General features: G+C 41.9%; 1 protein-coding gene across 1 annotated transcript; it reads right to left on the bottom strand.

The window, feature by feature from the left end:
• Positions 1-3042: 3042 nt before the first annotated feature.
• LOC124606246 (UDP-glucosyltransferase 2-like) lies at positions 3043-113208 on the bottom strand. Its single transcript, XM_047138221.1, has 6 exons — positions 113032-113208; positions 78368-78549; positions 37688-38147; positions 28502-28724; positions 28196-28415; positions 3043-3319 (listed from the first exon to the last, which is right to left on the bottom strand). Exons 1-6 carry the CDS (start codon positions 113206-113208, stop codon positions 3043-3045), a joined length of 1539 nt encoding a protein of 512 aa, XP_046994177.1.
• Positions 113209-144179: the final 30971 nt, after the last annotated feature.

Below are 144179 nucleotides of genomic sequence, written 5' to 3' on the forward strand. Positions count from 1 at the left end.
CTTGGTGCCAATGATGGTCGTATGCGTGTTTGGCGCCGTGCAGGTGAGCGCCACAATCAGGACTGCATACGACCGAGGCACACAGGGCCAACACCCGGCATCATGGTGTAGGGAGTGATCTCCTACACTGGCCGTACACCACTGGTGATCGTCGAGGGGACACTGAATAGTGCACGGTACATCCAAACCGTCATCAAACCCATCGTTGTACCATTCCTAGACCGGCAAGGGAAATTGCTGTTCCAACAGGACAATGCACGTCCGCATGTATCCCGTGCCACCCAACGTGCTCTAGAAGGTGTAAGTCAACTACCCTGGCCAGCAAGATCTCCGGATCTGTCCCCCATTGAGCATGTTTGGGACTGGATGAAGCGTCGTCTCACGCGGTCTGCGCGTCCAGCACGAACGCTGGTCCAACTGAGGCGCCAGGTGTAAATGGCATGGCAAGCCGTTCCACAGGACTACATCCAGCATCTCTACGATCGTCTCCATGGGAGAATAGCAGCCTGCATTGCTGCGAAAGGTGGATATACAATGTACTAGTGCCGACATTGTGCATGCTCTGTTGCCTGTATCTATGTGCCTGTGGTTCTGTCAGTGTGATCATGTGATGTATCTGACCCCAGGAATGTGTCAATAAAGTTTCCCCTTCCTGGGACAATGAATTCACGGTGTTCTTATTTCAATTTCCAGGAGTGTAGAAGTAACGACGTGTTGTGGCGGAAGACATTAACAGCTTCAAATCACTGTAGTACTGAAACTTCCTGGCAGATTAAAACTGTGTGCCCGACCGAGACTCGAATTCGGGACCTTTGCCTTTCGCGGGCAAGTGCTCTACCAACTGAGCTACCGAAGCACGACTCACGCCCGGTACTCACAGCTTTACTTCTGCCAGTACCTCGTCTCCTACCTTCCAAACTTTGCAGAAGCTCTCCTGCGAACCTTGCAGAACTAGCACTCCTGAAAGAAAGGATATTGCGGAGACATGGCTTAGCCACAGCCTGGGGGTGTTTCCAGAATGAGATTTTCACTCTGCAGCGGAGTGTGCGCTGATATGAAACTTCCTGGCAGATTAAAACTGTGTGCCCGACCGAGACTCGAATTCGGGACCTTTGCCTTTCGCGGGCAAGTGCTCTACCAACTGAGCTACCGAAGCAAGGTAGTAGACGAGGTACTGGCAGAAGTAAAGCTGTGAGTACCGGGCGTGTGTCGTGCTTCGGTAGCTCAGTTGGTAGAGCACTTGCCCGCGAAAGGCAAAGGTCCCGAGTTCGAGTCTCGGTCGGGCACACAGTTTTAATCTACCAGGAAGTTTCATATCAGCGCACACTCCGCTGCAGAGTGAAAATCTCACACTGTAGTACTGTTTAGCCGTTCTAGAAAAAGCTACTGATTCCGGTGCTGTCTTACAGCTCGTTGGCTGCTATTGTACATATATCCTGCAGTTTATATTTCTTTGGATATACGGATGTCTCCAGAGTTTTCTTATTCGTATATAATAATAATAGAGAACCAGTTATTCTTCTGAGATTGTATCTGTCGACCACATGCTCGGGTGCGACTAATGATACTCCCTCACAGCCACGATCGCACACTGCAGTTGCAGTTTCTCGTTCCAAAGTTTTCCTGGCTGCGGAACTGCGTTACCAGTTTGTCGGCAACCAGTTGACAACGCAGATCACTTGCGTGCGGCGTTCCTTTTCAGTCGCTCCGTGTGAGCACAGCCTACGAGATTATACAGGAACTCTACAATGATTCAATTTCTATACAACTTCAAGCTCCCAGGCTACGAGTTTTGCGACGTCATTCCTACTATTTCACACTGAGGATTCATTTCATCACGTGAATGACAAAATAAGTTCTGCGATATTTGGACAACGTACCACGTAAAGTAGAACCAATAGGAAGCAAGAATGATCCCCACGTCACAAGAAGAAAGCAAGACGCCATACTGTATTTATCGTGTTCGGTAGAAGCTGATTTTCGGGTGATTTTTTGTTACATGCCACATTCTATGAATATAGTCTATTTCTAGGCGCCATCACATTGAGTGTCTCGAGAGCGAATCGTTATTGGTTCGATTTGTTGTAATAAAGCGACCAGAAATGTCATTTCGGTGGTTAACGAATTTACGTATTTAGTTATTTTTGCATTATAGATCGCGTGTCATGATAGTAAGATAAGAGGGAACGATTCATGAAAACGTGTCATTCTTGTTATTATTTATTGTATTTAGATGTCAATTAATGACATTTCGGCGACTGAAACCTTTACAAGAGTGTAACATAAAGCACGACAGTGCCGACTGTAAACTTTCAGTACAACGTAGTTGATTGACGCACCACTTTATAGAACTGAAGGTGCACTGGTAGAGGGATCGCGTCCTGCTGTATGCAATTTTCTTCTTTACCTTTGTGTTTTCTAAAAGGTTGTAGGACTACAGAAATAATTTCTGTAATATTTGATGGGTAAAGATAAGTGCGCTCTCTGTCAGGAGTGGATTCGTTCAGTTTAGTGAACTTTTATCAGCTGCTGTCCCTATTGAGTGGATACGTATCCATCATTTTTGTCTTTTACCCGTTCACCGATAATAGTTTATCACCGATAATGAAATATTTATTAACATGCAACACAGAGAGAACAACATGACTAGTGTATTGTCAAGAAAGTAAATGTGTATTTTAATAGAGCTAACGTAGGAATTCTATGCGTGTCCATTTTCGTGAACCGACTGTATAGCTTGAAAGCCAGATAAAGCCGAAAACTGTCGCTGGAGATCGCTGAGAACGCGATATCAAGCTAACCAGCTAGTGCAGTGCGCTGACAGTGCTGTCTCGTGACGTTGGACATACCATCTGCGTGCGTTTCAGCTCTGGCGGCCTCGTCCCTTATGCCGACGGCTTAACACTACCTCTCATTAGCGAAATTACTTAAACGTACACTGTTAGTGTCTTTGGAACATACACTAATGACTGCCTGAACGTCTTTAGCAACATAGAGTAGTCAGCGACAATTTAAAAAAAAAAAAAAAAAAAAAAAAACAGCTCAGCTTTGCTTTTGCTTGTTGTTCCGTCGCAGGGCACTCCGAAGGCACCGCACTAGTTTGTAAACAACAAAGATGACCACAAGAGCGGCTGCCAGCAAGACTGCCATGGCGTCGAGCAGCAGCAGCTGCCACCAGCGCAGGTGCGTGGCCGCGCTGCGTAGGTGGGGAGCCCCGTCGTGGCGCAGCACGTACTCCACCCACCACACGGCCCTCTGCAGCGACGTCTCTTGGTGTTCCCGGTAAACCGCCGAGAACTGTTCCATCTTCTCCCGGTAGCTGTGGACAAGAGTTTCACCTTATGCATACCTATTGGAAACACCATTCATACTGCCGTGCGACGACATAAAATTATGTGAACAGTGACGAAAGGCTAGAAAGTGCGTTTTTGGCAATAATAGCGCATCAAAAACGAATATACTCCAGTTTATCAAAAGACTGACCTGAAAAGTAGGGTACCATCTGCCTCATTCTACCTTCAACACTTTTAAATATCTTGCTACTAATTTTGACCTACGAATATATATATGTTCTTCATTATTTTTGTCAAAACAACACATTTTTTTTGTTGTAAAATAACTCAATTTCAATTAATACAGTGAAGCCGGATACCAGTGTGGGAAAGAATGACAATTTATTTATTTAATTGATCACATGTGCACTACCACAAAGTAAATCCCTACATCCAGTTTGGTGAGATCTGTGAAATGAATGAATGTATGGTCGTCTGCTAACCGCAGATAGAGAATGTGAATATATGATCATCTTTGAGTCGATCCTTTGGCCACCTTTGGTGGGACCAAAGAGATGAAATTTGCCTGAGCTTTGAGCGCCTGAAATGTGGCTGACCAATACGATAGCAAGGTGCTTCCCCCACCTCGACAGAGATGGGAGAGGACCGAGAGAATGGCCATGTTTCAGCACTCTGCAGCTGGATCTTGTGCTGTTAAGACCTGTTTTGGTTGTGCTGCGTAATGATGAAAGTGTGGAGACATGGTATGCATGTGGAATATTTAAGAGTAGTTTGAAATAATAATTTCTCTATTTCAGGAACTTTTGTGGGGAGAATTAAATGTCAGGCAGGTAATATTAAAGGGATTGTAGTAATCTTCAGAAGTGACCAACGGTCACAATGAAACCACGTGTAGCAATAAGTTGAAATACTTCCATGTGCTTAAGTTAAGCTGAATTACTAGTGTGTGTACAATAAGTTGAAATATCTAAGAAATATCGTGTGTACCATAAGTTGAAATATTTAAGAAATGGCGTGTGCAGGACTTGAAATAAGAGACGAGTACTTCCACGTGGTGAGTACTGTGTGAGTCTCAATCTGTGTATGAGACAAAGGATAAAGAGAAGTACTCGTCCATGGTATCAGTTGAGGACTCGCGTGTGTGATAAATATGTTCTCAATGTTACTTTGCGTGATATGATTCCGTGTGACGCTAGATTTAAACTCTGAGAGAGAATCAAGGTGAGTCGGCCGTCTATCCAGCAACGCCACTTGGCTTGCATTGCACAGGAAGACGTGCATATATCTCCAGAGTTCATAGTAGGAAAGTAGAATTACGAAGTGGGGCAGTGTCGTGTGAAACTGGGATAAATATTAATTGAAGTGGGAAAGCTGAAAGTGATAATGTTGTGACCATTCTCTGTGTAGTATTTTCTATTGTAGTGTGTTGTATGTCATGTAATTTGGGTATGTGTGGTTTGCATGGGAGAGTAGCGAGGTAGTTTCAAAAGATTAGTGGGTTATGCTTATTCCTTCGGTACCGCTTAGTCTGGAGGAAAGTTTAGTGATGATGATTGTGAGAGTCGAAGTATGAGGAATAATAAAAGATCCACCATCCTATCCAGAAGTGCACTGTAGCGTTAAAAGTAATTACGAGACCAACCAAGCGAGATGGCGCAGTGGTTAGACACTGGACTCGCATTCGGGAGGACGACGGTTCAATCCCACGTCCGGCCATCTTGATTTAGGTTTTCCGTGATTTCCCTAAATCGCTCCAGGCAAATGCCGGGATGGTTCCTTTCAAAGGGCACGGCCGACTTCCTTCCCCGTCCTTCCCTAATCCGATGAGACCGATGACCTCGCTGTCTGGTCTCCTTCCCCCAACAAACCAACCAACCAATTACGAGACCACTGTAAGGCCATGCCCACTGGGCGGAATTTCTCATGTGTTATTGTTGTAGGTTGTAGAATTTGTGTGTTTAGGTTAGAGAATTTATCGGAATAAATAAGAGAGTGAAAAGAAAAAGATTGGTGGACTTTTCCTTCGAATTCTATGTTGTCATAATGTCCCGAATTTATAATGTGTGCGGTGGCCACGTGTTGACAAAAGCTGTTAAATAAAAGACAAAAAGAAAATGTGGTATTGTCAGTGCGTAGTGTACAGTGAGAGTTCTGTAAATTACTGATAGTCAGATACGTGTTTCCGTTGCGTATTAATCATATAGGAGGATAACTTGTAACTTGAGTGTGAGTACTAGAGTTCATGTTACTCGATAAATAAGAATGAATCCACTCGCTTGGCAGACCACTCAGCTTGCAGGCCTGACTGCTTGATGCCACAGTATGAGCAAGGCATGTGGGTGCCTCTCATAATTTCGACCCTGCCAGGATTTTTTTGTTAGGATATTATGTTGCCAGGATAATTTGGCCAGGATATATTTTGCCAGGATATTCTGGCAGGATATCTTGCTGTTAGGGTTTGCTGTTAAGATTTTTTTTATTTTGATGGAATATATTGTGATAGCGCTAAGAAGTAAATTTTTTCTGTTTGCAATTTCTTTCTGGATTGGTGAGGATCTTTTATTTTTTTATGTAATTAATTGCTATATCGTCCGAGGCTGGAAGATCGTTGTATAATTTTTTTTGCGTAATGTCCGTAGTAACTAGGTCGCAGTCGAAAAGTGTAGTCACCATGGAGAATAGTGATTCTGGGGTGAACGTAGCAGTGCAGCAGGAAGTAGCTGTTGACCATGGGTTAATGAGCGGGGACGGCAAACACTCAGAAGGGGCTGAATTGTTCAGCGGACCGCGGCTAGGTGATCCTTTATGCGGCGGGCTTTGTTCACAATCGGGGGCTTTTCCCGATGACGCGGGCGAGCCGGGACTAGGTCAAGTATGCAGTGAAAGTGCAGCTACCCTTAGCGAAGCGACGGGTTCTCAGGCAAACAATGTGAGCGCACCGATAGTAGCAAATGACAGTGTGCTACTGCAGTTTTTACAGAAGATGGATAAAGATTATAAGGAAAGATTGGAAGCAATGGATAGGGAGAGTAAGGAGAGAGATAGGGAGTTTAAGGAAATATTGGACGCGATGGATAGAGATAATAAGGAAAGATGGGAAGCGATGGATAAAGGTAGTAAGGAAAGTATGGAGGCATTGGATAAGGGAAATAAAGAGGCAATGAGGAAGCTACATGCAGTTATCGATGAGCGTCTGCCCACAGTTAATAATCGGTTAGATGAGGGGGAGAAGAATCTGGGTGTGTCGAAGCAAGTACAGGATGCTGTGAAAGAAAAAGCCAATAATTTGGAGGTACAAATAAGTGCAATAGAGAGCGATATTACAGAACGTAGGGACGTGTTGCCGGATGAGCGAATCAAAGAAGTTGTGGTCAGAATGAATACGATTACAGCTCAAAGAGGCGCAATTAGTAATAAGTAGGAAAAATAGTGAGGAACTAGCACAGTTGCAGTTAGCGTGCAGTAGCAAAGGTGACACACCACCAGGTAGATTGCAGAGGGAGATTGAGATAAACTCAAAAAGCGAAAATAGGCAGAAAGAGGAAGACGAATTCAGAGAGTCAGAAGAACGGTTGTTTCGGATAAAGCAGGTGGCAAACCCAACCGGGTATAGTCCAAGGCTTTCTCAATTTCAAGATTCATTACCTTCATCGTGGGGACTGCCCCTCAAAATGAAGTTTGTGTGTAACCATTTGAGGGACGAGGCTAGAGCGAAAATGCAGGAAGTTATTAAAGACTGTAGTAGCTATTTAAATGAATTATGGTCGCAAAGTAAGCAGGACCAGGTTACGCAAAGCATATTGATGATGCGAAATGGTAACGAAGGTGGTATAAGAGATCCAGTGGCGTACTATCAGGAAATACTGAGACGAAATAGGTATTTGGATGTGACATACGAACCTGGGGAGCTCATTAGGATCTGTAGAGCGAAGTTGCCAGTGAAATTGCGCAGAGATATAGTGATAGCAGGCAGAGGCTTAGACGATTCCACGTCATTTCAACACTTGTTACAGGAACTGGGTAATGAGTGCAACATTGTGAACGGTGAAACGACTCATAGGTCAGACAGAGTCGAGGATAGGAACGGCAGAAACTATCAGAATGGCAGGAGAGCATGGAATCCTGGCATTTCATTCTTGTCATAATGGATTGAAGAATAGGAGAAACTAATCCAACATATCAGCACTTAGCATCTTGCCTTAAAACACAGCTGGCACTGAAAATTGTCTATGTAGCAGACATACTCTACTGATATGTAGGAGTGCAAATACCATACTTCTGATCACAGAATAAAACACCAGTAATGGAATCTGTTAGGCTGGTCTCTCAGAGCAAAATTTGCAAATTTTTATTTGGAACAGTAAAGTAAAAGGACTGTTTCCTCAAAGAAACCAGTTGCTAAAATGTTATGTAATAATGCCAATGAGTCCAGTGTAATTAGTGCGATTTGACTATTGCAGGTACTTAACACGTAATGTAAAAAGTCAACATTGTGATCAAAGTTTTTAGATTAGCTGCCATCTGATCGGTAGTATGTCATCGTCATAGCGACAGTTATGAGGTGCTGCATGTGGATGTTCGGAATCTGGTGTTAGGGAAAGAGACCACTAGCACCAAAAATTCTAACACTTGGGCTGTCCCGTTTCTCCCAGCTTGTATATTCTCTGCACACATTTAATTTTCATGTAAGTTCAGATTCCTAACTAGCAAATTCTTTACTGTGTATAGTGGACCATTCAGAGTGAGGCGAATTGTCCATGAAAATGCTGTACTGATTGAGACGATCAAGGGAAAACAATCGCGTGGGCTTCATCACATTTCTAACATCAAATTATGGAAAAGTTAAGGATTGATCGAAAGTAGGCAATTTATGGTAGATAGTCAGTGTATTTATTTGTGGTGTGTAACGTTGTGCAGGGTCAAATCGAACATAACAATTTTCAGGCGGGGTGTCAGGAAGTATGACGGAATAGACTGGTCGAATGAGTCACGAACAGGAGTCGACAGAGTGGTGTATGTACGTATTTTTTTGTCTTATGAATAAGGATCAAGCAGAAACGACGTGATGATTAATGAGAGGATAAAGATGGTAGATAGAGAAGCGACGTGATAAATAGTAGTGGATAAAGGTGATATATAAGGAGAGAAGCGACGTGGAGCAGTGTGTTTAATAAAGAGAGATTCGACGTGATGAAACAGTGGTAAATAAAGGTGAGTAGAATTGAATAATGTGGAGATGTCTTAGATGTATGTTACAGAGAGGCCGGTGTATGCTGCAATCAAGATAGATGTGAATGGCGAAGGAAGACCAGGGAATGATGGAGTAATGGACGGACGGAGAGCCGAAATACGAATGAAGAGATGAGGACAACTGCACAATGTGAAACGACATAAAGGGAGTATGAGATCCAGATGGTGAACGTTGTGGAATACTGACGTAAGATGTAATATAAGAGTAAATCTAATTCCTACCATAACAGTTGCTATGTAAAAAAAATTTTTTTTTGTTGTTGTTGTTGTTGAAGCCTGGTACCAGTATAACTAATCAAAACGGTACCAAGAATGTGTACAGTTATTTTGCAGGAGGAATAATTTGTGTATTTTTTGTTCTTAGATGAAATGTCGCAATTCTAAGTGATATTTAGCAGGATGAATAATCGGTGAAGTGAATGCAGACGTAAGCCGATGGAGAGAGGTGCCAGATTGAAAGGACGAATTCGGAGGCTGGAATGCTATCTCTGAAACAGCTTCATGTGTTATGTGGTTGAGTATAAGGGAGCAAAGGAATGGTATGTTGTCGTGAGTGTGGTGGTGTTAAGGTTAGCTGACTTCTAGACCTATTCTGTTAGTGTATTAATGGGTTGAATGAGAAGAAAGTGTGATGTCTGGTGAGTGAGAGTCGTAGAGTAGTGTGATCAAAGCGCACACTCCTGTAAAGGGGATGCTACCGATCCATAACTAAAACATTATTGTGCTTTATTGTTTGATTTGGAGGAACCTCGATGTCAGGTCAGGATCTGACATGTGGATGGTACATACGTGTCCTAGAAATGTTGTTATATATAATAAAATGTAAAATGTATAAAGAGATGCTAATTTCAGTCTCTCACAAGCGCAAAGGTGCATTGTATGTTGTAGATTTAGAGTCACCAGTTTCTAAAATGTTTATTGTGTTAGGATGTTAAAGTAGTTTACTAGTTAATAACATGTGGTAGATAACTGTGAGCTGTGTAGATTATTTCTTATTTTTTGTTAGAACACTTTCAAGGGGTATTAATTTCAGTCTGTCACAAGCACAATGGTTCACTGTATATTGTAGTTTTAGAATGAACAGTTTCTAATATTTTCACTGTGATAGGATGTTAGAGTAATCTACTATTTGATATTGTAATTATGAGCTGTATAGATTGTTTCTTATTCCTTTTGTTTTTTTTTTACACTTTCATGTTTTGTATGAGGGACGACAGGTACAATCAATAGCACAAGTGTGGGCTGTATATAGAATAGAGATAAATGTTGGTGTTGTATGTGTAGAAAACTAGGGTGTATGATTTTATGTTTTTTTTAGAACAAAGATTCTTTTATTACCAATGTATCTAATAGATCGTACATGTATTCAATGAGTATTTAAATGCTGTAAGAATATCCTTTTGTCTGTAATGTTGCGAGATGCACAGAAGGGTCTGATTGATTGGGTGTCGTAGCGCTGTGGGGCTACACCGAACACGCGAATACATAGAAAGAAGGATCCTTTATTGTATGACTATATGATAGCGGAACAAACACTGGTAGCAGTTACTTCTGTAAAATATCTGGGAGTATGCGTGCGGAACGATTTGAAGTGGAATGATCATATAAAATTAATTGTTGGTAAGGCGAGTACCAGGTTGAGATTCATTGGGAGAGTGCTTAGAAAATGTAGTCCATCAACAAAGGAGGTGGCTTACAAAACACTCGTTCGACCTATACTTGAGTATTGCTCATCAGTGTGGGATCCGTACCAGATCGGTCTGACGGAGGAGATAGAGAAGATCCAAAGAAGAGCGGCGCGTTTCGTCACAAGGTTATTTGGTAACCGTGATAGCGTTACGGAGATGTTTAATAAACTCAAGTGGCAGACTCTGCAAGAGAGGCGCTCTGCATCGCGGTGTAGCTTGCTCGCCAGGTTTCAAGAGGGTGCATTTCTGGATGAGGTATCGAATATATTGCTTCCCCCTACTTATACCTCCCGAGGAGATCACGAATGTAAAATTAGAGAGATTAGAGCGTGCACGGAGGCTTTCAGACAGTCGTTCTTCCCGCGAACCATACGCGACTGGAACAGGAAAGGGAGGTAATGACAGTGGCACGTAAAGTGCCCTCCGCCACACACCGTTGGGTGGCTTGCGGAGTATAAATGTAGATGTAGATGTAGATGTAGACCACATAAGCCAAGCAGACGTCGGCAACAGAACCCCGGCACTCGCCACTCCACTGCCGGTCGGGGTACACTCCACGTGCCCGCTGCAGCAGGTCAACGGCCTGGGGCAACACGCACGTACCACTGGCCATTCATAAGTTCCGCCACCCTTACGACTGGGGAAAGTATCCCGCGGAGGCAACAGCGGGTGGTTTCTTCTGCTCAACTGCACGAGCTCGAGCGGCGGCGCCACGGCAGAATGAACGACGCGACGCAGAGTCCGGCGGGCATTAGTTACCAGCAACTATTAACTAGTACTGGACTGTGGAGCTGTGAAAGAAGATGACTGCTCGTTACGTCTCCATAAGGTGGAAAGTGAAGGACTGGTGTTCCCACGTTGTGAGTGGTGGAAAAGATTTTGTCTTTAGCAGACAGGACGATCGTTTTGTTTTGTCTTGACCACTGAACGGTGGGATCCATAAACTTTTGGCAGTGACTTGTTAAGTGTGCATTGGGAATTGCATATGGGACGCTTGGTATTCTTGAAGAGGACAGTTGTCGTTTGGTGACTAATTATTGTATGAACGCAAGAAACTAGAGTGGGACATTGACATTTGCGTCTGTAGTAGGAGACATTTCTTTAATTGGTGCGGGAATAAGTGCTGTTTGTTGGAACTTACGACTTTTAATTACACCATGAACTGAAAGGACAGAACCGTGGGTAATAGTAGTTGTAGGGCCACTTTTGGACGACCAGATTCGTGTGGATCGTGCGCTGAGAGTGACTATGGCATTTGTGTTTAATGTGAGATACAGTTTACTGTTCAGTGCGTGTTCAAAATGCCGATTTGAGTGACTTAAAGACTTTCGTCCGGGTAACCATGGGAGAGCTTTGACACTGAGACAGTGTTTCTAGGGAACCTGTCAGCAACTTTTTAGACCCCAAGAAAATCACAGAATGAAATGATTCTGTGTGACTCGCAAGATAGGGAATAATGTATTTGTACTTGTAATTGTGTAAAATTTTTTTTATATGTTTCATTCCTGAAGGGACAGCAAGTGTAATTGTATTTCATTAACATTTGTGTTTAGAATAGTTAGTGGTTTTTGTTTGTTTGTTCTGGGTTATCAAGTTCACGTAGCATGTTTATTAGAATATTTGGTACAAGGATGCTTTAATTATTAGCCAGTGGCGTCATACTAACGTAGCGGCCCTTTTAGCATTGATCAGTAGGGTTGTCACAGGGGAGAAGAGTTTGCATTGCACAACAAATATCGGAATTAATTGATGCATTTTGATGTCGTGGACAGTTATGATCTTGTTGGTGTGTTGCCTGAAGCCACTTATTTTATTATCACAGTGGTGATATTTCACATTAAAGTGTAACGAAGGCTAGTCGAAATGCAAGTTCTTGTCGTCTAAATGTGTGACAACAGAGAAATGAGCACTAGATTAAGATACGAGACCTACTGGTGGATTCAAGCACTTATTGCTAACTATTTATTGCGTGTATTGATATGGAGCCTGACTTCTACGTGTAACTAGTGTACGAAATTTTTTCTTTTGTTGATTTTGTTTCGTATTTAGACATTGCCAGGTAAAGATTATTACAACGCAATTTATGAATGTCAGATTACTTGTTCTGTTTTTGGACAGTGAGCTACTTAAAATTTCATGAGTACAATTAGTATTTTATTTCATAAAAATAACGAAAATCCCGGTAACTGAGCCAATTTTTATCTCACCATTATTTTTTATTTGTATGATGTGATGTTTTATTTGCCATTTGGATTGTTGTAAATATGTATGTGTACGTTACTCTGGATTGTGGAGAGTACAATAATGCAACAACTGTGTCAATAATTTGGTAAAGTAACAACATTTGGTCGTCAATTTGAGGTCACCAGGGGCTAAGGTCTCCTCCTGGTTATTTTGATTACTTGCTAAGTTTGTTCTAATACAGCTTTCTTAAAAAAAAAAAAAATATTCGGCACTACCCTCGCATTGCAAGGATAGTACCGTGCCATATTCTTCTGCACGGGTAGCTGGTGGTGAAAGGGTACAGTACTGCCCGACATTGAAAATAGGTACAACATACTTCATTATTTTTGTCAGAACAACACATTTTTTTTTTTTTGTAAAATAACTCAATTTCAATTAATACAGCGAAGCCGGATACCAGTGTGGGAAAGAATGACAATTTATTTATTTAATTGATCACATGTGCACTACCACAAAGTAAATCCCTACATCCAGTTTGGTGAGATCTGTGAAATGAATGAATGTATGGTCGTCTGCTAACCGCAGATAGTGAATGTGAATATATGATCATCTTTGAGTCGATCCTTTGGCCACCTTTGGTGGGACCAAAGAGATGAAATTTGCCTGAGCTTTGAGCGCCTGAAATGTGGCTGACCAATACGATAGCAAGGTGCTTCCCCCACCTCGACAGAGATGGGAGAGGACCGAGAGAACGGCCATGTTTCAGCACTCTGCCGCTGGATCTTGTGCTGTTAAGACCTGTTTTAGTTGTGCTGCGTAATGATGAAAGAGTGGAGACATGGTATGCATGTGGAATATTTATCAGTAGTTTGAAATATTAATTTCTCTATTTCAGGAACTTTTGTGGGGAGAATTAAATGTCAGGCAGGTAATATTAAAGGGATTGTAGTAATCTTCGGAAGTGACCAACGGTCACAATGAAACCACGTGTAGCAATAAGTTGAAATACTTCCATGTGCTTAAGTTAAGCTGAATTACTAGTGTGTGTACAATAAGTTGAAATATTTAAGAAATAGCGTGTGTACCATAAGTTGAAATATTTAAGAAATGGCGTGTGCAGGACTTGAAATAAGAGACGAGTACTTCCACGTGGTGGGTACTGTGTAAGTCTCAATCTATGTATGAGACAAAGGATAAAGAGAAGTACTCGTCCATGGTATCAGTTGAGGACTCGCGTTTGTGATAAATATGTTCTTAATGTTACTTTGCGTGATATGATTCCGTGTGACGCTAGATTTAAACTCTGAGAGAGAATCAAGGTGAGTCGGCCGTCTATCCAACAACGCCACTTGGCTTGCATTGCACAGGAAGACGTGCATATATCTCCAGAGTTCATAGTAGGAAAGTAGAATTGCGAAGTGGGGCAGTGTCGTGTGAAACTGGGATAAATATTAATTGAAGTGGGAAAGCTGAAAGTGATAATGTTGTGACCATTCTCTGTGTAGTATTTTCTATGGTAGTGTGTTGTATGTCATGTAATTTGGGTATGTGTGGTTTGCATGGGAGAGTAGCGAGGTAGTTTCAAAAGATTAGTGGGTTATGCTTGTTCCTTCGGTACCGCTCGGTCTGGAGGAAAGTTTAGTGATGATGATTGTGAGAGTCGAAGTGTGAGGTATAATAAAAGATCCACCATCCTATCCAGAAAGTGCACTGTAGCGTTAAAAGTAATTACGAGACCATAATATAGAGATTCACCATTGTAAGGCCATGCCAACTGGGCGGAATTTCTCATGTGTTATTGTTGTAGGTTGTAGAATTTGTGTGTTTGGGTTAGAGAATTTATCGGAATAAATAAGACAGTGAAAAGGAAAAGATTGGTGGACTTTTCCTTCGAATTCTATGTTGTCATAATGTCCCGAATTTATAATGTGTGCGGTGGCCACATGTTGACAAAAGCCATTAAATAAAAGACAAAAGAAAATGTGGTATTGTCAGTGCGTAGTGTACAGTCAGAGTTCTGTAAATTACTGATAGTCAGATGCGTGTTTCCGTTGCGTATTAACTATATGGGAGGATAACTTGTAACTTGAGTGTGAGTACTAGAGTTCATGTTACTCGATAAATAAGAATGAATGCAGGTCTTAACAGCACAAGATCCAGCTGCAGAGTGCTGAAACATGGCCGTTCTCTCGGTCCTCTCCCATCTCTGTCGAGGTGGGGGAAGCACCTTGCTATCGTATTGGTCAGCCACATTTCAGGCGCTCAAAGCTCAGGCAAATTTCATCTCTTTGGTCCCACCAAAGGTGGCGAAAGGATCGACTCAAAGATGATCATATATTCACATTCACTATCTGCGGTTAGCAGACGACCATACATTCATACATTTCACAGATCTCACCAAACTGGATGTAGGGATTTAGTTTGTGGTAGTGCACATGTGATCAATTAAATAAATAAATTGTCATTCTTTCCCACACTGGTATCCGGCTTCACTGTATTAATTGAAATTGAGTTATTTTACAAAAAAAAATGTGTTGTTCTGACAAAAATAATGAAGTATGTTGTACCTATTTTCAATGTCGGGCGGTACTGTACCCTTTCAACATGTACTCCCACAAGTTCCCTAACTGTCACTCACTCACAATCACTAGTCAATCATTTTCAAGTCACTCGTACCCATCCACTCCAATCTGTCCATTCTCACTGACTCATTAAGTGCAAGTCAGTGTCAATGTCTCTTTACGTCTTCCTGTTACTGTCTGACAGCCAGTGTCCATCATACTCTCCAACTAATGTTGTCTTCTCTCACTGTCACCGTCACTACCTCCCTCTTGCTCTCTCTTATTGCGCTATTTCATAAATTAGCTCCCTCTGCTGCTACCTCTTATTACTGTCACTGTCTTTCTCTTCCTCATTGTCATTGTCATAGGCTCTGCCTCTCACTATCTCCCATAATCACTGGCTCTCACCCACTTCCACTTTCTCCGTCTCTTATTCCTCTCTCGCTGCCATTGTCTCCCTCACTCTTTTTTCAGCCCTGTTCTGTCACTGTCAGCTATGTTCCTCTGGCACTGTGTTCTCACTTTCTCTACCACTGCCATTGTCTCCTTAGCTCTTTATGTACCACAGTCACTGTCTACTATCGTCCAATTTTATCACTTTTCCATCTCTTCGCCAGTGTCACTGTCTCCTTTCTCAGCATAAAAAAGCGCTAATATGTTCACATGCAAGAATTTGTGGGAAAATTTTTGAGGGTGCTGAGTAAAGTAGGACGTGGCCCTGGTACCTCACCTTTCAGAGTCCTTTATTAAACAGGAACATATTCTCATTATTTTCTCCGATAGGAGCATTTTTCCGTTGGTTCCATTCTTTTCTTTGCAACATCAGGACATTTCACTCACATCAAAAGAACTTTATTGCAGCGTAAAATTTTGATAATTTACTAAGGTCAAATTAAAGTAACTCAAAACTATATAACTTTACATCTCAGACTGGATTTTATGTACACAAAAATACTGCATGCGATTCAGTGCTAAAACAACACGGGTTTACCAAAAATCTTGTGATGATAACACATAGCTGGCTGGTGTGGCCGAGCGGTTCTAGGCGCTTCAGTGTGGAACCTCTCGATCGCTACGGTCGCAGGTTCGAATCCTGCCTCGGGCATGGATGTGTATGATGTCCTTAGGTTAGTTAGGTTTAAGTAGTTCTAAGTTCTGAGGGACTGATGACCTCAGATGTTAAGTCCCATACTGCTCAGAGCCATTTGATGATAACACAGACACTTTACAGCGTATTTCTCGGTGCTACGTCAGTTTGTAAACTACGTATTAGCGGCACACCTGATTCTACGTGCCTGTTTTTACGTTTACAACTAGGCTTGCCTAAAAACGGCTTACTCTCAAAACACGCGAGCTATAACGCAAAAATAACCAAACAGAAAAATTCTTTAACCAAAACTAAGACGTTCCTCGTCATTTTATTACAACAGATCGTTCCAATAACTTTCAACCTCTGTATTTCGACAACTGACAAACACATAAAGAAAATTTTCAGGTTTGTTCGAGATCGGGACCTTAGGAATACTCCGGGAAAATTCAGCTATTTGCTGTGCATAGCCGTCTTGCAATCCGCGCTTCTGTTTTGATATCCGAAAATCATGATTTTTGGGTTTTCACACGGACCATCAATGAACGAAATGACGTCTCCATAAGTCCCTTACGAGCCACCATAGATCACATGTAACAAAAATGAGCAAACCATTTTTCTACATTAGCTTAAGCTGGATGAAGTGCGTAATATTCAAATTTTGGCCGTGTGCTGTAGAATATTTACAGTAAGACGAGACTTCTATTAGGCACTCTAATACTCTCTAGTCTAAGGGCTATCAAAAACACTTGACCCCCACCTTCTAATCACCAATAGAACCAGGGGTGTGGTCCCCGGAAAAATCCCAGTTTTATGCGGGGCGTTTTGGAACGTATTGGTTGCGCATGCTGTCGCACGTGTAACGAATGGTTGACGCTTTTTCCTAATGCATTAAAATACATTTTGCTTGAAATAAAAGATTCGGTGCAATACAATCCCTACTGCTCGCGCACTAAAACTAAGAACTCTAAGCAACAGTACGACTTTTAATATTTTGGTGGTACAAGTATACAGCTTCTTCTTTGAACTAAGAAATTTTACTCAGCACTTACTGTATTGGTCGTTTATTTTTCCACGGAAATGTGTGCGTTTTGCTTCCTTCTCTTCAGCGTTGTCCGGACATATAGACATTTTCCATTAGAGTGCTCAGGTAGCGTTTTCAGTTGTTAAGAATCGTCCTGTATGAGTCACTACATACATTTTCTGACACAGGCGTCTTGTGAGAAACCTAATTCATTCAATTACCATAAGACGATCAAATCTAAAGTACAGAATTTTAGACCGTTCAAACTGAAGACAGATTATTATTATTATTATTATTATCACGTAAAAAGCATCATAGTAATCTAAAATGCGCAACACATTTCAGACGATATGAATCTCAATAAACAAAAACGAAACTTAGGTATTAAGGAGGTTTAGCCCAAAAAGGAGTACCGCCCACTGCATTAGGAGATGATACCAGGGACACGATTACTGGTGAATGTGTTGATCCCAAGTTCAATAGATCTGCAAGTGATTAACATATGACTTGTGTCTTAACATGTTCGCTTTATTTATACAGATTACACTGCTACCGCAGACATCTAATGAATCAGTAAAGATCTTTTGTCCCATTTTTAACCGCGTGGCAATTAGTAAGATTCATAGGCCAAAGTTCATGTTACCAATTGACGCTACGGAACGTTTGATGTAAGCCCTACTTTACTGTGACGTCACTGTAGACTTATCTTTGGGCCTTCTGTCGAGGTCGACTCAGCCTACACGATACATTTATTCGTAATGTCGTAATGTGTCAATGACGAAATATGTCTATAGCTGTGCCAGATGTCACGTTGTGAGCTGGACTGGTGTTGATACAGATGGTAAAGATATTGACGTTTTGCTGATAAGCAGACAGTCATTGGAAATAAAGAATTCGTTCTTATATTTTGGACATGTAATGGAGATACCCATACAGATATAACATGCCAAATAAATAATACTGACATGATGTTGGATGTATTGTCGGATGTTGCACATAACGCTCCTTACTGTTGCTTAGGTGGGACATTTTGTTACGTAATTTGTAATGTTGTGATATTGTTCTATGCTGGAAAGTGTATGTTACCTCGAGAATCATCTGAAAACCGTCCGACTCTGCATTGTGTCCATAGGGAAATATAATAATACACTCCTGGAAATGGAAAAAAGGACACATTGACACCGGTGTGTCAGACCCACCATACTTGCTCCGGACACTGCGAGAGGGCTGTACAAGCAATGACCACACGCACGGCACAGCGGACACACCAGGAACCGCGGTGTTGGCCGTCGAATGGCGCTAGCTGCGCAGCATTTGTGCACCGCCGCCGTCAGTGTCAGCCAGTTTGACATGGCATACGGAGCTCCATCGCAGTCTTTAACACTGGTAGCATGCCGCGACAGCGTGGACGTGAACTGTATGTGCAGTTGACGGACTTTGAGCGAGGGCGTATAGTGGGCATGCGGGAGGCCGGGTGGACGTACCGCCGAATTGCTCAACACGTGCGGCGTGAGGTCTCCACAGTACATCGATGTTGTCGCCAGTGGTCGGCGGAAGGTGCACGTGCCCGTCGACCTGGGACTGGACCGCAGCGACGCACGGATGCACGCCAAGACCGTAGGATCCTACGCAGTGCCGTAGGGGACCGCACCGCCACTTCCCAGCAAGTTAGGGACACTGTTGCCCCTGGGGTATCGGCGAGGACCATTCGCAACCGTCTCCATGAAGCTGGGATACGGTCCCGCACACCGTTAGGCCGTCTTCCGCTCACGCCCCAACATCATGCAGCCCGCCTCCAGTGGTGTCACGACAGGCGTGAATGGAGGGACGAATGGAGACGTGTCGTCTTCAGCGATGAGAGTCGCTTCTGCCTTGGTGCCAATGATGGTCGTATGCGTGTTTGGCGCCGTGCAGGTGAGCGCCACAATCAGGACTGCATACGACCGAGGCACACAGGGCCAACACCCGGCATCATGGTGTGGGGAGCGATCTCCTACACTGGCCGTACACCACTGGTGATCGTCGAGGGGACACTGAATAGTGCACGGTACATCCAAACCGTCATCGAACCCATCGTTCTACCATTCCTAGACCGGCAAGGGAACTTGCTGTTCCAACAGTACAATGCACGTCCGCATGTATCCCGTGCCACCCAACGTGCTCTAGAAGGTGTAAGTCAACTACCCTGGCCAGCAAGATCTCCGGATCTGTCCCCCATTGAGCATGTTTGGGACTGGATGAAGCGTCGTCTCACGCGGTCTGCACGTCCAGCACCAACGCTGGTCCAACTGAGGCGCCAGGTGGAAATGGCATGGCAAGCCGTTCCACAGGACTACATCCAGCATCTCTACGATCGTCTCCATGGGAGAATAGCAGCCTGCATTGCTGCGAAAGGTGGATATACAATGTACTAGTGCCGACATTGTGCATGCTCTGTTGCCTGTGTCTATGTGCCTGTGGTTCTGTCAGTGTGATGTATCTGACTCCAGGAATGTGTCAATAAAGTTTCCCCTTCCTGGGACAATGAATTCACGGTGTTCTTATTTCAATTTCCAGGAGTGTAGTAACATAGCGAAATTGCTAGCAATTCGATATCTGGTTAATGTCTCTTGGGCCGAGACGCTAAGTTAAGTTAATTTCGTTATATTCTTATATGAATTTGAAAGGCGACTGTTTCAGACAAATTTCATGAAACTATTACTTGTAATGATTAACTTGGTTCCATTTAGTTTTCTGTTACTTGATCCTGGATTATGTGGGGGAGCCAACTTTGTGGATTTCATTTTCTGTCTTTTACTTCTTATCAGTATACAACATTACCCCTTATCGAAATCCTATTCATCGATGTAAGAATATGTGGCTGACTGGAAGTACGTGAGCGATCATACAATCAGAATAGCTTTCTTGGTTCTCGTTGTAGAGGCGTGCTTATGGCGGCTGAAGTTAATTTCCAAACATTGCTTGACGCGTGATTTGGCCGGAGACGACAGTTAGCACCATTCTTTTTAAAAAGTCAGTCTTGCGAATAGTCAGGCCGACAAATGGGGAAGCTGTAGAGATTTCCACCGAACGCCGGCTCAAATTTCATTCTGTATGCTGGTGGGAGGCTCGTGCAATGGATGCTGGGCATTGTTAGCATCCACCTGATTGGACAAAACGCCTGGCACCGTGGTGTCTTTCTGGATGACTGACTGCCATCCGCCACCTCTCAGGGATGTTACACCAGTCCACAATGTGGGTGCTTTAGAAAATGTTGAGTTAGCGATTAGGAGTCTGATGGCGTGATGAGTACTTCGTGCTGCTTTCAAGTGCAATTAGGACAAAACATTTTGACGTGTATTCAGGTTAGTCATTTCGTTTCAGAATATAGATAATCATTGCAGAAATTAAATTCATCTATCAAAGGAGTCATGTGACTACGAGAGAGGACAAGTTACTCACTCACCTATTTTTCGCATATGGAAATTATGAAAGATTTCACTACAACTTGAGCAAGATTCTAGAAAGATAACAGCCTGGGCAGATGTTGATAGAGCCTGGTACGGCGCTAAAAGCATGAGGTATTTTTATGGTTCTTAACTTGTAGAAACGGCGTGTTGGGAGTTGAAAGCAATTAGCGGCGAGCCCATTCCTTAGCAATTCTTCATGTGTAATAGAAATTCACAAGCTTTTGTGTTCGCCAAATGCGAAAATAGGTCAGTGAGCATTCCCCCAGCTAATAACAAGGCTTTAGAGGCGCTAAATCCCCCCTCCCACATGACAGCACAAACTCATATCGAACCAGGGCAGTAGTCAACAAACCTCCATCTCTCAAAAAAAAGGAAGAAAAATCCGGCGTCTGAGAAACGATTAGAGATAGTATCTTTATTAAACCTCGTAGCTAGGACTAACAAGCTCCAAGGCACAAGTTTTAAGATGGCAAGAACTATGCCCCTTACATGAAGTCATTAAAGATCACCTAACTCACGTTGAGGGAACAGCAGGGCTGAACAAAAATGACTGACAAGGCACAATGCATCTTGTAGAGGGTATAGTATGGACGTATTGGAATAATTAATGTCAGGTGACGTAAAGTAATTCACACAACATGATAACTTTGTGAAAACGCGTCGATTAACTGGAGGCTAGTTTATCCCAGGGAAGTATTCAGAGCTGAACGTGGCCGGCTGGGGAGCAGCGATGGGAAGCGACAATAGGCAGCTTAGGGCGGCTCAAGCTCTGAGAAAGCGCTAACGGGGTGCGGCCTCCAGCTGCCTTAAGATGAGTGACAGTGAGTGGGTGGTTGACCCCATGCTGGTGTACTGGGAAGCAGATGGAAAACTTGTAAGCCTATTGATAAATGTCTGTCGTCCCATTTTCAGTGAAACATGCGAGAAACCCACGTAAAGCTATGGTGGAGCGGTCAACAGAGGCCAAAATATGCGTGTTTGTGACTATAGCAACTTCATGCTGAATTCACAGTCTGCAGAGTCTGAAGTAAATCAGGTGAAGAGCGACAGAATGAAATACGCCGGCCTCCAATGGGAACATAGGACCAAGGAATTTGAAGTACTCTCCTGGGAGTCAGAATTCCGGAAAAATTGGTGTTTTGAGCAGACGCTAACCTTGATGGGTGGCCTGGGAGGAGCTAAATAGCAGAAATTGAGAGGAAGGGAAATTTTGTGGGAATTTGTTGACTTCCCAGAGCAAGCATTGGTCGGCACTGGGAAGCGACGCATAATTAACGTGACTTGCGCTGCAATTGGCGTAAGTGATTTTGCTGGAGGGGAAACCGAGGCGAAGATTGGACTGGGAGAAGTCTCCATAGGGGTCTTTCATTCTCAGCTTGCCTAGAGTGCGAATGTGGCGTTCTTGCCTCAGAAAGAGTGAGCATCTCTGCAGTTTAGGACTTAGCAAATGGAACGATTGAGCTTGGAGATACAAAGTTTTGGTTCAGCTATGTACTGAGCAAGATAGCTAGGAGTGAATAGACGAGTGCAGCCTTGCAGTACCACGAGGCCAGCTGACGTCCTCACAACGACGAAGCCCTGCCACGCTGAATTCGGTGATATTGCACCCACTGCGGCTTGAATTAGGCCACATTTATTTGTTGGATCACATCAGCAAAGTTTCCACGAGGATTTCATGGACCGTGTATTGGGGAATTCTTCTCGCACTTCGCATTACACCTGGGTCAGTCGATAGGAATTAAATTTGATTTATCGCGCTTTACTCCACGTAAACGCAATTTATTACCACTGCCTGATAGGAGAGTCATGTAATGAGATGATGGATGGTCGAGAGTTAAAATAAATTTGTGCTAATCGACTGCATCTGTTTTCAATCAAGTAGTTGAAATCCCAAGTCATTTTCTTAATTAATTTTATGTTCAACATTTGCATCTGTTGTTCAATAGCTGAATATGAGATCAATGTGCACCCCTTTTTAATTCAAAGTGATCAATTGTGAATCAATTAATGTCAACACTGCCACCGCAGTTCAATTAGAAGTCACAGGGCCTTATTACTTTCTTTGTGTTATCCGATATTGCGGCAGTTTTGCACACTCTGTTGATCTGTTAGTCAATTAGCTGGAGTGAACACACGCCAAAACCAGATAAGTGACGGGTGTGGTGTTACAAGATGATTCAGATAAAGATCTTTATCTGTTCGCTTGTTGCTGTGGGAAGCAACACGACTTCAGAGAAAATCGTCTCTTCCCCCACTGCGAAAACTTAAAAAAAAGTAATTGGCGGTTTCCTTTTTTTCAGAGATGGAGGTTTCTTGACTCCTGCCCTGGTTCGACATGAGTTTGTGCTGTCATGTGGGAGGGGTGATTTAGTGTCTCTAAAGACTTGTTATTAGCTCAAGAGATGGTAAAGGTGGCGTCGTTCGTGCACTTTGCAGGTAAACGGAAGTTTTTTTCCTGGATTGGTGCGAAGCACACGGGTACGGGACTTAGGTCTGGAAGCATTTCTAGTCGAGGCTCTGGCATGTGTGGTTGGTACTTGGGACATATCCTAAGACTGACTTCACTTGCGAGTAGTTTAGACGAGGATCCTGTGGTGAAGTTGTTACTGTACCAACAGTGTGACTTCAAACGTCTTGTACTGCTCGTTTGCTGAGGGCACACTTACTCATTTTTGATTTATCAGTCTTGACATTTGGTATCCTTGTGCATTCTGTCATATAAGTGAGTCATATTGGTTCTTGGTATGACCAGCGAACGGATGTGTCACACATTGAAATCTACCTTGATTTCAGAGCTCTGGTAGACAGTAAATTGCGATCCGCCTGCCTGGTCGCTAGACCGTGAGTTTTTTGCACTTCTTTCGTGGTCACGATCAATTCACAGGTGCCGCCTCCACGTCTCACCTCTGCCGCACGTACCTCGCCATCTGCAATGTACATCACCGCACGAAGCAAACAGGGTAGCGTACTAGCGCTCCGCACTGTCAGGGCGTACAGATCTCAATCGCCACTTGCTCTCAGCTGCACCTATATAGAGAAACTTTAGTACATTTGATTAATCTGCCCAGCGTCAGTTCAATTCAGATTGCGTTATCCACATTTTTAAGGCCAGAGTTAAGCTGTCTGTGCCAACCCAGGGTCCGTGTCCAGTGTAGTCTTAAACCATCTGTTAGTTGTTTACGGTTTTCAATCAACAACTTGTTTATCATAATTTATACCTGTTTTTTAGAAAAAAATAAATGTTGTTTGAACACTAAAATTATGCTAACATAACCAGTAATTCAAACAGTCCCCACCTGGATATCTTTCAACAATATTTCACGTATTTCAGTTTTACCGATCTCAACGTAGTTTTTCGAGGAACGCTTTATTTCGTTATCCACCCACGTTAGGTTTTATTTCATTGTGATCTATAGAATATCTAAGGCAGAAAGAATGCTCGATAGCCACGATCGACAGCAACAGCTTGTAATTCGTAGGAATTATTAGGATTTTATTTGGTATGGTGAACTTAACTTCTAGTGATTTCTTTTCCACCTGCAGAGAGTGTTTGAGTTTTAGTGCTTTCAGAACAGCGTCCACGTCCCATCCTCAGTATGAAGCGACCATTTGCGAAAAAATTATGTCAAGGGCGTAGTTAAAAGAACCCACTTCTTCAAGGCCAGGTTCTCATCAAAATCTGTGGAAAATCCTACATTTTCTTGCGTATTTTGAAAGGTGTATGTGTCTAGAATTTCGAGACGAAAAGGTTTTTTACTCCGAGCGATACAAAGTATTATACTGCTCATTGTTCGAAGGAGTGTCGCGGCCGCCGTGGGATGCTCTCACAAGGGGAAGGCCTCAGACACGGCCAACCGATTATGCTCAAATTTGGCAGGTCGCTTGTGAACAACCTAAAACGAAGGAGTGTAAGATATTTTGGGTCAGTACCCCCGCGTTTTTGAGAAAATCACCCCTAAATGTTATGACGAGCAATCGACTCAAAATTGGCGGGATCGATAGATAATTGTAAATAGAGCCTTTTTCATCATCAGGTATGGGCCCGAAAACGCATACTTTTCCAGAAATCGAGGTAAGAAACTTTTACAACTGCCGCTTCTGTATCGAAATGGTAAACGCTTTTCGCCGACAGCACCGATAGTCGCCGGCACGTTAGCTCAGCGTGTTCGGTCAGAGGGTTAGCTGCCCTCTCTAATTAAAAACGGCTCAACACCGAACTTGAACGGGTGTCATGGGACATCCGCAAAGAACAAATGAATCGAACGAAACAAGAACAATAAAAAAAATAGCGCAATGGCCAAGTTAGCTGTCTGGGATTCGGAGAACGCGGGTTTGAACCTCGAAGAAACCTAGCGGATGTTATTCTTTTCGTTTTTATTTTCCCATATCTCAATTGATAGGGATAGGAGGGTTGATAAGGTAAGTAAATCAATACGGAATGATAATATTAAGGTAGGCAAATAAATTTCTCAAACGCTGAGAAACAGAACTGCGTGCTTCCGGTAGTGCGTTGATAATGCATCTCTCTCGCAACACTTTTACAAACCAAAACACAGCGTCGGTAACTTCCCACTTGCCATCGTCTGTGACAGGCTCCCAGCTATATATTACAGCGCTAGTCGAAGGGTGTACATCCTCCATTATTCAGATTATGCACCTGAAAGATATGACACAACAAACAATAAGTAGTTACTACGGCATAAACAGACGAGCTAATTACTACAAACTGCCTACAGTAATCGTCATATGTTACCTACGGAAGAACACTGTATTCATTCAGAAAACGAATTTCAATCGGCACATTAACGATGGAAAAATCGTGGTACATGTATCCGCGAGGTTCGCGGCAGCCTAATGACGTAAAACAATTCTTTCCGATTGACTTCTATTAGGCTCTTGCTGGACACCTTCACTCTTCCAGGTGCACAACTATGATATGACGAAGAGGCAACCGGGACAACATAACTCTCCCCGCGTGCATTCTGTCCCGTGCCTCGCCGTAAACAAGCGTCGAGCGGTTGGCTATCTGTGATCCCTCGTGAGGAATTCGCAGCACTCTTACTCGGAGTTGTTTTCATGTGACAAGGCTTAATACTTTACTATCTCACGGCGTTTGGTAAATTAGTTTGCCTGCCTTATTATTATCATTCCTTATTGATTTACTTACCTTATTAAGCCTCCTATCCCTATCAACTGAGATATGGAAAAATACAAACGAAAAGAATAACATCCGCTAGGTTTCTTCGAGATTCAAACCCGCGTTCTCCGAATCCCAGACAGTTACCTTGGCCGTTGCGCTATTTTTTTCGTTGTTCTCGTTTTGTTCGATTCATTTGTTCGGTGCGAATGTCCCATGACACCGCAGAGCAAAAATAGTCTGGGATAGAAAAATGTTAAAAAATCGAACTATGAAGGAGAGTTCCACTCTCTTTATAAGGAGCTGGAAGAGGAGGTGGGAGGTGTCATCGTTCTATGAATGTTTTACAGTGTCTGAACAAAAGTTTTTTTACCTGTTACTGATGACACAAATAAAAATTACGAAGAGAAATTCAACATTTAGGAGTCCAATATCGCCTCGGCAGAAGCAGATGGTTTGCCTGGGGTATTTATAGATGAGCCGTTTTAGCGTACTCGAACTATGCTTACACTTATTTCTTCTTCCTGCTGACCGTCATTATTTTATTACAAATCTTACTTTAAACTTTTGCGTACCACACCAGATTTACTCCCGCTTTTTCTGTTCGCTATTCCACTGGAAAAATCGCGAATAAAGCACATTGAACAAGATATGTAGTGTTTAGTTTGCAGTGTATTGCTTCAATGTATAAAATAAAATACTCTAACTTAGTATTGTCTTCCAGTACATATTAAGACCTTAGCAGCCAGTGGGGAATAATTTCGTATTAGTTCACACTGTGTACTTAACGTAACAGTTTCTCTCCAAGTAGGCTACATTATGACCCACCGAAACCTTGACGTGACGTGACTTGTCGATGACGTTCCGTTGACGGCGTGTGTGAATGCCACCATTTGAACTACAGAGGAGAATCCCTTTACGTGACGGACGTGACCGCGACGTTCCAAGTGTGAATCAACATTCACGCGCGGCCGAGAAATGCACCGTAGGCCGCACTTCTAGGTACGGTGGCCCGCAGCTAGCATCGCAGGCCGCCCCCGTGGGCGCCCGCTGCAAGCCGCAGCAGTTGTCCACACTCAGCGACTGGACGCCCAGAATATACAGCGACGCCAGCCGCCGGTTTCATTAAATATGGAGCCTTAATTAACACCGCTACTAACACTACAATTCGGAATTGCTACTCTGCTATGGACCTGCTATTCGATGTCGATGTGGCTGCGCTCTGGACTTAAAACCCGAATGCTATGCTGGAACTTGGACTTCAACAGTCACTAGGCTTGGTATGTCAACGGACTTGTGATTTTGCGGCGGAATTCTACATTTCACTTCCACTTCCTGTGTTCTCTACAACTTTGCCCTTGGTAACAGAATTATTTGCATCAGTTTTGTGTTAATGAACTGTAGAATGCTCATATATTTATTGTGTTACTCCTGGTTGTAACAAACTATTTTTTGTAAAGCCGTAAAGAATGAAAACCCCCCATAAATCAAACTCAAAGTTCGAGTTTGGACCATATTGCTAAATTAAGGAAATTTCATTGTGGTTGGGTATAATCTCCCGTAAGTTTAATGCAGTAGTTGATTTCAGATAACTCCTGAGGGGCTACACTGCACTCTGCCTGCGTACTTCAAACTCGCACGTCCTTTGATCAGTCGCTTAGTTACATCCGTTGCTAATCACACATGCCAAATTCCATTTAATATCTATGATCTTTCGATAAGACACTGCTTCGGTAGCCGGTGAAGGCGTCACGCACTGCTTTTTTGACAGCCAAGTGCGTTTCATTCGGCATTATGTAGTCACTGTTGCCTTAGAAGTTTCTTTATATATTTTGTATTCCATGGAGGATTCCTCCCGTTGTGTAGTGACATAAGGTGACGATGGAAAAGCTGAAAGTTTCTTTTAGCTGCACTCAACAGCCTTGTGGCTAAAGAACGGCTTTCCACGCTGAGTGCGTGCCATCTGCCTTCCGTATCCTCGTTATGCCGGCAGGCCCTGTTCCTGTGCGTAAAAATCGCACACCACCCTTTGAATTAATAAATGACTTTCCCACACATCAATTGACATGAAACATTATGTAACCTTTCAGAGTAAGTGCATCTAACTACTGTACGAATTTCACCCGGGCATTTGCCTTAAGTAGTTTAGGGAAACCGCTGAAAACCAAACACTGAATAGCTAGACGGGGATCTGAACTTCCACCCTCCCGAAAACGAGTCCAATGTGCTGATTACTGCGCCTCTTCTTTAAGCAAAAGTGGTTGAAACAATATATTCTTATTCGGTTGGACTGAGATTGAAATTACCGTCCAGCCATCCTCATCTTGGTTGTTATGGTTTCCCTAAATTTTGTCAGGTGAAAGCCGGAATGCAAATTTATAGTTATCTTCATCCTATCTGACCTGATGTTCCGTCTATAACGACCTCGATGTCGAGACTGATAAAACAGAATTTGTTACCGCCGTTCATTAAGTACTAGAAATTGCTTTTTCTTATAACCGACAAAATAATTGCAAATTTACCTCGAATTTCGGAGAACGCCGTTGAGAGCATCCAGAGCAGTTTCTTTCGTTAGAGACCTTAGCACCAATTTCTTTCCGATTCCGGCATTAACCATCTTGGCAACTTCATACTTCTGATCGAAGAAGAATGGAATCCCGATGAGAGGAACTCCGAAATAAGCTGCTTCGTTGAAGCTCTGCAGACCTCCCTGAGTGATGAATAGTCGTATATTTTTGTGAGCTGTAAAGAAAGAACGCACGAGGTGGTTTCTCATTTCACACATTTAGTTGACTTTTAAGAGGAGAGAAACAATTGAGAGCCCATACCGAGTACGTCCTGCTGCGGCAGCCAGCCAGCTATCATCACGTTGTCTGGCCTCCCAGGCAGTTCTGTAGCCTCGAACTTCCAGAGCACCCTCTGCGGCAGTTCTGCGAACGCTTGCAGCAACGCTGCGAGTGTGTTCTCAGGAAGGAAGCTGCTCTTCATATTCGACCCCAGGCTGAAGTATATGAACCCGTGTTCAGCTCCATCCAGAAAGTCCTGTATTTCCTATTGAAAATACAAAATGTAAGAGAGATCCTCCCCCTACCTTACAAGGTCGATATATAAAATGAGTGCCGGCCGGAGGGGTCGTGCGGTTCTGGGCGCTACAATCTGGAACCGAGTGACCGCTACGGTCGCAGGTTCGAATCCTGCCTCGGGCATGGATGTGTGTGTGATGTCCTTAGGTTAGTTAGGTTAGTTAGGTTTAATTAGTTCTAAGTTCTAGGCGACTTATGACCTCAGCTGTTGAGTCCCATAGTGCTCAGAGCCATTTGAACCATTTTGCCTCGATGTCTTCCTTTAATACGACCTTGTGGGGATTCCGAACACTCAAGCGGTAATCAAGACTGGGTCGCAGAATTTTCTACGCGGTCTAATATATAGATGCTTATATTGTCCTAGAATTCCTACCATCACAAATATAGCAGCACCCCTGAGAATTTCTTCAATGGATTCCTTTAATCCGACCTGGTGTAGATTCCCAACACCAGAGCAGTACTCAAGAATAGCCCGCAGTAGCCTTTTATATGCCGTCTCCCTCACACAGAAACCAATCTTCCCTGAAATTCTCCCAATAAACCGAAGTCGATCATTCTCCTTTCCTACTACAATCCTGACCCGCTCGTTCTATTTCATATCGTTTTGCAGCGTTACACCCAGGTATTTAAAGTACATGACTGTATCAAGCAGGCCGCTACTAACGGTGTATCAGGACATGTTGTTGTGGTCTTCAGTCCTGAGACTGTTTTGATGCAGCTCTCCATGCTGCTCTATCCTGTGCAAGCTTCTTCATATCCCAGTACCTACTGCAACCTTCATCCTTCTGAATCTGCTTAGTGTATTGATCTCTTAGTGTCCCTCTACGATATTTACCCTCCACGCTGCCCTCTCAGAACATGTGCTAGCGACCGATCCCTTCTTCTAGTCGAGTCACAAATTTTTCTTCTCTCCTATTCTACTCAATACTTCCTCATTAGTTATGTGATCTACCCATCTAATCTTCGGCATTCTTCTCTAACACCACATTTCGAAAGCTTCTATTCTCTTCCTGTCAAAACTATTTATCGTCCACGTTTCAATTCCAAACAGGGTCACACTCCATCCAAATACTTTCAGAAACGACTTCCTGACGCTTAAATCTATACTCCATGTTAACAAATTTCTTTTCTTCAGAAACGCTTTCCTTGCCATTGCCAGTCTACATTTTATATCCTCTCTACTTCGACCACCATCAGTTATTTTGCTCCCCAAATAGCAAAACTCATTTACTACTTTAAGTGTCTTATTTTCTAATGTAATTCCTTCAGCATCACCCGATTTGAGTTGACTACATTCTATTATCCTCGTTTTGATTTTGTTGATGTTCATCTTATATCCTCCTTTCAAGACACTGTCCATTCCGTTCAACTGCTCTTCCAGGTCCTTTGCTGTCTCTGACAGAATTACAGTGTCATCGGCGAACCTCAAAGTTTTTATTTCTTCTCCATGGATTTTAATTCCTACTCTGAATTTTTCTTTTGTTTCCTTTACTGCTTGCTCAATATACTGATTGGATGACATCGGCGATAGGTTACAACCCCGTCTCACTCCCTTCCCAACCACTGCTTCCCTTTCATGCCCATCGATTCTTATAACTGCCATCTGGTTTCTGTACAAATTGTAAACAGCCTTTCGCTCCCTGTAATTTACCCGTGCAACCTTCAGAATTCGAAAGAGAGTATTCCAGTCAATATTGTCAAAAGCTTTCTTAATCTACCTTCTAAGATAAATCGTAGGGTCAGTATTGCCTCACGTGTTCCAACATTTCTGCGGAATCCAAACTGATTTTCCCCGAGGTCAGCTTCTACCAGTTTTTCCATTCGTCTGTAAGGAATTCGTGTTAGTATTTTGCAGCCGTGACATACGAAACTGATAGTTCGGTAATTTTCGCATCTGTCAACACATGCTTTCTTTGGGATTTGAATTATTATATTCTTCTTGAAGTCTGAGGGTATGTCACCTGTCTCATACATCTTGCTCACCAGATGGTCGAGTTTTGTCATACCTGGCTCTCCCAAGGCTATCAGTAGTTCTAATGTAATGGTTTCTACTCCCTTGTTTCGACTTAGGTCTTCCAACGCTCTCTCAACTCTTCACACAGTACCGTATCTCCCATTTGATCTTCATCGACATCCTCTTCCATTTCCGTAATATTGTCCTCAAGTACATCGCCCTTCTATAGATCCTCTATGTACTCCTTCCAGCTTTCTGCTTTCCCTTCTTTGCTTAGAACTGGGTTTACATCTGAGCTCTTGATATTCATACAAGCGGTTCTCTTTTCTCCAAAGGTCTCTTTAATTTTCCTGTAGGCAGTATCTATCTTACCCCTAGTGAGATAAGCCTCTACATTCTCACATTTGTCCTCTAGCCATCCCTGCTTAGCCATTTTGCACTTCCTGTCGATCCTATTTTTGGGCGTTTGTATTCCTTTTTGCCTGCTTCATTTACTGCATTTTTATATTTTCTCCTTTCATTAATTAAATTCAATATATCTTCTGTTACCCAAGGATTTCTACTAGCCCTCGTCTTTTTACCTACTTGATCCTCTGCTGCCTTCACTATTTCCTATCTCAGAGCTACCCATTCTTCCTCTACTGTATTTCTTTCCCCCATTCCTGTCAATCGTTCCCTAATGCTCTCCCTGAAACTCTCTAAAACCTCTGATTCTGTTAGTTTATCCAAGTCCCATCTCCTTAAATTCCCACCTTTTTGCAGTTTCTTCAGTTTTAATCTACAGTTCATAACCAATAGATTGTGGTCAGAGTCCACATCTGTTCCTGGAAATGTCTTACAATTTAAAACCAGGTTGCTAAATCTCTGTCTTACCATTATATAATCTATCTGAAACCTTCCAGTATCTCCAGGCCTCTTCCATGTATACAACCTTCTTTTATGGTTCTTGAACCAAGTGTTAGCTATGATTAAATTATGCTCTGTGCAAAATTCTACCAGGCGGCTTCATCTTTCATTCCTTACCTCCATTCCATATTAACCTACTACGTTACCGTCTCTTCCTTTTCCTACTATCGAGTTCCAGTCCCCTATGACTATTAAATTTACGTCTCCCTTCACTATCTGAATAATTTCTTTTATCTCATCATACATTTCGTCAATATCTTCGTCATCTGCGGAGCTAGTTGGCATATAAACTTGTACTACTGTGGTAGGTGTGGGCTTCGTATCTATCTTGGCCACAATAATGCTGTTTGTAGTAATTTACCGCATCCCTATTTTTTATTCATCATTAAACCTATTCCTGCATTACCCCTATTTGATTCTGTATCCACCTGACCAGAAGCCTTGTTCCTCCTGCCACCGAACTTCACTAATTCCCACTATATCTAACTTTAACCTATCCATTTCCCTTTTTAAATTTTCTTACCTACTTGCCCGATTATGGGATCTAACAATCCACGCTCCGATCCGTAGAACGCCTGTTTTCTTTCTACTGATAACATCGTCCTCCTGACTAGTCCCCGCCCGGAGATCCGAATGGGGGACTATTTTACCTCCGAAATATTTTCCCAAGAGGACGCCATCATCATTTAACCATAGAATAATGCTGCATGCCATCCGAAAAAATTACGGCTGCAGTTTTCTCTTGCTTTCAGCCGTTCGCAGTACCAGAACAGCAAGGGCGTTTTGGTTGGTGTTACAAGGCCAGATCAGTCAATCATCCAGACTGTTGCCCCTGCAACTACTGAAAAGGCTGCTCCCCCTCTTCAGGCCCCACATGTTTGTCTGGCCTCTCAACAGATACCCCTCCGTTGTGGTTGCACCTACGATACGGCTATCTGTATCGCTGAGGCACGCAAGCCTCCCCACCAACTGCAAGGTCCATGGTTCATGGAGGAGGAGGGTTATTTTTCCTACTCATCCTCATTAAATTACATTTTTCTTTATTTAGAGCTAGCTACCATTCATTTCACCAATTAGAAATTTTGTCTGTCATCTTGTTTCCCTCTACAGTGACTCAGCTTCAACACCTTACCGTACACCACAGCATCACCAGCAAATGACCACAGACTTCTGCCCACCCTGTCCGCCAAATCATTTATGTATATACAGGACAAAAGTGGTCCTATAACACTTCCCTGGGACACTTCTGACGATACCCTTGTCTCTGATGAACGCTCGCTGTTGAGGACAACATACTGTGTTCTGTTACTTAAGACGTTTTTGAGCCACTCACATGCCTGGAAACCCATTCCATATGCTAGTGCCTTTGTAAAGAGTCTGCACTGGGGCACCGATTCAAATGCATTTCGGAAATCTATAATATGGAGTAGGTCTGTTGTCCTTCATACATGGTTCGCAGTATATCATGAGACAAAAGGGCAAACTGCCATTTATCCCACCAAATAGAAATCCTGTGCAAGTCATCCTGTACAATTTGTTCCCATAACACCCAGAAGCAACCTTACACCTGAGCCATTCCTATTTCGAGATCGCGTATGCAATTTTCTATGGCTGAAGGCAGTTTTAAGATACCCCATCCCTTGGAATGTACGTTTCATGGTCTGACTCTTGTTTGTGTAGCGAATAAGTCATGAATTAAGTTCAGGATAAAATCAGTGTATCTATAAGTGTACCTCTTAAATACAAGTACACAATGCGACGATTACTACTCTGAGAAATGTAATAAGTGAACATGATTTAACATTATCAGGGATTAAGATAAGTTCGATGAATAAATTATATGAATTACTTTATACAGTATGCACTATGTGACTCCTTGCATCTGGATTCCCTGTATAGTGGAAATCTTCTGCAGAAAATTTTACAAAGTCAATTTCATTAAATATGACAGAGAACTGTAGCTTACGGAACTGTATCGAGGATATGGCACAATGGGCCTCTACTTGCTTAGTGAATGGAATATAAACTACAAGCTATGTCAGCAACAGCCGAAAATATGGGCCATAGGTGATCATACCGTTTGAAATCAGGTGAACTGAAAGGCTTAAAATGGCTTGCGAAATTTTAATATCCGCAATTGCGGGCAACATATTTGTGGATAAGGGTAAGGGACTTGAGGATGCCATCCAGATGCGTATCTCATGCACCTTACCCGCGCCGACTTCGGCCTCTGCGCAAAGGCCTACCTCACCAAGAGGAACCTTGCAGGCGGGTTCTGCTATTGCGACAATCGTACTTATTTTCGTCCCCTTTTCATATTACTTTCTGATGCACAACAGTCTCTGACTGTACATCTCGCCTGCCCCCCACCCCCCACTTCCTTTAACAGCACAACGAAGGTAGCCCTGGAAGCACCTGACTCGATCCTACTTCCAGACGCCAATGAAGCAGGCAACTATAAATCGATTAGGCGAAGCTTATGACGGAAAATTAGGTGAACTGGAAGCGTCGTACCACAATCAGAACATCGGAAAAAGCCCTAACTTGACTCATTAACTGAAATGCATTCTGCATTTAAATTTTGTAAACAAACAGGAAAACGAATTCTAAACACTGAAATCCGAATGAAATTGTGCATTTGTATCCAGTAAAAGGTTTTACACGTGATCAAGTATCAATTAAATTTTTTAGTTTCATGAAGTTCAGACAGATCGCTTTCCGTAGCGTTCAAAATGGCGTCTGTAATGGAGAGAATTGTCATTGAGTTTGTTTTGGCGGAAAACCTGAGCATCGCAGATTTCATAGGCGCTTACAAAATTCCTAAGGAGACCTAGCAGTGAAGGAAAGCACAGCGGGTTGTAGGGCGAGGCGTATGACGTCATCGCAACAAGGTCGCATAATTCTGTCCAATCTCTCGCTTTCCGGCCGGCCACACACAGCTGTGACTGCTGCTGTGTAGGAACGTGCGGACACTATCACTCGAGGTGATCGACGGATCAGTATCAGGCACCTCTATGCTCAACTGGACCTCTCTACTGGTTTTGACATACTCGTCCACCTAGAGGAGTTCACACAAGTTTATTGGACTGTTCTTCCTCACACACCCTACAGCCCGGACCTCACACCATCCGACTGCCACCTGTTTGGTCCAATGAAGGATGCATTCCATGGGAAGCAGTGAGTCGATGATGGGTAGGCATTTGATGCAACAAAACATTGCATCAGACTCGATCAGTAAAGTGGTACCATGCGATGCGGGCATACAGGCCCACTCAGTAACGTGGCGCAAGGTTGTTACATTGAACGGAGATATTGAAAAATAGGTTTTTTTGTGTAAAGAGATTCAACAGATTCAGAAGGATGTAGGTTGCAGTAGGTACTAGGAGATGAAGAAGCTTGCACAGGGTAGAGAAACATGGAGAGCTGCATCAAACCAGTCTCTGGACTGAAGACCACAACACAAACAACAGGTTTGTTTAGCCAGAAGAGTTGGGAGTACTATGGCGTGTGGGAATCCTGAATAAAACCAGCCTGCTTTCAGAAAAAAGTATTGCTTTAGTTACTGTACCCCCCTCGTACGTATTACTGTAAAGAAAGCCGCTGTAGGGTTGAGACGAGTGAGAGAGAGATAAATAATAGCAATGAGGAACAACAGCGGAACATTATTCCCTATTAACTAGTCTCTAGGCCGTAGCATCTCGCTATTTCATGTCAGGGTGACAGGTGGTTGTCTTCCGATCGCATGATTCACGTAGATTCTTTACGTCTCGCAAATAACAAACATCACACTCTGTCTCCAGTTTCTCATTCCTCTCATTAGTGCACGAAAACTTAGAGCCAGTCTTTCGTTAACAAGGAGCTTACCTAAAGGTCCACCGTGGTGGGCAACGACTATGCTCCAGGACACCGACAAAAGCGAAGCTGAGTGACCATGCTGGATCCTATTTAAAAACGCAGTTCCAACAAGAAAACACCAGACTGCCAGGGCAGACAATATTTTTTATTACCACCCTGAACAGCCGTTCCTACAGTGAACTATGTATGTCTTACAAGCGAGCACTGAGAAACTCTCCAGGACTCTTATGACTCCAGTGGTCACCGCTACCTTGGTTAGCAGTAATAATTACTGTTTCAACGGCGTTTCATTAATATTAACCTGGCACGAGATCACTCCTCTACAAAGGAAATTATGATCTGTAATTTCCTCCTCTCGTTTCAGAGACACACAGAAAATCGTGAGGTTTCTTATTTTATTTTATAGCTTAATTCCCTAATACAATAAATGTAGTATCACAGGCTCTTCTGCTAAGTATAAACTGGATTACTGTTCCATGTTTCACCATGTGCTATATAGTTTGAGTTTCACTTCGAAGATTACTGTTTATGATGACTGGGTCGTCTGCTTCGCTCCTTACCATGGTGAGTGCTTCACAGTATGTTACTTTCACAATGGCTATTGGAATGCAAGTTTCTCTCATTTCGCAGAACTGCATGGCTGATCATACGATTTACGAGTTTCACAGAGTATGAAAAGCAGTTCAATTACATGCTTGTAAATTTTCGGGTTGTATGGTCGCTGTCCAAGATTTTTTTCCGTTCCTACTGTTTTACGGACCACGACCTGAAGCCCGGAAGATTTATCAGCAACTAAGGACCCGGTCGTGAAAGCCTTCATTGTATGAACTAGCCCTTTTACTGGGGAGACATGGCTTTCCTGTTTTCTCGGTAAACAGAGGATTTTGGCGTGGTGTTTAATCAAAATTGGTTCTGGCCATAGTGTGGGACACGAAATGGACAAGAAGCATGATCGTAGCACATTCGATGGCGGCCGAAACAGCAAGCCAGGACTCTGGGGCATTCTGTCTCTAAATTCGTACTAGCGATGAGTTTCCCAACAGTCAAAGAATTTGTGAACAATATCTCAATTGGAGTATGCTTAACACCTGCATGCCCTGGGGCTATTTTGCCGTTTAGGGGTCTTGTAGCAATTAAACTGGCGCATCGTCATCTCTTACACTCCTTCACTCTTGGATGACCTTTCTGCATACGTTGAAGTGTCTCACATCTCCTGTACCAGATGAGTGTTCCACAGAAGATATCTATCGATGTGTCTACAATAGATCAGCTTAAATTTTGACGCCGGCAAGTCCGAGTGTTTTTAGCATTTTTTGTTACTCTTCAGTAGCACCCTCTTTAGCTATGGTAAAGAAGGATGACTTGCAAAAAAGAGTTTCTCCCAAAATCATACCAAAGTAATAGGTTGCTGATACCATCCAAGAATCTGCCAAGAATCCGCTATTTCCACATTATGTAGCTTTCGTAAAGCTGTGTCGGCTCTCTGGTTCATCTATTGGGCACTGTTCCACAACTACAATAACAGTCAGTGAGGCGTCAGTATCTGGTGCGATGCTTTCATTCCTCCTTCCACAAAAAATATATTTTTGGAGTACAGACACGTTGTATCCTTAATGCTACAGAAAGCGCTTTATCTTATTCAACAAAGACTTAATTTGCTGTTTTTTTCTGTCTTCACATATCAATCCTTATAGGGGTACTTCTTCATCATTGAATGTAATACCACAGATTTCAATAGTATGTTGTAAATACTGACAGCGTTATCATGTCACTGATGTCGTACATATTCCATCTAACTCATTTAGACAAAAGGCATATGACATCATTTAATCATTGCTGTGTTGGTATGTAAAGAGCTGCATGCTGAGATTTGAAATTTTCTCGTTTGAGACTGTAATAATGCGTTTTCACAATTACAACTGATTGTAAGGTACAGTGTTTATTTAGTAGTGCATGTAAATAAGACTCAAATGTGTAAATACTAAAGAATAATCACGTCACTTATGAGTAATTTCTCTGTGGACAGTTCATTGCAAGCGACGACATTGTTCAACAGACAATAGGCTTGACAATAAAGTCACATAAATAAACACGGAAATCGCTAATCGTTGTTTACATTTCTTTCTATAGTTCTTCATTCTAAGCATACAGTTCCGATAAGAACAAGCAGTTAACATTGCTGTGTTCCCTATGGTAGAATATGAGACAGAACTTACCTTTGGCAGCGGTTTCCTCTCTTGAACGATGTGCATTCCTGTGACCTGTACCACATTTGGCAGCAATGGCTGTGGGTAGTCTATACTGAAATGATTGGCAGCTATTACTAAACTGATGTTGCTTATCATTTCTTCGAGATCAGGTACGTGTTTGCCGTAGTGCTTCTCTATCAGTCTGCTGTGTGCAGGAAGGACATGGTTGTAGAAGTGGCTTAGCAAGTTCAGAACGTCGTAACTGTTGCGCATTCTGTCCCAGAAGCTCATGTGAGATGTGAGCACCGAATGTGAATCTGGTATATAGGACGGATTGTACGGATTTCCAATCAGGCTGTTAAGAGTGGGGGTCATCCCCACCGAGAGGAATCCGACGACAGGTGGTGAACCCAGTTCATGGATAAAGCCAAAATAGCACCAGAAGAATAACGTCTCGAGGACGACCAAGTCAAATTTGTCCTTCGATCTGAAACACAAAATATTTAAGTGATACGTTGTCTTGTTTAAAAGTGAAAATACATTTAGTAATTTGCATCCCCGTGACTGAATACAATTACTTATATTATCAATATAACCAAACATTTAGGGGCAGAAAATACAGATGTGTCGGTCATCGTAACATATATAAGGGCCAACAGAAATGTTTTCGTAGCGCATATGCAACCTAGTCCGACTCCCATGCGGGCGTACAAACACCGACATATGAGCAAGGTACTAGATTTGCAGTCGCGTCTTTTCGATGCTCGTGCTGTAAATGGGGAAGTGTGAACTACAGCGACGTTATTACGAAAAGCGTCCAAACACGACAAAGGTGCTATTAGTCTTTTCTTGGCTGCCGAAGGGCAAGAACGACTAGACATCCATCGGAGAGGGAGGAATGTGTATTGGGCAGCATGTCAGTCCAAAACCATAGTTGAAGAATTGTGCACCAAGTTCCGTACTGATCGCGCTTCGACAGAAGACGCCGGTCGATCTGAGAGGCCAGCATCATCCATTACGGACAGGAGGGAGAGACACACCAGCACCCACCGTATAGTCCTGATCTCTCCCCATGCGGCTACTACACCTCCGCTCCAATTAAAGACGCCTTGAAGAGATTCCTGTTGGACGACGATATGCAAAAGACAGTTACGGACTCCTTCACGCAGCAGGACACAGTGTTTTATCAAACGGGTATCTTCAACTGCTTCGTCGATGGCATGATTCTCTCATTGCTCACAGCGATTCTACCTGACTGGCATACCGATTCTGGACGGTAGACATTCAAATGGTAACTGTTTGATTGCTAGTTATAGAAGTCTTTCAGCTTTTGAAAGCTGATTTCTATAATTAGCTAAAAGAACTGGATACGCTGTTCTTAACGGGACGAAATGAACACCTGTAAAAGTGAGTTCTGGAGTATTACAGAGGATTGTTATAGATTGTTATATGATTGTTACTGGTAATATAGAAACGATCTAGTGGATAACGTATGAGTCCGCATAAGGCTGTTCTTATGTGTAGGAAGAATGGGACGCCAGAAGATCGTGGCGAAATGCAGGTAGACTTGCTGAGGATCGGTGATTAGTGCAGAGCCTGGCAGTTGAGCCGGCAAGAAATTACACCGCACCGCAAGCTACTGACGGAAAATATCTGAAAACAATAAGGGCTGTAAATATGTAGGAGAAGCCATCAGGTGTGACCTAAGTGAAAGAAAGACAAGCGAAAGTATGATGTTAATTGGAAGAAGCTTAATAATGACACATCATTCGTCCACTAAAGAAGTGCCCGCAAAACACTCGTTATATCAATATATCGGTTTACAGTGATATTTCAGAGAACATTTGTTCTTAGGAGGATCGGATAAAATATTACTTCCTCCCACATAAGTCTGGCGGAACGACAGAGGAGTAACAGAAGTTAGTAGTCTTGAAGAGGGGCGGGAGGGGGGGGGAGGAGAAGAAAGTATACCTTTAGTCGCTCTTCCCTCCCCCCCCCCCCCCCCCCCATTCGCAAGTGTTAAAAGAATGAGAGGGAATGGTAGAGCGTACCCGATTTCTGGCAGGGGTGGTTACGAGAAAATCCAAAGGGATTCTGGTCGTATGTAAAGTACACTTGTGGCAAAAACCAGTCAATACCGTCACTGCGCGATAGCGATGGAAATGTTGCCGATGATGGTGTCACTAAAGCGGAGTTACTAAATACAGTTTTCCGTAATTCCTTCACGAAAGAAGACGAAGTAAATATTCCAGAATTCAAACCAGAACAGCTGTTAGCATGAGTGACATAAATGTAGATATCTTAGGTGTTGCGAAACAACTCAAATCACTCTAGAAAGGCAAGTCTTCCGATCCAGATGGTATACCAATCATGCTCCTTTCAGAGTATGCAGACACAACAGCGCTTTTCTTAGCAATTATATACAGCCGTTTACTTGACGAAAGGTCTGTTCCTAAATACTGGAAAGCAGCACAGGTCGCACCAATGTTCAAGAAAGGAAGTAGGAGTAACCCATTGAATTACAGACCCATATCACTGACCTCGATTTGCAGAAGGATTTTGAAGTATACTCTATACTCGAACATTATGAATCACTTTGAAGAAAATGAGCCGGCCGAAGTGGCCGAGCGGTTCTAGGCGCTACAGTCTGGAATTGCGAGAACGCTACGGTCGCAGGTTCGAATCCTGCCTCGGGCATGGGTGTGTGTGATGTCCTTAGGTTAGTTAGGTTTAAGTAGTTCTAAGTTCTAGGGGACTGATGACCTCAGATGTTAAGTCCCATAGTGCTCAGAGCCATTTTAACCATTTCTGGAGAAAATGACTTATTGTTACATAACTAACACGGATTCAGAAAATATCGTTCTTGTGCAACGCAGCTAACTCTTTAATCCCATGAAGTAATGAGTGCAGTCGACAAGGAATCTCAAATCGATTCCACATTCCTAAATTTCCAGAAGGCTTTTGATAGCGTTCCTCACAAGTGACTATTAATCAAATTGCGTGCATAGGGAGTATTGACTCAGTTGTGTTACTGGATTCGTGATTTCCTCTCAGAGAGATCACAGTTCGTAGTGACAGACGGTAAAGCATCGAGTAGAACAGAAGTGATATCTGGCGTTTCGCAAGGTAGTGTCATAGGCCCTCTGCTGCTCCTGATTTACATAAATGATGTAGGTGATAATCTGAGCAGCCCCCTTAGAATGTTTGCAGATGACGCTGTAATTTACCGTCTAGTAAAATCATCAGACGATCAATTGCAATTATAAAATGATCTAGAGAGAATTTTTGTATGGTGCTAAAAGTGACAATTGACACTAAACAGAGAAAAGCGCGACGTCATCCACATGGGTACTAAAAGAAATCCGACAAAATTTTGGGTATACGATAAATCGCACAAATCTAAGGAGTGTCAATTCGACTAAATACCTAGGAATTACAATTACGAGCAACTTAAATTGGAAAAGACCTATACATAATATTGTGGGGAAGGCGAAACAAAGACTGCGCTTTGTTGGCAGAACACTTAGAAGATGTGACAAACCCACTGAAGAGACAGCCTACATTACACTTGTCCGTCCTCTGCTGGAATATACCTGCGCGATTTGGGATTCTTAACAGGTAGGATTGACGGAGGACATCGAAAAAGTGCAAAGAAGGGCAGCTCGTTTCGTGTTATCGCACAATAGGGGTGAGAGTGTCACTGATATGATACGCGAGTTGGGGTGGCAATCACTGAAACAAAGGTCGTTTTCTTTGCGGCGAGATCTATTTACGAAATTTCCATCAGCAACTTTCTCTTCCGAATGCGAAAATATTTTGTTGACACCCACCTACGTAGGGAGAAATGATCTTAATAATAAAATAAGAGAAATCAAAGCTCGAACGGAAAGATTTAGGTGTTCCTTTTTCCCACGCGCTATTCGAGAGTGCAATGTTAGAGAAGTAGTACGAAAATGGAACTATGAACCCTATGCCAGCCACTTAAGTGTGGATTGCAGAGTAACCATGTAGATGTAGATGTAGAACGTACGGTCGCATGAAGACCAGGCTCCTAACGCCACGTTTCACAGCCGAGAGGGAAGACCATCGTGGTCGTACTGCATCTGCAACAGCAGTTTCAGCAGAATTTGATACCACAGTGACACAAAGAACTGTTACTAATCGGTTACTCCATGGACAGCTCCGGTCCAGGCGCCCTGTAGCATGCGTTTCACCGACCCCAAACAGCCACCAACTTCAGTGATGTCAAGCGAGAGCTCATTGGAGTATAGAGTGGAGGTCTCGTGCGTTTTCTGATAAAAGCTGGTTCTGCCTTGGTGCCAGTGATGACCGTGTTTTGGTTAGAATGAGGCCAGTTGAGGGCCTACAAGCAACCTGTCTGCGTGCTAGACACACTGGACCTCACTTGGAGATCTGGCCTCGCATGCGATTTCGTATAACAGCAGAGCTCTCGTGGTTTCCCCGAGCGCCCTGACTACAAATCTGCACTTAATCTGGTGATTCGACATGTTGTAGCGCCATTCCTGAACAGTCTTTCTGGAAATGTTTCCTAACAGTGTAACCATCTCCCACATACACCTGTTGTAACTCAACATCTCTACGGAGTGTTAGTATGTCGCCTTGGCCTGCTCTATCACCATATCTGTATCCAATCGAGCACATATGGGGAGATCATCGGACGACCACTGCAGCGCCATACTCAGACTGACATCCAACACCTGTACAACAAATGCATGCACGTCTGCATGTTTGGAATCAACATTCTAGTGGTTACACCGGTTGTTAATGTACTAGTATTGCACATTTGGAGTGGCTAATCTCGTGCTAGCATTTAACTGTGAACTTGCAATGTCAATCGCTTAAATGTGTTATCTAGAGAAATGTGTTTCTGAAATTTTATTGCTGTCCATTAAGGACTTTTTGGTGCTGCGAATTTTTCCCGTCAGTGTACATTTGCACTGTGACAAATTTAATTGCCAACGTTGTGGTTAGTAGAGGCCTTAAACTGCATTGCCAACATTGTGGTAAGCAGAGGCCGAAATATGAAGTGCTTTTATAGATGTTGTGAGATCGTAAAAAGTAATGCGACTGATGAGTAGTCACTTGACATAAAATGTCACGACGAATAACATACAGTTCTGTAGTAAACGTTTAAATGCTGTTTCTAAACGTTTGTATTGTATTACTGTCCTGTTCCCTACTACGTTTATTTTCTTGTTTGTATATTCGTAGTTTGTGTAAAAAAATACTGGAAACGAAAACTGTTAAGCTTTGGACATAATTTTAGAAGGGAGTTCTACGAGGGTCCGGATACGTTGGTGGATAGCAAACGAAGAATGAGTAGGTCAAAGGAGTCGAAGTACTTTGCACCGACAGTTCACTACAGCTCTCTTCGAACCGGGTTTCTGATACAAATTATGAAATCGCTAAACAACAGTACGAATGAATAGGAATTATAAATAACTATTTTTGATTAGAATGTATCGTAGAGTCTCTGACGTGGTATTTCAATAGCGCAGCTAATTAATACAATGTTTTCGACCTATTTTGTGTTTACATGTTGTCGATGTGACCCACTGTCCTCTAACTTGTCTCAATCATTATTACCTGTGGTTAATCGAAAGTATCACCTGTAGACGTATGTCATCCAACGCTTATCCAATAGTCGCGCTGTATCGAACAGTGGTAACTCCAATGTGGCAATGAAATCGTATTTTCATTGGTCATCGTTTGAACTTGATCGAAGTCATGATTATCGATTATTCCAACAGATAACTTCCCATAGTCTATGTTGTTCTTGTGATCTTCAGTCGAGAGACTAGTTTGATGCAGCTCTCCATGCTACTCTACCCTGTGCAAGCTTCTTCATCTCCCAGTACCTACTGCAACCAACATCCTTCTGAATCTGCTTAGTTTATTCATCTCTTGGTCTCTCTCTACGATTTTTACCCTCCACACAGCCCTCCAATGTTAAACTGGTGATCCCTTGATGCCTCAGAACATGTTCATCTTATATCCTCCTCTCAAGACACTGTCCATTCCATTCAACTGCTCTTCCAAGTCCTTTGCTGTCTCTGACAGAATTACAATGTCATCGGCGAACCTCAGAGTTTTTATTTCTTCTCCATGGATTTTAATACCTACTCCGAATTTTTCTTTTGTTTCCTTTGCTGCTTGCTCAGTATACATATTGAACAACATCGGGGATAGGGTACAACCCTGTCTCACTCCCTTCCCAACCTCTGCTTCCCTTTCATGCCCCTCGACTCTTATAACTGCCATCTGGTTTCTGTACAAATTGTAAATAGCCTTTCACTCCCTGTATTTTACCCCTGCCACCTTCAGGATTTCAAAGAGAGTATTGCAGTCAACATTGTCAAAAGCTTTCTGTTGTTGTTGTTGTGGTCTTCACTCCTGAGTCTGGTTTGATGCAGCTCTCCATGCTACTCTATCCTGTGCAAGCTTCTTCATCTCCCAGTACCTACTGCAATCTACATCCTTCTGAATCTGCTTAGTGTATTCATCTCTTGGTCTCCCTCTACGATTTTTACCCTCCACGCTGCCCTCCAATAATAAATTGGTGATCCCTCGATGCCTCAGAACATGTTCTACCAACCGATCCCGTCTTCTGGTCAAGTTGTGCCACAAACGTCTCTTCTCCCCAATCCTGTTCAATACCTCCTCATTAGTTATGTGATCTACCCATCTAATCTTCAGCATTCTTCTGTAGCACCACATTTCGAATGCTTCTATTCTCTTCTTGTCCAAACCATTTATCGTCCATGTTTCACTTCCATAGATGGCTACACTCCATACAAATACTTTCAGAAATGACGTCCTGACACTTAAATCTATACTCGCTGTTAACAAATTTCACTTCTTCAGAAAAGTTTTCCTTGCCATTGCCAGTCTACATTTTATATCCTCTCTACTTCGACCATCATCAGTTAGTTTGCTCCCCAAATAGCAAAACTCCTTTACTACTTTAAGTGTCTCATTTCCTAATCTAATTCCCTCAGCATCACCCGACTTAATTCGACTACATTCCATTATCCTCGTTTTGCTTTTGTTGATGTGCATCTTATATCCTCCTTTCAAGACACTGTCCATTCCATTCAACTGCTCTTCCAAGTCCTTTGCTGTCTCTGACAGAATTACAATGTCATCGGCGAACCTCAAAGTTTTTATTTCTTCTCCATGGATTTTAATACCTACTCCGAATTTTTTTTTGTTTCCTTTACTGCTTGCTCAATATACAGATTGAACAACATCGGGGAGAGGCTACAGCCCTGTATTACTCCCTTCCCAACCACTGCTTCCCTTTCATGTCCCTCGACTCTTATAACTGACATCTGGTTTCCGTACAAATTGTAAATAGCCTTTCGCTCCCTGTATTTTACCCCTGCCACCTTTAGAATTTGAAAGAGAGTATTCCAGTCAACGTTGTCAAAAGCTTTCTCTAAGTCTACAAATGCTAGAAACGTAGGTTTGCCTTTCCTTAATCTTTCTTCTAAGATAAGTCGTAAGGTCAGTATTGCCTCACGTGTTCCAGTGTTTCTACGGAATCCAAACTGATCTTCCCCGAGGTTGGCTTCTACCAGTTTTTCCATTCGTCTGTAAAGAATTCGTGTTAGTATTTTGCAGCTGTGACTTATTAAACTGATAGTTCGGTAATTTTCACATCTGTCAACACCTGCTTTCTTTGGGATTGGAATTATTATATTCTTCTTGAAGTCTGAGGGTATTTCGCATGTTTCATACATCTTGCTCCCCAGATGGTAGAGTTTTGTCAGGACTGGCTCTCCTAAGGCTGTCAGTAGTTCCAATGGAATGTTGTCTACTCCAGGGGCCTTGTTTCGACTCAGGTCTTTCAGTGCTCTTTCAAACTCTTCACGCAGTATCGTATCTCCCATTTCATCTTCATCTACATCCTCTTCCATTTCGATAATATTGTCCTCAAGCACATCGCCCTTGTATAGACCCTCTATATACTCCTTCCACCTTTCCGCTTTCCCTTCTTTGCTTAGAACTGGGTTTCCCTCTGAGCTCTTGATATTCATACAAGTCGTTCTCTTATCTCCAAAGGTCTCTTTAATTTTCCTGTAGGCAGTATCTATCTTACCCCTAGTGAGATAGGCCTCTACATCCTTACATTTGTCCTCTAGCCATCCCTGCTTAGCCATTTTGCACTTCCTGTCGATCTCATTTTTGAGACGTTTGTATTCCTTTTTGCCTGCTTCATTTACTGCATTTTTATATTTTCTCCTTTCATTAATTAAATTCAATATTTCTTCTATTACCCTAGGATTTCTACCAGCCCTCGTCTTTTTACCTACTTGATCCTCCGCTGCCTTCACTACTTCATCCCTCAAAGCTACCCATTCTTCTTCTACCGTATTTCTTTCCCCCATTCCTGTCAATTGCTCCCTTATGCTCTCCCTGAAACTCTCTACAACCTCTGGTTCTTTCAGTTTATCCAGGTCCCATCTCCTTAAATTCCCACCTTTTTGCAGTTTCTTCAGTTTTAATCTACAGGTCATAACCAATAGATTGTGGTCAGAGTCCACATCTGCCCCTGGAAATGTCTTACAATTTAAAACATGGTTCCCAAATCTCTGTCTTACCATTATATAATCTATCTGATACCTTTTAGTATCTCCAGGGTTCTTCCATGTTTACAACCTTCTTTCATGATTCTTAAACCAAGTATTAGCTATGATTATGTTGTTCTCTAAGCAAAATTCTACCAGGCGGCTTCCTCTTTCATTTCTTAGCCCCAATCCATATTCACCGACTATGTTTCCTTCTCTCCCTTTTCCTACACTCGAATTCCAGTCACCCATGACTATTAAATTTTCGTCTCCCTTCACTATCTGAATAATTTCTTTTATTTCATCATACATTTCTTCAATTTCTTCGCCATCTGCGGAGCTAGTTGGCATATAAACTTGTACTACTGTAGTAGGTGTGGGGTTCGTATCTATCTTGGCCACAATAATGCGTTCACTATGCTGTTCGTAGTAGCTTACCCGCATTCCTACTTTCCTATTCATTATTAAACCTACTCCTGCATTACCCCTATCTGATTTTGTGTTTATAACCCTGTAGTCACCTGACCAGAAGTCTTGTTCCTCCTGCCACCGAACTTCACTAATTCCCACTATATCTAACTTCAACCTATCCATTTCCCTTTTTAAATTTTCTAACCTACCTGCCCGATTAAGGAATCTGAGATTCCACGCTCCGATCCGTAGAACGCCAGTTTTCTTTCTCCTGATAACGTCATCCTCCTGAGTAGTCCCCGCCCGGAGATCCGAATGGGGGACTATTTTACCTCCGGAATATTTTACCCAAGAGGACGCCATCATCATTTAATTATACAGTAAAGCTGCATGCCCTCGGGAAAAATTACGGCTGCAGTTTCCCCTTGCTTTCAGCCGTTCGCAGTACCAGCACAGCAAGGCCGTTTTGGCTATTGTTACAAGGCCAGATCAGTCAATCGTCCAGACTGTTGCCCTTGCAACTACTGAAAAGGCTGCTGCCCCTCTTCAGGAACCACACGGTTGTCTGGCCTCTCAACAGATACCCCTCCGTCGTGGTTGCACCTACGGTACGGCTATCTGTATTGCTGAGGCACGCAAGCCTCCCCACCAATGGCAAGGTCCATGGTTCATGGGAGGGGGGAAGCTTTCTGTAAGTCTACAAATTATAGAAAAGTAGGTTTGCCTTTTCTTAATCTATTTTCTAAGATAAGTCGTAGGGTCAGTATTGCCTCACGTGTTCCAACATTTCTACGGAATCCAAACTGATCTTCCCCGAGGTCGGCTTCTACCAGTTTTCCCATTCGTCTGTAAACAATTCGTGTTAGTATCTCGCAGCCTAGGCTTATTAAACTGATAGTTTTTATAAGCGGCAGTTTACTGACCAGAGAAGGTATTAACGACTAAAATGCCTAACAGTCGTGTGCAAATCACCTCAAATAACTCATTGCTCCAAATTTATCTTCTGATTGTCAGTTACATTACAGATGCCTTCTTTCCAAAGTTGTGTGACTAAAAAATTAACGTGTATTTTCGTAGTATCAAAGATGTAGTTTGTTTCAATGTAGTAGAGTTAGAAACTGTGTGACTAATGCCGCGAAAATTACGCATACAATATTCATCTAACATTTGAGAATCAGAGCATTTATGACTTCCAGCGAACTTAAAACATAATTTCAAACAAAAAAAAAAAAAAACGTTTTCTCTCTGACACCACCTAAGTACTAATGCAAGGAAAATAGTTTACTTATTCCAATCTGGGCGTTGATCATTGCACTCTACTGAGAGTAGCGGAAGAACTGAGTGGTAACTGCAGCCAGTCATCGCATTTGTTAAGCTAAGTGCACCTGAATGCTTAGCAATACACACAAAGCCCGAGATTAAATGACGTCGATACGACATAAGAAATTAATTGTATTTGGTAAAAGGTATAAAGTGTCTTTAGATACCTACCGTATGACGATGAGCGTGCAGTGGTTCGAAAGCTTACAGATGAGCAAATAAATGTTGAAATACATTACAAACTGGTCGGTTTCATGATGTTAGAGAAAGTCAGACCTCAGCATCAATTGGGCATTAAAATAACTCCAATGGTGCAAAGCGAAAATTTGTGCTGGACCGGGACTCCAATCCTGATCTCCCGCTTGACGCGAGTGGTCGCCTTTACTGCTCCTGCTATCTGCTCACGTTTTCATCCAACCCGAGTCCTCAACTAGTCGCACATTATACAGGTAGTGTCCAGCGTCCATTATCCTCGTAGCTCGAATCTTCACCTGGTACCCATAGGAGTTCGGACGTAGCGCGAATCGGCACGGAAGGTTTCATTATTCGCCGTCAAGGCGTGTATATATTATTTACATGTGTAGCATCTGTTCTTTCTGACATGTCCGAAAGAGCAAACACCATTTCTTGTTTCAGTGCCTTATATATACATGATGTAAGAGAAATTCAGACCTCAGTCCAAATCGGGCAGGATTTCCCACTTTATGCAAGCGGTCACCTTAACCGCTTTAGCTATCCGAGCACACTTTCCAGCCTCATACCGAATATAGAATGTATACAGTACATGCACCTTGACGGCGAATAATGGTACCTTTAGTGCAGACTCACACTACGTCTGAACTCTTGCGGGGATCAGGTGAAACTGCGAGCAGTGATGATAACGGGCAGAAAGTGTGCCCCGACAGCTGAGGCGGTTAAGGCGACCGTTCGCTTAAAGCAGTAAATGAGACTTTGTGTACCGATGCGGCACAACGTTTCACTAGTGGCCTCTGGATATTTTTCAATGTCCGATTCTGGCTGGGGTCTTAAGACAAATAAGCGATTACAATTTCAGATAAATTGTATAATTTATTCAAGAGAAAGACCTTAACAACCTGAGCAAGTCAATAAAGCGTTGTTCCACCTCTGATTCCTATCGGATTGGCATTGATTAACAGAGTTGTTGGATGTCCTCCAGACGGATATCATGCTAAATTTTGTCCGTTTGTCGGGTTGGATCGTAAAAATCCCGAGATGATTGGAGGGCCCTGTCCATATTTCTCCAAACGTTCTCAACGGTGACCCTGCTGGCCAAGATAGGATATGGCAAGCGCGAAGATAAGCAGTAGAAAGTCTTGACGAGTGCAGGTGGGCATTATATTGCTGAAATGTACTACGAGGATGGCTTGCAAAGAAAGGCAACAAAACGGGGCGTAGAATATCCATGACTTTCTGGTGCGCTGTAGGGTTGTCGCAGATGACATCTAAGGGGTTCTGCAATGAAAACAAATGCCACCCTGAGCATCACTCCTCGTTGTCGGACCATATCGCGGTTGACAGTCAGTTGGGTATCCCACTGCTGTCCGGGGCGTTTACTGACACATTTTTGCTGTTCATCATGGCACAGTTCGAAGCAGGAATCATCGCTCAAGACAGTTCTACTCCAGTCAAAGATACTCTAGGCCGAAAGCGTGTGTCGAGACGCCTCAGACTTTCGCCCACCATACGGCCCGACAACATGAAGTGATGGTCTATGGTGCCTTTTCTTCCATAGCAGAATCGCTTTGGTTGACATCTGCGGCACCCTTTGGCTACAGTGCTACCTCGAGGAATTTCCAAGCCCCGTTTTCCTGACCTACACAGTAAGCCATCCTGGTTTTACATTTTAACAAGACACTGCCCGTCCGCACTTGGCGAAAGTTTCCACTGCTTGTTTCATGCTTGCCGAGCCAGCAAAGACTCACGATCTACCACTAGTTCAGAATGTTTGGAGCATTATGGTAAGGGACCTCCAACCAGCTTGGGATTTTGACGATCTAACGCGCCAGTCAGACGGAAAGCACGATGTTCCTTAGGAGGACATCCAACGGCTCAGTAAATCAATGACAAGCCAAATAACTGCTTGAATAATGGACATAGGTGAACCGACGCGTTGTTGACCAGTTCAGTTTGTGAAAGTTTTTCTCTTGAATAAATAATTCAAAATACGCTACTGACCATTAAAATTACCACACCACGAAGATGCCGTGCTACAGACGCAAAATTTAACCGACAGGAAGAAATTGCTGTTATATGCAAATGATTAGCTTTTCAGAGCATTCACACCATGCTGGCGCCGGTGGCGACACCTGCAACGTGCTGACACGAGGAAAGTTTACAACCGATTTCTCATACACAAACAGCAGTTGACCGGCCTTGCATGGTCAAACGTTGCTGTGATGCCTCGTGTAAGGAGGAGAAATGCGTACCATCACGTTTCCGACTCTGATAAAGGTCGGATTGTAGCCTATCGCGATTGCGGTTCATCGTATCGCGACATTGCTGCTCGCGTTGGTCGAGATCCAATGACTGTTAGCAAAATATGGAATCGGTGGGTTCAGGAGGGTAATTCGGAAGGCCCTGCTGGATCCCAACGGCCTCGTATCACTAGCAGACGAGATGACAGGCATCTTATCCGCATGGCTGTAACGGATGGTGCAACCACGTCTCGATCCCTGAGTCAACAGATGGGGACGTTTGCAAGACAACAACCATCTGCACGAACAGTTCGACGACGTTTGCAGCAGCAGGGACCATCAGCCCAGAGACCATGGCTGCGGTTACCCTTGACACTGCATCACAGACAGGAGCGCCTGCCATGGTGTACTCAACGACGAACCTGGGTGCACGAATGGCAAAACGTCATTTTTTCTGATGAATCCAGGTTCTGTTTACAGCATCATGATGGTCGCATCCGTGTTTGGCGACATCGCGGTGAACGCACATTGGAAGCGTGTATTCATCATCGCCATATTGGCGTATCTCCCGGCGTGATGGTACGGAGTGCCATTGGTTACACGTCGCGGTCACCTTTTGTTCGCATTGACGGCACTTTGAACAGCGGACATTACATTTCATATGTGTTACGACCCGTGGCTCTACCCTTCATTCGATCCCTGCAAAACCCTACATTTCAGCAGGATAATACACGACCGCATGTTACAGGTCGTGTACGGGCCTTTCTGGATACAGAAAATGTTCGACTGCTGCCCTGGCCAGCACAATCTCTCACCAACTGAAAACGTCTGGTCAATGGTGGCCGAGCAACTGGCTCGTCAAAATACGCCAGTCACTACTCTTGATGAACTGTGGTATCGTGTTGAAGCTGCATGGGCAGTTGTACCTGTACATGCCATCCAAGCTCTGTTTGACTCAATGCCCAGGCGTATCAAGGCCGTTATTACGGCCAGAGGTGGTTGTTCTGGGTACTGATTTCCCAGGACCTATGCATCCAAATTGCGTGAAAATGTAATCACATGTCAGTTCTGGTATAATATATTTGTCCAATGAATACCCGTTTACCATCTGCATTTCTTCTTGGTGTAGCAATTTTAATGGCCAGTAGTGTACTATCATTTGGTTGTCTGTACATATAAATCATGTCTACTGATTTCCGTCCCATTCAGGTAATTCCTTCGTGGTGCGTCGTTTGTTCTGCCTTAGAGTGTATAAGACTGCTGAGTGGTGTCTGTCCTTTTGCAAATGTCCGGAAGAACAGACTCGCACATATGAACAACTGATTTCAGTTTCCATACACATCGTGTTTTAGCTTACAACCGACACTTTTTCTATTTCTAAATTAGTAAGTAAAGATGTGTTATCCCGATTACTGCTTTTCACGAAAGGAGGCCACGAAACGTAATAATAGTTAGATAGCGGACTTCTGGAAAATTCCGCAGGATTCTAGAAGTTTCTGTAGTAAGGTGTTTTGCAATAGTAAACTGCTGATCAATAAAGTTGAAAAATCAGGTAGAATTGCAAACAATGAAATTTTACATCTTATGTGCGTGCAGTATAATACAAAGAATAAATGATATAATTTGTACGTTATTTGGGGTTACACAGGATGTGATACTTAGTACATAGGGCTACCGACTCAGGCAGAGATATTCCAGGTGGGCATAGAGTTGAACTATGCTTGGATGACAGATGCATGAACGCTGTTATGCGCAGTTTCGGCTCTTTGTCAGAGTTAATCACTTGTGGCTCGCGTCTGGTGGCGTCCCAGTCTCTAGGAAACCCACGAGCAGACGTTTTCAATAGGATCAAGCTAGATCCAGAGAACGTGACAGGCAGTGCAATAGCAGAACACTCTCTATCAAGGTAAGGCAGAACATCATGGGTAAGTTTCTGTTTTGCGATATATCATTGAAAGATAAGGCTATGGAGACCTCTAACGTGGGACGCAGCCACCTGCCCTATGTTCTCCCACTGGGTATCCGGGAGTAACAGCAGTGGGGGAACGGAAGCTATGCAGGATCTTGGCTTGCCCTAGCAAAAGGGATATTTATGAAATGGAATTAAGTGCACTGAAATAAAAACTACGAGGTAGCCCCCGAGTGACACATAAAAGCATGTGTCTTGCAAACAAAAAAATCTTTATATTAGACTGAACAGTGGTTTATTTAAATCTTGGTGTAAGGCCAATTGCTTTTACATAAATGAATGTATATAGTTTCCACAGTGCGTCGTTTTAGAAACGACCCGTATTATTTGAAATCTCGTGACCAAGGCCGAAATCTTCCTTCTTAAATATGGGAAAATCTGTTAAGATTTACCAAATAGTATAAATTCTTCTGACATAATTCAGGTCACTATTTCAGCACTGTTACTCTCTTTGTAACAATGCAGTTTCATGTTTCTAAATCTTGTTTCTGAACAGATGTCGTGCTATTTGGTAGTAGGATGGGATGGCTCTAGATTTAAATTTTACAGCGTATAAACGCCGTGAATCGTAACCAAACGATGTTAGTAGCGCAGATCGTCTGCAAACAAAGCAACTACCAATTCATTTTTCGGTCAGGTTTTCGAAAATTGGCAAAAGAGTGTGGCAACATTACATCAAACGTTCTGTTTGTTTGTTTACAAACACTTAAACTCGCAAACTTGACATACTTTGCTGAATTCTTGCAACTAACGCACTATCGTATACTCCACATTCTCATTGATAATGACTCAAAAGTGTGTGATCTGCCACACGGTAATTAGTAGGGGAATTTGTTGCCAATTTTTGACGAAATATTTTCAATAAGAGGGGAGCTAGATGCAGGACATTGGGATGTAGAGAGGAGAACAACAGGAAAATTGAAGAACCTCTCTTAGGAACTGCGTACTACGCAGCAGGAATATTTTGATACGGAAGCGGAAGTGAAATCTGTGTTTCTGGTGGGTTGAAGGTAGTATGAAAGTAATTATGATCAAGTGAGATGCTGGCTGGAAACTGCCGTTGGTAGACAGACAGGGGGAAAGATAAAGTGAGCTGACAGTTTCACATGAACACAAAAGAAATGGCAAAGTTAAGTGGAGAAGGTACTCAAGTAGGACTAGGGGCAGAACCGTACAGAGAACATCAACCGTGATCAGAAAGCCCTTCAAGGTGCAGAGTGATAGGAGAGAGAATGTATAGTGGTAATGAGCTTCGTGTATACCCTTACTTACAAGAATGTTTGGGGGCTTCGTACCAGATCAAGACTATCTTCTAACCATGTGCAGAGTTCTTTGGGACTTAACGTTTTTGTGTAGGGATTTCAGAAAATTAGTCTATGTAATTACATTGGCTGGGATGGGAAACAGCTGGGACAGAGAGTATGTTTGTGATCAAGGTGGTGACCTTGACAAGATTGCCTCCTCGCCATTCACCCTGTGTGTGCACCTTGTCGAGCCGAGTGTCACGGTCGGCCATGTCTTAATAAAACTGAGACGGATACATGCGTTGTTGGAAATGGCATTGCTAGCACTGGAGTATACCCGTACTCTTGCTGCGGAAGTCGGGACTACCAAGATGTGCGGTTTAACTAGTCGTGGTCTACATCCAAATTAGACTGAAAACAGATGATTAGTTACAGTACAGAAAGTGGGTCTCGGACTAGACGCTGTTAAATACATGTTATATGTACGAGACTTAGGTGTTTTCCGAATAAATCCAGACAACAGCTTGTCTAAAAACACATTCTTCACTTTAAAAACCTTAGCAGCAAACACTCACAGAATAGACTGTAACACTCGAAAAGGAGCAATTACAAGAAGCCATAAAGAAAAATTACAGGCAGCCATCGAAGCGACTCAGAAAGTGCCTCTAGATTTGTTAACCGCAGGTTTTATTAACGCCCGAATGTTCTGAAGATGCTTCGTGAACCTAAAAGAGAATCTCTGGAGGAAAGGAAACGGTATTTGAAGCTGAGTCAGAACGAGTCTGCTGCAGGCAACATACATTTCGCGTAACGAACGCGAAGACCAAGTCAATTGGGACTTGTACGAAGGCGTATAGACAGTCGTTCCGATCTCGCTCCATTTGCAGTGGAACAGGAGAACGTATGACTAATAGTGGTACAAGGAACCCTCCGCCCTGTATATAGGTGTATCGCAGAGTATGTCTGTAGAAGTACATCTACATGGATACTCCGTAAATCACACTTAAATGCCTGGAAGAGGTTTCATCGAATCACCTTCATAATACTTCTCTGCTATTTCACTCTCGAACAGCGCGTGGTAAAAACGAACACATATATCTCTCCGTGCGAACTCTGATTCCCCTTATTTTATTTCGACAGTAGTTTTTCGGTATGTAGGAGTAGTGGGACAACACACATTATGGATTGCCTACATATGGGGCAAGTATGCATTCAGGGCGAACCTAGTGTTCTCTTTTGACTGACAGTCCATAATCTATTGTTCTGCTAAGAGAATTAAGACCCCTGGAGGTAATCAATCCGTTTGATTGACAAGTTATGACCACTTGCGAGATAACCTTCCCTTTTGACTGACAGTTCCTTAACCTATCAATCCCCCACCCCTCCTCCTCCTCTCCTCCTCTTCCTTCTCCCCCTCCACCCCCTCCCCATCCACCTCCTCATACCCTCAGGGAACTCCCTTCACCGAAAAAAGCACAATTTTAATATCAGTCTGATTGAGTAACTAATTAAATAAGTCACTAAATTAAATGAACCATCTGGAAACCCCCTCTGCCCACCCTTCCTCTCTCCATCCCGGCAACTGGTGGGAAAAAGACTAAACTGATAGGTCGTTTGGGGAGAAATCGATTGCAGTGTGTGAAATATTGTTTACACAATTTAGAAAATATTGTTTATTTAAAGAGTTTACGCGATACAAGGCAGTGTTTGGAATATACTTTTTTATTTAGTTGAAGAATTTGTCAGGAAATTAATTGCAGTGTATGGAATACTGTTTATTTAAACAATTTGCAGGATAGAAGAAGATGTATGGAATATAGTTTATTTAAAGAATTTGTCAGAAAATCGACCGCAGTATGGAATATTTAAACAATTGCGACGCTTTTTTTCTGATTGTGCCTGGAAACGCTGAGTAGGTTTACTTTACATTTGTTGCCAGAGTCAGGGATGTTAAAGGGTCTTGTTATTTATTTTCCTCAGTTTTCAAAATGACAGCTAAACCCTGCAAAAGTGGTCTACAGATTATGAACGGAATGAAGTGCAGTATAGTAGCCACCGTATGGGGTCTCCTGTGCGTGTCTCTATCGTCAGGGCACAGCAGCGAAGGTCAGATCCCCCCAATATCCAAATTACAGATCACACTACTAAATACCACTGAACACGGACCACATGTCAGCCTCCTTTGATCTTGCACTCCCCAAACAAGCATCAAGTGGCGACGTTCTGTTGATCAGGAAATTCCAGAACCACTTCCTGTCTTTGTCTTTCTCAAGAGGCCACTCTCTGATTGTGTGAACCAAGATCCCAAAACATGCTGACGGAGGCTCGCATCTTTCCTCAGGATACAGTGTTCCTGTTGACTAATGCTGGAGGCAAAGGAAGAGCTGATGCAATTTAGATATCAAAAAAGAGTGAAATAAGTCATTTGCCCTATGCTTTAAAATTAATTATTTAACAATTTACAGCAGTCAAATAGGTCGCTTAAAACACTCACCTCCACCTGATGATGGTCCTTCTTTATTATGAAACTTGTTTTCAACGTTTCAATATCTCACACAAACATTATTGAATTTGTGAGCAGCAACACCCTCCTCCACCACAATGTTCCACTAAATATATCTGATGAAAAAAAGAATCCTACTAATCACACAAACCAGCGACCTCGAGGCGCATGCCATTCACCAACTAGAGCGTAGCCTCCGTCTGTACCAGCTGGGAGAGAGACACACATCCAAGCGCATGTGTTTACGTTCTCTCTTACCAAAACTTCCTTGGTACTAAACCCAGACACTATAACAATGCTTTAGAATTGATAGTGCAGTTGATGTACTTGAAATGATTCAGACTCTGCCCATGCGCACCTCCATCATGCATAAAATGCACCCATTTCTTGTTCTTAACTGTCTATCATCACAACACTTTCATATCTAATACACCGATAAGGGGTGTTAACCTCCTTGACGATCGCGCATCTGGAGAAATCTTGTGCTCTTGGACAGGTGCGGTATAGGTATTACAGACTAAGTTCACTCTGTTTCTTCATGTGGTCAGCTGGAGATTAAATCGGTTACAGTGCAGTACAGAGCGTTGGTCAGAAACAGTGCGAAGATATCTTTCAGTCTCTTACTTTATTCTAAGGAATCAAGAATGCTCTGTGACTCCCATCTGCATGGGGAAAGACGCGCAACTGCTTTGGTGTACATGTTCGAGATTTAACAATAGACAGACATACTTGACAGTAACCTATCTATATTCGCAATGCTACTTGCAAAGTAGAGGAGGGGCGGTTTAGCGGTGATACAGAAATTGGGAAGCACACTCCCGTGTCACTGGTGGGCGTTGTAAGAAACTGGTAAAATTAATCACACTATCAACTGTGATGCTTTTTACAGTATATCGGCGGTGTCTTTCCTATCCCATACGTCCACTGGTATGCTGTTGATTACCACATAATGATTGACTGACATCGTTTGTTTGAGATGGAGAAAGAGACTGGGTGGAGGGGCAACACCTTCTGTGGATGGTTAATATCAAAACAGTGATCTCGTACATGACTGCAATATGAGGAATCAATCGACATGGAACACGAGCCATCAGCTACCCCATCGCTTGAAAGGTGAGCTTAAATACAGAGATTGTGAATTAAATTCGAACAACAGTTTAGAAACGATCCACAATGCCACAAAACTCTTCCAGTTACCTTATGTTGTGACTGTCTTTTATTTCAATCATCCAGTGTGTGTGTGTTGCTGAAGCAGCAGCAACATGATTTACACCATGCGATTTCTAGTTTTCTGTGAGAGCCAATGGATCGAAATGTGTTAATGTCAGTTTAGAACATGACACAGACCTCGAACTTGTGGCGGCAAAAAACAAAATGTATGGCAGTGTACGAAACGTCTTACAGCAAAAAAATTTGTATCAAACAAAAAACCAAGGACCCTCTCTTGAGACTTATAGTCTGTAGGGTATGGTCCTCCTACAGTATAGGTGATGAAACTTTGCACTGGAGACTGAGTGGATCAAATCCTGTATATTCAATAGGAATCAGCACACGTGCTCGATGCCAGCAGGAAGATGGTACTTGTTTTCGTGACATACTTCAATGCATCCCAAGAGACGTAGATCTCCTTTGGACTGCAGTACCTATATATAGCTTAGAAACACATTGCAGCGCAATAACAAAATCCTCGTCCCTCTTCCAGTTCTTGTATGATGTGGAGTCTTCTTAATTTTCCCGATAAAATTTCCACTGAGTGGTCAAAAAACGGTTCTGTTGCATTAACTCAGCTCAACTTGTTTCTACACAAGTTGCAGAAGGTGGTGGATATAGTGTGAAAGGTCTTTGTTGGATACCTTTCATGTTAATTTTTTAAAACTGTTGTCATTTCGGCATACATTCCACTTCTAAATTTACTGTGGTGTTACTGACTGTCTGGGAGGAGACTGAGCAGTGGAACGTGTTACTTTCACACATAATCAAGAACGATCTGTCACACTACTACACTTTAAAACACAGTTTATGTGTAATTCATGTCACACAGTCTCATATGGAACCTACATCCGCTTTCTTTTATATACTGTATATGATAAGATACTGTCATCCCCCTTCCCTTCTGTGTGAGAGGATGAACGAGCAAATGTATTTCTAGTTGCATGCTTGATGGTAGCAGACAAGAGAACAACAGGACCAACGTTGGAACAGGTAGCTACGCTTTCTAAAAGGAGAGAGGTTTCTATTCTTAGTATGGTCCTGTCCGTCCCTTGTCATGTTGGTATAGGAAGCTGCCTCTCTGGTCACTTCCGTTTGTATCTGTTAAGCAGCCTCGGTAGGGGCCCAGGCCAGACAGTCCGCGGCGAGCGTCTGAAGTGGTAAGATATCCGGCTAAGTGCGTCTCTCCTAAGTCTGTAGGACAATGGATTTCTTAAGCTCAGCCTAACTGAAAATTTAATCATCTTTATTTCAGGTTTAGATCTAAAATAACTAATTTTATCTTAAATTGCAGTGCAGTGTAATTCGAGTGTGAAGTTCAGAATATCTTCCAGTAGTTGCTCTGTCCCTACTTTGTGAGTAAAGTGGAACCACGTGTGGATGATCCATAACTCTAACTAAGATCATCAATCTTAAATGCGAATGTGCGTGAGATTATAACGTCTCGTCTTGACAATATTTTTCAATATAGCAACTTTTCTTTATGTACAACCCTCGTGGGAGCGTACTTTTTGAGAACAATACCACGTGCTGATACAACTGTTTGACCCATCAGGTTAATAGTAAGACGATAGTAACCAGTTAGACGTTTTTCTTTTCTAATTTGTGTTTCGATGTAAGATTATAATTAATGTTAATCTGCACTTAAAACTTCCGGGCTGATAGGCCGTGGTCGAAGTATAAAACTCTCTCCTGACGTTTCGTCTCCGACTGCAGGAGACATCCTCGGAGGTAAAGCGGCGCTTAATTTCGGAAAAGGTGACTTGTTTTGAGATATGAGAGTGGAACAAATACTATTCACCAGTGGCTACAATCGTTAAAAGATGTCTCAATAGGATCCAACGCAAGTATGGAGAGACTTGATTCCAAATGGCAGACACGATTTCTACCAGAAAGCGGCGCTTTACCTCCGAGGATGTCTCCCGCAGTCGGAGACGAAACGTCAGGAGAGAGTTTTATACTTCGACCACGGCCTATCAGCCCGGAAGTTTTAAGTGAAGACAATACCGGCCGTGAGAGCTTACATTGTATGAATGTTAATTGGGTTAGGAATTTGGTAAGCTAGACTGGATACCTGGTGAAACAGTTGCTCAGTAGTGCAAGGTTAACTTCCCCAGATAGCTCACAGCTTTTAACCCACTTTTATTGTCTTGAATATCAGCAGCGCTTTCAGAACAAATTACTGCATCAACATTAATTCCATTCAGGTCCGACTTAAATAGAGATGATCACATGGACGAAGCTGCAGGCAGGCCGGGGCAGAGACTGAGGAGTTGTTACAAGATTCAGAGGGACTGTTTAAAACCACATCGGAGTTTTGCTGTAGCAGATAATTTCGGAAAAGGTGACTTGTTTTGAGATATGAGAGTGGAACAAATACTATTCACCAGTGGCTACAATCGTTAAAAGATGTCTCAATAGGATCCAACGCAAGTATGGAGAGACTTGATTCCAAATGGCAGACACGATTTCTACCAGAAAGTAATACATTATCGGCGACTCTTTTGTGTGCCTGAAGAACCAAGACCGCTTTTTATGCAGGTTGATGGTAACATAGTCGTTGTGATCATGTTTTTAATTGTGCAGTCGTTACGCATAATATACGTTGCCGGCGGTGGAATCCTTTTGTGGTCAGCTTCAAATGTCGGTTCTCAGTAGTGTTCCTCGAAAATAAAATCGTGTCCCCTCCAGGGACTCCTATTCGAACCACGTGTTGAGTGTAATCCGACTACCGAAAAAGAAATATTACTCGCCATCGAAGAGGCTCTCACTATCAATTTGATTAATTAGTCCATCAATTTGATGTCAGTGACACGCTGCCAGGTGGGTATGTGTGATGTTTAGGGCACCACGGATATGACTTTTTTCGTTGCAGCCATGTCTTTAATTATATTTCAGCCGGCCACCTATTTAGATAGAGAGGACCATCGTAATAAAATCAGATTTATTACCGAATTTATTAAGTGATACATAGTATAAAACTTATACTTACTTCTCTGTGCAGTTGCCTTAAGAGACTTCGTAAGGTGGCGGGACATTTGGTTACTCTAAGAGAGAGTTCGAAAGTGAGGAGGCATCCTGTGACGGTGATAGATCCTAGTACTCTGACATGAGCCAAAAATGAGTTTAATATTCTAGTCCTGTGATGCATGACGTGACAGATAACGAAAGATTTCTTTAAGTGATAAAAGAATACTTAGACGGAATACAGCCTATGCCATAGTCCTGTACAGGATTTCCACAATAAGTAACGATGCTTTAGCGACATGAAAAGAGTATATTGTCCGATTTCTTCTGTATGTATACACTTACATAAGCGGGAGAAATCTACATTTCGCGTGAGAAACTCAAGGTGAATGATCAACAAAATTGTTGCCTCGGATTGGGTAAAGCAGACATTTTGAACTGGTTGGTTGACGTCGGGGTGGAGTTGTTTAGAACTACTGTATACTTCCAAGAGGCAGCTGCTTAATCCGCAGTGCACCGCGGTTGCTTCCAAGGGTGGTCAGGAGGAGTCGGCAACTGGACGTAACGGATTAGCTCAGCCTTTGACGGGTACAAAAAATGCGCTTACCTGTGTGATCTTTCCCGCGGCAACGAAGGCTGGCGAAGTTACCAGTGGGCTGGGTGAGCGCGGCAGAAGTGGATGTGCGTGTATTCTGTGAGAGAAGATTCAAAATGATGGACGTTCGCACTGGACATGGTAATAACATCTGAATTACTACTACTCCAATCACCCCCAGATGCCCTCCATAGCCAATAGTGGTACACTCTGACGTACACGGACGTCCACAACTGTGGCTGTGGCTGTAGTTTCCTCCAGTCCTTGAACGTTGGTGCAGGAGGCATTTGAGGGGTTTGGTGAGCTTCGTTGGACTTCTGGGAGGTGAGTGCACGGGATGTGTGAGTGTTTTCAGCTGCCTCAGACATCTACCAAACGGCAGCTAGTGCTACAGACTGATTCTTAGTTTAAGTCAGTCGTGTTTAGGGCTGATCAATAATCTGCAGTGGACACTGTCTTGAATTTGTATTTGTTGTTGTCGCTATCCTATCATGCAGTAGGCATCCAACTTTCCGAGTGTAGCAGAGAGAACCAATTTAGGAATTCTACACACATTTAAAAACCCAATCGCGACGTAAAATTCCCGATTGATCAGTTTATTGTTTCCAGTAGTTGCATTGCATACGTGCATGCGTTAAGGTGTGGGTGCATCTCCCAGCTCGTGCAGGCGGAAACTACACTATAGCCAGCAAACAGCGAGCGCGTTGCAATCAGTAGTTTGTGTGATGGGTAGAATTCTTTTCTTTATCAGATATGTTTAGTGGATCATTGTGGTGGAGGAGGCTGATTGTGCTCTCAAATGCTGGTGCATACAAGACCTCGGATAAATTTAGCGCTACGATCTATTTGTGGTGTAAATTTGATTACTTCATTTCTAATGTTTGTGTGTGATACTCAAATGTTGAAACGAAGTTTCATTATGAAGAAGGAGCATCATAATGTGGAGGTGAGTGTTTCAAGCGATCTATTTGACTCCTATGTACTGTTAAATAATTTATTTGAGAGAGTAGTGCAAGTGACTTATTTAACTGTACTTTTGATATCTAAATTGCATCAGCTCTTTCTTTGTCTCCAGCATTAGCCAATAGGGACACTGTATCCTGAGGAGAGATGCAAACCTCCGTCAGCGTGTTTCGGGACGTTGGTTCACACAATCCGGGAGTGGCCCCTTGAGAAAGACAAAGACAGGAAGCGAGTCTGTAATTCTCTGATCAACAGAATGTCGCTACTTGATGCTTCATTTGGGGGCGCAAGGTCAAAGGAGGCCGATACGTGGTCCGTGGTCGGCGGTGTTTAGTAAAGTGATCTGTAATTAGGACATTGGGCGGATTTGACCTTAGCTGCGGTGCCCTGCGATAGAGACACGCACAGGAGACCCCAAAAGCTGGCTACTATACTGCACTTCATTCCATTCATGATCTGCAGACCCCTTTTGCAGCGTTTATCTGTCAGTGCAATATGACTGCTCCATATTTCTCGATCTGTAGTAAATAGTTTAGCACTGAGATTCTAGTAATTTCTCTGTTTGGAGGAAGTGACGGTGGGTTTCGAAATATGTCATGAACTTTTAGATATGTAACTGTTATGATTTTTTCATCTGTGCTTAGACACCAGTGCGCTTCCAAAAGTAAGGAAAATGAATAATACGAGCTTTGACATCTCTGACTCCGGCAGAAATTAAAGTAAATCTACTCAGCGTTTACAAAAGCGCTATCGAATTTCTGACAAATCCTTTCAATAAACTACATTCCATACATCTGTCCTGTAAATTGTTTAAATAAACAATATTCTATGCACTGCAGTCCATTTCCTAACAAATTCTACAACCAAATAAATAAACTATATTCCAAACATCACCTTGTACCTTTTGTTTAAATAAACAATAGTCCACACATTGTCTAAATTGTGTAAACAATATTCCATAAACTGCAATCGATTTTCTGACAAATTCCTTAACTGAATTTGGGGGCGCTGTAGTGGGACGCGAAATTGAAGCGTCACCCATCCACCAGTGTCAGCCCAGTTTGCAGGTGAATATAAACTTAATTTAGTGTTTTGTTTATGTATTTTTGTAATCTTTGTGATTGTTGTGAATTATCTAAAGTTATGTGTTTATTTTTTTATATTTCATGTACGGAGAGGGCGGCGCAACGAACGGAGACAGCATCTTCACTGCCGGGGCCAGAGAGATAATTGCTGGTCACTATACGTCGCGGGTCGACAGCCAAAGAGCAACAGAAGATCCTGAAACCAAGTTGTTGCGTCGTGCTTCTAAAAACTGAAAAAGTAAGAATTTGTAATGTTTCTACAACAATGATGTTATAGAAAGTTTAATCATGTTGTAAATAGTCAGTCCTATCTTGTCAGGGCTCAGGTTCACGTCTATATGTAGGAAGATAATAAACTAGTGGATACTGCTAAAGTTAAAATCCGTGTTCCGAGAATTTATTTATGAAGAATTATGTGAATGAATCGATTATTAATTTTGACAACGTTCATCGCGAGTTTGACTCTGGAAAGTTTATTCAATGTGGTTCTAATATTTATCGAGTCAGATAACTTGCATTAATATAATTTCTGAGAAGAAACAAAACCACATCTAAATTGAAAAGGTTTGCAGAAACAAATTGGACTGAGTGACGAAATTCTGCGCATACGACTCAAATGATGATGTTTTACAGTTTCGTTCAAGAACCATTCAGAGACAATTTAAAAAGAATTTAAATGATTTTGAAGTGTGTTGTAACTGACGTAGGTGACGAAGTCTGCACATGGTCATATGTCAAAAGAAAATCGTTACACTACACCGTGGAGACCTTATAAACAGGACTTGTGTGCAACTAAGACACACAGGTACGAAACAAAACATCAAGAGTCCTTCGGAAGTCAACACGAGTTTTGAAGTGTGTTGTAACTGACGTAGGTGACGAAGTCTGCACATAGTCATATGTCAAAAGAAAATAATTTATACAAAACTTGCATCGTTACACTACAGCGCAAGGTCAAAGGAGGCCGACATGTGGTCTGTGGTCGGCGGTATTTAGTAACGTGATCAGTAATTAGGACATTGGGCGGATCTGACCTTTGCTGCGCTGCTCTGACGATAGAGACACTCACAGCAGGCCCCAAACGGTTTAAATAAATAGTATTCCACACATTTTCTAAATCATATAATTTGTATTTCATACACTGCAATCGATTTCTCTCCAAATGAACGACCAACAGAATCATTTCGCAGCCAATTTCTGGGAGGGGGAGGACTGTGGGGTTTGCCATATCGTGGATTTAATTATGTGATCTATTTAATTAATTAATCAATCAAATTAATATTAAACGTGTGTTTGTATCAGTGAGGAAATTCCCTGAGGGTTGGGGTTGGAGGAGGTGAGGGGCAGGATAAGGAGGAGGAGGAGGAGGGGTGAGGGAACGATAGGTTCAGGATCTGTCAATCAAAAGGATGGATTAACCCCTTCGGTCTCAATTCTCTTAGCATAACAATAGATTAACGACGTGCCAATCAAAAGAGAACGATAGATTTCGCCTTGAATGAATACTTGCCCCTGATGTAGGCAACCCCAACCCGAAATGTGCGCTCATGCCTGCCTCCCCCCCCCCCCCCCCCCCCGTCCCCATCCTTTGTCGCACTACTTGTATACTTGTAGGTCGGTGTCAAGATTATATTTCTATATTTTTGCATTTGGAGGAGGAAGTTAGTGAAAAAAATTTTTTGCGAAGATCCCGCTGCAAGGAGAACCGCCTTTATTTTAATTATGTTCTGCCCAACTCTTGTGTTATGTCCATAACACTGTCTGCTCTGTTTCCCGATAGTACAAAATGTGCTTTTCTTTTTGAACTCATCCCTATGTGCTCTGTCAGTCCTATCTGGTAAGGATCCTACACTGTGCAGCAGTACTCCAAAAGAGGATGGACAAATGTAGTGTAGACAGTTCTTTAGTAGATCTGTTGTATTTTATAAGTGTTGTCCCAAGAAGACGGAGTCTTTGGTTTGTCTTCCCCACAATATTTTGTATACATTTTTTCCCATTTAGGTTGTTTGTAATTATAGTTCCTAGGTATTTAGATGAATTTATGGCCTATAGATTTGATTGATGTATCGTATAACCGAAGTTTAACGGCTTCCTTTTAGCACTCGTCTGAATGACCTTACATTTTTCATTATTTAGGGTCAATTGCCAGTTTTCGTGCCATACATACAGGGTGATCGGAAATTCCCGTTACAGACTTCTAGGACTTGTAGAAGGGAGTGCGTGGTGGTAGTGTGGACAAAAACGAGAAAAAATGTTCAATAAACGTGGGCTCTAAATTGCATACCTGAGGAGCTATGACCATTCGTTCATCTTCGCTAATGTGAAACACATCTCCTCTACTGAGCAAGTGTATTCATAGCTGTTAAGGTACGTACTTTAGAGCGCACGATTACTGGACATTTTTTCTCGTTTTTGCCCACACTACCACCACTGAAAGTTACCACTCTTCGCAAAACAAGAACCGGTACATGTATTCAACTGTCAGATGTATCAGAACGGTTTTCGTTTATAACTTTCGACTCGTTCGTTTCCGGTACAGGGATCCTTACTTAAAATTAATACATTTATCGTTCTCCATCATCCTAGGAAGTCTGTAACATCATCACGGAATCACCCGGTGTATACGTACAGACGCCCGTGCCTATAATTTTGACGCTCTGTAGTCTCGTCGGATGTCGTTTCCGGACATGGATTCCTATTCCAAATACGATGTACTCACTCCCCTCTACAAGTCCTAGAAGTCTGTAACGGGAATTTCCGACCACCCTGTATATCTTTTCTAAACCGTTTTGCAATTTGTTTTGATCTTCTGATGACTTTACTAGACCATAAAGGGCAGCATCATTTGCAAACAACCTAAGAGTGCTCCTCTTATTGTCTCCTACATCGTTTATACAGATAAGGAACATCAGAAGGCCTGTAACACTTCTGTTTTACTCGATGACTTTCCGTCAGTTACAACGAACTATACCTGTCTGACAGGAAATAACGAATACAGTAGCATAACTGAGACAATATTCCATAAGCACGAAGTTTGATTTCAAGCAGCTTATGAGGAACGGTGTCAAGAGTTCTCTGGACATAAGAAACACGGAATCAATTTGAAATCCCTTGTCGATAGCACCCAACACTTCGCGTGAGTGCTTCACAAAAGTGATGTTTTCTAAACCTCCGTTGACTGTGTGTCAACAGACCATTCTCTTCCAAGCAATTCATACTGTGCAATACATTGTATGATCCATAATCCTGCTGCACATCGACGTTGATGATATGGGCTTGTAATTTAGTGGATTACTCTTATTGCCTTTCTTGAATATTGGTGTGATCTGCACAACTTTCTAATCTTTGGATACGAATCTTTCGTTGGGCGAGTAGTTGTATATGATTGTTAAATATCGAGTTACTGTATCAGCATGGTCTGAAGGGACATAATTGGTATGCATACTGGAGAGGACGACTTGCATTTATTAACCCATTACTGGCCATTGTCCCTTTTTTGGGACGCGTATATTTTACTTATTTCTACGTAAGCAACGGAGCTTTTAGCCTTCATTGTTGCACCTGTAGATTCAAGTTACTGCTATAATGCCTGTAAATGTAAAATTAATTTTTTCTAAGTACTTCACGCCAGGAAAATTATAAACTTGCCGATTTTTTGTTCCTGCACTTGGCAGCACTGTATGTTTGCTGGTAGTTCCTGGACGACAATGAGCTGTGATTTAGTTGTGTGGGCGTGTTTGTTATGAATATATGGATGTCCGTGTAAGATTAAGTATACTTCAGATTTTTTCAAGTAAGTGCAACATAGATGTATTTTATGCGTCCCAATAATGGGACAATGGTATGTTACACTATCATTTATTGTTGATGTGCCCTATTCTTGTATACATGTATTATACAAAGAAGAATTGCATTTTGCGTTCTTTATATCTGCTTTTTTTCATATTCTATTCGCATTTTAGGGTTCCAACAGGATAAAAACATGCCGCGTGGACTTACACTTGAAGAAATTCTAGCCGAACTGGAGAACCATCAAGAGAGTGACTATGAAGATGATGACGTACAATTGGCGATTACTCCACCCAATGCAGATGTAATAACAGATGAAGAAGACATTGACGAAAATGTACTGAACTATGAGTCTGTTGTACAAGATGTAGCTGGTACATCAGAGCTCATAACCAGCTGAGACGAAGCTAATGCTACAGTTGTACTTGAAGAAGCCAAAAGACGGAAAGCATTAGGAGATGGAGCAGAAAGTGGTACGTTATCTACAAAAAAATATAAATGAAAGTGGTATAAATGTCAACCAACGTACACAAACACTAGTGAACCAGGGAAGAGCAACGAACATTATGTTGTGGAATATCTAGCAAATAAGACAGTGCCCCAGGTGTTCGAGGATTTTTTTTCTGAGAAACTAATGGATACTATTATTGAACAAAGCGAAATCTATGCTTGCCAACCTAACAAAATAAATTTTCTGCCAACCAAAGACGAACTAAAAATCATTTATTGGCATAGTACTTCTGAGTGGTTATCATAAGCTTCCCCATGAGAATATGTTCTGGGAACAGGCTCTTGGTGTCGGTGTTCCTTTAGTCTTCAACTCCATGTCAAGAAATAGGTTTCGGGAAATAAAGAGATTCATTCATCTCAATGACAACTCCAGAATAGACAGAAACGGCAAGATGTACAAACTGAGGTTGTTCTTTGAAATGTTGAAAAAGGAATTTGGTAAATTTGGCGTATTACATTCAGAACTGTCAATTGATGAAATGATGGTACGTTAATATGGCAAACATTCAGCTAAAATGTTTCTAAGGGGAAAGCCTATCAAATTTGGATATAAAATTTGGTGTCTTACAAGTTCCAATGGCTTTCTTTATAATTTTTCGCCATACTGCGCCAAGACTGACAACAAACAGGAGCCTTTAGGTGCAAGGGTAATCAATGAACTAACCAGCATGATTCCAGAATCAGAGTATCCGAATTATAAGCTTTTCTTTGACAACTTTTTCACCAGTGTTGACACACTGATCACATTCGGAAATAGTAAAATTAATGCTACAGGCACAATAAGAGAGATCCGAACTATTGCATGTCCTTTGATTGACACGAAAAGAATGGCAAAAGAAAAGGAACGAGTATTCTATGACTACATGTTTGACAAAGAGAACGAAGTTCTGGTTGTGAAATGGAGTGACGACAAACCAGTATGTGTAGCGACAAATTACAGTACTATTACTCCTCTGAGTTCTACTAAAAGATACTCACGGGCAAAGAAAAAGGAAATATCTGTTACAATGCCACATCTCATTGAAGAATACAATGCCCATATGGGCGGCGTAGATCTACTGGAAAAGCAGATATCACTTTATAGGATGAAGATAAGGTCAAAGAAATGGTGGTGGCCATTATTCACACAGATGATAGATATCTGCGTAGTAAACACATGGCGCGCATACCAAATTGCTAACTCTAATGAGAAGCTCTCACTTTTGGATGTCCTACAGAGATTAGTGATGTTTTACCTATCAAAGAAAACAGGATCAGTACCAAAACGCAGAGGACCACTAGGAAGTAAATTGATGGGAGGACGGGTGAGCACAGATGTACGACTAGATCCAGGAAATCATTTCATTGTGCCAAGTAAAACACAAAAGAGATGTGCTTACTACAAGAAAAAAACAACAAAAATTTGTGATAGGTGCAATGTTGATGTACACGACAAATGTTTTGCTTCATTTCATACTGAATAGACATTCAATAACATTAAAACATTCTTTATTTATTGTTTGTGTTGTTTCTTACAATATTATGGATGGAGAATAAGGATGTGAATTTGGATAGCGCAAATGGCCAATGTCCCAAAAATGGGACGGTCTGTAGTTTTTGTTCTAATAAACTGAAAATTTTCAAAATAACTTTTTATACACTTAATCACTCAATGTAACATATTTATGCATAAAAGTTTGCAAAAAATGATCCGATAGAGTTTTGGCCAGTAATGGGTTAAGTGCCTGAAGCTGCTTTATTACTCCGAAGATATCTCCTTCTAAGTTACTCATGTTGGGAGCTGCTCTTGAATCGAATTCTGGAATATTTACTTCTTTTTCTTTGGTGAAGGAATTTCTGAAGGCTGTATTTAGTAACTGTCATTGATAGTATTTCCTGCTCTCATAGCGCAGGGAAGGCATTGATTGTGTCTTGCCGCTACCATACTTTACATACGAGCAGAATCTCTTTGGATTTTCTGCCAGGTTTCAAAACAAAGTATCATTACAGAAACTATTATAAGCCTCTCGCAATGAAACCTGCGCTAAATTTCGGGCTTTTGTAAATTATCTCCAATCTTGTAGATATCCATTAGTTTAAATTTAAAATCCTTTTTTCGTTGTGTCTACAACAGTGTTCTGACCTGCTATGTGTACCGTAATTATTTGGTTTAAATCTCTCAATTGCTTTCAGTACTACTTCTCTGAGTTCAAGGTACATCTGGTCTACGCTCGCGTTGTTAATTAGGAAACAGTGGAGATCGTTTCTCATGAAGGTATCAAGCGAAATTTTACCTGATTTTTTGAATAGATAAATTTTTCATTCGTTCTCGGAGTATTTGGGAGTTACAGTATTCAGTCTCGCAACGACAATCCTGTGTTCACTAATCCCTGTATCCGTTTTTGTGTTTGTTATTAGCTCAGGATTTTTTGTTGCTAAGAGGTCATCAAGTGCTTTTTCACAACAATTTAATATTCGAGTGGGCCCATGAGCTAACTGCTCGAAATAATTTTCAGAAAATGCGTTTATCACAATTTTGGATAATTTTTATGCCTACCTCCGGATTTAAACGTGTATTTTCGCCAACATATCGAGGGTAAATTGAATTCGCCAGTAATTATAATTGTAAGAGTCGGGTACATTTTTGAAATTAGACTCAAGTTTTCTTTCAACCTTTCAGCAATTGGGAGGTCGGTAAAACGATCCAATTATTGTTTTATTCATGTTGACGAGAATGACCTCTACCCATACTAATTCATAGAAACTATCTATTTTAATTTCAGCACAAGATAAACTGTTTCTAACAGCAACAATCACGCCACCGCCAACTGTATTTAGCCCATTCCTTTTTAACACCGTTAGATCTCTCGCAAAAATTGCAGTCGAACTTATTTCCAGCTTTAGCCAGCTTTCAGTGCCTACAACGTCCGCCTGCTTAGCTGGGTGGTAACGCGCTCTCCTCCCATGCAAGCAGGCTCGGGTTCAATTCTCGGCTGGGTTGGAGATTTTCTCCGCCTGGGGATTGTGATGTCCACATCATCATTTCATCCTCATCACCGGCGCGCAAGTTGCCCCATGTGGCGTCGAATGAAATAAGACCTGCACTTGGCGGCCGAACTTCCCCGAATAGGGGCCTACCGGCCAACGATGCCATACGCTCATTTCCATTTTCAGTGCCTATAACGATTAGAGTAACAGTGCTTTCCACTAGCGCTTGGAGCTCTGTTACTTTCCCACCACAATCGCCACAATTTACGTTATACCAATGATTCCTAGATCTACGTTCTTCCAGTGTTCGACCTGGATGCGTGAGGAAATGGCCGCAGTAGGCGAAGAGCTGTATGCGCTTTTGGCTGCGGTCAGCCACCTTCACCCTGCTGGCAGGAGGTGCAGCAGAGGCAGACATCTGGCGTTTCGCAAGGGACTCCCCACGGGTTACGCTGCCAAAGAGTCTCCTAGTGTACACCATGCGGTAGATCCGCCCTCACATTACGGTAAGTGGAGGTTGTGGCACGCGTCACTTGAGGTGGAGGGTCACTGTGGAGGCTGGGCGTCTGGTCTCGCCTCTAGACCATGTTAGTGAACAGGTGGCCACTCCTTCAGCAGAGTCCAAGCAGGCACATATCGGCTAGGGTAAGTACCATTATTATCCTTCCATTGGCAAAAGATGCCGGAATAGTCACCCTTTTGGATCTCTAGAAGGGGTCTGCTAAGGAGGAGCAGACCACGAGGAAAAGATTGAATAATCAACAACAACAACAAAAAAATAGATCAATGGCTCTGAGCACTATGGGACTTAACATCAGAGGTCAGCAGTCCCCTAGAACTTAGAACTACTTAAGTCTAACTAACCTAAGGACATCACACACATCCATTCTCGAGGCAGGATTCGAACCTGCAACCGTAGCGGTCGCGTGGTTCCAGACTGAAGCGCCTAGTACCGCTCGGCCACCCCGGCCGGCATAATCAACGAAAGTATAACATTCCACAAGTTTGGGCATGGAATGTCTAAGCCTGAACGTGGTAGGGAAGCTAGAAAATTTGAGAAGAGAAATGCAAAGGTTCAAATGGTTCAAATGGCTCTGAGCACTATGGGACTTAACTACTGTGGTCATCAGTCCCCTAGGACTTAGAACTACTTAAACCTAACTAACCTAAGGACATCACACACATCCATGCCCGAGGCAGGATTCGAACCTGCGACCGTAGCAGTCGCGCGGTTCCGGACTGCGCGCCTAGAACCGCTAGACCACCGCGACCGGCTGCAAAGGTTTAATCTAGATATAGTAGGAGACAGTGAAGTGTAATGGAAAGACGACAAGGATTCCTGGTCAGATGAATATAGGATAATATCACAGCAGCAGAAATTGGTGTATCCGGAGTAGGAATCGTTATGAAAGGGAAGGTAGGCAGAGAGTGTGTTACTGCGAACAGTTCACTCATAGGGTTCTTCTTATCAGAATCGACAGCAAACCAACATCGACAGCGATAGTTCAGGTGTACATGCTGACGTCAGAAGCTGAAGATGAAGAGATAGTGAAAGTACATGGGGACATTGAAAGAATAATACAATACGTAAAGGTAGATGAAAACCTAATAGTCATGATGGACTGGAATGCAGCGTTAGGGAAAGGAGTAGAAGAAATGGTGACAGGAGAATATGGGCTTGGGACAAAGAAAGTAATTACTAATAAACCACGGGTTACATAACGAATATCTCTGCTGGTCGACGAAAAAAGGAACTACAAAAATGTTCAGGGAAATTCAGGAATACAGAAATACGAGTCGCTGAGGAATGATATAAAGAGCTAGTACAGGGATGCTAAGACGAAATGGCTGCTCGAAAAACGAGAAGAAATCGCAAAAGATTTGATTTTCGAAAGGACCGACTCAGCATATAGGAAACTGAAGACAACCTTCGGTGAAACTAAGGGCAAGGGTGACAACATTAAGAGTGTAACGGGAATTCCACTGTTAAATGCAGAAAAGAGAGCGGATATGTGGGAAGAGTACATTGAAGCAATGAGGGCAATGATTTGTCGGATCTCAAAGAAGAAGAAACAGTAAACGATTTAGAAGAGATGGGGGATCCAGTATTACCACCAGAATTTAAGAGAGCTTTGGAGGATTTAAGATCAAATAAGACAGAAGGGACTGATAATATTCCATCAGAATTTCTAACATCATTGGGGAAAGGAGCAACAAAACGACTGTTAAAGTTGGTGTATAGAATGTATGAGTCTGGCGACATAACATTTGACTTTCCAAAAAATATCATCCGCACTATGCCGAAGACTGTAAAAGCTGGCAAGTGCGAGAATGTATTGCACAATCAGCTTAACAGTTCATGCATCCAAGTTTCTGTCAGAAGATATATACAGATGAATGGAAAAGAAAATTGAGGATGTGCTAGATGACGATCAGTTTCGCTTTGGAAAAGGTAAAGGCACCAGAGAGGCAATTCTGACGTTGTGGTTGATAATGGAAGCAAGACTAAATAAAAATCAAGACTCTTTCATAGGATTTGCTGACCTGCAACAGACGTTCGACAATACAAAATGGTGCCAGATGTTCCAAATTCCGAGAAAAAAGTGTACGCTACAGGAAGAGATGGGTAATATAGAATACGTACAACAAATAAGAGGGAATAATAAGAGTGGACGACCAAGAACTAAGTGCTCTGATTAAAATGGGTGTAAGACAGGGATGCAGTCCTTCGCCTCTACTGTTCAATCTGTACATCGATGAAGCAACGATGGAAATAAAACTCAGGAGTGGAATTGAAATTCAAGGATAAAGGATATTAATGATAGGATACGTTGACGACAATGCTATCCTGAGTATAAGTGAAGAAGAATGTCATGATATTCTGAATGGAATGAACAGTCTAATGAGTACAGAATATGGATTGGGAGTAAATAGAAGAAATGAGAAGTAGCAGAAATGATAACAGAGACAAACTTAACGTCAGGATTGGTGGTTACGAAGTAGATGAAGTTAAGGAATTCTACTATCTAGGCAGCAATATAAGCAGTGACAGATGGGGCAAGGACATCAAAAGGAGACTAGCAGTGGCAAAAAGGACGTTCCTGGCCAAGAGAAGTCTACTTATATCAAATATAGGCCTTAATTTGAGTATGAAATTTCTGAGAATGTACGTTTGGAGCACAGCGTTGTATGTTAGTTGCCTTTAGAAACCTATTAGTGTAAGACTAAATTGGTATAAATTACAGGCATGTAACTTGAATAGTACATGAGTTATTGGAGGTCAAAGTGGCCGATTACCATCGATGGCATCAGGCCTTAAGTACTCCACAGTTACACTATAAACGGTAGCAGCATGCTTATAAATATACTTATTCATCTATGTCTTTGTTTATATCTGATATATACTATTCATGAAGAAACTGGTTAAATGTTTACTGTGTTTTAGAAAGCACAGAGACATTAGGCTACTGGAACACCTTTTGTTCTATTCCTTTGATATATGTTTATTTAATATGTTTATATATCTAATAACGTGTGTTAGAGCGTGTTTATGGTTCAGCCGTAGGAATATTTATTTCATTTCAAGTTATTTAAATGTAACTCCAGTATTTCGAATGTGTTTCATTATGTTTGTGAGTGGGCATTGGCTTGAAGACAGGGCGGGAGCGCTCTAGCCAGTCACAGCGATCATCCCTGGGGAGGACACGAGGTAGTTATGAGCAGTGGGGAGTTCTGGAGGGTACGGCACAGGACACGGGAGTGAGGGCTGGAAGCGGACAGTACAGCGCGACGGACGCACAGTCGGCGGGAAAGACTTGGACAGTGGAGCAGTTTGCGCGCGGTTGTGAGAAATAGAAATATTTTGGAGTACCGACTTGTGCTCTTGTGTGATTTTCGTGGCTTCTACAGTGAAGACGTAGTGTGCGTTTAGAAGTGAATATCTCGCGAGCTATGTTAATGTTCATAACTAATTACGTGAAGTAGGAATCTATTGTTTCCCTGTTATTCAACATATTTTATTTAATTGCTGGACCATCGACACCAGTAAGTGTTTTGCAGAAATATACAGCATTCTCAAAAGTACTTCTATTATCGTGCTCATCATTCAAAGTCGTTAAGATAGTACCTGCAGATTTTATTTAATTGTAGTCTTTCATTGATAAATTTATATGTTACTTTCATAATTCGCAATTGCCCAGTGATAGAAACCTTCGACCATTCGATTCATGTGTGTATTCTTATCGTATACTGTACACTCAGCAGTACTTGGCCTGTAATGCGGCAACTTCGTATTCTAGCCCCTAGACAATGAAACCAGCCAAAACTTTTAATATTTCAACTCTAAGTCGGAGGGTACGTAGTTATTGTTTGAAAACCTGCATAATGAAACATGGACTGTGGGAAAACTGGGACAGAAGAGAATCGACACATTTGAGATATGGTGCGGCAGCTGAATGGTGAAAATTAGGTGGACTAATAACGTAAGGAAAGAGGACGCTCTGTGCAGCATCGGAGAGTATAGACGTGGAAAATACTGACGACGAGAAGGGACAAGATGATAGGACATCTGTTAAGACATCAGGAGATAACTCCATCATACTAGAGGGGCTGCAGAGGGTAAAAATTGTAGAGGAGGACTGAGAGTGGAATACATCCAGCAAATAATTGACGACATAGGTTGCAAGTGCTACTCTGAGATGAAGAGGTTGTCACAGGAGAGGAATTTGTGGTGGGGCGCAGCAAACAAGTCAGCAGACTGATTACTCAAAATAAAAAAGAAGAAAAACTGTTTATCGGAAGTTCCAACGTCAGGCACGTTATGGAGCCCGTCAGGGAGATAGCGTTCAGTGTGCGCTTGGTATGTCTGCCCATGGGCCTCAGACGAGATGTGGCTGTAGTCTTGCCTGCGGCTATCGAGTGCGAAGAGTGCAGTGGTCTGGAAGTTGCGACTCAGACACAAACGACGCCTGTCGCATATTTTCTGGGGCCATCCTCAGTTCATACAGTTGGCTGGTGAAGGTATTGAAGGGTGCTGGACTCTCGTGCGAGGTGCAAGTAGAGCTCACAATCGGCAACATTCTTCCCAGAGTTGATTGAGGTCTTTTGAGTTCGAGCGGAGTGGAGGGTCTCAATCAAAGGCTTCGTCGACTCTGGGGCAGTCTTTTCTAGACTTGCGTTATCAGGTGGCAGTCTAGGACCCCACTTGACAGAACAGGGGTGAACTACACAATAGAAGCATCTACTAAAGTAGCAGAGTACTTGTGAAGTGCTCATGCGGGTTTTCTAGTAAGGCCGTAATTTGAGATACTCTGATGAACCTCGTCAGTCGATACGCAGAAAGTGTATTCAGACCACGTTCAGAGTAATGAGACTTCGACTGTCAAAGTGTTATGAGTAAATTGTCGAGTTATTCGTAACAAAGCTCACGAAATTACTGCCCTCCAGTAAAGTTCTTGGCTGAAATTATTCTTCGTATCGAGAGCTGGGTAAAACCTGAGGCAGAAACTTCTGAGATGTTTAGCGAGTCATGGAATATATATCGGAAAGATAAACTAGACGTCAATTGACAAAAATATTGTCTCTACTGATGCCTGTGAAGCTATCTGGTGGCGTATAAAAGGTCTAGGTGGAACCAAATTAATTGCTGGATGTTTTTACCGGCCGCCTGATTCCGCTGTGACAGTTTTGGAGTCATTCAAAGAAAGTCTGTGCTAATTGGTGCATAGATACCAAGATCATGCAATACTAGCTGGAGCGAATTTAATCGACCGAGTATAGACTGGAATTTCAATGGATTCACTGCGGAGGATATAGACAGGCAGTACTGTGAAGCACTTTTGAATACGTTTCCTGAAAACAAACTTGAACAGTTAGTTCCCCAGCACACACACAGTAGAAATATCTTGGACCTTGCAGCTACATACAAATATGTCGGATCTTGTCAATAGCGTCAGCATAGAGACGGAGGTTAGTGATCATGATGTTATTATACCAATTATGGTTACGAAAATTAGTAAACCAAGTCAAAAAGGCTAGATGAGCATGTCTGATAGAAAGAGCAGATAGCATTCTTTAGCCTCTCAGATGATCAATTGAGTTTAAACTAACTGCAAATCGTTGTCCGGAGAAGAGAACTATGTGTTTAGTAAGCGGATTAACGACGAAAAAGGCCCACCAAGATTTAACCAAGAAACTCAGAAAATGCTGAAGAAGCAAAGGTTGTTGCATTCTCATTAAAAAAAAGATCACGCAAATGACGACAAGCAATGCTTAGAAGAGATTCGTGTGTCTTTCGAATGCTCCATGCACGAAGGACACAACAACCACCCGTCATATCTTAGCAAAAGATCTTCCCGAGAGCCCGAGAAAAATCTGGTCCTATGTAAATTTGCTAAGGGGATCTATGGCTTCCATCCAGTCACTCATTGACCAGTCTGGTGTTGCAGTTGAAGATAACAAATCGAGAACCGAAGTTTCAAATTTCGCGTTTAAGATATGGTTCTCGAAGAAGGATCGTAAAAACATACTGTCGTTTGACCATCGAACAGATTCCTAGATGGACGACGTAGTAATAAGCGCAAATAAGTAACTGAAAGAGTTGAAAATAAATAAGTCTCCAGGTCCACATGGAGTTCTAGTTAGGTTCTACGAAGGGTACTCTACGACACTGGCTCATTACCTAGCTCGCATTTATCGCGAATCTCACGCAACAGTGCAGAGTCCCAAGCGACTGGAAAAAAGTGCAGGTAACTCTTCCATACAAAAAGGGTAAAGAAAGGACCTGCAAAATCACAGACTAAGTTCCTGACATCGGTTTGCTACAGAAGCCTTGAATCAGCACGAATATTTTAAATTTTCTTGAAACCGAAAAGCTTATGTCCACGCATCAATCCGGTTTTAGAAAGCATCCATCGTGCGAAACTCGGCTTGCCTTATTCTGACATGATTTACTGTGAACTATGGATGAAGGTCAGCTGGTAGATTCCATATTTCTAGATTTCCGGCAAGCATTTCACACGGTCCACCACTGCAGATTGATGGCGAAGGTACGAGCATATGGAAGAGGTTCCCTGATATTTGAGTGGCTCGAAGACTTCCGAAGTAATACGAGTATAAACCAATAAGTTGACCTCGACGGTGAGTGTTCATCAGAGAGAAGGGTATCCTCAAGAGTACCACATAGAAGTGTGATCTCACTATCATTATTTTCTAAATACACGATCAAGCGGATATGGTGGGTAGCAATCTACGGTTGTTTGCTGATGATGCCGTGGTGTACGGTAAGGTGTAGAAGTTGAGTGACCGTAGGAGGAAACAAGATGACACAGACAAAACTTCTGGTTTGTGAGACGGATGGCAGATAGCTCTAAATGTAAAAAAAAAATCAAGTTAATGCGGATTATTAGGACGAACAAACTTGTAATGTTGAGATACAGTATTACTAGTGTCCTGCTTGACACAATCAAGTCGTTTGAATATCTGGGAATAACGCTGCAGTTTGTGCACCGTTTACTGCGACGTATCATATACTCAGGTTGCCCTCCATGGGGTGGGTGCACGCAATGACTGTGGTTATATTGGGATAGATAGAGCAGCAATCAGTCGCGGAATTAAGTTGCTTTAAAATGACATTTATAGTCACAATGCAGATCAGATTTCGACCTGTGTCAGGTCATTATCAATGCAGTGCGGAATTGCAGCAGTTGTTCGTGCTCAAGTGAATGCTTACACAGTTCAACCATATACTGTTACAAAGATGAACTGGCCTTTTTAAATGAGCTGACAGCCACAATTATAGGAGGTACTAATATTAGGTTTTATGGTGTTGTGTCTATCCACCTTTAGGGAAATTCGTTATTATTTCAGATTTCTCGAACGATATTAGGTAATTTAACGTAATACATTTTACAAAGATTACAAAAGAGCTACATACTTTGTATCATTGCTCAACGAAAGAATGGACGAAAGTGAATGAGACTTTGAGACGGCTCTTTTCAGTGAATGATACACCTCTAGTTCTATGTGTACTGACGTCCAGGATGGTAATCGAGATATTTTGTACGATTTGTACACGAAGGATTAGTATAAGTCAGCTGATATAGTGTACATGTAAATATTTAGCAAAGTTACCAAAATCAAGTGCACTTACCTCAAAAGTTGTTGTATTTCTGGATAGACTAAAGTAGTATCACATATGTGTTCGCTCCATGGTAATATTGATTCCTGAAGTTCTTTATTAGTAACTTCAGCGATGTCCTCAAATTGTTCCTTCGTTTCGCCCATGGGGATCAAAGGTGCTACGTCGATTTGAGTTAAACCTTTTGGTGGTACCTGCAACGGAAAATACGTCTCTGTAAATCTCTTGTGTTCGTTATGCTGTTATATTTAAATACGTATTGTGTTACACTTTAATACATTACAACGGGTAGCATCAAGTCTCTTACGGTTTGTTGCAATAATTATGATCCGATTCTACTTCGAAGGAGAAGAAAGGCAAACGATTCACCATGGGGCGATTGACAGATTTATTTTTACAGCTCCGACGTCCATCATAACAAATACGTAACTAATGTGAACGCGCTTCTTTCATAGAGGTGCTACATCGTAGACATGAAACAACGATGAAACATAAAGAAGCAGAGTGTGAGATATCATCAGCTGGTATTTTAAAGTTATTTTGACTTATTATAATATGATGGCTCCCTGACCATTCATAATGTTCTTCATAATATTTCGACCCGCCCTACACTGGGGGTATGGACGCGCCCATCCACGAGATTACACAAAAAAAAGTGTTTAACTTAGGAAAGTGTACCGGGACTGTTCATATTGTATGTTAACAAACTGCCAGTCAATATCAAGAAGCACCTCAGATTTTTTGTTGATGATGGAATTAGCCATCAAGAAGTATTACCTGGAAAAGACCGGACAATTCTTCAGCAAGATCTTGTGAGGAATTCGGAGCGGTACACGGATTAGAGACTTACTTAACATATTCAGAAATTTAAAATTAAGTGCGTCACAAAACGCAGAATCTTACGCTATTATTAGTACAATATTAATTAGTCATAACTGGACTCGGTAAACTCGCATCAATACTTGGATGTAAAAAATTTTGGTTATCACATGGTTCACCCGTGGTCTAGGGTGGTCTTTGACTAGTAATCAAAATGTTCCCGGCCTAAGTTCGGTTTAAATTTTGAGTAAAAATCATCACCAATGGTGACCAAGGACTACCAGCACAAGAAAGTACCCTCATTATGCCAACGGTCTTGTCAAAGAGGGCGGAAGAGAAGACAGGGGTTCAGGACAGTCTCAGGGTAGGAAACTACCACTGAAAGGCGGAAGAATCAGCAGCGATCAAAGGAATGAGGATGTAGAGGTCAATGGAAATCAGTGTATAAATTACATATAATGTGTATCCACAAGACATGTGACTTTCAACTGAGAAAGTGTCATGACGATCTCCCCACTGCCAAACGTTTCCCATCTAGTCGCCCATTCGGATCTCTCAGGGAGGTGACTTTAAGAAAAAAGATTGAATAACCAAAGAAATAATAACATTCTACGAGTCCTGGGATCGAATGTCAGAAGTTTGAACGTGGTAGGGAACTTAGAAAATCTGGAAAGCGAAACGGTAAGGCTTATTATGGATACAGCGTAGGTCACTGAAGAGAAATGGAAAGAGGATAAGGATTACTGGTGAGATGAGTATTGAGTAACATCAACAGTAGCAGGAAATGGTGTCAGAGAGTGAGTTACTGTGAACACTTCAGTGAAAGGGTTGTTCTCATCAGAAACGGCAGACAACCAACACCGACAACAACGGTTACACATCCCGACGTCGCAAGCAGAAGTTGAAGAGGCAGAGAAGGTATATGAGAATTCTGAAAGGATAATTCAGCGCATAAAGGAAGATGAAAATCTAATAGTTATGGGGGACTGAAATGAGTTTTTAGAAGAAGGAACAGAAGGAAGTGTTATGGAAGAATGTGGGTTTGGTAGTAGGAATGAGATAGGAGAAGGATAAATTGAGTTCTACAATAAATTTCAACTGGTAGCAACGAATACCCTGTTCAAAAATCACAAGAGGAGGCGGTATACCTGGAAAAGACTGAGAATGCAGGAATATACCAGTTAGAGTACCTCACAGTCGGGCAGTCGTTCCGAAGTGAGAAATTTGGTTGTAAGGTGTACCCAGGAGTAGATATATAATCAGATCACAAATAAGTAATAATGAAGAACCCGCTGAAGTTTAAGAGACCAGTCAGGAAGAATCATTGAGCAAACAACTGTTATACGGATGTACTAAGGAATGAAGAGATACGCTTGAAGTTCTCTTAGAGTATAAATACTGCGACAAGGAATAGCTCAGTACAGTTGATGTTACTCAATACAGTACAGTTGAAGTGTAACGGACATCTCTGAAAACGTCAACCACAGAAGTTCGGAAGAAAACCATAGGTACAAGGAGAGTAACTGCAAAAAACCTGATTGACAGAAGCAATACTTCAGCTGATCGACGAAAGAAGGAAGTACAAAAATGTTTAGGGGAATTCAGGAATACAGAACTACATATCATTTACGAGTGACATAAACTGGAAGTGCTGGGAAGCTTAAGCGAAATAGCTGCATGAAAAATTTGAAGAAATCAAAAAAGGAATCGTTGTCAGAAGAACTGACTCAGCACGTAGAAAAGTCAAAACAACCTTCTGTCAAATTAAAAGCAAGAGCTGTAACATTAAGAGAGCGATGGAAAATTCACTGTTAAATACAGAGGAGAGAGCAGGTAGGAGGAAGCAGTACATGGAAGGCATCTTTGAAAGGGAAGACTTGTGTGGTGAAGAGGAAACAGAAGCCGACAGGGAAGAAATAGGAGATCCAGTATTTGAATCAGAATTTAAAAGATCTTATAAGTTTTAAGATCAAATAAGGTAGAAGTGGTAGATAACACACCATCTGAATTAGGGAGTGGCAAAAAAACTGCTACATACGTTGGTGTGCAGAATGTATGACACTGGCAATATACCTTGAGACCTTCTGGGAAACCATCCACACATTTCCGAAGATAGCTTGAGTCGACAAGTGTGAGAATAATGGCACAGTCATCTTAACAGGACATGCATCCTAGTTGCTGAAAGATTAATATACAGAAGAGTGGAAAAGCAAACTGAGGATCTATTAGATGACGATCAGTTTGGCTTTAGGAAAGTTAAGGCACTAGAGAAGCTGTGCTGACGTTGTGGTTGACAGTGGAAGCAAGACTAAAGAAAAATCAATACACGTTCATAGGATTTGACGACCTGGAAAAAGCGTTCGACAATGTAAAATGGTGTTCGAATTTCTGAGAAAAAAGTGGCAACATATAGGGAAAGATAGGCAATATGCAATATGTATAAGGAAGAAGAGGGAACAATAAGACTAGAAGACCAAGAAGGAATTGCTCGGATTGGTGTAAGACAGGGATGTAGTCTTCCATCCCTACTATTCAGGATATAAATCCAACAAACAATTACGGAGATAAGAGAAAGGTTCAAAAGTGGGATTAAAATTTAGGCTGAAACAATATTAGTGATAAAATTCCTTAATGACACTGCTATCCTCTGTGAAGGTGAAGCATCTGTTCAATGGAATGAACAGTCTAATCAGTAGAGAATATGGTTTGAGAGAAAATCGAAAAAAGGCGAAATTAATGAAAAGTAGCAGAAATGAGAACAGTGAGAAACTTCGCATCAGAACTGGTGAGTACGAAGTAGATGAAGTTAAGGAATCCTGCTGTAGGCAGCAAAACAACCCAGAACGGGCGGATCAAGGAGGACATAAAAAGCAAACGAGCACTCGAAATAGGCCATTTCTGACCAAACGAAGTCTACTAGTATCAAACATAGGCCTTATTTTGAGGGAGAAATTTCTGATAATGTACGTTTGGAGAATAGTGGGGAACCTGGATGGAACAAAATAGAAGCATTTGAGATGCAATGTTATGGGAGAACGTTCAATTTTAAGTGTACTGATAATGTAAGGAATGAAGAGATTCTACACAGAATAGACGAGGAAAGGAATATACGAAAAAAATTGAGGAGAAGAAGGAACCGGATGACAGGACGTCTCTTAAGACATCAGTGAATACGTTTCATGGTACTGTAAGGAGCTGTGAAATAAACTGTAGAGGAATAGAGATTCGAATACATACAGCAAATAATTGAAGACTTACGTAGTAATTTTTACTCTAAGAGGAAAAGATTGGCACAGGAGCGGGATTAGTGGCTGGCCGCATCAGACCAGTCAGAAGACTGATGACTCAAAAAGAAGTGGAATGATCTCATACTCCATCTGCACAAAAAGTTCCGAGAAGGATTTAATTCCTGCCTTACAAGCTGCTTCAACGCAGTGAACTACAGCTTGAACTAACACTGTAAACAACCTACATCTGCATCTATATCTACATTTATACTCCGCAAGCCACCCAACGGTGTGTGGCGGAGGGCTCTTTACTTGCCACTGTCATTACCTCTCTTTTCGGTTCCAGTCGCGTATGGTTCGCGGGAAGAACGACTGTCTGAAAGACTCCCTGCGCCCTCGAATTTCTCTAATTTTACGTTCGTGATCTACACGGGAGGTATAAGTAGGGGGAAGCAATATATTCGATACCTAAGCCAGAAACGCACCCTCTCGAAACCTGGACAGCAAGCTACACCGCGATGCAGAGCGCCTCTCTTGCAGACTCTGCCACTTGAGTTTGCTAAACATCTCCGTAACGCTATCACGCTTACCAAATAACCCTGAGACGAAACGCGCCGCTCTTCTTTGGATCTTCTCTATCTCCTCTGTCGACCTGGTACGGATCCCACACTGATGAGCAACACTCAAGTATATGTCGAACGAGTGTTTTGTAAGCCACCTCCTTTGTTGATGGACTACATTTTCTAAGGACTCTCCCAATGAATCTCAACCTGGTACCCGCCTTACCAACAATTAATTTTATATGATCGTTCCACTTCAAATCGTTCCGCACGCATACTCTCAGATATTTTACAGAAGTAACTGTTACCAGTGTTTGTTCCACTATCATATAATCATACAATAAAGGATCCTTCTTTCTATGTATTCGCAATACATTACATTTGTGTATGTTAAGGGTCAGTTGCCACTCCCTGCACCAAGTGCCTATCCGCTGCAGACCTTCCTGCATTTCACTACAATTTTCTAATGCTGTAACTTCTCTGTATACTACAGCATCATCCGCGAAAAGCCGCATGGAACTTCCGACACTATCTACTAGGTCATTTATATATATTGTGAAAAGCAATGGTCCCATAACACTCCCCCGTGGCACGCCCGAGGTTACCTTAACGTCTGTAGACGTCTCTCCATTGATAACAACATGCTGTGTTCTGTTTACTAAAAACTCTTCAATCCAGCCACACAGCTGGTCTGATATTCCGTAGGCTCTTACTTTGTTTATCAGGCGACAGTGCGGAACTGTATCGAACGCCTTCCGGAAGTCAAGGAGAATAGCATCTACCTGGGAGCCTGTATCTAATATTTTCTGGGTCTCATGAACAAATAAAGCGAGTTGGGTCTCACAGGATCGCTGTTTCCGGAAGCCATGTTGATTCCTTCAGAGTAGATTCTGGGTTTCCAAAAACGACATGATACGCGAGCAAAAAACATGTTCTAATATTCTACAACAGATCGACGTCAGAGATATAGGTCTATAGTTTTGCGCATCTGCTCGACGACACTTATTTCGGTGTCAGCCATTTTTTCGTTTGTGCGAGGATTTAGAGAAGGAACTGCAGTGCGGTCTTCCTCTGTGAAACAGCTTTGGAAAAAGGTGTTTAGTATTTCAGCTTTACGCGAGTCACCCTCTGTTTCAATGCCATCATCCTCCCGGAGTGTCTGGATATGCCGTTTCGAGCCACTTACTGATTCAACGTAAGACCAGAACTTCCTAGGATTTTCTGTCAAGTCGGTACATAGAATTTTACTTTCGAATTCACTGAACGCTTCGCGCATAGCCCTCCTTACGCTAACTTTGGCATCGTTTAGCTTCTGTTTGTCTGAGAGGTTTTGGCTGCGCTTAAACTTGCAGTGAAGCTCTCTTTGCTTTCGCAGTAGTTTCCTAATTTTGTTGTTGAACCACGGTGGGTTTTCCCCGTCCCTCACAGTTTTACTCGGCACGTACCTGTCTAAAACGCATTTTACAATTGCCTTAAACTTTTTCCATAAACACTCAACATTGTCAATGTCGGAACAGAAATTTTCGTTTTGATCTGTTAGGTAGTCTGAAATTTGCCTTCTATTACTCTTGCTAAACAGATAAACTCTCCTCCCTTTTTTTATATTCCTATTAACTTCCATACTCAGGGATGCTGCAACGGCCTTATGATCACTGATTCCCTTTTCTGCACTTACAGAGACGAAAAGTTCGGGTCTGTTTGATACCAGTAGGTCCAAGATGTTATCTCCACGAGTCGGTTCTCTGTTTAATTGCTCGAGGTAATTTTCGGATAGTGCACTCAGTATAATGTCACTCGATGCTCTGTCCCTACCACCCGTCCTAAACATCTGAGTGTCCCAGCCTATATCTGGTAAATTGTAATCTCCACCTAAGACTATAATATGCTGAGAAAATTTATGTGAAATGTATTCCAAATTTTCTCTCAGTTGTTCTGCCACTAATGCTGCTGAGTCGGGAGGTCGGTAAAAGGAGCCAATTATTAACCTAGCTCGGTTGTTGAGTGTAACCTCCACCCATAATAATTCACAGGAACTATCCACTTCTACCTCACTACAGGATAAACTACTACTAACAGCGAAAAACACGCCACCACCGGTTGCATGAACTCTATCCTTTCTAAACATCGTCTGTGCCTTTGTAAAAATTTCGGCTGAATTTATCTCTGGCTTCAGCCAGCTTTCTGTACCTATAACGATTTCAGCTTCGGTGCTTTCTGTCAGCACTCGAAGTTCCAGCTTTACCAATGCAGCTTCGACAGTTTACAATTGCAATATCGATTGCTGCTTGGTCCCCGCATGTCCTGACTTTGCCCCGCACCCTTTGAGGCTGTTGCCCTTTCTGTACTTGCCCGAGGCCATCTAACCTAAAAAACCGCCCAGTCCACGCCACACAACCCCTGCTACCCGTGTAGCTGATTGCTGCGTGTAGTGGACTCCTGACCTTTCCAGCGGAACTCGAAACCCCACCACCCTATGGCGCAAGTCGAGGAATCTGCAGCCCACACGGTCGCAGAACCGTCTCAGCCTCTGATTCAGACCCTCCACTCGGTTCTGTACCAAAGGTCCGCAGTCAGTCCTGTCGAACGATGCTGCAGATGGTGAGCTCTGCTTTCATCCCGCTAGCGAGACTTTCAGTCTTCACCAAATCAGATAGCCGCCGGAAGCCAGAGTGTATATCCTCCGATCCACAGCGGCACAAATCATTGGCGCCGACATGAGCGACCACCTGCAGATGGGTACACCCGGTACCCTTTCCACATCTGGAATGACTCCCCCCGGTATGCACACGGAGTGCACATTGGTTTTCTTCCCCTCTCTTGCTGCCATATCCCTAAGGGGCCCCATTACGCACCTGACGTTGGAGCTCCCAACTAGCAGTAAGACCACCCTCTGCGACTGCCCGGATCTTGCAGACTGAGGGGCAACCTCTGGAACAGGACAAGCAGCCATCTCTGGCCGATGATCAGTATCAGCTGGAGACAGAGCCTGAAACCGGTTCGTCAGACAAACTGGAGAGGCCTTCTGTTCAGCCCTCCGGAATGTCTTTCGCCCCCTGCCACACCTCGAGACGACCTCCCACTCTACCACAGGTGAGGGATCAGCCTCAATGTGGGCAGTATCCCGGGCAGCCACAGTCGTAGTCCGATCGGGGGATGCGTGGGACGAGCTGGCCGTCCCCGACAAACCCCCATCCGGACCCCCACAGTGATGCCCATTGGCAACAGCCTTAAGCTGCGTGACCGAAGCCAACACTGCCTGAAGCTGGGAGCGAAGGGATGCCAACTCAGCCTGCATCCGCACACAGCAGTTGCAGTCCCTATCCATGCTAAAAACTGTTGCCGACGTGGTAATAGTATTCTACGGAAGCCAGTTCATAGATCTTGGCCACTGAACCTTGGCCACTGATGGGAGCGTGTATACGACTTAGATTCACCCCCTCACTGCTAGTTAAATTCTGAAGATAGTGTACTAAGCCACCGAAACTGGTTGCAATATAATATGATAAAATCAAACGACGGCTGCAGGTGTTTCCCGTATTACGTAAGTGAATGGTCGAAGTCAGAAGGATGGACATACGTAAACAACTGATGTGCATTGACTGGTCAGTTGCGAGCAGGCAGTATTAAGTAGTGTACGTGGAGGAATAGTATGTCAGCATTCTTATGTTACAAATCGCAAACGGAGTAACATACCTAAATCAGGTGCTAAAGACGTTCTATAGAAAGATTTGAAGGAGAGAAAAGTGTGTACAATGTTTGTGAAATGCAACAAGCGGATAATTCTGTTATAGAAAAATCATCATCGGTGACCAGACTTGGTATTATAAATAAGTAGAAACCTAACACAAAATACCAATGTGTCGAAGTGTCACCACTTGACGACATAACCGACATTAGAGCCAATGTGGTGTACGCAAGAAGATAGAGACTATGCGGAATTGTAGTATTGAATTTATACGAGTACGTATCGATTGTCGAGTACGGCAATGTAAACAATCATATACAGCGTCATGTATGCAAGTATCGTACTAGCTCAGTCACCATTGCGATGTTAAGTGAACGACTGGGCTAAGACATCAGTACAACCTGATTTATGATTTATATCTGTGGCACTTTGTATTTGGCATGCTGATCTTCCTTACAAAGCTCATAAACTTTTTTTAATATGTTACAAGATACATTATAACGTTCAGATCCGATGATGACAGCACAGATCTTCGAAACCCGTAATCATTAAAGAGATTAGCAAGTGATCATGGTGAACATGATTGTTTAAAAATATTATAACTCAGACCGCCCCAACAGCTGACACAACGTCAAACATATGCAACTAAGCAGAAAACATGAAGTACTGAAACCACCATCTTAAGTTTCATCCATTTTTTATTAATCCAGTCCCGAAATATTTTGGACTGACGGGGTAGGCTCAGTCATAAAGCTGATGGTCGACTATCCCATCCTACTAGATTTCTCAAGAGTGTGGGATGCATATCATGTATGATCAACAGTTAACACAGAACGTATTCAGGAGATCATCACGGAAATGTTGAAAAAGTTGAAATCACAAAAGGTTGAATAAAGACGTCAAGTATCCCGCAAAAACGTACTTACAAAGTTTCAAGAACATGTATTATGTGATGAACCTAGTAACGTACTACAACGAGTTAGGGACCTTACGGACCGCGACGACAATAGTAGACTTATTATAGCATTCACGAGAACATTTAAACACACATTCTCCCGCGCTGTGTACGACGTATGGAAAGTGAAGATACTATACTCAAACTCTAAAGAAATTGATATTCGCAGGCATGCGTATTCAAATACAGAGATATGTAAACATGCAGAATACAGCGCTGCGATCGGCAAAGCCTATATAAGACAAGAAGTGTCTGGCGCAGTTGTTAGATCGGTTACGGTTGCTACAATGGAAGGTTAGCAAGAGTTAAGTGAGTTTGAATGTGGTGTTATAATCGGTGCGCGAGCGATAGGACGCGGCATCTCTGAGGCTGCGTTGAAGTGGAGATTTTCCCGTACGACCATCTCCGACATCGCTGCAGCCGGAAAAAAGATCCTGGAAAAACGGAACCAACGACGACAGAAGAGAATCATTCAACGTGACAGAAGTGCAATCCTTCGGCAGATTGCTGCAGATTTAAATGCTGGGCGATCAACAAATGCCAGTGTGCGAACCAGTCAACGAAATACCATCGATATGGCGTTAGGAGCAGAAGGCCCACTCGCGTACCCTTGATGACTGCAAGACACAAAGCTTTATGCCTCGCCCGGGCACGTCACTACCGACATTGAATTGGATACATGTTGCCTGGTCGAACGAGTCTCGTTTCAAATCGTATCGAGCGGATGGACGTGTACGGGTATGCAAACAACCTCATGAATCCATGGGCCTTGCATGTCAGCAGGCAACTGTTCAAGCTACTGGAGGCTCTGTTATGGTGTATAGGCCGTGTGCAGTTGGAATGGTATGGGACCCTCGTACGTCTAGATACGACACTGACAAGTGACACGTACGTAAGCATCCTGTCTGATTACTTGCATCCATTCATGTCCGTTGTGCATTCGGCCGGCCTTAAGCAATTCCAACAGGAAAGTGTGACACCCCACGCGTCCATAATAGCAACAGAGTGGCTCCAGGAAAACTCTTCTGAGTTTAAACACTTCCGTTGTCGCCAAATTCCTCAGACATGAACATTATTGAGGATATCTGGGTGCCTCATAACGTGCTGTTCAGAAGAGATTTCCACCCCCTCGTACTCTTACGGATTTATGAGCAGTCTTGCGGGATTCATGGTGTCTGTTCCCTCCAGCACTACTTCAGTCGAGTTCATGCCACGTCGTGTTGCGGCACTTCTGCGTGCTCGCCAGGGCCCTACACGATATTAGGCAGGTGTACCAGTTTCTTTGGCTTTGTAATACGTGGTGCAACTGGAATTGCCCTCTGCCGTATATTTCAAAGTGGTTTGCAAGGTATGGGTGTAGAGGCGGGCCATTACGTGTTTCATTCACTTGTTTCGTGTACCCTGTGACCTCGCACAGCTCATTCTACAGAGTGATTCTCAAATTGCTCTTCAGTTGTGCAACGGTCTCAAGAACAGAGAACGACATACATTCGGAGAAAGTGCTCTCTCGATTGATTAAGCCATAAAAATTTAGCCGGCCAGAGTGGCCGAGCGGTTCTGGGCGCTACAGTCTGGAACCGTGCGACCGCTACGGTCGCAGGTTTGAATCCTGCCTCGGGCATTAATGTGTGTGATGTCCTTAGGTTAGTTAGGTTTAAGTAGTTCTAAGTTCTAGGGAACTGATGACCTCAGCAGTTAAGACCTATAGTGCTCTGAGCCATTTGAGCCATAAACATTTATGCGCAATTTCAAGATCAGTAAGAATGTAACATAATGATGGAAGTAGCCCAATTATGCAATTAGGAAATTAAGAACCCTCTCTCCCTCCCCAAGCCCCATATTTCCAGCAAAATATAGTTCACTATTGAAATGAAAAAATAAATATCCAAGATAATGGAAACACACCAATTCTGCTTTATTCCTTCTCGCTATCCCCATTCCAACCAATCAGAGGATGTTGTTGGAGTAGTCTTCAGTCTGAAGATTCGTTTGGTGCAACCCTTATTATTATTCTATACTGGGCAAGCCCCTTATCTCTGAATAACTATTACACTTTACATCTATTTGAACCTGCTTACTGTGATTATCTCTTGGTCTCCCTCTACATCTTTTATCGCCGCCCCCCCTCCACATACACTCACTCACGCACGTATCTCTAATACTAAATTGGTGATCTCTTGGTGCCTCAGAATTTGCCTTATCAACTGATCCCTTCTTTCGGTCAAGCGAAGCCACAAATTTCGTTTGACCACAATTCTCTTCAGTATCCTCTCATTGGTTACATGATCTACCCCTCTCATCTTCAGCATTCTTCTGCAGCACCACATAGCGAACCTTTCTATTCTCTTCTGCTCTGAACAGTTTATCGTCCAAGTTTCATTTGTATAAAAGGCATCACGTCAGACTGATCACTCCAGAAAAGACCTCCTAACTGTTAAATCTATATTTGATGTTAACAGACTCCAGTTCTTCAAAACCGCTTTTCTTGTTATTGGTAATCTACATTTTACACCCTCTCTACTTTGGTCATAATCAATTTTGCTACCTAAATAGCAAAACTCATTTAGTACTTTTAGTAACGCATTTTCTAATCTAATTCCCACTGTATCGCCTGATTTAATTCGACGGGGAGCAAAATAACTAATGATGGTCGAAGTAGAGAGGATATAAAATGTAGATTGGCAATGACAAGGAAAGCGTTTCTGAAGAAGAGAAATTTGTTAACATCGAGTATAGATTTAAGTATCAGGAAGTCGTTTCTGAAAGTATGGAGTGTAGCCATGTATGGAAGTGTAACATGGACGATAAATAGTTTGAACAAGAAGAGAATAGAAGCTTTCGAAATGTGGTTCTACAGAAGAATGCTGAAGATTAGATGGGTAGATCACATATCTAACGAGGAGGTATTGAATAGAATTGGGGAGAAGAGGAGTTTGTGGCACAACTTGACAAGAAGAAGGGACCGGTTGGTAGGACATGTTCTGAGGCATCAAGGGATCACCAATTTAGTATTGGAGGGCAGCGTGGAGGGTATAAATCGTAGAGGGAGACCAAGAGATGAATACACTAAGCAGATTCAGAAGGATGTAGGATGCAGTACATACTGGGTGATGATGCAGCTTGCACAGGATAGAGTAGCACGGAGAGCTACATCAAACCAGTCTTAGGACTGAAGACCACAGTAACAACAACAATCTTCAGCTTATATCCTCCTTTCAAGACATTGTCCACTTCATTCAATTGCTTTTTCCAAGTCCTTTGCTGCCTCTAACAGAATTACAATGCCATCACAAACCTCAAAGTCTGTTTTCTTCTTCCTGAACTTTAATTCATTCTCCAAATTTGTCTACAGATTCCTATACCGCTTGCTCAACTGATCAAATAACATCGGAGATAGGCTACAGTCGTGTCTCACTGTCTCGTCAGCCACTGCTCTCCTTTCTTACCCCTTGACTCTTGTAACTACCATTTCTGTGCGAGTTGTATATAACCATTTACTCCCTGTTTTTACTCCTACTACATTCAGAATTTCACTGAGTGTATTCGAGTCACCATTGTCAAAAGCTTTCTCCAAATCTACAGAAGCTATAAACGTTATATTTATCTTTCGTTAAATTGTGTTCTAATGTAAGTTATAGGGTAAGCGTTACATTGCGTGTCCTACTTTTTTCTGGAATCCTCCATATCCGAATTGTTACCATCGCTGCCTTCAGTGTGGAAAGAGATCGGTTCGATTCTCAGTATCTCTTCACATTTCTTCTGGGGTGTGTAGGACTGGTACGGGATCCACTCAGCCCTTGCGAGACCGAATAAGCAATTGCTTGAATAAAGAAGCAGTGGAGCAATCAGGATACATCTACTGGTGATAATGGATGGAGGGATTGGCGACATGCTGATCACATACCCCACGATCAGAGATTGCTCCGTCATACTGCCTTGTAGGTAGCAGTCGGCCAGTTGGAACAATTCTGAAGTCTAATCCATCAGTAGTGTTTATCCAAACTGATCCTCCTCAATGTCGGCAACTATCATTTTTTCCATTCTTCTATAAATAATTCGTACTAGTATTTTGCAACCAAGATCTATTAAACTGATAGTTCGATAATATTCACACCTGTCATCACCTGTTTTTTTCGAAATTTGAATTATTACATTATTTTTTAAGTCTGCAGGTATTTAATCTGTCTCATACACCTTACACACTAGCTGGAATAATGTTGTTATCTCTGGCGCTCCCAAGGATATATGTAGTTGCAAGGGAGTGTCGTCTGTTCCAGGGGCCTTATTACAGCTTAGGTCTTCTAGTGCTCTCTCAACTTCTCGCAGTTTTTTATTCCCTATTTCGTCTTTATCTGCGCTCTCTTCCCTTTCCATAACATTGCCTTCAAGTTCCTTCCACTTGTACAGCCCATTTGCTTTGTACTGTTTTTTCAGCGTGAGCTCTTGATATTCTTGCATCTTCTTATCTTTTCTCCAGATGTCTTCCTAATTATACAGGGAGGTGGTACGCATCTTTCCTCTAGTGTTACATAAGGGTCAAGTCGTCAGGATTGTGTCAAGCAGAGAGTGGTGATGGAGATATGTTTATGGCAGAAAGCGCCAGGAAAGCGTTATTCACAGTGACATATTTATTGTTCAGAGCCAGCCTGAGTGCCCGAGCGGTTCTAGGCGCTGCAGTCTGGAACCGCGCGACCGCTACAGTCGCAGGTTCGAATCATGCCTCGGGCATGGATGTGTGTGATGTCCTTAGATTAGTTAGGTTTAAGTAGTTCTAAGTTCTAGGGGACTGATGACCTCAGAAGTTAAGTCCCACAGTGCGCAGAGCCACTTATTGTTCAGAAATACAAGATTATCATCCCGGGACTCTGGCAGATTAGTCGTGCCAGTGGTACATGGACCCCATCTGGAGTAGTGGGCAGGCATCTTCCTGCCAGTATTGCTATCTAGTGGACGGATCCTGTGACAGTCATTACCTCATGTCTGGTCAGTGTTATAGCCATCACGGTGCACACTGGTTGAGGTGGACAGCAGCTCTGCGAGTTGATCTCCAAATCACTCTGATCGATATCGAAGGCATGTCCCACGAGACTCGCCCTTCAGCCCAACCTAAAATACTTGATGCCATGTACTGTTCGACCTACCGCCTCCAGTTAGGAGACAGAGGCTGGCAGCATCAGTGTCGGCCACAGTAACAGGACCAGAAGCAAAAGTGGGTCCCTCCACTGGTAGCGAGTGGTGATCAGGTTTTTGACCCCACTGGTTAAGCCCCCACTGGGTCAGCACGTAGGTGGCAGTCTTTGCACTCCATCAGTTGTGAGACAGAAGTTGTCTCTACAGCGTGCGTTGGTAGTGTCTTATCAGTGAGACATTTGGCTCCATAGATGATCGTATGCAGTTAGGCGCACATAGAGTCGACTGACATAGCCTCACCCCTCCACAGGACAGCTGCAACGGAGGTCACTGATTAAGAAACGCTTTGCCCATGCACTGTACTGCAGTGGAGGTGGCAATGGCATCATAATTATGTACTAGTTTTTCCATTTGGTTAGATCTCATGGTGGCGTCAGATTTCAGTAAATGGTGGCGCCAGATTTCAGTAACTTCGTCTTCCAGACGCTCTCTTGTGCTGCATCAGTGGCTGAATAGTCAGTTCTGCACTGTGTTTAGGCATCTTTTGGCACTCTGGTCATTCGTATGATGGTATTTTTCTGTTGCCATGATGTCATTCTGCTCTTTTCATAGACTTGAGTACTTGGCCAGTCCTCTATCTCACAATCATTTTTGCATTCCCCCTGACCTCGTCAACATTTCCCTTGTAGCTACCAGTGCGGAAGTCATTGACTCAGGTGATACCAGCTTCGATTTTGGTGTCGCCTGTGAAGAACTTTAACAAATTTTTAGTGTTTTTCTGGGAGACAAATCTGTGGTGCAACAGCTAATGCTTCTATCCTCTTACATTTGTCTTCTAGCCATACCTGCTTCTCTGATACCTGAGGATTTCTACTAAGCCTTGTCATTTTATATATTTGATCTTGTGCAGCCTTCACTATTTTATAGCTCATATCTACAAAAACATTGTTCAAACGGCTCTGAGCACTAAGGGACTTAACATCTGAGATCATCAGTCCCCTAGAACTTAGAACTACTTAAAAACCTAACTAGCCTAAGGACATCACACACATCCATGCCCGAGGCAGGATTCGAACCTGCGACCGTAGCGTCGCGCGGTTCCAGAAGGAAGCGCCTAGAACCGCTCGGCCACCAGCGGCTGGCTAATATCTACAGAATTAGTTTCTACTCATTTTATCTGTTTCAATCAATAGTAGCCTAATGCTCCCTCTGAATCTCTCAAAAATTTTTATTTATGTGAAGTTATCTACTTCCATCTCCATAATTTTCTAGCTTTTTCCAGTTTCTTCATATTTAATCTACAGTTCATAATCAATAAGTTGTGGTCCATGTCTGCACCTGGCTCTGAAAATGTCTCGCAGTTTAACGTTGGTTCTGAAATCCCTCTTGCTCACCATTATGTAATCAACTTGAAATTTCCTGTGTTCCAAGTCTCCTCCACGAATATAACCCTTTTTCACGATTCTTAAATCAAGTGTTCGAGAAGATTCAATTATGCTCTGTGAAAAATGTTTACCATGCAACTTCGCTTCAGTCTTTTCCTCCACTGCTTTTCCTTCTCTTCCTCTTCCTACTATCTAGCTCTTGCCCTCCATGATAATTAATTTTTTTCTCCCTTTGCTATCTAAATAACTGCTTTTATCTCATCATACATTCTTTCAATCTCTTCATCATCTGCAGACATAGGTGGCACATAAACTTGTACTACTGTGGTTAGTTTTGGCTTTGTGTCTATCTTGGTTGTGATAATGTGTTAAGTATGCTGATCGGAATAACTTACCAACATTCCTATTTTTTTACTCGTTATTAACAATATTTGATTTTTTACTTACAATCCTGTACTCTCCTGAGTACTCTCCGTTTCATCCTGCCACTGAGCTTCACCAGTTTTCAACTACAACATCGCCATTTTCGTTTTTAAATTCTCTATCCTACCTGCCTGAATAAGGCACCTAACTTTCCATGTTCCAACCTGTAGATTGACAATTTTTTTTCTGAAAACGAATTTCTTGAAAGCAACCAAACTATGCTAGTGGGATACTAAAAACCCTATGCACCTCCCCCCCTCGTCTTCCCTATCTCTGGTCAGTCATAGCACAGTACTAAGGGCCCAAATTGATTGAAATAGCTCAGTTGTGCTTTATACTCCACCTCTGTCCTCTTTCCAACCAGTCAGAGTGTGGTATTCAAATGATCTGTTAAAAGTGTGTCAAACTACATTGTTTCTGACGTACACTTCCCTAGCTCCAATCAGTCAGAGCATACTATTACAAATATGAGTAGCACTAAATATGAAAGAAAGAACTACATAACCCTCAGATCAGTCAGAGATATTCGTTACTTCCGAAAGACAAAAAAAAAAAAATGGTTCAAATGGCTCTGAGCACTATGGGATTTAACTTCTGAGGTCATCAGTCCCCTAGAACTTAGAACTACTTAAACATAACTAACCTAAGGACATCACACACATCCATGCCCGAGGCAGGATTCGAACCTGCGACCGTAGCGGTTCCAGACTGTAGTGCCTAGAACCGCTCGGCCACTCCGAAAGGCTCCGAAACCTCTGGCATAAAAATGGTGTCAAATTACATTGTTTGTTAATTGTTTGTTAACACACATCTACATCTGATGTAATACTAAAATGACGTTAAAAATTATTTATTGCATTATTTGCATACTTATACATGTCTCTGGCATAACATTAAAATGACTGTAAGACCAAAGAGATTTATTGTATACATAAAATGGCATACCCACACACTGCATAGAATTTAGGCCACCTTTCCTCTACCACTTTGAAAGCCTAGTATCAAAATGAAAGAGCCTATTACAATGCATCTCCATTTAGGCTATGCTCAAGAGTGAATGGCTGAACATTTTACTTATAAAATAAAAATATATCACACACCTCCTTCACATTTCCTCCAATCAGAGCTGTTATTAAAATGAAAAAGCCTATTACACTGTACTCCTTATATGGTCTGTGCTCAAAAGTATCCAAAAAATTTATCAAAAAATAGGTCAAAGTACGTTTTCATTACTAACTTCCCAAAAGCCATTTGTGGACTGGCTAACCAGTTGCACTGGTAAATTTCATTCGAAGCTCTATAACATTTGCTATTAAACATTGACATGGGTCAATAAATAACTAAACGAAATTTCCTTATCAAATTACAGATTGGTAATATGTAGTTGTCATACGCATTTTTTAGTTTAAATGCAATTCCATAAACCCAAAAAAGCACATAATAAAAAGGACTGCTATATCACGCCCCAGATGCTTACTGTTACTAACACATAGCTGCACTTTTAGAAATGTCAGATGTTCGATCTTTGTGCCATATGTTCCTCACAGTCACCAACAGATGTACACCTAGCAGAAACGTTAAATGTTCGATATTTTTGCCATAAGTTTCTAACTGTCAGCAACATATATCTGCACTAATAAAAAACATAAAGGGTTTGAAACATGTACAATGTTTGTTGTTGCTGTTTCCATGCCTAAATAGCTACAAGCAACAGCTGACATTAGACGTTAGGCCTAAGGAATTGATGTCATAAACTAACTTGACCTGGGTTTAAAATTACAGAAAAAATGTGTTACCTAAAATATTACACTAAGGAGGCAAGCACATAAGCAAACTATCCATCTGAATGTATTTATTTTATGCTTACTTTTGATGTAAGTGGCAGTATACTTTCACATTAAATATTTTCACATTTAAATTGTTCTCGATCACATTTTAGGGGGGATAATGCACCACTATGAAAATATGATCTATGGAAATCATTGCTATCTCTAAAAATAATACAGGCCTACTAAAGATTAGGCACAATAACAAATTTTGGTAAAGTTTTTAGTCAGAACAAAGGTGCCTAGGGTCTTTAAAAGGTGTATAGGCTGTATCTACTATAATAGACTATTAAATAACACCATGATCCAATAAAAACATGCTACACATACAACAAAGCCAAAAGACAAACAAATACCGTATCAGAAAGAAAGGAAGGAAGAAGGTGTTCGATTTTAGAAATGAAGAAAGTATTCGATTTTAGGAAGGAATAATTGTTTAATTACAACATACTACTTAAATTGTGGAATGAACTGCTTTGTTTATGCAGACTCACATGATGAGCACATAAGGTAACAGAGGGGTGTGACATCTTCAAAGACCATATCAGTGTCAGTAGCTTGAAACGCAATAAAATTATTTACATTTACTGCAATATTTCACACACTCTGTAAGCAAATTAAATACTTGAAAATCTAAACTGTCATTTTTACGATTCGAAATACTCACAGCTTGCATATTGACATTACAAATGTATCGTAAGGGTGATACAAGTGTGTTATACCTAAGTCTGCTAGAGGATAAAAGAATTACGTTCTTTTAACAGTAGTGATTTATGTTTCTCAGTTAACAAAGTACAAAAATGTATATCATCAATCCAATTAAGGGTGTTCAAAAATAACTCGGCGTAATCCCTGTTCCTCTAAACAAAGTGATGAAGCGGTTACATGTGAAATCCTGCAAGAGTAGGTGAATGTATACCGCAGGCCGTTAAAATTTATGCACTAACAAGGGCAGTAAATAACTAATTTTAGTTATTGTGCCTTCGCGGTACATTAGGACCAATAAACGGTTAGATATGTGGGTGAATTGGTAAGATATAGTTATGTGATATTTAGTACACAAAGCAGCCACCTAGGGCAGCAACAAGGGCTATAATCAGGCTTGGCCTCAAGTCAAACTGAACGTAAATTATACGTATGGGTATTTCATTCCACACAGCTTCAGCTATGCCTGTGCTCATAAATTACAATGGCTGATGGATGGTGGCGTGCCAATCTTTTGGCAACCCATGACCAGACGTTTTCAATGGGTGAGAAACGTGAACAGCGTGCTGGGCAATGGCAACAGTCGAACACCCCCGATACCGAGGTAGATCAGGGCAGCACGTGTAACAAGCGGTTTTGTGTTACTTTGCTGAAACATAACGTCACGGAAAATTTCTAGATAGGCAACTAGCTTTAATAAAGAAGGAAGCTAACATCTACATCTACATCTAAACACATACTCCGCAATCCACCATATGGTGCGTGGCGGAGGGTACCTCGTACCACAACTAGCATCTTCTCTACCTGGTCCAAACAGAACGAGGGAAAAATGACTGCCTATATGCCTCTGTACGAGCCCTAATCTCTCTTATCTTACCTTTGTGGTCTTTCCGTGAAATGTAAGTTGGCGACAGTAAAATTGTCAGCCTCAAATGCTGGTTCTCTAAATTTCCTCAGTAGGGATTCACGAAAAGAACGCCTCCTTTCCTCTAGAGACTCCCACCCGCGTTCCTGAAGCATTTCCGTAACACTCGCGTGATGATCAAACCTACCAGTAACAAATCTAGCAGCCCGCCTCTGAACTGCTTCTACGTCCTCCCTCAATCCAACCTGATAGGGATACCAAACGCTCGAGCAGTATTCAAGAATAGGTAGTATTACTGTTTTGTAAACCACATCTTCCCAAAATTCTACCAATGAACCGTAAACGACTATCCATCTTCTCCACAACTGCCATTACATGCTTGTCCCACTTCATATCGCTCTGCAATGTTACGCCCAAATATTTAATCGGCGTGACTGTGTCAAGCGCTACACTACTAATGGAGTATTCAAACATTACGGGATTCTTTTTCCTCTTCATCTACATTAATTTACATTTACCTATATTTAGAGTTACCTGCCATTCTTTACACCAATCACAAATCCTGCCCAAGTCATCTTGTATCCTCCTACAGTCGCACAACGACGACACCTTCCCGTACACCACAACATCATCAGGAAACAGCCGCACATTGCTATCCACCCTATCTAAAAGATCATTTATGTAGAAAACAACAGCGGACCTACCACACTTCCCTTCTGTTCACATTAAAAGCTATGTACAAATGATCGTGATGAGTGTACAATGACATCTTCCATCAAGACGCGTGCTGGCCCTGTACGACGAAAACAAATGCAGTCTCGAAGTTCATTCTCCTCGGAGCCTCTACGCCCATTGTGATGCTGTACAAAAAGCGAAAACATCTACATCTACATCTACATTTATACTCCGCATGCCATCCTACGGTGTGTGGCGGAGGGCACTTTACGTGCCACTGTCATTACCTCCCTTACCTGTTCCAGTCGCGTATGGTTAGCGGGAAGAACGACTGCCGGAAAGCCTCTCTGCGCGCTCGAATCTCTCTAATTTTACGTTCGTGATCTACACGGGAGGAATAAGTAGGGGGAAGCAATATATTCGATACCTCATCCAGAAACGCACCCTCTCGAAACCTGGACAGCAAGCTACACCGCGATGCAGAGCGCCTCTCTTGCAGAGTCTGCCACTTGAGTTTGCTAAACATCCCCGTAACGCTATCAAGCTTACCAAATAACCCTGAGACGAGACGCGCCGCTCTTCTTTGGATCTTCTCTATCTCCTCCGTTGACCTGGTACGGATCCCACACTGATGAGCAATACTCAAGTATAGGTCGAACGAGTGTTTCGTAAGCCACCTCCTTTGTTGATGGACTGCATTTCCTAAGGACTCTCCCAATGAATCTCAACCTGGTACCCGCCTTACCAACAATTAATTTTATACGATCATTCCACTTCAAATCGTTCCGCACGCACACTCCCAGATATTTTACAGAAGTAACTGTTACCAGTGTTTGTTCCACTATCATATAATCATACAATAAAGGATCCTTCTTTCTATGTATTCGGAAAACATTAAATTTGTCTATATTAAGGGTCAGTTACCACTCCCTGCACCAAGTGCCTATCAGCTGCAGATCTTCCTGCATTTCGCTACAATTTTCTAATGCTGCAACTCGTCTGTATACTACAGCATCATCCGCGAAAAGCCGCATGGAACTTCCGACACTATCTACTAGGTCATTTATATATATTGTAAAAAGCAATGATCCCATAACACTCCCCTGTGGCACGCCAGAGCTTACTTTAACGTCTGTAGACGTCTCTCCATTGATAACAACATGCTGTGTTCTGTTTGCTAAAAACTTTTCAATCCAGCCACACAGCTGGTCTGATATTTCGTAGGCTCTTACATTTTTTATGAGGCGACAGTACGGAACTGTATCGAACGCCTTCCGGAAGTCAAGGAAAATAGCATCTACCTGGGAGCCTGTATCTAATATTTTCTGGGTCTTATGAACAAATAAAGCGAGTTGGGTCTCACAGGATCGCTGTTTCTGGAATCAATGTTGATTCCTACAGAGTTGATTCTGGGTTTCCAAGAACGACGTGATACACGAGCAAAAAACATGTGCTAATATTCTATAACAGATCGATGTGACAGATATAGGTCTATAGTTTTGCGCATCTGCTCAACGACCCCTCTTGAAGACTGGGACTACCTGTGCTCTTTTCCAATCATTTGGAACCTTACGTTCCTCTAGAGACTTGAGTACACGGCTGTTAGAAGGGGGGCAAGTTCTTTCGCGTACTCTGTGTAGAATCGAATTGGTATCCCGTCAGGTCCAGTGGACTTTCCTCTGTTGAGTGATTTCAGTTGCTTTTCTATTCCTTGGACACTTATTTCGGTGTCAGCCATTTTTTCGTTTGTGCGAGGATTTAGAGAAGGAACTGCAGTGCGGACTTCCTCTGTGAAACAGCTTTGGAAAAAGGTGTTTAGTATTTCAGCTTTACGCGAGTCATCCTCTATTTCAATGCCATCATCATCCCGGAGTGTCTGGATACGCCGTTTCGAGCCACTTACTGATTTAACGTAAGACCAGAACTTCCTAGGATTTTCTGTCAAGTCGGTACATAGAATTTTACTTTCGAATTCACTGAACGCTTCGCGCATAGCCCTTCTTACGCTAACTTTGACATCGTTTAGCTTCTGTTTGTCTGAGAAGTTTTGGCTGCGTTTAAACTTGCAGTGAAGCTCTCTTTGCTTTCGCAGTAGTTTCCTAACTTTGTTGTTGAACCACGGTGGGCTTTTCCCGTCGCTCACAGTTTCTGAAAAGACGACACGGTTCCACTGTTGTATCCAGTGTCGTCGTTAGGCGCACCACCGTCGGCACGCCTCCCCCTGCAGCAGCATCATGAAGAGCCCTAGCCGGTGTCGCCTTGCTGACATTCTGTGGTCTCCCAGATCTCACCATACCTACCGTGTCGGTACGTGCCTTGCCGCAGTCCAACCTAGCTCGTGACTAAAAATTGGCTCTGAGTACTATGGGACTTAACATCTCAGGCTATCAGTCCCCTAGAACTTAGAACTAATTAAACCTAACTAAGCTAAGGACATCACACACATCCATGCCCGATGCAGGATTCGAACCTGCGACCGTAGCGGTCGCGCGGTTCCAGGCTGAAGCGCCTAGAACCGCTCGGCCACCAGCGGCCGGCAGCTCGTGACTGGTGACGTGGGCGTGTGAAACTACACAGCTGAGTGATCAGTATGTCTGTCCTTATAGGTGTTTGTTCCTCTGGCCCTCTGTGATTCTGTTAGACGCTACGAATAGCAAGGCCGTCGACTCAATAGTCACATAGGATCATGAGATCCCAACCAATGAAAGTGGCAGTAGCGTAGAACGTTGAATCCCAGTCTTAATATCGCGATCCTGTCGTTATCGAATACCAACGTACGCTGGTGAAGATATAAGAATATTTTCTCACGAGCAAGCAACATTTAAGTGCAATGAGTATCCTGTTGCGGAGTATTTCCTTAGGTATGGAACGTAAATGGCGTTACGCTTACCTATGTTGTGCCGTTGGTCTGGAATTCTAACCATTTGTTATATCCAAGCACATAGTACACTTCAGCCAATGTGATGTTTTTTTGCATAACGTTTTCATGGTGTTGAAATTTTAATGGACAGCGATGCGGCTAAACAGCTTAAGCGTTCTGTATTCAAGTTTTAGAATTTGTAATAGATTACTTTCAGGTCTTATTAAATCCGAACGGATTTGGAGATGAGAATAATGGATTAAAGGAAGTAGAGATTGTCTCTTGGGGAGAGGGGGTGGGGGGGTTAAGGACCTGGCATAAAAAGATACGGAAACCGAACTGGACAAGATGAAAGGGGAATGGCACCAGGTGTTTCAGGGAGTTTTGGGAAACAGTGACTGCATCTGTGATGCAGGCAATGTGAAATGAGAGGAAGACACCAGAAGATTGGAAAAAGGCAGTAATTGCCCCTATTTTCAAGAAAGGAAGTAGGAAGGATTGTAGAAAATATAGGGAAGTCACACTGACACCAAACTGTACCACGTTATATAAAAAGATCCTGGAGAGCATAACCCGAACGACGGTCGAGAACAGGTTGAGGGACGAACAGCATGGTATTAGACCTGTAAGGTCAACTTTGATCTCATATTTGCAGTGAGGCAACTCCAGGAACGCCACTACAAATTCGGAGAAGACATGGTGATGGCCTTTCTCGATGTACAAAAGGCATTTGATAGCGTCTGTAGAAGAAAGGTCTGAGAAGCACTAAACAAGAAGGGAATGAAACACAACAAGCGGAAAGGAGACGTACTATGGAAGTCTAGGATGTGTGAAAGTCGGAAATGAAAGGGCGGATTAGTTTCAGCAGACACGTACATTGTCAGTTCTCTTCATTGTGGTCGTGGATCAGGTAATAGCTAAAGTGGCAGAAAAAACTGGAGAAGACAGGATGAAAGGAATGGTGTACGCAGATGACTTGATGATCTGGAGGACAGGGAGGAGGAGATTCAGCAACAGCTGGATGCTCGAGAAGAAATTACGAGACAGTGTAGAATGAAAACTTATGCATAGAAATGTGAGACCCTTATCGCAACTAGAAAGAAAAATAGAACTAGCGCAGTAAGTACTGGAGTCGAACAATTGAAGAAGGTGGAAAGTGACAAGTACCTAGGCAGTGTGACAGATGAAAATGGAAGGAATGAGGATGATATTAGGGCAAGTGGCAGATAGACATAAATACTCCTGTGAATTAGTAGGAGCCTGGTTTGAAGCAAAGGTGTCCCACAAAAATACAAAGAAGTAATATATCTAAGATACTACATCCCAATACTGACCTATTCGTCTTAAACATGGCTAATGAAGAAAAGAGATATAACCAGATTACAGGCACGTGAAATGCAATTCCTCAGAAGTAGGATAGGAAAAACAAAGGGAGATGAGGAATGGGAGGGTAAGGTAAATAGTCAAAGAAAGAAACTACGAAGAGGAAAACCAGCGTATAGATGGGTGAAAGGTGTGGAAGAGTGTGCTGACAAAAGAGGTGATGACTGGACCAGAGTGACCACAAAAAGATGGTGGGAAAACAGGTCTAGAAGGCGAGGCTAACGTTCCAAACAGACCTAGCCTGGGGATGGAAACGGTTCAAGGTGATAATGATAATGATGACAGACTTGTACACTGCGGATCACCTCCTAATTATGTGTCACTTTAAGAATTAATGAGATCAATAAAATTTGAGTACTTACATACAATCAGAATCTACCCTTAATTTACAATTCGCCGCAGTCTTTGTTCCTTCCTTCACCCGGCCGACAGCGTTAGCAATGCTCTCGCGCTGGTACTTGGATATCTCTCGGTCGGGGGCGTTTCTGACGCTTCTGGTGCCACTCTGAGCAGCGTGTGACGGGAGCAGGGGTCTTGGGCTGACCATAACCAAACTGTAGACTGGAACTGACCAGCGGGAGAGCCAGACACAGCTGTGGACTGCGATGGGTGCGTGGTGGACTTCAGTCCGGTGGCAGTGAGGATGCCGTTCATACACTCCCGTGGTTGTCCACAGAACAGTTGGGAGGCAATCGGCTGGCGGGGAGTCAAGAATGGGAAGTCCTCTCCAAGCTAGTATGCCAAGGAGCTGTCTACGGAACCTGACTAACAGTCAACACGGGGCTTTACCCCTGTGATAACAGAACAACCCCCATAGGATGGTCGGTGACTTTTCCCAGGCGTGAGGACAGCGATTCCAATGGAGACGCAGACAGGGGCTGCAGACTAAAAGAGGAGTACCGTGTGTGTCCTTTAGCGACCGACTGTCTGTATTTGGATCGGTAGAGTGATGCAACATAATGTAAAGTGAAACGCACAGGATGTATCAAGTCGTCAGAAATGTTACACATGAGAGGTCCGTGGATAGGCATGTGTGGTTGTTGTGTTGCGGAATTCTGTTTTCCTCCAATGTGAAAGCCATATTGATTGATTTACAGTGTACCATTTTACAGAAGGTAGCTTGTTATTACTCTGTTGTTAGCGTGACTGATTTCTCTTTTGTGAAGAATTATACCTAACGTGTGATAAATTCTTTGTAAATTTGAGCCTACACCTGGACAGCCTGGAGACTGAACTCCAGCCCACCCAAAACCTACGCTAAAACAATATCAAACTCAAATTCTTTCTTTTAGCACAGTTTATGAATACATATATATAATTGTACCTCGTAACGATTTCAAACGATGTAAACAAATTATTAAACTGGACATGTTTTAGCTACTTATGTCGAAAATTTTCACTTTAGTACTTCGTTTACATTGTTTGAAATCGTTATGAGGTACAATTACAGTTAAGCAGACAGTTTCTGAGATCATGTTTTGGGTGTAGGACACCATCACCTCAAGGGATTTTCAGCATATGGCCGAATAAAAAGTTAAAAGTAATTTAATCTGCAACAAAAGTATATCTTAACGCGAAGAAGCCGCTGACGGCGCTAGCTATGTGATAAATAGCGTTATAAAAAGTGGCTGGTTGCTGTAACGTTCTCTGCAACAACCAGTCTTTATTTTGTACACAGCCACGGTCTCAAAATGTCAGTTTTCCGGAAAATAGCATACGCTGGTTTTTTTCTTTGGGTAGTAGTTAGTTGATTTGTTGAATTTCAGAGCTTAGTTGGAATATGCTTTTTCTGGAAGTAGTTGTGTAATGCTTAGTTTTTATTAGGGAGTGGCGCTATGTTTTTGATCTACCGTGAAAGACTGATAGTAAGGCATTTTTGTTAACAGGTTAAATTTGCTTCTTTGGCAAATAAATATGTAAATTCATTGTATAATACAACATATTTCACACGATGTTTCTCGTCAGTTTCTCCCAGCGTAGATAACGAGAGTTAATTTACAGGGTGTCCAGATAGAGCATGGTGTCGTAAGGGCACAACATTCCACCGAATAACCATGTTACCATTATCGAGTGCTATGCTTAACAGGCTATTCATGAGCTTACTTGTTGATGACGACGTGGTCCTTTAACGATTTATTGTATTCGTTTGACATCAAGATAAGGTTCTACACTCGTGATTAATTTCTTACTTTATACGATTTACTCGGAAAATTATAGTGAAAGTTACTAAATTTGATATATTCTTTATTACAATTTATTCATTTGTTTACTCGTGTGGTTCACGGCCTGTATTACCTTTTAATTGATGCTTTATCGGTGGCTGCTTCGGGTAAGTGTTTATAATGAGTGCACGTGAAGTGGAGTGCCGTCCTCGTATTGTTGATACCGGTGACGGAGGGGGCTGGTTGGATCTGTGTCTGCCAATAGACTACCATCTTCAATAACAGCAAGTGAGTGTCGACTTTAAGGTCCTCATTTTATGAATTAATGACCATCAACAGCATAAGAAGGCGTCACTCCATTAGGCACCAAAGACAAATTCGGAATTTGATTTAAGAGTTAAGGGACTTTACACCATCTTATTTTCTCACTTGCCGACCAAATACAGGCAATGTAAATTTCTTCTTATTACTAGCATTCGAACCAGCTACCTACAAATTATGTTGCGGATATTTATTTATTTATTTTTTTTTTTTTTTTTGTGACTGGATGAAGAACAGCAAAGGTTTCCTTTCTCTGAAAATTGTTGAGTTACTGAAGCGACTGTCTGGCATTACGAGAAAGTAGCCTGTGCGGGAGACTATGAAGACATTGATGGACAAAAACGTGTTAGCAACAACTAAATTCCAGGAACAGGTAAAATCTTTTGATATCATTATTCCCTTGTTCCACTCACCGTGTGTTACTTTGCTACCAGATTTCTCCTGAATTTGCAGTTTGACCATGTATAACTGAAACATAATTGACTTAAAAGAATTACGGCAGTTTCCTGTCAAGAGAGTACTCTGATAGTTGACATTTAATGTTACACGTGGCTGGAACTTGCCGTCAGTAAAAGTTACGGCAGTGTTTGTCACTGATTCAAATAACTCTTAGTCGTTTAACCTTGTGATTACTCGTCAATTAACAATGAAAATGCTGTAAGGCCGAAAACGAAAATACCATTAAACAAAATGCCATATGCAAGGTCATTCATTTACACTACAAACTATCATGAATATCTGTCAGTAATATCTGAGTTGGAGTATGTAATTAATCCAAAATGTCTGAGTATGACAGTACTGAGAAAATAAGTGGCTATCAGAAGGAAACGGTTCATATATAGGAATCTGTTTTTTGTCTCATCAGTTTTCTGACTGGTTTGATGCGACCCGCCACAAATTCCTCTCCTGTATCAAACTTTTCATCTCAGAGTAGCAGTTGAAACCTACGTTCTCAATTATTTGCTAGGTATATTCCAATCTCTGTTTTCCGCTACAGCTTTTACCCTGCACAGCTCCCTCTAGTACCGTGAAAATCATTCCCTGGTGTCTTAACGAATGTCCTACCTTACTGTCCTTTCTTCTTGTCAATGTTTTCCATATTTTCCTTTCCTCACCGATTCTGCAGAGAACCTCCCATTACGTACCTAATCAGTCCACCTAATTTTCAGCATTCTTCTGTGACACGACATTTCAAATCCGTCGTTTCTCTTCTTTTTCGGTTTTCTCCCAGTCCATGTTTCACTACTATAGAAGGCTGTACTCCAAACGTACATTTTCAGAAATTGAGTCCTATGTTTGAAACTCGTAAATTTCTCTTGGCCAGGAACTCCCTTTTTCCTAGCGATAGCCTGCTTTTTATGTCCACCTTGCGCCATCTGTGATGGGTTATCTTGCTGCCCGCATAGCAGAATTCCTTACCTTCATTTACTTCGTTACCACCAATCCTGACGTTAAGTTTATCGCTGTTCCCGTTTGTGATACTGCTCTTTACTTTCATCTTTCTTCCATTTACTCTCAATACATGTTTTGTACTCATTAGACTATTGATTCTCTTCAGCAGATCCCGTAATTCTTCTTTACTTTCACTGAGTATAGCAATGCCATCAGCGAAATCTTGTCATCGATATCCTTTCATCTTGAATTTTAATTCCACACTTGCACCTTTCTTTTATTTCCATAATTATTTCTCCGATGTGTAGATTGAACAGTAGGGGTGAAAGACTATATCACTGCCTTACACCCTTTTTACCCGAGCACTTCGTTCCTATTGTTCCTTCTTGGCCGGCCGGGGTGGCCAAGCGGTTAAAGGCGCTACAGTCTGGAACCGCGCGACCGCTACGCTCGCCGGTTCGAATCCTGCCTCGGGCATGGCTGTGTGTGATGTCCTTAGGTTATTTAGGTTTAAGCAGATCTAAGTTCTAGGGGACTGATGATCTTAGAAGTTAAGTCCCATAGTGCTCAGAGCCACTTGAACCATTTTTTTTTTTTTTTTTGTTCCTTCTTGGTTCTTGTGTATGTTGTATATTAGCTGAGCAACCCGGCGTTGCACGAATAATTATTTCTTCTAACCTTCTATTAGTCCACTCCCTCCTCCTTCCTCTCTCTGTCCGTCTCTTCCTTGTCCATATCCTTTGCCCTCCGTCTCTCTGTCCATGTCCCTTTCCTTCGTCTTTCTGCCCATCTCCTCCTGCCCCCCCCCTCTCTCTCTCTATCCACGTCCTCCTCCCACCTCTCTCTACTCATCCCATCTCTCTGTATCCACCTCTTCTCCTTCCTGTCTCTATTCATCCCCCTATTCCTGTCCACTACATCCATCCCCACCTCTCTCTGTCCATATCCACCACTCCATTTCTGTGTTAACTTCCTCCACGCCCCCACTCTCTGTCCATCTCCTTCTCCCCTCTTTAATTCCATCTCCCTTCTTCCTTCCTATCTGCCCATCCCCTCGTCCTCTATTCTCTCTTCACGTCGTCTCAGTCACCGCAATAAGAGGCAGGCGATTCTTACCCCTTTCCAGATTTTAAGTGATATACCAGAAACGCTTCGAATTGTCCACAATGCTACAGAACATTCCACAACATTGGACAGTGTTCTGGAATGTTCCACAATAACCTGCGATCTTCCCGAACATTCCAGAACATCTCAGATAATTGTGGAACATTCCTGAACAGTCTGTAACGTTGTGGAATGGTCTAGAATACTCTTGAATGTTCTGGAATGTGTTTCAATATTCTCGAATGTTCTAGAAATTTCTGGAGGGCGGAACTTCCTAGTCCTCATATCTTCAAAAGCACACCGTTCAGGAAAATCGGGAGCCTTCTTCATGAATTGGGGATAGCGGGCTATCACATAATATAACTCCCTTATTTGTACCGGGACTCGTTTCTCAGTTTTGGCGGCACCCACACTGTACACTTACTTTTAGTATATAAATATTGAATAACCGTCTTGCCATATAGCTTACCCCTATTTTCCCCAGAGTTACGAACATCTTGCACCATTTTACATCGGCGAATGCTTTTTCCAAGTCGACAAACCCTATGAAGCATTTCGATTTGTCTTTAACCTTGCTTCCATTATCAACCGCAACGTAGAACTTCCCCTCTGATGCTTTTACGTTTCCTAAAGCCTAGCTGATCGACATCTAACACATCAATTTTCTTTTCTATTCTTTTGTACATTATTCTTGCAGCTGTTACGCCGATTGTGTGATAATTTTCGCACTCATCAGCTCTTGCAACCCTCATAAGTGTATGGATGAAATTTTTGGAAAGTCAGATGGTGTATCACCAAACATTCTGCAGACCAACGTGAATAATCGTTTTGTTGCCACTTCCCCCAAAGATTTTAGAAATTCTGATGGAATGTTATACAGGATGAAGAAAAATTTGCGCACTCGGCCTTCGCAGAGCGATACCTCTCATAGTAGCAGTATAAAAATGTCTGTCACAAAATTTCGTCCTGCGGATATTTCCGGTAGTAAATGGGAGTTAAAGATTGGCAATCCGGCAACCCGGAATCACATTTACGCCAAGTATCTTCGTCAGGAGACGATATAACCGCTGTGCAGTTTATACAGTGGATACCGTTTTGGGTTAGCATGCAAGAGGTCCAGGGTTCGATTCTGGGTCGAGGCTTATTTGTGTCTTAAGCGTCATACAGCGATTACAGTAGGTCTTCTGCAAAACATTTGCAGTTACGTACCATGAAGACAGCGTTGGTAGTGCAACTGTTTTCATTGGTCAGCTTTTAAAGAATCCTTTTGCCCGTCGTGCTCCCATCGAAATCATTTGCAAAGTACGTTGCTAGCCCTGCTGGTGACATAAGATCCTAACTAAATGTAATGGACCAGAACGGAGCAATAATAACAGTTGGTATTAATTGAGGGAACGATTGGGGAGGGTACACATAAACAAGTTTGGAATCTAGTAGATGCTATGGTAAGGAGCGATGCGCGTCCACAGCGTGCAATTGGTTTCTATAAAGGCTGACCAATGAAAACGATTATTCTTCCGCTTCGGGTGTTCCTGGAACATACCTGCAAATGTTTTATAGAAGACTCTCTGCAATCGCTGTATAACGATTAAGACGCCAGATACCATACCACTCAAGACTACTTTCAGCGAATAAAAACAAATACGCCTCGGCACAAAATCGAACCTTCGATCTCCTGCACGGTAACTAAAGAATTATCCACTGCATCAACTGCACAGTACATTTGCTATAACCTAACAAAGATAGTTGGCGTACACGTGATTACAGTGTTGCCAGATTGCCAGTGTTTAACGTCCATTTACTGCCCGAAATATGCGCAGGACGAAAGTTTTTGAGAAACATTTTTGTATTGTTAGTACGTGAATAATCGTTCTGCGAAGTCCGAGTGCGCGAATTCTTCATCAGACTGCATATCCCTTAGGAGTGTGTGAATGTGATAACGCTTGAAAGAAAAACCGAGGAAGGAAAAAGTAAGTGGCAAATTGTCGTTCCACCAAGGCAATAGCTTCATACTTACAGAAAAAACGGTCGTTTGTTATTTTACATGCAGAACAAATATATTTGAACTACTCAGTTACAAATGTTGGCTGCTCAGATTTTGGTTATTTTCAGCAGAGGTATAGCAAGAACGTCTCTGTCACACATCCGCTAAGTTGACATTTTCCAAAAGATATTTAGCAACACTGGACTAATATTTGTGTAGGAATTGTTACACTATTTATATTTTTTGACAAGAAACTGTGATTTCAATATGAAGTTGATATAGTTTGTAAGTATAATATATCCGTTTTAGTACTGTGTGGAGTATAACTACTCTGTATCCGTTGGCGCATCGCAAAGCCGCCTTAGGTCTAGTGTATACGTGACTAAAGCTGCACTCGACACCAAAAACTGGTTTGGATAGCACAGTTCTTTACTCAAGGTGGTCCTGCTGATGGTGGTTCGTCTTTGCCTTTGCCTGACGTTTGAATCAAGTTACCTAGTCGCTGGAGGATCTACAGTTCAACATGGATATTAATCATGATACAGCTTTATATTATTCTATTAGACAAATCGTTATTGGATGTCAAAAAAGATATGAGAAAAAATACTTACTTTGAATTTAACCCTAAAACATTCTGTTTCTTGTCTGATAGTTACCACTTAGACACAGAGTCATGAACATATGTAGGACAAGTAATATCTTAAGAGAAACAATGGTAATTACCTCGAATCTGATACAACAGTTGGTGTTACTACACAAAGATAATAAAAGTTTTCACTGTCGGCTTCAATTTGCTTTTAGGCTGATTTAGAAATGACGATGTCTGTTACCGATCACTTTCGCTGCTAGAAGTTCTTGTTCTTGAGTGCAATATATATATACGCAATGTTCTGACTTACAGACTCACCATCGCACAGACCAAACCGCTAGGGATATAAACTTGAAATTAGGAGAGAGTATTCATCTTATACTGTTGTCGTCGTTTAAGAAGGGACTTCTTGAAATTCCATCCCTCATGGGGAGAAATAGACAATGAAAGGTTTTGTGGAAGTTTTTGCTTAAAACAATTTTGAAGGAAGGCCTATGAAAATTGGTAGAAATAAAGAAATCCGTGTTTCAGCAGTTTTAGAAATTTAGCCGCAATTAGGGTGAAATGGTGGGTCAAAGTTCTCTCTTAAAATAAATGGTTAAAAAGAAATACTAAAACATTTTTGAAGCTTCATCTATGAAAAATGGTATTTGACTTCTCGGTCACAAATGATAACATACGTGTTTCAGTGTTTTGGAAATTCAACTCCCAAGCGGATGAAGTCGGGAATGAAATTTTTACAGAATCCTTCATTATGAAAGCATTTAAAGGCTAAATCTACGAAAGTTTGAGTTTGGTTTCTTGGTTGGAAATAAAAAGAACTTGTTTCACTGTTCTTCAACCTCAACCCGTCAGGGGGTGAAATAGAACCAGACTGATTCCCTCACTCATCATCGTCCCTCCCAAACTGCTAAGTACAGATACCTGAAATTTGGAGAGGGTGTAGATCTTATGCTGTAGGCATCGTTTAAGAAGGAATTGTTCGAAATTCCTCTGCTAAAGGGATGAAATGTGTCACGGAAAGCTTTTCGAAAGTATGTCGCCATTAAGGCAATTTTGAAGCTAGAACTACGAAGATTGGTGTATGGTTTCTTAATTTCCAAATAAAAAATAACTATTTATCGCAGTTTGGAAAATTCAACCACTAAGGAGGTAAAATAGTGGGTGAGAGTCTACCTTCCTCTCTATCAGTTTCTTTTCTTAATAAATCGTTATTAAAGAACTACCAAAGCTGTTGTAAAGGTACATGTATGAAAATTGGTATTTGACTTCTCCGTTAGAAATTTTAAAAAATGCGTGTTTCATTGTTTTGGAAATTTAACCCCTTACGCTGAAGATTAGATGGGTAGATCACATAACTAATGTGGAGGTATTGAATATAATTGGGGAGAAGAGGAGTTTGTGGCACAACTTGACAAGAAGAAGGGACCGGTTGGAAGGACATGGTCTGAGGCATCAAGGGATCACAAATTTAGCATTGGAGGGCAGTGTGGAGGGTAAAAATCATAGAGAGAGACCAAGAGATGAATACACTAAGCAGATTCAGAAGGACGTAGGTTGCAGTAAGTACTGGGAGATGAAGAAGCTTGCACAGGATAGAGTAGCATGGAGAGCTGCATCAGACCAGTCTCAGGACTGAAGACCACAACAACAACAACAACAACCCCTTACTGTAGTGAAATAGGGGATGTAAAGATTTATGACACTATCTCGTTATGAAAGCATTTTCCTCCCAATCTAATCTATTAAAAATTAAAATTAATAATAAATTAAGTGTTTTACTGTTTTTGGAAATTCAACCCCTAAGGGTGTGAAACAGGGAATAAAAATCTTTAGGAAACCATTTCGTTGCATTACAGAAATGTAAAGTTAAGTATATGGTAATTCGTATTACACTTTTCAATTAGATATAAAGAAATATGTATTGGGGGATGAAAGTTTCTAAGGAAAGGCCTTATTAACAAAAACCTTGGACTTCAGCTATCAGACTCGCTTTTGGTCAGAAATACATTATGAAAAGACCATACTTCTATGGCCTTAATAATGTGTGAGAAGTTTAGAAGGCGTTGCAGTTTGTGAACAAAGTAAACATTCGATTTCAGAAAAACAAAAAAATCGGTGCAGACCATACAGTCTGCGAGGGCGAAGCAGCAGGCGCTAAGCTAGTTAAAACTATTCTAACCTTTTTCGTCCCACACTAACATGGAATTTACTTTTCCGTGGCCTCTACCGTAATTGTCTACCTCAACTCAGAGTTCTGTGGAAGTGGTAATGTTTATAATGAGCTTATGCGTTTGGCGATTCCAAGAAAACCGAGAGAGTGAGGGCAGTGGTTAGCATGCCGAAGTCTCATTTGGTTAACATGCTGGAATCGCTTCGAGAGGGCTACGGTTCAGATCCCCATCCGGTCATCCAGAATTGGATTTCTGTGAATTCTGTAAATCACTTAGAGCAAATGCTCAGATGGTTCCATTGAAAAGGACATGGCTGATTTCCATTCCCATCCTTCCGTAATCCGAGCTTGTGCTCTTTCTCTAATGACCTCTATATCCATGGGACTTAAGATCTAATCTTGCTTCCTTCACTCCTTACTACCAAGAAACAAATGTGCTTGAAGTTCACGTACCTTCAAAGGATGTGTTGTTACCACAGTAACTTGGTGACCCTTTTCAGCAAGTGCTGCCATAATAGCTAAGAACGGCGTTTGGTGACTAATGGACCTCGTTGGATTGATTCCAAGAATTCGTGCGCACTGCGAGACACCAGCAAACAGTAACAGCGCCCACAGCACCGACGTCCTCATGTTGGTTCACAGATTTCTCCTGAAGTCAACGAAATACATCAATTTCACACCCATTGGTCAGGAGCTCTTTCACAGCAGAGCATTCCTGTAACAGCAGTGATAACGGAAAGCACTAATATTAATGACAATTGCAACCCCGTGTGACTGAAAGGGGCTTATTTTATCAGACGTAAGGGAACATGGCAATATATCAACAATTAAGATGTCATAAATATAAATAATCGCTAAAAGTAGAGAAGGTAACTCCGCGACTAGGTACAGAAGGCGCCACCATTCCGTGTTACCCCATCACAAACAGATTCGTTCAGATATGGTGTGGAGTGGTGTGCTTCAGCTTAAAGCTGTCTCACCAATAACAGCGGCGACGCGTCATGGAATGGAAACACTAAGGCCTTGGTAGATCACTGGAGAGATTTGGCACCACATTTGCAAATACAAGTCACCTAACACCCGTCAATTCTGAGGAGGGGGCCGATAGCTCTGACAGGCTTCAATCCTTGATGTGTTCGACCGGGTTTAATCCTAGATGTGTTCGACCGGGTTCAAGGCTGGCGAGTCGGGGCCAACACATCAATTGGAACTCGCCACTGTGTTCCTCGAACCACTCAATCACACTCCTGGCCTTGTTACACGGGGCGTTATCTTGTTGAAAAATGCCACTGCTGTCAGAAGGCGTGATCATCATGAAAGGATGTACATAGTCTGCAACCAGTGCGCTATGCAATCTGGCCGTCATGGTGTCTTGCACGAACTCCACTTGACACATGGATGCCCACGTGAATGTTTTTCAAAGCATAATGGAGCCATGGCCAGCTTGTGTCTCCGACAACACAGATGTCAAGGGGCTGTTCCCCTGGATGACGATCGATGGATTCGCACTCTCCCATGGGCATGATGATGAAGGAAACGGGATTCACCAGACCTGCAACGCTCTGCCACTGCGCCAACGTCCAGTGCCGATGGTCACGTGCCCATTTCAGCAGTAGTTGTCGATGTTGTGGTGCTAATATTGGCACATGCATGGGTCATCGGATACGGAGGCCCATCGTTAGGAGTGCTCGGTGCACTGTGTGTTCAGACACACTTTGCCCAGCACTGAAGTCCGATGTTAGTTCCGCGAGAGTTCACCGCCTGTCGTGTTTTACCAGTCTCCCCAGGCTATGACGTCCGATATCTGTAGTGAGGGGTGGCCTCCCAACCTCACAACGTCTGGACGTGGTTTCACCTTGGTATCGTCACTTGCTGAACACACTCACCACAGCTCTTCTCGAACACTCGACGAGTCGTGTGGTTTCCGAAACGCTCGTGCTGGGCCTCTGGACCATCACCATCTGCCCTCGGTCAAGCTCAGATACGTACATAGCGCGCCTTTCTCATTCTAAAACAGGGACAGCACGTTCGGTGATACTACATGCATCGTGCGTGTGTCTGACTAGCAGTCATTCCTCGCCAGATAACGCTCTTATCGCCTGGACGAGTTTATGTCGATAATAGGTCTGTGGTCATAATCTTCTCTCTGATTAACGTATATGGCCTCTGACTTCGTGAGTTGCGTATGGAATCTTCAAAAGTCATGACATAAAGTCAATCGCATAGCGGACTCTCCCGCCATTTCGTTTCCATACGAGTGAACAATGATTACTGCAAAACACTGACGAGCAAACTGACCACGAATTACGTCCAAGACCGATAGGCAGCACGTCAGGCGAACGAGCAGATCATGCAAGCTGCAGTACCCATCGTCTCATTGAAAAAGTCTTGTACATTACACACAACAGATATCTGAGCATTAATCTATTGAAGTTCGGCAGTGTAAATTCTTGATGAAAGGACACGACGTTCAGCTCTAAAACTTCCATTATGTAGCGATTTTTTTCGGATTTTCCTCAAAACGTAGAACTAGAGGTCGCATTCTCTACCGAATGACACACCAAACTACCACGCTATTACCTTTGGATTTTAAAGTCACCACAGCCACATCGAGCAACTATGAGGCATAACTGGACCACATTTTACAATCGAAAATTCCCTGGTGAGCTTCATGGCTCTATTAAATTCTGTGACAACTGTTGTTTCTGGGCGATGAAAGCTAAAGTCGACGAAGACAGGTTCACATTTGTTGCGGCGCTTCTGCATCAAGCCAACACTGTGGGCGAAACCGCATGGTCCGTCAAGCCCATGCCGACAACGTAGCGGCAGTTGCACGCTGTAGTCACACTGCATGGTCCCGTATCCTCGTCCGTTCGTGCGATCGTAGAGCCATCATCGGGCCCCATTTATTGCACGTCCTCTTGAAAATTCTTCTTCATCTGAGTTTGGCCTTTCTGATCTGGGCATACAAAATTGGGCACTGTGGGCGCGATAGTACATAATCTTTCTGCAGTCGCAATCGCTTGTCATTATTACACTGTTCTTTTCTATTACTAAGAATTTAATCAAGTATAGACCGTTCTTATCTTCCCATAACTTCTTTGTGCGTTGGCTGATGGACCATGTCCAAAATGGTTCAAATGGCTCTGAGCACTATGGGACTTAACTGCTGTGGTCATCAGTCCCCTAGAACTTAGAACTACTTAAACCTAACTAACCTAAGGACATCACACACATCCATGCCCGAGGCAGGATTCGAACCTGCGACCGTAGTGGTCGCGCGGTTCCAGACTGTAGCGCCTAGAACCGCTCGGCCACTCCGGCCGGCCAGGACCATGTCCATTTATGACATCACCCTGCTAGGATGCGGTGTTTGTTGTTGGACAGAAAATTTCGTAGTACTGATCAGAGGCCTGAAATTTTCCCTGTTCAGTGTACTGTCTTCTGCAACAATTGTCTCTTCCATCTGTACTGTGGTATTTTTTAATTTAGAAAAGAAATTGAAAATTATCTTCGCTAGCCCATGTCACTCATTCTGTAAATACGGTCGTAAAGATTTAATCTCCTCTACCTTATTGTGTCTGTGAACTTTTCTATCATTCTGTAAAGATCTTAGTTTCTCCTCTACGTTCAGTTCTTATCTTTGTTCATTCGTGGTCCTCAAACTTTTCTAAACATTTTCCTTTCTTTCTTCTCCAGTTCTTCTTGTTCACTTCTTTTATTGACTGTTAGGCGGCATTGATATCCGTGTAGTGCCTATGGTTCAATTACTGTTGCGCAGTGAAACTTTCTGGCAGACTAAAACTGTGTGCCGGACCGAGACTCGAACTCGGGATCTTACCTTTCGCGGGCAAGTGCTCTATCAACTGAGCTACCCAAGCACGACTCACGAACCGCCCTCACAGCCTCAATTCCGCCAGTACCTCGTCTCCTACCTTCCAAACTTCACAGAAGCCCTCCTGCATACCTTGCAGAACTAGCAGTCCTGGAAGAAAGGATATTGCGGAGACATGGCTTAGCCACAGCCTGGGATGTGTTTCCACAATGAGATTTTTCACTCTGCAGCGGAGTGTGCGCTGATATGAAAATTCCTGGCAGATTAAAACTGTGTGCCGGACCGAGACTAGAACTCAGGACCTTGCCTTTCGCTGGCAAGTGCTCTACCAAGTGCTCTCTCATACTGTGGCGCAGTGTTTAATTTTTGCTTGGAGTGACACTGGTCTTTTAATACATCGGTTTTGGCTAAGTTTGCAGGCTAATTCCATTTTCTTCTACCTTTCTTTACTCGGGGTGTTATCTGATCCATTTGATTGTATCCCTTCTCCAAAAACTTAAACTTATTAACTGTTCTGATGTTCCCTGTCGTGCTTTTATATATATTGCTTTTGTATTTATTTTCAGTGTATTATGTACTCTCATAAGATACTGGTAATTCGTTTTTAGCTGCAGTTTTGTGAAGTGTTTCCCCACATTATCTGCGAATCTCTTTCGTCCTTAGAAAATATTGCAATATCATCAGCTTTTCCATGAGGTCATTCATGTTATTCTTTCTAGGTACTGTAATTTTCACAAACGCTGGTGTATGTTCCACACAGTTCAACTCAAAACGAGTGCCAGTCGAATAAAGAGCGTATTACTGTCAATAACGTAAAAGCAAACAGTTGGAAGTACGCGACACTAGAAGCAAAAACGTCTGAGTAAACGTAGGTCCCCAAAAGAACCATTTGCGAGGTAACTGCGGCTTAGTGGTTACCAACCACCACTGACTTGTAATCACCTTCCCATCTGCAAAAAGGTAATAATGCTTTAAAACGTTAAATTAAGTTGTTGGATATACTTTGGTAGAAGTGCAGGTTATCTGAATGAACACGAAGACTATTACATGATTGTAATCGTAGGTAAAGTGTTGTCCTTGCACCCCGATGCAGGTCTGTACCCGTCGTTACGAAATGAGTAGGCTATAGTAGACGACATTCAGAGTCAGTCTGCTAAATCTTTGTACAGAGTTTCTTACTATTGCTTAGTGCGCTATGAAAGTGTAGATACCGCAAGCAAGCAGCTGGATGTGATACTCACAACAGCACTGAAGAAAGTGTAGAAAATGTAGCTCTATCATGGATTGGATTAGATTTTGTTTCTGCAGACAGAGCACCAATCATGTCGAGAAATAAGTCAGGATTCCTATCGCAACTAAATGAGTAAATGAAAAAGCTTTCTGTGCCGAGTATGCTCTGGTCTGCAGCTGAAAGTAATTGATCTGCAATGCTACAGGAAATATAAAGACATTCTCGATTTCCTCAAGCATTTCCCTTAGGAGCGATTTCCTCGTTTACTCACGTCGCTACACGAATCCTCATTCCATTCCTTTTGACGATGGAGGGGTGCAGCATTCGCTGCTCGCAAACCGGTGTCAATCATCTGTTCGTGGAGCACTTTTGCTTTGAAGCATTGATCTAGTAGTATTTAGAATCAATTCAGAGATCGTCAGCCTACTCAGTATCACGTTGGGTGATATTCTCCACGAGAAGTGGACGGAGATATTACTAGACAAAATATCCGTGAATGTCCTAACTAATCACAAATCAAATCTCTGCGGTACCGACCTTTCACAAGCACGCTGACTTCAAGTAGACATTGAGAAACGGAACCGAGCAATTGATACCTTCTTGCGTGTTCCGCGAATCTCGTGATCTACTGGGCTCGTGTTTGCAGAACAATAGACATCGCGACACGGAAAGATTAACTGAAGAATGTTGACTGGTGTTTCCTACGCCTAACGATAGGACACAAGGCAGCCCACTGAGGACGTCACTACTGCCAAGATTCACGTTCCTGCTCAAGTATGGCTCACAGTACCTGTTGGCCTGAACTCGGTAGACACTACTGTGGACTTGCCCTCGGGTGGAGTGGGGGGACGGATACAATTCACGTCCATCCATGCACATTTGGATTTCACGTCTTCTTATTTTGAAAGAGCATTGCCAATTCCCTTGCCACAATCTGCGTTTGTACACGATCCCCTAATAACCTTTTCATCGACAAGACCTTAAGCCCTAATCTCTCTCTCCCCGTTTGGATGTGTACTTGTGTACTTCACTGCTGACCATTAAGATTTCAGCACCAGGATGGATAGCAAATAATGAAATTTTACTTATTTCGGGTATACAGTATAAGAGGAAGAATAGGTGATTGAATTTGTAGATACTTGGGGGTATGTAAGATGCAATATTTAGTTCACATAGGTGTCACCTCACGATAAGTCCAATTGTGAAAACGTATAGAGACGGCGTTGCACGCCAAAGTTAGCAATGCAAATCGATACTACAGACATCAGCGAGCGCTCGCCGCAATCCGCAACGACGTATGGGAGGCGCTCCTGAAGACCATGCAGTACCCTCACACTGAGGTCAACATAGTGTTGAACATGCAGTTCTAGACCTCACTCCCAGATGAACCTGTAGCGTTGTCAGTGTTGAAAATTGTACCTCAAGAGAACAGGTTGTTAATTAGTGCATCAAGTGATACTTTGCTAGTGCATGACAGTTTTAAATTATGCACTACACCAGTGGGAAAGAAGTGCTGTGTATTCAACCAATCAGTCAGGTTTCGTGCAAGAACTGAGTGCAAACGGCACTTCATCATTTGGAGGGAAAGAGACACAGTCGCTTTGTAGTTGATGAATGCTATGGCACATACGTTTACAACAGTGCCAGTGATAAGTATCAGTGGATTACTGTTCAGGCAGGTTTATGTCTTTCTTCAGAAACCTCAGGGAAAATGTATCTCGAAAATTTGAAAAAACGACAGTTCAGTAGGAAATATCTTGTATGAATCAAAATCTGGAAAAATGGGAGGGAATAAATTTCAATATTACATCTGATACGTCTCCGTACCAGTTGCAGAAAATAATTCATTACTTTTGTTGGACTCTTGGCCTGAACATAACAATACCTCTGTCTTTCGGAGGAAGACGGAAACACTGTTAACATAATTAGGTTCCAACCAGAACTAATATTGTGGTTCAATCTTTCGATACGAAAATTTTTCTATTAAGTGGAACAGTTTTCAGAAAATTGCAGGGAAAATATAATTTCCGCTGTCTCTTTGTCATTTCAGGTTTATCAGCGGGTCGGTATTTTTGAACTTCAGACATCTGTCATTGTCAGTTTGCATCACCATGTTTTGCGAATTTGCTCATGTATGCCTTGTACGTAACATAATATGCAGAACAACGGCGACGATCATTTCTTCTTCACCCCAGTTTTATGAAAAGAAAACTAGTAAGTACTGTGAAGTGCTTTTTTGCATTATTTTTTCTTTTATCAGGCGTGCCTAATGTAAGGAAAATATTTGTTTTCTTCATGCAAGAGACACTTCACAATTTTTTTTTTTTTTTTTTTTTTTGACGTCTACAATATATAACAAGGAACTGTTTCATTGTTAGTAAAATACATATTTAGGAAAATTATCGTACTAACTGTGCTACAAGAATTGTTATAAAATATTTCATGTCTACAAATTAAAGTATCTATTGATGGACGTCGTCTGTAATGTAACATCATACATTGTCTCGATTTTCTTTCCTCTGCTAGTCACTTGTGTGACAATTACATCTGCAGTAATTTAGCTGTCGATATGAACTGCAAGTTGCTCAAACAGTTAATGATTAGAGGCATTTTTTATGTGGTTTAATTGCTTAAAATTCGGGTTTAAGCACTTTGGACACCATAGGTGCACTACGTTCTCTCGTCACGGCTGCCTCTGCTTATTCGCCGATTCGCGCTCTGGGCAGGAAGGGCTGTACACACCGCTGTTATAAGTGGCTCTCCATGCGGAAAATATGAGTAACTTCACAAGTCCTTTAAAAGAGTTCTTGCAGTGCGCCTTACCAGCTAAAATTGTGACAATGCAATTGTTCAGTGTATTCTTCCTATGCGAAAAATATCAGGCCTGGTTTCGACATGTCGGTTTGGACCACTCCCTTGAGAGCGAGTGACATACTCGCAAAGGGGAAATATTTGCGATTAGTCGTTACCTGCATGCCAATATGGCCGTGGAAGCAACAGCTGTGCAATCTAGTACTGAATTCCTTTGTATGTTTTCCATTAATCTGCAGTACTAAGTTCGTCTCGCACATTCAGAATAGGCTTAACACTTTCCTACCTGCTTTCGCTATTAGCTGCCGATATTCTTTTGCATCTTATAAAAGATCAGCAAGGGGGAACAAAACACATAATTTCGTAAACCCTCATCGCCAGTTTTGTAAAAGCCTCGTGGCTGCTACTGTGGAGGCAGAGTCCCCACTGTAGTTACGTTAGGCCGAGCTTGTGGGTTCGCGAAGCGGCTTCTGGTGCAGTACACCGCTAAGACAATTTCTGCCTGCCACTATTACACAGCTACGACCCAGGTTCAGGTAAAAGGTTCTACAACAATCCAACAAACTAGTAACAAAGTCACACAAACGAGTTAAAAGGTTATGACTTGTTGAATTGTTGAGTCAGCAACATTGCTTGTAATATAACAAAAAAAGGCCCTCGATGGCTAAGTGCAAATAATTGTAGGTAAACTTCAGATTGCATAGCAAATGCAATTTACAACAACTGTCTGTTCACTTCTAAGAGTTCACTAAACGACATTCCCTGCATAAGTCAGCCCTGGACGATGACCTATAACAAATTGGGCGCCAGCTGCTCTTTTATCTTCCGAGTAGGCTTCTGTCCGTTCTGTCCGGTGATTGGCGGATTGTACTCGGCCGGCAGTTGGCCGAGGTGAAGTAGATATCTTCACCCTCAGCGCCGCCTGTGTCGCTGGTGAAACTCGAACAAGTGGCGAGTCTGTATGGCACTGTCACCAGCTCGCATCTCTGCGCTTGTGGTGCTTTTGACCTGGCTGTGTCTTGTTCGGACGACACAGCACGTAACGAAAAGGAATGACAACAGTGAAGTTAGCTGCGGTTACTGTGGACCACAGTCCAATATGACAACGACGAGCAGAGCAGAAGGTGCGACCAAGCTCGTTCTCCCATTGGTTTTTTCTGTGATAACTCTCTGGTAAACATCTAACCGTCATTAAGTTTCTTATTAAGATCCGAGTGTATAGGAACCGATGAGCAATCAGTGCGAGGCCAGAGCAATCGGAGAGGGCAGTCACTTGGTCGTTGTATATCAGTAAACGGATAACTTTAACTGCCGAGTAAATCGTAGCTTCCTACTAGAGCATTCGCTTCGTCTGCGAACAGTGCTATCGTAAGAGGTGATGAGGATACGAATGTAGCGGTCACTTGACCACACAGAGCGGATGGACAGTGACATAAAGTAGGTTAACTTACGTATGTGACTTACAAGGAAACACTTAGACTAAATTTTGTACCGATTCTGGTATTCATCTTGCAGAAGTTTAGTTACATTTGCAACTGGAGAAAGATAGATATGTTGTGATACAAACAACCGTGAAGCCTTAAATACCAACGGCTGTCGATAATTTCATTCGTAAATAGAAAATATCGTTTAAAACTACCTCAACCAAAATTCATTACTTCTTGCATAATTATTCACTGTGACATAGGATGAGTTTGAAGTTTTAATATAAAAATCCGTACATACATTTTTACTAAGTTTGCTGAATTATGTATCTGTCCGGCTCCTGTGAGGAAGGTGCGGGTTGAATCCCACACACAGCAGTCTCCGCATGCTGAAGTAGTGGCTGTGTGCAGAGGCAAGGAGCCGTCCGAGGCGCCGTCGCCGTCGCCGTCGCCGTCGCCGACCTCACGGCTATGGCCTGAAGAGGCCACTGACCGTCCTTCGGCCTGCTGTTAGCATTACGGGTCGCCTACGCAGCATTCTCTCACCAGGGCAGAGGCTGCCACCCCCGTGTAACTGCTGGTCACGGTCAAACCGAATGAAGAGTGTTTTACCTCACCAAGCCACGACAAAGTGTGTATGGAGATTGAATGAAAGCCTTCTTTACTGTCGGCAGTGTTTCCACAGGGCCTTCAGGCCGCCTTTACCACCGCTCCCCCCTCCGTGTGTAACTACAGTCGTCAGAGTAGTGTCAGGAATATGGTATTCGAGCCCTTCACCACGCCATTCGGTGATAGCAGAGGGAACAACAACGCCTACAGCCAACATCTATGGATGAAAAAGATAACTCTACTACTGCAGGAATACAATTTCCTTGACACATTGTGTGATGAGTGCAGTCGTTTTATTTTGTTTTTGTTTCACTATGAGGTCACGGCAAGTCAGTGCGTTTTGCCAATGACTGAATTGTACTTGCACGTTCAGCAGCTGACAAGTGAACCCAGACATTATTTTGAGGAGGTGTAAGTATAAATGTTAGTTTTCACCTGGCTGATATGGGCAGGATGCATGTCATGGGCAAGAGATGCGGCACTTTGTCTGGTAGTATAAGCTGTTAATCGTGAGTACTGATTCAGGAGGTGAAACTGAGTTTTGTCGTTGTTTCGACGTGTAGTAGTGATTATGAGCAGTCACTCTGGTGAAACTAGTTAAGTGGTAGTAAGAAGTAATATGATAGTGTTACTGTTAATTGTTCTTGCGATCTGATTTTGTTTTGTGCAGAGTAAGTAATATAAGTCAGTATTTAACAGTCCAAGGTAGTGAGAAGTAGTGTTTTTTGCTTCTGTTTACGACTGCATAACTCGTAAGGGTAACCTCGTCGTGGTTAGTACTACAGAGGGCAGTGTTTACGATACTGCAGGGGCATACCATAGAGGAGCTCTTTAGAATTTTAAGGGATGAAATAGATAAGCTATTAGCGGAAAGGTAGAGCGATATATCAGAAGCAATTGATGCTGAGCTGAAGGAAATAGAATGTCACAGAACTGTGGAGTATAGGGAGAAGATGCGGAGAGAGCACGAGGACTGTATAATGGAAAACAGGCCTTGAGATGTGAGGAATATGTTAATTACGAAGAGGATTATGAGAAGGAAAAGAGGGAACGTAGAAAGGAGCGAACGGAGGAAGCTGATAGGGAGAGTACCAGGTTTGTGGATAGTTTACCTGTTCCTACAGGACGGCCGTCTACCGTTAATGTAGTTGAACCTGTCTGTTCTGGGAAGATTAAATCAGTTAGAGATGGTATCAAATACAGGTTCCTGGATATTCATGCCATGGGCACAGTAATGACTTTGCTGCAGTTAACGAGAGAAATGTAGAAATACCAGCTTTAATATTCAGTGGAACTGCGAAGTCTGACGTAGCTTTAGCGCCAGACGGAATGAGCGTGGGCTGCAACAAGGTAATTCAGTATCGGGATAGCAACATGGGTGGTTTCAGTGCAGTAATATCTGCTCTGTAGAGTGATGACGGATGATGTATTGAGGCCGAAGATCTTGGACCAGGTGCACAGGAAAGTGCATGTGCTGGTGATATTAGTGCCGCGCAGAGTGGAGCTGCAGACGTGTGTGTGTGTGTGTGTGTGTGTGTGTGTGTGTGTGTGTGTATGTGTGTGTGTGTGTTTGTGTGTGTGTGAATTCCTAAGGGACCAAACTGCTGAGGTCATCGGTCCCTAGACTTAAACACTACTTTAAACTAACTTAAACTAACTTATGCTAAGAACAACACACACAGCCATGCCCGAGGGAGGACTCGAACCTCCGGCGGGAGGGGCCGCGCAGTCCGTGACATGGCGCCTCAAACCGCACGGCCACTCCGCGAGGCAGCTGCAGATGATTTTTTTTGTTTTAGATACTACGGGAACTGTTGATATTTGTGTTGCAGATGTTGTAGAAGAAGTAGGTGAATGGAGGTAAAGAAAGAGGATACGAGTTCATAGAGTGAATAATAAAGTCGCCGGGGTTGAATCTGTCGAAGAGTGTACGCCAGAGGTTCACGATGTAGCGCTAATGCAAGTACTGGGTCACAGATCTGCAGACAAAGCAAGGAGCTGTTTGCAGCACAACTGAAGCCTGATGTACGCAATGAGTGTGAAGGGTGAAACGCGAGACCAAAAGTAAACGTTCTGATTGAGCGTCATGCCAAAGTTAACCTTCGGCGATAGGAAGCTTTTGCCAGTGTAGAGCAGTCACGGGATGTGTCTACTGTACAAGACAAACCAGGTAATCCCTGTACAAATACATCAAGGAGTAATTCGTATGGTATAGTCTCATCTGGCACCAGGAAGTTGTTTTCAGTGAGCAGGAATACCAGATACCCAAGCATGTCGAGGAGAATTCGGTCTGTTATGAGTACTACAATTTGGGGAATAATTGGGACTGCCTGTCGAAGTGTTCTGAATGATAGTGGTGTACGTTGTTTCCTCGTGAGGATAATTTTTGTGGTATATAGTCTTGGGAAGTGTAAGGAGATATTTTGTTAAAAGGACAAAGTTACGAAGGTTGTTCCAAAACAAAGAGTTGAAAAACTACCGGTTAGACAGAAGAGATGAAAGCATACGAGTTTCATGGAGCCGGAGAATATTTTGTTTAAACTAATACGTTAAGCCTAATTTATTAAGAAAGAAACAGTGTCATTTTTTTGTTTTTAAGTGTGGAACGGTAACTCATACGGGCAAGGGATAAGAAATAAATTTATGGAGTCGTGAGATTAATAAAGTAATTGTATAGTAACTAAGAATGGCCGATCTACTGGTATGTACTTGTTTCACACATTAAGGGTGAGGATAATTTCAATAAGGAACCAGGCTAAAGCAATAAATGTGAGGCCAGAGATGAGCAGTTTAGTATCACTACCTACTCTTTTAGGAAAAATAATAAGCCTTTTAGCAAATGTAATAAGAGATTATGAGAAAGCCACTACGAAGTATTGCATCAGCACCCACAGGCCGACAGACAGTGTGGCGGCATGTGCATCAAAATAACATACACGTAAGGGGACTGCGAGCTCAGCAGGAAACTGCATCGCGCAGCAGTAATGGCTGTAGTTGGCGGGCCGATGTCACTACACCAGAGCAAGTTTCTTGTTAGGGATGACGTCACTATGTACCAAGTTATAGTGAAACAAATGCTCCTCGGAGCCATATAAATATGTCTGAATATTGAAGCACAGGCATTCACTTCTCTTCGCCGAAGTCCAAGGTCAGGACCACGTCACATAGCGAGACCGCCGGGCACCGCCAGCAGCAGCCATGAAATCGAGACTGGGTCGCACCTGCCGCCGCCAGCGCTAGGCTCCTCACGAGGCTCGTTCACGGCACTGCCGGGATTTAGCACTGCAGAGCCAGCCTCTGTCTGAGTACAGCCAGTGAGCAGCGGGTCGAATTCTGAGCGTAGCAGCCTGCAACGCTGCCCCAATAGCCAGGTGTGGAGCCGAGAGACCGTCCTTGAGGAACAGCGCATCGCTGACGTCACGACCGTAGCCTATAGAGGACACCAAACATCCATGTGCTTGCTGTCAGCATTACGGGGCGCCTATTCAGCATCCTCTCACTTTATTTATTCTCAATAGTATTGCCATTGGGCCTTCCAGTTCATCATCACCGCCACTCACCTCTCTGAATGCAACAGCAGTCTTCGGCTGTTTATTGAATTAGTGTTAGTCCAAAATCAAGCTATCTGTAGCTTTTGTGGGCAATACTATATTACAGGTGTAGAAATGTCTAACATACACAATCAATTAAAACGGTGCCACAAAGACTGTCATCATGAGGGGACAATTAAATAAGGAAGTTTTTCGTTCAACTGTCACTGTGAGCTTCGCGTTTTGTTGATATCGCGATGAATGACAGAAACTCCATCAGTGGACAATATAATCGATAGTCATGGCGTGCCATGTTCGTTTGTCAAAACGAAAGCGTGACTACCACATACAGATTTCTTTGCAGTATCTATGGCATTAACCGGCAGTTCGCTACTGTATATCGAAAAACCTCCTGTGGCTGCTGTTTGTGAGGAGACATGGTATGCTGACGCAGTACCCGCTACAATACAGCCTTTAGGAAAACGAGACGTCCCGTCCTGCACATTTCACATTCTACAACGATGTTCCTTTGCGGCTCAAAACAAATACGTAAGCGGGAACTGCACAAGTATCACTTTATTGGAAGTAAGATTAAATTCTTTCGAATCCAGCACTCTGCGCGTAGGAAAGTGTGAAAGGTAATAAAATACCAAACGTTTTGTAAGTAGGCTGTTTATGTTTTCTTATTGGCAACGTTACGTAGCGCTCTGTATGAAAATCACTAGCTGTGCTGTGTGCAGTCTGTGGCTGGTTGGCATTGTTGTAATACTCGCCATTGTAGTGTTGGGCAGCTGGATATTAACAGCGCGTAGCGTTGCGCAGTTGGAGGTGAGCCGCCAGCAGTGGTGGATGTGGGGAGAGAGATGGCGGAGTTTTGAAATTTGTAAGACTGGATGTCATGAACTGCTATGTATATTATGAGTTTTCAACACTATTAAGGTAAATACATTGTTTGTTCTCTATTAAAATCTTTCATTTGCTAACTATGCCTATCAGTAGTTAGTGCCTTCCGTAGTTTGAATCTTTTATTTAGCTGGCAGTAGTGGCGCTCGCTGTATTGCAGTAGTTCGAGTAACGAAGATTTTTGTGAGATAAGTGATTTGTGAAAGGTATAGGTTAATGTTAATCAGGGCCATTCTTTTGTAGGGATTATTGAAAGTCAGATTGCGTTGCGCTAAAAACATTGTGTGTCAGTTTAAGCACAGTCTTGTATAATTGTTCAAAAGGGGACGTTTCATATGTCGACCCTTAGCCTAGGATACCTCACTGGAATCTTCTGATTTTTTTCTTGTAGTTTGTGTAATTAGTGTAGCTATTGTTTATTGCTAGCGCGCAATTATAGAGAGAATTTCCTTTGTAGCTGCAGTCTTTCATTGTTGTACAGTAAAACAGGTGTGGCACGCATGTAGATTTGCACCAAGTATTTCGCAGCTGCAATTAACTAGATATTATTTTCAGTGCTATGTTAATGTGTTCTCTTATTTTTGCTCTTCAAATTGTGCTTTTCTGTGTTGTCGTGTGAAATATTGTGACAATAATGGCGTGTGAAAAACGTAATACCAGGCTCCAAAGTAAACTGAGAAATGACAGTGAAGGCGAAAGCAGTGTGTTATCGCGACCATGTAATGAATTAACTAATATTCGAAGTAGTAATTTAGTAACTGTGCATAGGGAAATGGAGCGGCTGTCAAATAATGGTGTAGACATTGAAACAGGTAGTGAACAGGGAAGCATTATCGATCGATCGGTCGGCAACAGCTCGCCTCAGGAATCGGGAATGACAGAACACAATATTGCAAATACTGTAGACTCAGGTTTTGGGTTCTCACCGTTTTCTCAAATGAGTCAAGACACATTTTCCGCTTGTCAAAATGTGAATGTTGCCAGTGCAAATTCACTGCCGAAAAGCACTGAGGAACATGTTTCAGACACCAGTGCATTGTTATTACAATTAATGCAACAAATGGGTCAAAAGCTTCAAAAGCTAGACACAATGGAACAACACCAGAGACAAACACAGCAACAGTTAGACACAATGGAACAAAATCTTCAAAAGTTAGACACAATGGAACAAAAACTTCAAAAGTTAGACACAATGGAACAACACCAGAGACAAATACAGCAACAGTTAGACGCAATGGAACAAAATCTTCAAAAGTTAGACACCACGCTTGAACAAACACGTGAAGATTTAACTACAGAGTTACGTAACATTGAATCGAAATGGCAAAAAGTCTGTAATGACGTAAAAACACAAATTTGTGAGCATTTTCAACCTATTTTTTCGCGGCATGAAAATGCATTACAGAATCACGAAGCAGCCATAAAAGAACTGCAAACTATTGTTCATGAAAATCATGAGACCTTGCAAGCTAAAACTGACTCAGTTGCATCTACCGATTTGGTTACGCAACTTGCAAAAACTCAGGAAAACTTAAAGGACACAGTAGATACTCTGAAAATTGGTTCAGAAAGACACATGGAGGAAATTAGTTCATTATCAGAGAAAGTAGTTGAACTTTCGGATCAGCTAAATAATTTATCTACGAAGGTAGATGATAATCTGAATGACACAAAACCGGTAGTCTTTAATGACACAGAAGAGTGCGAACAAATTAGAAAATTCAAACAAAATCAAAATCAAATCAATACACAGTACAAAAGAGAAATCCGGGAAGTACAAGATCAGCTGACACAGGTAATACAAGAATTACGTATTTCAGAGGACACTCGCGCTCCAATATGGGAAGAGGGACATAGAAATACGGAACAGCCACATAATAATAACACAGGGCATTTCGGAAGTTATGAAAGAAATTGGCAATGTGCACCGAATTTTGAGATGGAACCGCCGACACGACGTAACAATGACCGACATGCGACTCGCCGACATGATGATTTTGACTATAAGCTGTTCATTACTACACGTAAATTCAAAACGTTTAAGAATTCTGGCAACGACATTCATCCACAAGCGTGGCTCCATCAATTCTCTCATTGTTTTCCTCCCAACTGGTCATTAGAGCACAGATTAGAATTTATGTGTGGCTATTTAGAGAATGAACCAGCTGTAAGAATGCGATCGGTCATTCACGATTGTCACAGTGAAGGAGAATTTTATCATGCCTTCCTCTCAGCATATTGGTCTCAAACTACACAAGACCGAGTAAAACATAGCATCATAATGATGAAACATTTCGAACAATCTGAATTTTCCAGTCTTGTGAAATATTTTCAAGACATGTTGCACAAGAATCAGTACCTGTCAAACCCATACAGCCCCTCAGAACTCATCCGCATTTGCTTAATCAAATTGCCTGAACATTTACGGCATATTATTTTGGCAGGACGTTGCAAAGACGACATTGAAGCTTTTCAGGGACTCTTACAAGAATTAGAAATTGACACTGACAATCGCGGAACCCGAAAATAGGAACACAACAATTACAGGTCATATCCGTCGCAATTCCGCGATGAAAGAAATAATAACTGGACGCGACAAGGCTATTCTCATAACACAAATCGTGACCAAAACAGACACCACCCGTATGACAACCGTTGGCAGAGTAGTAATAATTGCAGGGAAAGATCACCTCTCCGCAGCAATGACTATCACAGAGACAATCAGAGAAACAGACAATATAGGAACCAAAATAAATATTATCAGGGGAGACAGAATAACTTTAGACGCAATGGTCCAGCGCGCAGTTACGATTCAGGGAGAAATTCTCCACCACGTGACCGACAAGAAAGAAACTATGGGATCTATCGACATGACGACACATGATATGATCGTAACGACAGACCTGAATTGCATCAGAACTGGCGGGATTCAAACAGAGCAGGCTACTCTCGACAAGGTGAATTTGTAGAAGTTAGGTCTCCAAATCCCAATAACGACGTGCGCCAACAAAGAGACAATAGGCAATGACTCATACCGCTGGCAGCCTCAAAACGTATGTATGAAACTGACGACGCAGCTGCCGTAGCTAGTAATTATGTAAAAATGGAAGACATTAGGGACATCTTACTCCAGGAAAACGACGTAAAACATAACAACATTGCATATCCTTTGATTCACATTACAGTAAATGACGTAAAATTTACTGCAGTACGTGACTCTGGCAGTCCCATTTCAGTAATTAGTGAAACAGCCTTTAGCAAATGCAACAAATCGAACGATTGTCCCACACTTCCGTTACATAAGATTAAATTACAAGGTGCAATCGTTGGAAAAAGTGTAGATGTACGCCAACAAACCAACTTAGAAATCTTTTGTCAAAGCCACAGCTTCTCTATGAACTTTCTTATTGTTCCATTATTGTCGACGGAAATTATACTGGGAGTAGACATTTTGAATGAATACAAAGCAATCTTAAACTTTCATGATGCTGAAATAAGTTTAGAGAAAGAAGGTAAGTCAATAGCTTTGAAATTTGAAGATTGGCTCTCAAACCATGACGAGGAAATTAATCAGCTTTACCTTCTGTTAGACAACAGTTCGGAATTTTCTACGGAACTAGACACTAACAATCACTCTGCAAGTACTGACAGGGATGATATCGACGACACATTTGATACTAATGAGTTAATTCAGAATAAAATTCAAACAATTGAGAATTGCAATGACACTGATAGGCAGGACCTTTTTGAGATTTTACAAGCACATTCCACAGTTTTTACTCACAAAACAGGAACAATCAAGGGATTTCAATACCAATTTCGTGTTCGTGAGCATACTAAATTTTGTGTTAGACCATACGTAATTCCAGCACATTATAGGGACCATGTTAGAACAGAAATACAATCTATGCTTGACGAGGGCATTATTGAGCCTGCAGTAAGCTCATTCAACAATTCATTACATGTTGTTGAGAAAAAAAATGGATCGATCAGGCTTGTCTTGGATTCGAGACAAATCAATACTATCATTATTCCTGAAACAGACAGGCCGCAAACGTTGGAAGAACTTCTTCAAAATTTTAATGGTGTAAAAGTGTTGTCTTCCATTGATCTCAGATCCAGTTTTTATCAGATTGAACTTCATCCAGAATGTAGAAAATACACAGTTTTCCTTTGTTTCGGCGTTTGTTATCAGTTTCGGAAACTTCCTTTTGGTTTGAACATTTCTTCGGCAGCATTCATTCGCGGGCTAAATTCCATATTACCTGAGTTCTTAAAACGTCACATCACCTTATATGTGGACGATATTCTAATAGCAGAAGCTTCATGGGAACAACATAATCGCACCCTCAACAGTTTGTTACGTATTTTTGCAGAATCTGGAATTACAGATAACTTGGAAAAGTCTGAATTCGGTAGGTCAAAGGTGAGGTTTTTGGGATATATTATTTCTTCTGAAGGCATTCACCCGGATCCTGAAAAGTTAGAAGCAATCAAAGCCATTCCAGTTCCATCCACAAAAAAACAAGTCCGCAGTTTTCTAGGTCTCGTAAATTTTTACTGTCGTTTTCTGAATATGCAAATTCGTGTTACACCAAAACTTTCTTCTCTCACTGGAAAAAATACTATTTGGAACTGGGACGAACAATCACAGTTGGAATTCAATTCTTTGAAAGAAGTGTTACTTAACGCGCCAATACTAGCTCATCCAGATCTGTCACAAGATTTCTGCCATAGCACGGATTCTTCTAAAGTCGGTGTTGGTGCCCATTTATTTCAAGAAGCCATAGAAAATGACACTACCATTCAGAAAACCATTGCTTTTGCTAGCCGAGTGCTAACAATATCTGAAAAAAAATTATTCCGTTACTGAATTAGAAGCTTTAGCTATCGTTTGGGCATTTAACAAATTCCGTTTCTTTCTCTCTGGTAAGCACGTAAAAGTATACAGTGATCATCGTGCATTACAATTTCTTATGTCTTCAAAATTAAATCATGACAGGTTAAAACGTTGGCCATTGTTTCTGCAAGAATTCCACTTCACAATAGTCTACATTCCCGGCAAGGAGAACATTGTTGTGGACGCACTGTCACGCGCCCCGGCTGGGCTTGAGAAAAGTAACACAGAAGGCAACCTCGAGAAAAATTTCAGTATTCTTTACATCCAGAAAGTCGCCTTTGAAAACTTCATCACCACATCTTTAAAGGACATTGCTCATGAACAAGATAAAGATCCGATTTGGAAAGACATCAAAAGTAAATGGCCTGAAAAGACACACACACAGATTCGGCATTATTATCTGGTGAGAAACAACATACTGTTCAAACGCTGCACTGTTGATGACAGGCTATGGGTTCTTTGCATTCCAGATGATTTTGTTAATAAGCTCATTTGGTACATTCATTTCAGCTATGCAAATTTTGGTCCACGAAAATGTTATCATATTCTTCGGACAACTTGTTATTTTAACAATGTGGAAAAGGGAATTCGAAGAGTCTTAGACAAGACTCTTCGAATTCTCTTTGTCAAAAGGCGAAACAATCTACTATCTCTCATCGTGCTCCGCTGTTTCCTATCATTCCTTCTAAATTAAAAGAATTTGCTGCTGTTGATCTCTTGGGACCGCTTGTCAGAACATCTAATGGATTTTCGTACGTTCTAGTCACTGTTGAACTTACTTCAAAATTTGTTTCTTTCACTCCGTTACGTAAAGCCACTGGACGGTCTGTATCCAACGCCTTTGTTAAAAATTTCTTACGTGAAGTTGGACACGTTAGTAAAGTCATTTCAGATAACGGACCGCAATTGAGATCTGCTGTTTGGTCACGCATGCTTCGGAATCATAAAATCAAACTTGTTTTTATTTCATTGTACTCACCACATTGTAACCCCTCCGAACGGATTATGAAAGAAATCAATAAGCTTTGCAGACTTTATTGTCACAGAAAGCATCAGCATTGGGACATACATCTACACTTATTTCAAAACGTACTGAATGAAATGCCTCATGACTCCACTGCTTTACCACCTACTCTTGTACTGAAGAATGAAGAACCACCGAACAGAATCAGAGAGCTTGTACCTTTCCCGAATACACGTAAACTTCGACACAAAGACATAATTGACTTGGCTCTTAAAAATATAAAATCTGCAGCAAACAAAAGGAGTAAACTACACGGTAAAGTAAATGCAAAGAAGTTATATATTGGTCAGAAAGTTCTCTAAAGCTCATTCATTGTCACATAAGAAGAAACACTTGAGTCACAAATTCCTTCTAGTTTACAATGGACCTTACAGAATCCGATGTATACCACATGATAATTGTGTTGAAGTTGAAACTCTGCGTACTAGGAAGAGTAAAGGTTTACACCACATTTCACATGTAAAACCGTTTATTGAAAGATAATCTGCTTTTTAACTTTGTCTTTGCCATAAAACTCTTACTTCACATTTCTAGTATGCATTGTCAGACTTAGAAACTGTTACCATGCAACAATGTTTGAAGTTAAATATCCAATCAAGAACCAAGAGAACTTATTTAAACAGAAATTACGAATGCATTGTTATAGTGAACAGACGTCACAGTGTTATTGTGTGTGTACATTCTTGCTTGTTAGTTGCACGATTACGTAATGACTATAAGGCTTACATACTTAGAACATTTACCAGTACTGCTAATGAGATTTTAATGCAACATTTTGGTTTACTTGAAAATACATTCTGGATTTAAAGTACTTTCTGTGAGATACCAGATGACACAGTGGTTAGTTTATGTGACAGCTGCACGATTTTATCACGATGCTACTAATGAGTGACAATATACAATGTTGCTTTTGCAGTGTTTCTGTTTTATTTCTGCACAGTTTTTCTGTATTATTCTGGAAAGTAAAACATGTTTTAGTAGTAACTTTTGTGGTACAGCTACAATGAGACAGCCTTTTTCATAGCACAACAATACATTACATTATAGTACTTTCTTGATCATGGTAAGGTACGTAATAACTACGGTATCCATACGCAAAGCATTTCACTTTCGTTTATGATGAGGTAAGTATATTGACTTCAGCAGAACTTTGCTTACAGAGGACGATAACTACGACACTTCCACAGAATTATCTTACGGCAAGACGCACATTTAGCGCTACAGGACACGCATTTGAGAGATTAATTTTGTACTTAAGCCATTTATTTTTCAAGATTTTTGAATTACAGAGAAAGTTTTCCATGATACATTTCATTCCATTGCTGTAATCTGTAACACCTGAGGGTATAATTACATTAATCCTCCGGGGGGTACACGCTTAGTTTGTGTACCATGTGTTTGGCAAGCACAAGGAGCCCTAGCTAATATGGTATTTGCTTATACAACTTTGCACAACGGTACCATATTTCTCTAACACACAAATTACACAGCTATTTGATCATTTAACTGAGAGATAAACATTTTTTTTACTACATCAGTGACACATGTTTACGCAATTACACAGTTGGATAATTTCATACTTACGAAATTGTATTTTGTCTGTACTTTGTGAACTGTTCGTATTTTTTCGGAACCATTGTGATACTATGAGAGCTCTGAATAATGTATTTGGTATGGGATCATGATTTTTAAAGTATGTTGGAGGTAGATGACACTGTTGAAATGAGCAGAGGTTTTTTATTTAGGTTTTGACATTATTGCAGAAAGCTATGACGTTTTTGAGATTTGACTGAGGTGTTATGATGTTGTTATTACGATGACTATGTGTATTATGCTGTTGCGGTATGTTTATGATCAATAAGCTGATGCTATATGAGTTATTTGATTATGCCTCGGGTATCTGTTATGATGAAATATTGAAGAAGTGTCGACGAATAAGGTAAGGAATAATGAGTAGTGGTTAGGGACTCTGGCTTGTGAAAAAGGTTGTTGGAAACCAAGAATCGCACTTTAAGAGTTATGAAATGTATGTAAATGCGTGAATGTATTACAATGCCGACGAAAATTTTTTGGACACTGTTATATCAATAGGATTTTGTTTCTACACATTTGTAATGCAAATTCTCAACCTGTGAATTTTTTTATGTGAGACTGCCACTGTAGCGGAAACTGCTGTCATAAATATTTCAGTAAGAAAGGTAAGTGACCTTGACATAATGCCTTTTGGGCGCCCAGCTGAGAGATAGTCGTCTGACAAAAGAAAGCCATTCGATGCAAAAAGAAAAAAAGAGGCTATTATCCTCGCTATTGACATTTCTTTGTCGAAAGCATCGCAAATATGACACGCTCAAACTTGAAAACATATGATTACACTGTGGAGCTAGTAATTTATGATATTTACCTAAAATGCCTAATGAAATGATGAGAAACATTTTATATCTATTGTCTTTGTAGTTGAGAGACTGCTCATTTTGTTTAATATCTAGTATCTAGCTCCACTGCAGCATTGGTTAAAATAAAATTTTATAGATGTACTAATATAAATATTTTATGCCTACAGATCCAGTAAATAATTTTACGATTTATTAAAAAAAACGAAGGAGCATAAAAAGACATTTCCCTTCACAGGAATTGCATACGAAATTTTCTTTTCAAGTACTTGGTAATTTTTTGGTAGAACAACTTCTTGTGGTGCACCACTTTAATTACATAGACATTAAGATGTGAATAGACATTTCCCTTGTCTGCATTGTTGTCTTTAGTGTAATATTTTTTCTGCTTGAGCTATGTCATGTTTAGATATAAGTTATTGCATTTGCTGCTGCTGTTTGCCAGACATAGTGCTACTAAATTTCACTTTACATTACTCTGTTAAGCCAGTTTTACTACTGATTTATTTTTCTTGTTTGTTGCATACTGCCTTATATTAGTTGTAATATTGCAATTGCTTTGCTAATTTCTAAAATGCTGCTTGCTTTGCAAATCTGCATTTTTTTTTTGTCATTGCGGTTTGTGTTAATTGTTTTGTGCTGCTGCATTGCCTCGTCCCTTAGTTTAGCATCTGAGCTCAGTAGATTTAAGTTAGCTTAAGAGGGGGTAGACTATATAAGAGAATGAGTTGCGATGCATTGGAAGAAATGCATTGAGAAGTTATACAAAAAAAAGTACAGAAAGCAGGTATAGATAGGACTTTTTGGAAATAATGAAGAATGAAGGGAGATCTCCGAGAAGTAAAGAAAGTTTTGTTTGCAAAATACTGCAGTAAAACAAACCCTGTCGTTTCCTTGTGTTATCCCTCTATATGTTTGTGTTCCCTTGTGTATTTGTCTTTTTCCTGTCTTTAAGTGTTTAGCTAATAAGATTTATGTTGTAGAATTTTTCAAATAATATGTTATTTTCTTTGTAAAGATGTTTAGACATTATTTATTCTGCTCTGTTTCAATGCTCATGTGTGAAATTAATGTTTCGAAAACTATTCTCATTATTTTATATATTTACTTATGTCATAATTCCTGTAACACTGATGTATATGTTTATTTCTATTCTTTTGTAAAGCCTGTGTAACTACAATTGTTATCTATATTGTTATGTTCTTTAATGATGTATTTTGTACCTTTGTTATTGTATTCTTATGTTATAAAATTGTAATTGACACCATTTCATCAAACTAAGTAACTTGTAAGTTACATTTCACTGCACACGTTTCTGTTGGTCACAGTATATGGACAATATGTAAGAAGTAGGGACTGTTAGTGTTTGCACGTATGTTAATAATTCAGCAAGGGACTGGTTAACAGCATTGCTGGTTCTAAGGACAATTCCAAAAAACTTTGTGAGTGCACAAGTGGTGGTTTATGGACTTGCTATATTGTCCGCAAGACTCTACGATGGTGATGTGCACCTGCACAGTTGCAACAGATGGCTGCTGGCCGTCTCTACAAGGACTACAGTGGGTCTGCATCTTTGATGGCCCACCATTACCATTATTTCTACAAGGACTACAGTGGGTATGCACCTCTGGTGGCCCACCAATACTGTAATCTCTACCAGGACTACAGTGGGTCTACTCTGTGATGACCTACGTACCAATATTCTTCAAAACTTCGACTGACTCTGCGGTGAGTTTGCTCTGTTGTGGACCATTACCTGTCTGCATGTCAAGAGTCAGCACTGTCTTTTCGTTGGAAGGACAACACTACTTCTTCAAGACTGCATGGAAATCCTCTACTTCCGTGTGCATTTTCTTCTACTGCTCAGACTTTGAGAAAAACACTGCTATTTTACTGTGATGAACGATCAAGACTGTCTTTATGGACTGTGAGAAAATTTTAGCTTTTGACCAACATTGTATCAATAAGTGTGTGCCTTTGATTTCATTGTTATTGTAGTTATGAAAAATTTTATCAAATCATTATTGGCCACTGCCCAAAACAATTTGTAAAATTTTTTGCGGGGAGCATGGGGGCTATGTATGTAGGCTGTTTATGTTTTCTTATTGGCAACGTTACGTAGCGCTCTGTATGAAAATCACTGGCTGTGCTGTGTGCAGTCTGTGGCTGGTTGGCATTGTTGTAATACTCGCCACTGTAGTGTTGGGCAGCTGGATGTTAATATGTAAGTAGGCTGTTTATGTTTTCTTATTGGCAACGTTACGTAGCGCTCAGTATGAAAATCACTGGCTGTGCTGTGTGCAGTCTGTGGCTGGTTGGCATTGTTATAATACTCGCCATTGTAGTGTTGGGCAGCTGGACGTTAACAGCGCGTAGCGTTGCGCAGTTGGAGGTGAGCCGCCAGCAGTGGTGGATGTGGGGAGAGAGATGGCGGAGTTTTGAAATTTGTAAGACTGGATGTCATGAACTGCTATGTATATTATGAGTTTTCAACACTATTAAGGTAAATACATTGTTTGTTCTCTATTAAAATCTTTCATTTGCTAACTATGCCTATCAGTAGTTAGTGCCTTCCGTAGTTTGAATCTTTTATTTAGCTGGCAGTAGTGGCGCTCGCTGTATTGCAGTAGTTCGAGTAACGAAGATTTTTGTGAGATAAGTGATTTGTGAAAGGTATAGGTTAATGTTAATCATGGCCATTCTTTTGTAGGGATTATTGAAAGTCAGATTGCGTTGCGCTAAAAACATTGTGTGTCAGTTTAAGCACAGTCTTGTATAATTATTCAAAAGGGGACGTTTCAGTTTATTACGGTGGAAAGTGTCACTTTAAAATCTGCAAGACAGCAATTACCATTAATCATAAGACGGATGTACGTCGCGGTGGGATTATGCTCGCCAAATCTGAAACAAATGCGACTTCCTATTCAAAGATTTTATTTCGATTTTTAAGCTAATGAAATCTAGTACAGAATTTAGGCGACATCCACCCATACATTTTTTTAAAATCTAACGTCTCACAGTATTATTAATAAATATTTCATCGAACAGAAAAGAAGCAAGTGTTGCACTTAAACGTGTAATAAAAACAGTGTGTCTTTTTCACAAGCCACACACTTTCATGGCACCTTTTCAAGAAGTCACACATTTTGTTTACAATATCGCAACACACCTATTCTGCAATGAAAATTGTTGTAAATAATGAAGTCTAATTTTAGATGGATTGTTATACTGACATTAGATTTTTAGATTAAAATCAGTCTTCATTATCCTTCACTGCAGCTGTCTGTCCTAGGAACTTGGGCATTATGCAGCCATAAAAAGTAATGAATTTCTTTATTTTTCTGACGTTTAGTTAAGGAAATATTAAAAATGACCCCAAAGAGTTATATTCTTAAGAAAAAATACTTTATTAAAACTGACTGGGAGGCCTAACATTTATGTTTACTGTCACAGTCATGTACAGTCATGCTCAAAAGTATCCGAGCGACATTTATTGGATTTCGCCTGATTCGCATGCAAACCGCATAATGCAGCTGTCTAGCAGGTCCTCTACTCGCTCCTCGGTTCAGTCGTTTGACTATTGAAAATGGTTCCAACAAGTCACCACTAGAAAACACTGTTCTGTATCGCAAAACTCAAGGTGTAAAGTTATACCACGATACTAAAAATAACAGGGAACACCTTATCACAGATAAGACTGTCCTTACGGCTTGTAAGCTCACATTTATTACAATAAATGACATACCTGAAATGTTACCATTCTCATTATTACGTCAGATAGGTAATGCACGTAGTAAGTTCGTCGTATTCATGATTTCCTCTTCAAAGTAACGTACCGTAATTATTATTTTACACAAAATGGCATTAAAAATTTAAGTTATTCACGAGCAGCTAGTTCAGAATATGTATGGACTTCAAATGACACGACGAACCGTCTCGTTCTGCATGTGGATTCAAACCCAGGTCATGCAGTCTAAGTAAAGATTTCGTGACAGATGGAAACTAACAGTCATTCCTGACTAGGCACACAGAGAGTGACATCCCTCGATTTTAGACAGTATCAGTTAGCAAATATCAACTTTAAATTACATAATGTAAACATTTTTTACGGAGAGGAATTCCTACACAGCATATATTGTCCCTATTAACGAACTACGAGATACATTAAACATCTTCTTCACAAGTAACTTACTTGAAATGCCTTGAGTTAAAGCTATGTGTTGGACAGGGATTCGAACACAGAACCTAATCAAATTGTAATCGAAGCACAATCAACTGTGTATATCGGATTTACTCGGCAGTAGCTAATTGTTTTAATTGGAATGACGAGAGGAACATTAATTTTTTCCTTCTCAGGACTCCAGCCCCGACACCTAAGGCAGTAATATTCTAGAGAAAACGAATGTTAAATATGGGTTCGTTACACCAGCAGCAACATGTGAGCATGTTTGAACTAGAAATAATATGACGAAGAGTGCAGTGCTAATTGGGAACCGAACCCCACACATATCGTTGTTGACTACACACAAAGAGACGTCAGCTACCGGAGTTTTGTCCACTAGCATCCTTGAACTTACAGTTATCTCGCAAATATTTCTGTGTCTCACTGGCAGTCAAAAACGTCAGATATCGTTAGTGTGGACAAAGAATGAAAATACATTAAAAATCAAAATCATTAGGCACCAGCAGATAGGTGATCTCATGCCAGAGCTTAATAATACATAATGAAAACCTTAGTGCTGGGCCAGGATTCGAACCCATTCACGCGCAGTATGTGAGGATGTTGAAGAATCTGCAGTTTTGAACAAACAACAAATTGTAGTCGAGCTGTATTGTCACGAAGGGATCAAATTCCGTGTTAAGGGCGGTCTGAGTTGCATTCCCAGTTCAGAACCAATTTTATCGACATACAGTAGCTCAAAGAGAAGATGGAATACGAGTCCTGTGACCCTACATAGCGTTTGTTTCGTCACTACAAACAAATAACCAGTATAATGAAGGTTACTGGTGATAGAGTTTCTACATGTCACCACACCTGACTTTATTGTGTTCAACCTAACGTCTACTTGGTAGAGAAGGAATATCATCACTAACGTGAATTTCAGACCATAATGCCAATATACCTTCTTCGCTTGGCGTAGCCAGTAGAGAATAGAATCTGTCTCTCCCTACCAAAAATCATCGGCATAAGTACATGAACCTAATATCAATGCAACAGACCACCGACTGCTCTACACGTAATGCCGTTGCCCCACACAGGACCAGAATACCGACACACAGGCTCCCTGCAGTGGTTTGCAGCATGTTCAGTACATTCATTTACTTGGCTGACCGAATCGCCATGATCTAGGTGCCACAGCTACCCAGTGCATTCATTCGACTCTATTTTGTAATCACCGAAATAAAATCACGTAACTGCCACCCACACAGAATTTCCAACAGTGTAGGATGCAGAAATTAAAATAGGATGCGTTCATTTCTACTTGAGCTACTCTACTGCGCTATCTGTTTGTTGAAAATGACGTGAGGTGCAAAAGAAAAGCTGTAACTGTCTCTCAGAAGTCTAGATCCGGCTATATGCATTATCTCACAGATCTCTGGATTACTGAAGTTCTGGTGGTGCCATAACTTAGTGTCAGCTAGAAGCGTAATGGTAAGTATCGCGCACCATAGATAACATGTCGCGAATACGAGTACATCCACTGCTACATTTTTAATACGCAATTCTGCTGTCTGCTGAAGTAATGAATGTAATGACACTTTGAACATTCTTCCCTTCACTTCTCAACCCAAAATAGTCGCATGTGAAAAAAGAGCTATCTTCTGCGACATTTTGTTCTTTTTAGGTTTAATAGATGGCCAGGCTGCAGATGCATCTCGAAACTTTTGTGTTATGTATGTGGAGAGCGCATCGTGCCAAAATACGTCAGAAAAGTATTTTCTGCATTAGCAGTCGTGTGGTAGTGGCATTTATTCTTCTTCAAACCTTTTTTGACAGCTTTAACTCAGAACAAGTTTTCTACGGGCATGTAATCAATAAACTGCTAGAGCATTCCAGAATGAGATTTTCACTCTACAGCGGAGTGTGCGCTGATATCACCGCACACTCCGCTGAAGAGTGAAAATCTCATTTTGGAAACATCCCCCAGGCTGTGACTAAGCCATGTCTCCGCAGTATCCTTTCTTTCAGGAGTGCTAGTTCTGCAAGGTTCGTAGAAGAGCTTCTATAATGTTTGGAAGGAAGTAGACGATATACTGGCAGAAGTAAAGCTGTGAGTGCCGGGCGTGAGTCGTGCTTCGGTAGCTCAGATGGTAGAGCACTTGCCCGCGAAAGGCAAAGGTCCCGAGTTCGAGTCTCGGTCGGGCATACAGTTTTAATCTGCTAGAGCATTGTCAGACTGTTATAAAGAACATCAGAGAATTCGCATATACCGTTGATGATTAACTTCTCTCTCATGTTTACTATTGTTTTAGCAACACTAAAAGGAACCGTACGAAAATTGTGCACTGTACTATCAAATATGAAATAATACTACTCATGATAACCTTACGACGATAGCCTGTTTTAATAAAACTGAGTATCTGTACACAAGCGTTCCTCTATCATCATGAATTGGTGAAATACTACTCACTTAGGTTTCGAGTGGGACTATGCTCAATTAGTATGCTGTGTCATACTCAAGAGGTATGCAAATGTGGCATTTCATAAATAAAGTGATGTATTCCGAGAAACCCAAAATTTGCTTGTCAGCAGCGGAAAGTGGCCTTACCTGTAGTGCAGCATCGTAAGTTTTTCACCATTTCACTATGAGCCGAAAGTACTTTCTTGCGATTTCGTTATCGATGTTTGATCTGACTGCTTGTAGCTCTTTCGCAGGAGGGGTAAAAAGATTTTTGTCAGCGGTACTGGAACCGCGAACAATAACAAACGCTGTGTCACACGTTAGGACGTTACCAAAGAGCCAGCAAAGAGGTATGTATTTTGGCTTCCTCGACGAGCCCAGTAGGACTCGTAAACAGCTATTTGAAGGACGAGATTAGTTGCGATTTCCACGTGCAACGACTTTCCTGGACTGAAAACCGCAAATTTACAATGATTTGTTACACGTCAAGCGATAATAACTCAGATTATTCAATGGAAATGACAAGAAAGATCAAGCGAACTTTGAGGCGTAATTCCGTGTACTCCAGGAAGTAACTCGTCAATCACAGAGTTGCCAAACATAACTTGCCGTGTTGCCAAATCTCAGCTACAGTACCAGCAGTAAGAAGACGAACCGATGTGTGTCTGCAGAGAGCTGGGAAGTGACCATAGCTGGTGTCTCAAAGACGTAGCTGCTATGGCCTGGAATGCGTAATTTGTCTGATTCGCATTTATCTAACTAGGTTTAGGGACTGGAGCATAGTTACTAATAATACTCAGAACTGAGTGCAAACTAAGCATCATAAATCAGTAACTCTCATAGTTGTTTTTATATTTCTTTCGTAAGTGTACTCAAAACTAAGAAATTCATTCACGGACGTTTTTGTGCCTCACCAATAGTCGAGCACAACAAACAAATAATAAAAAAAAAAAGAATGTGTGTGTGTGTGTGTGTGTGTGTGTGAGAGAGAGAGAGAGAGAGAGAGAGAGAGAGAGAGAGAGAGAGAGAGAGAGAAGAGAGAGAGAGAGATAAAAATAAAAAAGTATAAGAGAGTAAAAAATTGTTGTAAAGAAATTGAATCATGGTAAGTATAGAAATCTTTCATTAAAATGACAAGTCCACATCATTACAAAATGTCGAATTCATGATCTATGGAACAAGTATTAATCTAATCTAATCTAATCCATTCTAATCATATCATACTGCTATCTAGCCATGAAGAGTCACGAATTACCGAAATTTTCGCCAATATCAGTAACCAAATCTAAACTTGAAAATAAAAGACGACAGTTTTTGTAATAAATCAGGACTCCTATCAAGACCCTTTCGTCCCTCTTAACTAACCACGAAAGGTTTCTGATATACCTCCACTAGAAATAACAAGGTGAGCATACATTTAAAGATGAAGTACATGATGTGAAGTTCTGTTACAAAGATACGAACCCAACACTTAATCGGATTGTTAACTAAGTAAATTCAAATGTTACTCATCGGTTTATCTTACCAGCTGCTAGTTGCTTGAATCTAAAATAAGGATACAAATATTTGTGCCTGAGCGACACCTACCGACCTTCTTTATCATATACGAATATAGCTTAAGTATCAATTGCTTACTCACCAACAGTAAGATGTATGCATGTTTGACCAGAAATAATTACACCTACTGCGATTGCTGGCAACACATGAACAGACATTAAAAATGCACGTTAGTTTTCATTAGCAGGCTGATGTGCACAAGATATGGCTTTAAATGAAATTATGAATATTTTTGTACTGGATCAGGATTCGGACCCACATACTTACCTTTTGAGGAGACCTAGAGAAGATTGCAGTCTTGTGAAAAGGAAGGAAATGATTGAACTAAACTGTTCCGAGAGATTGATATCATTGAAAGAGGAGATACGAATTCGAATCACAGTCCGGCACCATATATTTCAACGTCTCTAGTTCAATCAAGCACAAGTAAAATAAGAGCCCTGTTCCTATGAATAGTTACCGGTTCATCATATAATATTAAATTTTCTAATGTAAGTAAGTTTATTGGCGACGGTATGTCAATTTACCATGACTTTCGCCTATGTCATTTCCCTACGTAAACCGGCTCTACCCAGTTGGTAGCGAAGGAACATGATGTTTAATGCGGATTCTGGATTATGACGTCTTTCTCTCGAGGTTCCAAGTGGTACAGTAAATATGTTTGTGCCTGTTAAAAGTAAATTTCTGACCCCACACATTGCACCTGTGATAGCTCGTTCCAACAGACCATTGTCGCGACATTTCCCAGCCCCAGGACTGTACTG

This window comes from Schistocerca americana, chromosome 3 (assembly GCF_021461395.2).
Source record: "Schistocerca americana isolate TAMUIC-IGC-003095 chromosome 3, iqSchAmer2.1, whole genome shotgun sequence".
Lineage (NCBI taxonomy): Eukaryota > Metazoa > Arthropoda > Insecta > Orthoptera > Acrididae > Schistocerca > Schistocerca americana.

Bases quoted from the DNA above. Each gene is read 5' to 3' on its own strand.
- LOC124606246 (XM_047138221.1), bottom strand. From the start codon at position 113,208: ATGAGGACGTCGGTGCTGTGGGCGCTGTTACTGTTTGCTGGTGTCTCG. The intron at 28,725-37,687 runs GTAAGTTCTGTC...TATTTTCAATAG, and splicing joins AGAGGAAACCGCTGCCAAAG to GAAATACAGGACTTTCTGGA. The intron at 28,416-28,501 runs GTATGGGCTCTC...CTTTCTTTACAG, and splicing joins GCCGCAGCAGGACGTACTCG to CTCACAAAAATATACGACTA.